This window comes from Carya illinoinensis, chromosome 11 (genome assembly GCF_018687715.1).
Source record: "Carya illinoinensis cultivar Pawnee chromosome 11, C.illinoinensisPawnee_v1, whole genome shotgun sequence".
Taxonomy (NCBI): Eukaryota; Viridiplantae; Streptophyta; class Magnoliopsida; order Fagales; family Juglandaceae; genus Carya; species Carya illinoinensis.
In genome coordinates this window covers 11,231,975-11,376,153 of record NC_056762.1, presented here as the reverse complement: position 1 = coordinate 11,376,153, position 144,179 = coordinate 11,231,975, and the positions used below count along the sequence as shown (strand labels likewise).

The 144,179-nt window shown below is 36.8% G+C and overlaps 5 protein-coding genes and 1 non-coding gene across 9 annotated transcripts; 5 read left to right on the top strand and 1 right to left on the bottom strand.

The window, feature by feature from the left end:
• Positions 1 to 32,974: 32,974 nt before the first annotated feature.
• On the top strand, positions 32,975 to 33,081 carry LOC122283470. The gene has a single exon (XR_006230873.1). It is a non-coding gene; the product is annotated as a small nucleolar RNA R71 (small nucleolar RNA).
• A 16,577-nt stretch (positions 33,082 to 49,658) lies between these two features.
• On the top strand, positions 49,659 to 70,543 carry LOC122280822 (ribosomal RNA large subunit methyltransferase I). 3 transcript variants are annotated; one of them, XM_043091865.1, is made up of 8 exons: positions 49,659 to 49,794; positions 56,475 to 56,700; positions 56,764 to 56,898; positions 57,949 to 58,171; positions 62,112 to 62,298; positions 63,858 to 64,042; positions 68,336 to 68,473; positions 69,937 to 70,543. In XM_043091865.1, the coding sequence occupies exons 1-8, from the start codon at positions 49,671 to 49,673 to the stop codon at positions 70,063 to 70,065; spliced, it is 1,347 nt and encodes a 448-aa protein (XP_042947799.1). In that variant the 5' UTR covers positions 49,659 to 49,670; the 3' UTR covers positions 70,066 to 70,543. The 3 variants fall into 3 exon arrangements, with proteins under 3 accessions (XP_042947799.1, XP_042947800.1, XP_042947801.1); XM_043091866.1 differs by lacking the exon at positions 49,659 to 49,794 and adding an exon at positions 49,800 to 49,933; XM_043091867.1 differs by lacking the exon at positions 49,659 to 49,794 and adding an exon at positions 49,808 to 49,956.
• Positions 70,544 to 72,130: 1,587 nt separating this feature from the next.
• Positions 72,131 to 79,644, bottom strand: LOC122280823 (ALA-interacting subunit 3). Its single transcript, XM_043091868.1, has 8 exons — positions 79,217 to 79,644; positions 76,732 to 76,790; positions 76,500 to 76,574; positions 76,302 to 76,415; positions 75,960 to 76,030; positions 74,399 to 74,696; positions 73,455 to 73,744; positions 72,131 to 72,370 (listed from the first exon to the last, which is right to left on the bottom strand). Exons 1-8 carry the CDS (start codon positions 79,302 to 79,304, stop codon positions 72,316 to 72,318), a joined length of 1,050 nt encoding a protein of 349 aa, XP_042947802.1. The 5' UTR covers positions 79,305 to 79,644; the 3' UTR covers positions 72,131 to 72,315.
• A 14,949-nt stretch (positions 79,645 to 94,593) lies between these two features.
• Positions 94,594 to 108,766, top strand: LOC122282205. Its single transcript, XM_043094156.1, has 8 exons — positions 94,594 to 95,230; positions 95,411 to 95,937; positions 105,283 to 106,974; positions 107,476 to 107,919; positions 108,006 to 108,199; positions 108,303 to 108,344; positions 108,505 to 108,567; positions 108,661 to 108,766. Exons 1-8 carry the CDS (start codon positions 94,594 to 94,596, stop codon positions 108,764 to 108,766), a joined length of 3,705 nt encoding a protein of 1,234 aa, XP_042950090.1.
• Positions 108,767 to 109,950: 1,184 nt separating this feature from the next.
• LOC122281450 (succinate-semialdehyde dehydrogenase, mitochondrial) lies at positions 109,951 to 125,472 on the top strand. Its single transcript, XM_043092933.1, has 20 exons — positions 109,951 to 110,218; positions 110,495 to 110,608; positions 111,487 to 111,586; positions 113,284 to 113,332; positions 113,480 to 113,567; positions 113,711 to 113,821; positions 114,845 to 114,907; positions 115,043 to 115,153; positions 115,657 to 115,722; positions 115,848 to 115,925; positions 116,020 to 116,097; positions 117,481 to 117,547; positions 120,252 to 120,337; positions 120,457 to 120,489; positions 120,595 to 120,627; positions 121,562 to 121,662; positions 123,394 to 123,479; positions 123,683 to 123,789; positions 123,874 to 123,951; positions 125,125 to 125,472. Exons 1-20 carry the CDS (start codon positions 109,973 to 109,975, stop codon positions 125,161 to 125,163), a joined length of 1,734 nt encoding a protein of 577 aa, XP_042948867.1. The 5' UTR covers positions 109,951 to 109,972; the 3' UTR covers positions 125,164 to 125,472.
• A 9,536-nt stretch (positions 125,473 to 135,008) lies between these two features.
• LOC122280421 (myb family transcription factor IPN2) lies at positions 135,009 to 137,255 on the top strand. 2 transcript variants are annotated; one of them, XM_043091314.1, is made up of 6 exons: positions 135,009 to 135,342; positions 135,484 to 135,560; positions 135,697 to 135,754; positions 135,888 to 135,954; positions 136,151 to 136,220; positions 136,362 to 137,255. In XM_043091314.1, the coding sequence occupies exons 1-6, from the start codon at positions 135,174 to 135,176 to the stop codon at positions 137,034 to 137,036; spliced, it is 1,116 nt and encodes a 371-aa protein (XP_042947248.1). In that variant the 5' UTR covers positions 135,009 to 135,173; the 3' UTR covers positions 137,037 to 137,255. The 2 variants fall into 2 exon arrangements, with proteins under 2 accessions (XP_042947248.1, XP_042947249.1); XM_043091315.1 differs by having other exon boundaries at positions 135,015 to 135,342; positions 136,178 to 136,220.
• The last annotated feature ends 6,924 nt before the right edge of the window (positions 137,256 to 144,179 follow it).

Below are 144,179 nucleotides of genomic sequence, written 5' to 3'. Positions count from 1 at the left end.
TCAGAATAAATCAGATAAACAAATAGAGAATTGCATTAAATTAGCATGGACAAACAAGCATAGTTCGGAATTAGGTTACATCGTTTTCCTAGAAAGAAGAAAATTTAGCTCATGCTAGAATTGGAATTCAACATAAACGAATTCACCATAATTGTTCTGAGAAGAATGGAAGAAGAAAATAAACACTGAAAAATCCTCCTTGCAGCCTCAACTGGTCGTCAAAAGCTCAAGGGAACGATTCAACGCCTTTCTCCCGTCCGTGCTCGTGTATGAATCCAACGTACGTGCAATAAATTGGAATTCCGTCTCCAAAACAAATGATTTGAATCCCTCTAGTTATGTTTTTCTCTCCCAAAGAGTGTTCTCCAGTCAAAAACCGCGGCTCTAGAGTGAAGAATGGCCTTTTATATGGTCCCACGGCGGAAAACCTAAAATCTGTCAAAATACGATGTTCGCTCGAGCGGGGTGTCGAGCGCGCGTCGAGCGTTCGACTCTGCCTGATTTCGCTCGAGCGTCCTATCGAGCGCACATCGAGCGTTCGACTCTGCCTGATTTCGCTCGAGCGATAAATGTCTCCGCTCGAGCGATCTTCGTTTTTCAGCAACCCGCTCGAGCTCCCTGTCGAGCGGCAGTCGAGCGTTTGAATCTGCCTGAATTCGCTCGAGCGGCCAAAAGCCTCCGCTCGAGCGAACTTGTAAAATCTGCAATATGAAATTTTGCAAGCCATCAATCTCCATCAGCTGAATTTTTCCCGTGGGACACCAAAGGGATAGATCACACCTAAGTGCTGCTCTATCATTCCTACGGCAAAGTGTGGGCCAGCAGTTGGCTGCCTAACAACTTACATTCCTTGTGAGCGTCAACAAATGGAGCAAGTTTAGTCCAGACTACCTTATAACTTATCTCCCTATGGAGCTCCAAATGGCAAGATGAGCCTTTAGGCCATCTTCTCCATCCCACAGGGGAGAGGTGGTCAGGCCCTTCGGCCACCCAACATCTTACCCTGACTTCTGCCATGACGAAGAGTGGGATCAACACCAGCATATCCCCCCACTTGCCTTTCTTATGATGCCAAAGGACAGGAGTGGGTACAATCCAAACTGCCTGAATAACCTACCTTCCCTTGAGGGTTAACAGGTGGGTCCTAACCCCTCGACGACCCAATCTTCCTCATAGAGGAGAGCAGGCCTAGCCTCTCGATTGCCGGAAAGAATTACTTTGTCCCTATCATGACAAAGTGTGGACCGACTGCTTAGGTATTCGACATTTACCTTCCTTGCTAGATACCGAAGGGATGGGTGTAATGCCTAAGGTTGCTTGATCCCTCCTGCGGTGAAGTGCAGGTTACTCGCTCAGCTGCTCGACAACTTACCTTCCTTGTGAGTGTCAATAGGCGTGAATGGGTCCAATCCTAAATTGCCTGGTGACTTACCTCCCCATGGGCCTCTAAAGGGTGAGATGAGCCTCAAGGCCATCTTCTCCCTCTAGGAGGGGAGAGTTGGTTTAGCCCTTTGTCCACCCAACAACTTACCCCAATCTCCGCCACGATGAAGAGTGGAATTAGTGTCAACTTGACCCTCACTTACCTTTCATACAATGCCAACGGATAGGAGCGAGTCTAGTCTCAAACTACCCGAACAACCTACCTCCTTGTGAAGGACGATAGGCAAGACAGCCCTTATGGAGGCCTGACCTCCCACAAAGGAGAGAGGGTGTAGCCTCTTGGCTGCATGAAAAACTTACCTTGTCCCCATTGTGGCGAAGTACAGACTAACTTCTCAGTTTTCCAACAGATTTCCTCCCTAGGGGACCAAAGGGGAGGGAATGGCCTGAGGCATCCCTACCCCTCCATCGACAGAGTGCAGGTTAAGTACTCGAACTGCCCGACACAACTCTAGAGTGTCATCTCTCACAACAACATGCCTTGAGCCTACTCTAGGCTCTTCAGACTGATCAGGTTAGTAAGTTTATGCAATTATTTACACTAACTCATGTGCCTGTTTTAGTTTAGACAAGCAACTCTTACTTACCTTCCCGTCGAGGACCAATAGGTCCGCCCGACCTCAAGGTGGCCTGACCTACCTAGTGGTAAGGTACAGGTTCAGTCTCTCGATTGCTCGACATAGCTCAAAACGAGTTTGGCCCTAATGCTCAATCCGGCCCCTGGCCAAATGTAGGGGACAACGGGGCGAGTCTAGTCTTATGAACACCTCAAACCCCCTTCACGCCTAAGATAGTCACCAAGGTAAGTTCAGTCTAAACGTACTACTCGACTTCCTCCTAATACACAGGGCAATGTCAGCTTCTGCGTGCTGCTTGACCCTCGTTAAAGGCCTAAAGCAAGTCACTTGCTCCTCGACTGCCCATCTTGCCATCGTCCTTGTAACAAATTAAAAGGCGGGAAAGGTCAAAGACTGCTTGACCTCCCAAACTCTCAATAGAGCCAGCAAATCACTTGACAACCTAGCCGCATTCATGCTCATTTTGCAAAGCAAAAACCACCTTCGACCTAACTTCAACTAAATGTTAAGGTAGCCAACTTTAAGACAACTCGCCTACCAATGAGGCCAAAAATGAGAGGTTGGCCCAAGACATTCCAACCTTTCTCCCCATAGAATGGAGGCCTAGTCACCTCTCTGGGTGACTTAACTCCCTAAGGTTGAGGTTATTTGACTACAAAAAGAAGAAGAAGAAGAAGAAGAAGAAGAAGAAGAAGAAGAAGAAGAAGAAGGGGGGGGGGGGGGGTGCAAGCCAATTGGCAAGTAACCAATGGTACCGACAACAATGTCTCTAACCCGACGCGCTCACCCGGATCATGCAAAATGTATATGCAAGGTACAAGCAGGTTAAAGAAAAGGAAATGAGCTTAAGGAAGGTTTGGTGAGCAGAGGCAAGTACTGTGTCCCCACGGAATTGCCTTAACCCCTATCTTTGCAGACTAGGTCGAGGAGGGGGTTAGGGTTTCGGTAGACCCATCAGGCCAGTCAACGAAAAAGTAAGGCAAAGGCTACCAACCAAGGTGCACAAAAAAAAAAAAAAAAAAAAACTATAAATTAGAATGTGCAACATGAAAGTGAAGGGAAATATTTGTTTATTTATGATTAAAGTATTTAAAAAAAGAAAGAGACAAAAAGGAAAATTACATTAGAATGTTACAAAGGAGGAAATACAAAATTAAGATGGAGGGGCATCAAGATCTTCATCAAACTCAGCAGGGTCGACCTCTGGAGCATAAGGGTTTCAGGGTTCACTTCAGGCATGAAGAGGTTGACCTCAAGAGTATCAAGATCCACCTTGGGCAAACGTCAAGAGCTTCATGGTCTACCCCTACCCTCAGGATCAACTGTGAGAGCTTTAGAGTCAGGAGTAAAGGCATCAAGAATCTTGTCTTGGCCTAAATTACAACCGTGCTCAAGGGCATTTGGGTCTCGAGGGAGCTCGTAGATGTTGAGGGCTCTCAAATGTACCTTGAGCACCCCCGATTCCCCCTGAGGGTTCTCATTGACATAATCTCGACTATCCATCTAAGTGGGAAGCAACCTCCTGGACCTAGGACAGATTTCTCTACAAATAAGCAATGACTGCATCCTGGTTGGCCACCCTTTTTTAGTTCTCTTTCAAATCCTTTGAAGCCTCCTTATCCCTCATCTTCTCCTGGTCGGCCATGGCTTGAGCGGCCGACAGTGAGTCCTCTTGCCTTTTTAGAGCATCTGAGAGGGATCAACGTTCTTCCTCCAGTAGCTTGGGCTGTTGTGCCACAGAGTCTAAGGGTTCCCTCAACTCCGCGTTCTCTGTTTGAAATTGGCCCAACGACTCTTCAAGGGTCATCACCGTAGCGATAAACTTGTCAACCGACGCTTGGGCTGAGGTGGTCACCGCCAAAGGGCCAAGGCATCATTTTGGGCCAACTTAGCCTTCTCCTTCACCATCACTAGCTCAACTTCTAGGCACCATTTCTCCTACCTCTCTCCGTATGCACAGCGAAGGGCTAACTGCGCCAAGGAATGATGGGCCCGTTTCTCCTTTTCGGCTACGTCATGACTGCTCATTATAATGGCGGTTAGTTGGTTTGCTGCTGTTCGCCCACAACAACAAATACCAGCTGAGCCTCCACTCGAGCTTAGGGACCTTGAAGAAGAAGCCCCTCAGGAACTTAGTCACCCACTCCAAGGCCTTTGCTCAATCTCCTCCAACTTCAAGACAGGTGGACAGAGGGAAGAACAGGTGGGATTTGTCCTTCCTTTTCCTTTTTTTTTTTCACTTTTTTTCATGTCCCTCCAAAAACCAAAAGGAACCTGGGTCCCACGTGCCTAGAAGAATTGAAAGACTCCAAAACCTGGTGCCTCCAAAAAACTCTAAGACTAAAAACTCCCCTCCTTTCTTTTCAAAATGTTTTTGTTATCTAATTCGAAAATCCATATCTGCTATATCTAATTTGAAAATCCTCCTTTATCTAACTCAAAAACATGCCATCCATATCTGTAGCTAAAATTTCAATCAATTCAAAACCAATTCTCATTTCAGATTTTAAAACAGATTTCTCCTATATCTACTGTTTAAAATCTAGAATTCTTAGTTGACCGACTTCTAGCTGAATTTAGAGCATCAAAATGACATATTTTGGAGTTAGAACCTTCACAAAAGTTTTAGATCTAGTTCTTAGATCTCCAACGCACCTAGTTTTGCTTTATTCTAACTTCTAGAACTCTAGATACAGGCTGAAAACCAAAACAAGGTATGGGCTTTAGTAAACTTCCAGACAGATTCAGATTTCTCCATTTTCGCTAAGTTTTGAACTTCAAAAATGGTAGAACTGGGTTTTGGACTCTCATAACATTTCTAGGCCTACGTCTTAGCTTTCAAACAAGCAAAAAAATACCTAAAACTAAGGTATGCAGCTCCATTGAGAGCCCAAAAATCCAACAGTGTTCTAGTTTGACTATACTAGACCAACTAGGATTTGCTCTCTAGATGTAGCCCGATTTCTGCCTCTTCACATCATCCCCCATTTCAACCTAATTCAATAATTAAAAACCTACAAGATACTAAGAATTTTTAAAAATTAAATAAACATAAAAGACACCTAAAATTCTAGACAAACGAGCTATGAAACATACAAAACATTGAATCAAAACAATTAGGACTAAGAAAATTTGTGAAATAAATCTCTACATCAAATACCCCTAAACTTGAATGTTTACTTGTCCTCAAACAAAAGAAAAACCATAAAAACAAAGGACAATAACCATAGTTAGGCTCAACAACTCATCACACCCAAAAGACCTTTCATGCAAACATCAAATCTTCAACTTAGTACATAAACAATAGCAAATAAAGGAAAATTAAGTATACTCACTTTTCTAGTTCAAATATCTATACATAATTCCAAAATCAATCATATTTATTATGCAACCAACACAATTGAATCATGTAACAACTCAACCTGCAATCACTCATTCTCACTACTACAAACTAGGTAGCCAACTAGATATATATATATATATATATATTCATTTTTTTATACAATTTATTCTTTATCTTTAAGTGGTCACTTGCCTTTTGATTTGAATACAAGCATTTGTGATATATGCATCTGGTTATTCAACAAGTCACACACTTAAAGTACTTTTGTATACTCATAATTTAAGTTGCCATTTGGTGTAAAAGTAAATATTGGTAATGAATATCCCTAATTACTAAGCAACTCAAAACATTGGAGTAGATAGAACTTCGTACACATTTATTTATTCAACTGTCTAATTATTATTACTCTATTTATTTAGACCCTGTTTAGGACTAGATCAAAGGGGATAATTACAAAAAAAGCATCACACTCATATTTTATGTATAGTCACACAACTCACACAACTTTGCAAGGAAATGTGTACTTCAATAATCCTAAAGAAAACAAGTATGATTAATCTTACTTTATAACATATTGTCTATCCTAAATAAAAAATGCAATGCTTAACACAATAAAGAACCCAAAAGTGTAATGTTGATCCTAAATAAATCTCACACAAGTGCATGTGCAGGTTCATTTCTCCTAAATTTTCACATAAAAATCTAGTTTGGAAGACATGGATATGATCACAAATTAACTTGCATGAATGTGAACAAACCAAAATTTCGAAAAAATAAACATTATTTCTCAAACAACCATAGCTCAAACAAATATAGCCAGTACTAGCATTCAATATAATCAAATATCCACTCCTCCAAATTACATTGTCCGCACTGTGGAAGGAAAGAAAAACTGAATACTAATAATCCCCTATTTAGCAAGGCTAATCATAACGAATGTCCAATTGAATAGAACACCAACAAGCTTCTTAATTAATTTTTCTGAGCATACACAACACAACCAAAAGAAGGGGGTCACAGACATCATTATTATAAAAACGTAAAAATAAAAAATAAAAAAATAAAAAATCTTAGCTTGGGTTGCCTCCCAAGAAGCGATTGTTTATAGTTATTAGCTTGACTTCTACACCATGGGTAGGATTCTTCAAGGAGAAAGTAACTGCTTTAAGAACCACATCACTAGCAAGATAAGGCTTCAAACGTTGCCCATTAACCCTTTTTTTTTTTTTAAATAAAAGGGGAATTCCCTTATTTTACTCAAGAACCTCACATTTGGTGGAGGAATAACATTAATAATAAAGCACCGAAAGATCAACTTTACAATACTAGGACACAAACTGAAGCAAAGAAATAGAAACTAGCAACAAAAACTTAAAATAGGACACCACAAGTAGAAGAAAATAGCTTAAACCCATCAATAACAATGAATGGTAGGGAGACCCCAGTTATCTACTCTAATCAAACCATGCAGCTACCGGGGCATATCTTTTATATTTTGCCACTCTGAATTACCCTCCATCGCACCATATAGCTAACCAATCGACCACAACATTTCCTTCCCGAAATATATGTGAAATTGTGTAATCCATAGAAGGAAGGACCCCTTGTAGCTAATCCCAAAAATCTTCCAAGTACCATATTCCACAGCATCCTCTCTTCAGCCAAGAAATGACCACCTCCAAATCCAACACAATATCAACAGACTGCTGCTTGCACTGTTTGACTCCCTCCAATAATGAAACCAATTTTGCTCGATTATTTGAGCCATGTCCAAGATTAACCAAATGCGCATGAAGTACATTACCCTGCATATCTCGAATGACACCACCTACCCTCGATAAACTAGGATTCCCAAGGCTATTGCCATATGAATTGAGTTTAACCCAACCCTGTCTTGGTTTGGACCATGAAATCAATTGAGTTTGTTGTTGTTGTACTGGGATCATATGAATATCTAAACTGTTGAGAATGTAAGAATCGGCCTGAGTAAACTTCTTTATCTTTTTATATCTTAACTTATCACACCTATCCAGTGTTTGACTGAATGCCACACAACTTGTGCCGACTCTGTTTTGCCTTTCATGCACGCAGAACATCTTTTAACCCATAATCTCCATGTTACAATTGAAGGCAATAAATCCATGATGTCCCCTGTTTGAGAGGAATTAAAGGCTCTTCGAAACCAACATAGCACTATTTCTCTCCATGTTCTTCCAATTGGCAATCCCAAAAGATTACCACATTTCTTCCAAACCTCTACTACGATCTCCCCATAAAAAAGAACATGGTTTTGGTCTTCATACATACCCTGCCTGCAGCAATCACACTTTGAAACTAGAGGAATCCTAATACATCTTATTCGATCATCCATAACCAGCAAAAAAGCTCCATGCCTTCCACATTAGTATAGAAAATTTCTTTGGTAGCATAGTATTCCAAATCCACTTATACCCCTCCAAGATTGGATCTATAATCTTAACACACTCCCAAGTAGATTTAGTAGTGAAAATACCACTGTTTGTTTTAGTGCAAATGAACCACATATGCTCCCTCCTTGCACTTTGTGAGCACCTTTAAAAAATGATTAACATTGCCAGTACCCAACAATCTTTCTAGTAATGCTACCTCCCAACCACTATCAAGATAGCAATCTTTAACTTTTAATAGAGAAAGATCCACCACCTGTAATTTTTCAGCAAGTGTCCTCTGCTCTATCCACTATCATACCAAAAGGAAACACTTCCATCATTAATTTTTCATTTAAAATTACTCAAATCCAAAGAAAGACATTTGAAAATCATAAGCCAAAATCTTGACCCCTTTTGAGGATCTCACAACAACAGAGGCTTATTCCCAACATATTTGGCCCAGAAAATTTTTTTCCAAAGAGAATCTTCATGCTTCAACTTCCATGCAAATTTCAAATGAAGATCCTTTTGCATGTCATCAAGATTTCCAACACCGAAACCACCTTCAGTTGGTCGACAGATTTGACTCCATGCTATCCATTTTTTCTTTCCTCTTCCACCCCTTTTCCCCCAAAAGAAAGATCTCATCAACCAATTCAAAGATAAGATAATAGCATTAGGAACTTGCAAAACTGCAAGAGAATACAAAGCCATACTAGCAAGGACATGCCTCAATAAGATTAATCTCCCACCCATAAATAACAATCTCGTTTTCCATCCACTAATTTTCTTGTAAACTTTACTCACCAAGTCCTCCAAATCTGAAGTTTAAGCCTCCTCGAAACAATGGGGACCCCCAAATATTTGAATGGAAATTTTCCTTAAGAGAAACTAGTCATTCTTTTAAGAGCTTGATTTGGGCCATGGGGATCTTATTGGAGAAGAACATAGCCGTTTTCTCTTTACTAATCATTTGACTAGACCAATCCTCATATTTAGACAAAATATTCAATAGGCATCGAATAGATTTCCTTCCACCGTTAGTAAAAATAACTACATCATCGGCATACATGAGATGAGAAATCAAGCAAGTACCTATAGCTTGTGAAAAATGGCCAAATCTCTTAGTCTCCACACTTTGCTTTATAAGGCGTGAAAGAATTTCCTGCAAAATAATAAACAAATAAAGGGACAAAGGATCCCCTTGTCTCAACTCACTCCCCCTTGAAAAAAAAAATATTTAGTCGTACCATTCATCATAATAGACTACCAAGGTGTAGTAATGCACTCTCTAATCAATCCACAAACTTGATTAGAAAAACCAAAAGAGTGAAGAACCTCTAAAAGAAAATCCCAATCAACTCGATCATATGCCTTGAACATATCCTGTTTTAGCACAACATTTCCACCATGTGACTTTTTATGTATAGAGTGCACCATTTCCTATGTAAGGCTGATTTTCTCAAACATGCTTCTTCCCAAAATGAAAGCACCTTGCTTAGGAGAGATCATCTTTGGGATAAGACCTATCAAACGATTCATGACAATTTAGAGCAAATTTTATAGATCACAAAACAAATGCTTATAGGCCTGAATTTATCAAACCCCATTGGCACTTCCATCTTTAGGATTAACAAAACATAAGAAGAAGTGTAGAATCTAGGCAGCTTTCCTCCTTGAAAAAATTCTGTAATTGCTTCCAATACATCATGTTTCATGATATCCCAACAGCTTTTAAAGAAACTCAAACCAAAACCATCCGAACCTGGTGTACTATTAGAAGGAATAAAAAACAAGGCAGTATGCACCTATTCAAAAGAGGGGGTGGCACAATTTTTTTCACATTCATCCACTGAAATAACCGTCAAAATAATTAGAGATAGATCTGGTAAATTCCTTTGAGACTCCTTTTGCAAGAATTTGAAAAATAATTCACAGCAACAAGATGAATATCCTTAGGCAAACTCAAATAAATACCATCTTGTAGTCTCATATCTGAAATCTCTTTTTTCTTTTATAAGATAAATAAGCATGGAAAAACTTTGAGTTTTGGTCCCAATTAACGTGCCATTTCAGTTTCTCCATCTGAGCAAGTCTAGTCTCTTCTCTATGCCTCTAACTAGACAACTCCACATGCTTTTGCACAAGCTCTTGCTCAATCCCAAAGTCCCATCCATGCTGTAGATTTGTATCCAAAACTTCAACCTGAGCTTCTAACTCCCCTATGTGTGTTTCAGACCTCCCAAAGACTCTTTTATTCCATTCTCTCAAGGCCATCCTTAATTTCTTCAATTTAAAAGCTAGCTTCAGAAGACCCCCACCCCTCCCCCACATTCTCCTTCCAAACATTTTCCACAAAAGAGTAGAATTTCGGGTGCTCAATCCACATTTACTGAAAATGAAAATGATAGGGGCCATAGGAAAAAAGATCTTCTTTAAACTAAATGAGCATAGGCGAATGATCCGATGTAGTTCTCGGCAAATAACAATTAGAAGCATATGGAACATTGGACAAGAAACTAACATTCAAGAAGCATCTAAAGTGGATAAAAGGGAACCTAATCAATGCATTAGTGAGAGGTTGGATCAATGTTTGGCTAATCTAAACTGGAAGGCTTTAGAGGGAAGATGTTATTTCATTTTGAGGCAATGTGGGTGGAGGATAACAATTGTAAAACAATTATTGAGAATGCTTGGGTGGGTTGCTCTAGGGATAGAACAATGAAGGGGGTGATGAGACAAATCAAAAGTTGTGATTAATAGCTAGAAAGTTGGAATAAAATTTTTTTTGGCCATTTTCAGAAAATCTAAAAACGGCTAAGCTGCAACTTAAATTGCTAGAAGATTCAAATCCTAAAGGTCATAATTGAGAGGAATTAAAAAGGGCCAGATCTGAGGTTCATAAATGGTTGGAAGGGGGAGAAATCATGTGAAGACAAAGGTCAAGGGCCTTATGGCTGACTAAAGGGGATAGAAATACTAGTTTTTTCTATCATAAGGCTTCACATAGAAAGGCTAAGAACATGATTAAGGGTATAAACGATTATGCTAGAAGTTGGCAAGTGGATGAGGCAAGAGATGCAGTGATTCTCAACTACTTTCACACTCTTTTCACAGCTTCTACTAAGAGGGACAATATGCAATTCTTAGACAATATGGTTGGTAGAGTTACTAAGAAGATGAAGCAAAAGCTCGAGGTGGATTTTGTTGCAGTAGAAGTGAAAGTAGCTTTGAAGAAAATGAATCCTACAGAGTCTCTTGGACCAGCTGGTATGACCCCTTTATTCTACTAAAAATACTTGTCTATTATTGGAAGGGATGTTACTCATGCTGTTTTACATGCTCTTAACATTGGTAGCTTTCCTTCTAAGTTAAATCACACTTTTGTTACTTTGATTCCCAAAAAGAAAAAGGCTGAGTTGGTGTTTGACTTTAGGCCTATCAGCCTTGTAATGTCATGTATAAGTTGGTGTCAAAGGTGCTAGCAAACAAGCTAAAGGGTGTTCTACCAAACCTGATTTCCACTTCACAGTGTGCATTTGTACCGAGAAGGTTAATTTATAATAATATGCTTATTGCTTATGAACTAGTGCATTTTATTCGAAGGAAGAGGCAAGGAAACAAAGGTTTTATGTCCATTTAGCTCGACATGAGTAAGGCTTATGATCATATAGAGTGGGACTTTCTTGAAACAGTTATGAGAAAAATGGGATTTGGAGCTATGTAGATTGGGTTGCTAATGCACTGTGTGAAATCTATCTCATTCTCAATTCTGATGAATGGGGAGCCTAAGGGTCCAATCTATCCTACTAGAGGTTTAAGGCAAGGGGATCCTATCTCCCCTTACCTATTCCTTCTATATACTGAGGGACTAACTTCTCTTCTTTAGAAAGCTGACATGAAAGGTGTAGTGAAGGGGATTCATTTGTGTAGGGGTGCTCCAAAGGTTAATCACCTCATGTTTACGGATGATAGTGTCTTGTTTTGCAGGGACACTTTGCAGACCAATATGAATATTCTTCATCCTCTAGATGTATATGAAAAAGCCTCTAGACAAAAGGTGAATAGGATTAAGACTTCCATGGTGTTTAGCAAAAATGTGCTTACTAGTCAACAAGCAGACATCATGCAGTTTTGGGGAGTCCAGTAGTGCCAAAATTATGACAAGTATTTGGGGCTTCCTCCCATGGTGGCTAGAAGGAAATATCAAGCTTTTTCGATGCTAAAGAATAAGGTGTGGCAAAAACTACAAGGGTGGAAGGAGAAGCCTCTATCACAAGGGAGTAAAGAGGTGCATATCAAAGTTGTAGCCCTTTCTATTCCCACCTACACATTGAGTTGCTTCAAACTTCCAGTTTCTTTGTGCACTGAGTTGGAGAGTTTAATAGCAAAGTTTTGGTGGGGCCAAAAGAAAGAGGAAAACAAGATACGGTGGGTTAGTTGGAGGAAATTGTGTGATTCAAAGGCTCATGGGGGCATTGGATTTAAAGATTTGAAGACCTTTAATATGGCACTCCTAGCTAAGTAGGGATGGAGAATTCTTAAAGAGCAAGACTTGTTGCTACACAAGATTTTCAAAGCCAAGTATGTCCCTTCTTCTAGTTTTAAAGAGGCTAAGCTAGAAGTAGTACCTTCTTATGTGTGGAAGGGCATATGAGAGGCTAAGAGATTATTACTACAAGGGTGTAGATGGAGGGTAGGAGATGGAAAGGCTATTAATATTTGGTCAAACTACTGGTTGCCTAATCATAAACTAGTTCCAGTTTCAGATTCTATTACTCAAACTTAATTGAACTGGAAAGTATATGATCTAATAGATGGCCATACAAAATGGTGGGACATGGTGAAGGTGAGAAGACTCTTACCTCCAAGAGAAGCTTATGACGTACTTAACATGATGCTTGCTTCAGACTATAGACCAGACAATATTGTTTAGGAGCATGAGAAGAGTGGACAGTTTAGTGTTCAAAGTGCTTACAAATTCTTTGTCTTTTGGGGATGAGAGGCAGCTTGGTGAGGTGTCATATGGGGAGGAGCAGAGAAGAATGTGGAGGAAAATATGGAACATGCAAGTCCCCGATAGAGTGAAAATATTTGCTTGGAGGGTGTGCAAGAATGGTTTACCATCTTTGAAAAACTTACAAGCTAAGAAGTTGGTAACAGAGGCAAAATGCAGATGGTGTGAGGTGGAGGAGAAGGATATTAATCATGCCTTTCTCTATTGTCCAAGTTTCAAAGATGTTTTGCAGGCTCAACTTTGTTTCTTGCAGAAGAGTCAATTTCAAATAGATTTTGCTCAGGTTGTGGCTCAATTGGTGAGAAGAAACAAATTAGGAGAAATGGAGAAACTATTTCTATGTGCTTGGGGATTATGGTACAGAAGAAATCAATTAATTTATGAGAGTAAGCGAACAAGCATGGGATCATGCTCTCTCAATTTATCGTGAGTATAAATCAGCAGCAGAGGAGCAGAAAAAGGGATTGATGCTTCAATGTAGTTGGAAGCCTCCACCTGTAGGAGTATTGAAGTTAAACATTGATGGTGCTCTATTCCACGACCAGTGCAAATATAGTGTTGGTATGGTTATTCGAAATAATGGTGGTAAGGTGATCTTCACAGCTAGTAAACCAGAACATGAGGTAAGTGATCCTATGGAAATTGAACTCTTGGCAGTGTTAAGGGGCCTCCAAATTTGCTTTCCTTTGGGAATCTGTGAGTTTCAAGTGGAGAGTGATTCACTTTTCCTGGTCCAAGAGCTTAATAGAGATCAAGAGTCTATGTCTATTTGGGGAAACTTGATCCATGAGATTAGGAGAATCTTACAAGGATTTCCAAAGGCTTCAATCCAGCATAGAGGTCAAATGGCCAATGTTGTTGCCCATTTTTTGGCAAGACATTCATGGCATATTGATGACCTAGTAATTTGGCAGGACTCTTTTCCTGAAAGTGTTTCATAATTTATCTGGCATTATGCTTTGATGTAATCTCTATTTTTCTAATAAATAAAATAGTATGTATTGTTTATAATATATATATATATATATATATATATGAAGCATCTATCCAGTTTTGCCTAGCTCCTATATAATCCACTATGTCCATTACACCATGAGAACCTCCTTCCCATTAGTACGCATTGGTGAATCCAAGAATTAAAATCCTTCATAGCCACTTTCAATTGAGATCTTCCACCCCAATGTTTTGAGTCATCTCCTAAGATATTAAAATCATTTGCAATGATACAAGGTTCATTGCCTAAAGTCTGATTATTTAACTACTCCCATAAAACTATTCTTTCAATTATAGTACACTTAGCATATACAAAATAACAAAGGAACTTATTAAAGCCATCCCCTACTCATAGTAAAATAAATGGCTCACTACTTTTAATCAATTGTACCTAAATATCATCCAGCCAAAACACCCAAGTTTTTCCTACAACCTCTTCATTTGTAATAAACTGTTTCATTTTTAACAAATGCACTGAAACCATGCACCTTATCAAAGCAAGCAAAAGGTTCCATCAAAGCAACTATTTTTGGTTTCATCTTAACAATCAACTTTTTCAATCTACTCCTTGAAATTCCAGTACCCCTTATATTCCATGTAAGTATTGGTACAATCATAAAGAATATTTGTTTGGTCAGGCTAGCACCCGAGACGAACTTCGAACTTTTTCGAAGATTTTCTAAGCACCTCTTTTCTTAACTTCATCCCCCTCCATTTCAGTGGCATAATCTTTATGCTCGGAAAACGTCTCAACGTTTGATTCCAAATCGGATTTAGAAACAGAATCCTCCATAGTTACAACCTCTAAAATAGGTTCATCACTAGTTTTCAAACGATCAACACTAGTTTCCACAGTACCCATTACCTCCACTTCCTCATCTATTTCTGCACCCTCAAATGCAGCATCACATGCCTTCTGAGTATTCTCATCTTTATGCTCATCATCATCCTTCAATAGCTCCACTATGTCATTATCTATAATCTCCATACCACCATTAGGCATGTCCCCATTCAAATCTGGATGTTTCTCCTCAGTTTCTTCAAATTGGGACTTTAGGGTATTGCTCATATTTCCATTTACTAGGTTTGGACCAACCATCAAGTCTTTACCCTTCTCTACGTCCTCCTTTGCAAATTGTCATTAACTTCCTTCTTAATTTCAGTATCATTTAATTGCTTACGCACTCATCCTTTTTGCCATTACTATGCACCTTCACTCTACATGTGCGTACATTGTGCCTTTGTTGCTTGCACCGTGAACAATACATTGGTAGGGTTTCATATATCACTTCCTGTTCTCTACTAAAAACAGACCCTGACGTCCCAATCCAAAAATAATGAATCAGATCTTTCACAGCATCCATCTCCAGACATAGGCGAGCACCATCAGTGAGTGTTGCACATCTCGTTGGATTATCTCTACGAATATAACTACCAATTGGCATAGTAAGAATCCTTAGAAACAATTCATGATAAAAATGAGGAAGTCCTGGAAACACTATCCAAACAGGTACGAGCGATGATTCTTCATCTTCATTAAAATCTGGCTTCCTGTGAAAGATGTTGTATGGGACAATATCCACATTGCAGGCTTCACAACAGAGAGCTTTCAGAAAATCAGGTTCATTAGCCCTGCGAATAAACACATTAAGAGGATGCCTTATCGTTGATACAACTAGTATTCCTGATAAACGCCAACGATTATGAATGAAAGATCTTATGGCACCCAGCGTAGGCCACTACCTTAGAAACTTGAGAACAATGTTAAATTAGAAAGGTTCAATAGACCTAGCAATCTCCTCCTTAGAAAACTGAAAACAAAGTTCTCCATCGACATATTTCGGCCCATGAAAGGACACAGGCATCTCTGAGGGGTTGAGGCATCACCAAGATGAGATCAACATACGAAGGTTGACCTACATCTGGATCAACGGCCATCATGCAACCTCACGATATAGACCTAGCAACATTATTTTCAAAGGGAACCCTAGCAAAGCCAAACCCTAGCAGAGCTATATATATACCAGCTTTCAAGACCTATTAATTTAAATGCTGGCCATTAACCTTGAATGGACTAGTGACCTCACTATGCACCTCAACAGCACCATATAGATACACTTTTATTACTGTGAATGGGCCAGACCACCTAGACCAAAGCTTGCCCAAGAATAGCTTAAGTCTTGAGTTGAAGTAACACTTGGTGCCAAATTTTGAAGTTTTTAATCTGAAGATACTTGACTTGCCAATTCTTGGTCTTTTCCTTGTACATCCGAGCATTTTCGTAAGCATCCAACATAAACTCCTCCAACTCACTCAACTGTAACAATCTCTTTTCTCCTGTAGATATTAGGTCCACGTTCAACTTCTTAATTGCCCAATAGGCATTATGTTCCAACTCAACTGGTAAGTGACAAGACTTCCCAAAGACAAGTCTGTAAGAAGACATACCCAAAGGTGCTTGAAAGCTGTCTTATAGACCCAAAGTGCATCATCTAACTTATTCACTCAATCCTTCCTTGAATTGCTCATAGTTTTTTCTAAAATTTACTTCAATTCCCTATTTGCAAGTTTCACTTGCCCATTTGTTTGGGGAGGATAGGCAAGTGCCACCTCATGAGTAAATCCATATTTCTTCAACAAAGTCTCAAATGACAGGTTACAAAAATGGAAGCCTTCATTACTAATAATTACTCTAAGCACACCAAATCTTGAAAAAATATTTTTCTTGACAAATCTCATCACCTCTTGAGAGTCATTAGTTTGAGTTGCAGTAGTTTCAACCCATTTAGACACATAATCCACTGCCACCAAGATATACTAATTGTTGAAGGAAGAAGGAAATGGGCCCACGAAATCAATTCCCCACAAATGGTTCAAATCACACACATGTGATAGATGTCTGAAGGTTGCACAATGTTTATAGAGTAGCGGTTCTTCCCAAAAATAACACTTCACATCCCACAAAAATTTTTTCTTCTGATGATAGCTCAAATTAGGAAGAACAATACCACTCACCAAATAGTTCACCAAATCAGAATACCAGGAGATGACTGAAACTGCTAACAACTGCTCATCTAGAAAGCTTTCATTAATGGGCGCCTCATCTGCTCATGACTGCTCCTCTAATCTAGACAAGTGATCTGCCACCACATTCTCAAGATCAAATTCTTGAAGCAACAACACCGACCAAATCAAGCTCAGTTTGGCATCTTTCTCTTTCAGCAAATATTTGATTGCTTAATGGTCCATATATATGATCACCTTAGAACCTACAAGATAAGATCAAAACTTGTCAAAGGCAAATACAACAGCAAGCAATTCTTTTTCAGTAGTTGTATAATTCAACTGTGCATTATTAAAACTCTACTAGCATAATATATAACATGCAACTTCCTTTCTTTTCTCTAGCTAAGAACAACACCCAAAGCAAAATCACTAGCATCACACATTAACTCAAAAGGCAAACTCTAATCTAGGGTTGCCATAATTGGTGCTGACATTGCTTCAACCTATTAAAAGCATTCAAATAGTCCTTATCAAAATCAAACACAAAATCCTTATTCAACATATTACAAAGAAGTTTAGAAATTTTAGAAAAACCCTTAATAAAATTGCGGTAAAATCCTGTGTGACCAAGAAAACTTTTAACTCCCTTAACATTGGTAGGTGGTGGCAATTTTTTAATAATTTCTATTTTTTCTCGGTCCACCTCAATACCTCTTGTTGAAATTTTGTGGCCTAAAACAATACCTTCTTGCACCATAAAATGACATTTTTTTCAATTTAAGACTAAATTGGTTTCCTCACAACACTGTAAAACTCAAGACAAGTTATTAGTTCTGTTTGGCCACTGAGATTTTTTAGATGAGAATTTTAAGTTTTAAGATTAAATATTAAAATATTATATTTTAATATTATTATTGTATTGGGATTTGAAAAAGTTAAGAAAAAGTTAAATTGTTTATTATATTTTATATGAGGATTTGAGAAAGTTGTAATGATGATATGAGAATTTTATGTTTGAGATAAAAATTTCTTGTGGCCAAACACAACCAAAACAATTGTCAAAAGAAGATCCAAAAATAGAAAAATCATCCATGAAAACCTCCATGATCTTTTCAACAAAATTAGAGAAAATAGCTATTATGCAATGTTGGAAAGTAGCAGGTGCATTACACAAACCAAAATGCATCCTACAGAATGCAAAAGTACCATAAAGACAACTGAATGTGATCTTTTCTTGGTTTTTGGGGGATATAGGAATCTGGTTATATCCTAAATAACTATCTAGAAAACAATAATATGCATACCCAGCAAGTCTCTCAAGCACCTGATCAAGAAACAATAAAGGAAAATGATACTTATGGGTAACACTATTAAGTTTCCTATAATCTATGTAGATTCTCCACCCAGTAGAAATTAATTCATTATTTTCATTATGCACCACAGTCATCCTACCCTTTTTAGGTACTAGTTGCACTGAGCTTATCCATAAACTATAAGATATAGGATAAATAATCCCTGCATCTAACCATTTAAGAACTTCAACCCTAATTACTTCTTTTATGTTAAGATTTAACCATCTCTGATTTTTAACAATTGGTTTATATTTATCCTCCATTAAAATTCTATGCATACACAATGAAGGGTTAATCCCTCTAAGGTTTGGTATAGTCCATCCTATGGGTTTTTTTCTCAATCTCAAAATACGCATCAATTTGTCAAACTGATCCTTAGACAAAAAAGCACTTACAATCACAGGCACAATATTATTCTTTCCTAAAAAGGCATACCTGAGATGTGAAGGTAATGGCTTCAACTCCAGAACTGGTACTTGCACATTAAAAAGGGGAGGAAGTGGCTTACCTTTGCCTAGATCTTCCAAATGAATACCTCTCTGCTTTGGCTTATGACATGTGACCTCTAATGCACACACCACTTTTGCAACCTCCAAATTATCATCGTTACTTGTCCCTACACTCACTAAACAAGTCTTGAGAGGTTCTTTAGTATTTTTAGCCATAAAAACCTCTCTAGTCAACTCATCTATAACATCAACTTGAAAAACATGATTAGATAAAAGAAGGATATTTAGTAGCTTCAAATAAATTAAACTCTACTTCTTGTTCACCAATCTTCAAAGTCAGCCTGCCATTCATAACATCTATGACAGCTCTAGCTTTAGTTAGAAGAGGCCCGCCTAAAATGATAGGGATCTCGGTGTCTTCTTTCATCTCCAGCATAATAAAATCAATTGGAATGATACTTGATCAGCACATTCTCAAGAACACCCAAAGGATATTTTATCGATTTGTCAGCTAGTTCCAAATAGATGGTAATAGGCTTCAACTCCTTTAATACAAGTTTCCTAGACACAGATAAAGGCATCAGTGAAACACTAGCACTTAAATCACACAAAAATTTTAAAAAATTAACATCACCTATAGTACAAGGGATAGAAAAACTCCTTGAATCTCTTAGCTATGGTGGAAGCTTATTCTGGATAATGGTACTGCATTCCTCCGTCAAGGCAATGGTCTTGAAATCCTCTAGTTTTTTCTTCTTAAACATGATCTCCTTTAGGAACTTTGTATAGGTAGGAATCTATGCTAAGGCATCTACAAGAGGAATATTAATGTGAAGCTGTCTAAACACTATCAAAACTTTCTCAAATTGTTGATCAATTTTATTCTACTTAAGCCTTTGAGGAAAAGGAATGGGAGGGACATAAGGTTTAACTGGTGGTAGTGAGGATGGTGTCTTGGCTGGTCCTCAACTTCTTTACCGACCTTCTTGCTCACTTCTTCATGGTCTATTTCAACACCAACTATAGTCTCACCACTTACTTGACCAAGTTGCGTACCACTTTTCAAGGTGCATTGCAATGCTCCTTTGCATTGACCACTGTCTTACTAGGAAAATTACCCTATCTGCGAGAATTGATGGAATTGGCTAACTACCCCAATTGTACCTCCACAATTGTGTTGGAACTCGCCAACTAGTCAAACTTTGCTTCCAGTCTTAAATCTTTCTGAACTGGCATTGGCTAACTTCTCAATAGCTATCTCCCAAGGCTACTTACTTTCTGGTTGGGATGGTCTTGGTTGGAAACCAAGAGGATAGAAAGGTTTAGAATTGCTACCTTGGTTACCTTGATCTTTCCATGAAAATGTGGGATGCACTACAACAAAAATTAGATTTAGTGACAGATGAAAATGTCACAAGAAATGAAAAAAAGGTCACAAAATATATTAGGTGAGGGTTATAAACCGTCACCACGACCGTCACGTAATGTGCGTCACAAAATACATTTGGTAACAATTTACTGTACAAACGTCACTAAAAATATTTTTAGTGACGGTTGGTGATGTGCCGTTTGAAATAACATTCGAATGTTTACTTTTCTGTGACGATTAGAATCTATCATAGAAACTTATGTTCGAATGTAAACTAGACAAATTGACATCTGAATGAGAGAAGATAACTTTTGTTGATTATAGTTTGAATGTATCATATTTATGTTCGAATGTTTATACGTCCGAATTTAGATTCCAACGTAAACGCACCAATGTCTGAATGTACGTATCCTAACGTTCATACGTTCTTTCGAATGTTAAGAAACTAGAGTTCGAATGCAAGAAGTACGTTTGGAGGTTTGGAACATTAAATGTTTAAACATTCAAATGTTATGTTCATTTGATGGTGTAAATGTTCAAACGTTTTGTTATAGTTTTGTGTGGTTACGTTCGAACGTGTGTTTGAATGTGAAATGTTGTCCAAACGTATTTTATTTACATTCAAACGTACATATCAGAAATACTAAACTCATCCAATTAATAAACATACCAATTATACCAATTGTATCATATTATATAACATATTTCACAACCAACAATGTTTGCAACTGTTTTCAAATTAGATATTAAAATTTAATACACTAATAAAATTTATTTCTTTTTCTTTTCTCTTCCACCACAATTCTATTACAATGACATAACACGCTCCATTTGCAGTATCATCTCTCGCTGCATTTGCTCTTGGATGTCACTACGTATTCTTTCCTCATGGTCTCTTTGTTGGTCCTACAAATGCGTCTCTAAATGAGACTATCACTCTAAGAGGGACTCCAACTCTTGCTGTCTGGACCTCATATACTCATTCTCGCATCGTGCAGCTTCTAAATCTTTGGTAAGATTATTAATTTGTGAAGTCAATAAAGTTGAGGATGATGAACCGGAATGCTTGAAAGATTGTCCCAAACCTCTTGCCACACTAGAGTTGGGCCCGAGCACTTGTGTGAAAATGTCTATGTCACTAGGAGAGGATTCCCCAGAAGTTGACTGCATCTCCATCATTTTTTCCTACAGTTTGAAAGATCAAAACACACAATAAGTAATGTATTAAAAGAAATACAAATAAAAAATAATTTAACCACATGTTGCATAATTTATTTAACAAAAGGAACACCGCTTATCTAATTAATTGCAGCGGCAGGATCCATCCACTCACTATGCTCATTAGTGTGAGCATCAACATAAATATGAATGAGAGAAAAGTTTTCAGGATCATCACGTTTCTAATAAAACGACATTAGCAATTTTAAAAAGATAGTGTTAGTACTTATATAAAAGAATAACAGGAAAATAAATGAATTATATAGTTTATTAATTACCATTTTTTCAACAAGACGATGGAATGATCTTGAACTAGCACGATGGTGAATAGTCAGAGCGATCTATTATGTGCATTTGTAGAATTTAAGTGCTACAAAATTAATTAAGAATGTTAATTGTAATATATATATACATATAATATAAACAGCAAATATAAAGGTAAATAATTAAAGGAAATAAATCTAGAATACCTGATATCCTGGAGATGTAAAAAGATCACAATACTTTATCTTGTCGTCTAATTTCTTCTACTGAAAGGGGATTGTGCAGCCTCTTCAAAAATCTCAAACTTCTTGAAGTGGTCGTGACATCGTTCCTTGTGATGTCAGAATAGTATAGTCATTAACTCATTCACAGTTGTCAAATCCTCACTACAACCAAAGTCGATGTCAAATTCATCCTAATTATAAATTAATTTCGTCAAAAATATGATATACTAATCTAGGTGAAAAAAATGAACTGTTAAAGTAAACTCACCAGCACACAACTCCAAATGCGTTCCTTAATCTCATTCGGCACATCTTGCCAGGAGCGCACATAAAATGGAGCATAAGCTCGAACTACTGTGCCAATATAGGAGGAAAGCACTGTTGCACTATCATCCACTCCTCCAGTAGAATTATCAGGAATTGTGACTTTCAGTTTGCCGTGCCTTCGATTTTTCTCAAGTGAGATGCTGCTTATATAGCCACGACCGCGATGAGCGGATGAATCAACTAATAGAATATAGTATAATTTTTATAATTATATAATTATTGAGACAAAAGTATTAATTATATAATTAATTATCAACGACATTTCCTTACTAGTAGGTGTCGACTGTGCATCATTCTCTATAGTGTTAACTTCATCTTCAGGAATGGACTCCTCGGGTGGGGAGTCCTCAATGGGTTCAGGACTTGAACTTGGTGGAGAAGGCACATTTCTTCTTTGTCTTTTTGGCAGCATACTTGAAAATAATTATATATAACAAAAAAATTTAATTAGAAGAAATTAATTTTTGTATAAAATTCTATACTCACCTATATAAATAATGTTTTTAGTACTTTTAGTCTTCATCTTCGGATGTATATTTCATGCTTGTTTCAGAATCTCTCTCTATAACATTTTTGTCGTCATCATCAACCTCTTCTTCGTCCTCCTTATCCACTCCCCCCCTCACCGGATTCTTCTTCGTCTTCTTCTTCTGACTCTTTTTCTTCTTTCTCACTTTCTTGAATTGAATGATCATTTAATACGGACAGTTCAAGATGGACAAGTGGGACGTCATCTCTACATAAGGGGAGCAACTCGAGTGCACCGAGGTCAACAAATAAGTTAATACCCCCTCCATCTTCTTGGTAGGCCTCTACAATCTGAGTGTCAGCTTCATCTCCACTATTATCATAATCTGCACTCGTTCCTACATCATATATATTTCGATGGACAAATTTTTATACGACTTGCCAAGTTATCTCTCCACTATCTTCATCAGCACTTTTCATTGGATCAATCAAGTAATAGATTTAAGTAGCTTGACAAGCCAATACGAATGGATTATCTTCGTACCACATAGATGTAGTATTGACACTTGTAAAATGAGTATCCCTATATATCGAAACCCGACCACCGCCTAGATCCCACCAATCACATTTAAAGGCATGTGTTATAGACCCACCCAGATATTTCAATCCGATAATAGCACGAATGACACCATAATAATCAATATCATTTGTTCCATGACTCCCCTTGACCAACACACCACAGTTTTGAGTCTTTCTATTATGCTCACGGTCCAGAGTATCGAAGTACTCTATTTGAGGGACCATGGGCCAATGCATACAATTCAAAAGAGATTGATCTGGAATCACGAGCACATTCTTTCAAAATCTAACAATTGAAATAATGTTATTTATTAAATATTACCTAGAGTTAAAACTTTCATAATCTAACATATTATATAGAGTTTAGTTCATACACGTTGTTCAAACCATCTAGAAAATTCTTCCTCGCATCTTGCCACTATATTCTCTATGCCTTCTGTCTTAAGTTTGTCCATGTGCTCACTGTATATAAGTGCAAAATCATATTATTTTATGTAACAAAGTTAACCTCATTGAAACTAGAATTATTTAAACCTTTTACATCGACATACCTAAGATAGTGATCAATCTCCCGACAATTATTTAGCACGTACCACTGAACTTTACCCAACTTCGTATCAAGTAAATCATAACTCGTTTGTGCACCCAAGGGTCGTACATTCTGAGAAAACACTGATAGCTCACGAGGAGGTGGAGCAGCAAGATCAACATTTCGCTCTTGACGATTAAATCGTGTCTCAACATTACGAGACATAAAGAGCAAAATGTTAACCATTCATCGTGTATATAGGCTTCTGCTATTGAACCCTCAACTCTGGCTTTATTCCCAACAGTACGCTTCAGTCGACCCAAATATCTTTCAACTGGATACATCCAACGGAACTGCACCGGTCCACCCAACATTATCTTTCGGGGTAAATGTATTATTAAATGGACCATAACATCAAAAAATGATGGTGGAAAGATCTGTTCGAATTTACATAGTATAGTAGCAATGTCTTCTTCCAGTTTCTGCAACATATCTCGATTTATTACCCGAGCACACAAATCCTTAAAAAACATACACAGTTCAATTATAGCAACACGTACAGTAGATGTTAGCTTCCCATGAATTTCAATCGGTAATAACTTCTGCAAAAATACGTGACAATCATAATTTTTCAATCCACTAATTTTCTAGTCATCAAGGTTTACACATCTACTGATATTTGAAGTATAACCATCTGGCAACTTCATATCTAGCAACCATTTGTAGAAGTCCATCCTCTCCTCTCTTATCATCGTAAAACATGCATGCAGCATGACTACCTTATCACCTTCCATCCGTATATGCAGATTATGTTTAATTCCCATTCTATCAAGATCTTTTCTCATCTTAATCTTATCTTTCATCTTTTTATTAATGCTCATCAATGTACCCAGTATATTATCACAAATATTCTTCTCTATGTGCATTACATCCAAACTATGTCGCAATATGCAAGACGACCAATACGACAAGTAAAAAAAAATACTACGCTTTGTCGAATTCAATTCTACTAAGCCTCGTTTTCTCTTGTTCTTTCCCCGACCTTTGCCAAAATTGTTTACTGCCACATGTACAAATTGTTCCAGTATCTCTTCCCCAAACAACTCATTTGGCACAATTCTATCCTCTACTCACTCATCAAACTTAGCGGAATTTTGTTCTCCATGCATGATTTGTTGGTAGATAAACACAACTTTTGAGTATATTTTAACCACTCACTAGTAGTTTCTTTATTACACGTTGGACATGCTAACTTCCCTTTAGTACTCTAGCCGGAAAGATTTCCATATGCTGGAAAGTCATTTATAGTCCACATTACCATAGCATGCATCTGAAAAGTTGTCGACGTGGATGCATTATAAGTTCTGACGCCTGTTTCCCATAATTCTTTCAGCTCTTCAATCAACGGCTGCATATATACATCAATGTCATTCCCAGGTGATCTCGGGCCGAGGATAAGTAAAGTTAACAAAAAGTTGGGCTCCTTCATGCACCTTCATGGTGGAAGATTGTACAGAATCAACACCACAGGCCAAATGCTATAACTTGTACTCATATTCCCAAAAGGGTTGAATCCATCGATTGTGAGTCCTAGGTGCACGTTCTGAGCTTCTATCCCAAACTCTGGATATTGATTTTCGAAAGATTGCCACGCAAGTGAGTCAGCTGGGTGCCTCGTAAATCCGTCATTATTAACTCTTTTCTCCTTGTGCCACTTCATATCGTGAGTTGTTTTCTTACACATATATAATATTTGCAACATCGGTCTCAATGGGAAATATCACAAGATCTTTCCATATTATTATTTGTAAATAATAGTATAACTTATAATAATTGTTATTATTCAAACATAATAAATATATTGCATATAGTCCTCCCATTATATAATATATACTATGCACAACAAATAATCACACTATATATATATATTATAATATATATGTATATTCTTTAATCACAACATATTACACAAATAAACACTAAATTCACAAATAATATGCTTCAAAAAAATACACACTTCTAAAACATATTAATTTTAAGAATAAACATACACATAACAATAATTTTTCATTTTAATTCATGGTATAACACAATTCATATCACAAATAAATAAATAAATATATATATAGTTCAACAATATCCAATTCAAAACATATTCACAATATATAAATAAAAATTTCACTTTTATCCACAATAAAATCACAACAAAATGTAACAATAGAGTTTAGTATATATACATTGTGCTCACAATATCCCCCTCTTGTAAATCACAAGTTTTCAACAAGCTACAACAAACAATCCTTCAAAAAATGCACAACACTAGCTAGTTAAATACATATAACAAAAAACATTGACAAATATCATGTAAATTGTAAATACATTTGTAGAAAAATATTTGAACTTACTTTCCTTTGGGAGAAAAAAAATATACACAAAATCTCTCTCCCTAACTCAATCTAAACCTCTCTCACTCTAACCCTCCTCTTCTTCATCTCTCTCTCTAAAACTCTATCTCCCTCTCTCTCTTTCACGCACGAGATCAAAGCAGAATGAATCTGCTTTCTCGTGCGTGAAAGTTTTATATTCGGCTTGTCATACATTAAACATTCAGACGTTCATTAATTTACGTTCGAACGTTTAATTCTCCTGCTAACGTAAATAATTTAAAGTTCGAACGCTAAGTTATCCTGCCCAAATTTTCAATAATATGTTTGAACGTATAATTATCCTGTCCACGGAGTTTAATATAACATTCAAACGTTTTATGGTTCCAAAGATTAAGCGGGAAAAATCCCGCCACTTTTTCTAATACGTTCGAACGTATAACATGTACGTTCGAACATATTGGGGAAAAAATATATTATTTTTATATATGATATTATATAATTTCATGTAAACTCAATTTTGATATATTATATGAAAAAATAATCAATATTAATAGTATATTATATATCATGTATATATATAGTTGAAATATATAATTATATATATTATATATAATATATTATAGTTGAAATATACAATATATAATATATTATATACTATATATAAGTTATTATATATTATAATATATATACTATAGTAGATATACTATATAATCTAGTATATATATTAGAACTATTATATATACTAGATTATATATTATATACTATACTCTGTATTATATATATTATATAATATAGTTATTATTTTCACAGTTGAGGAAGTCAAGAGAGCATTAGATGAAATGCATCCTACAAAAGCACTTGGACCCGATGGAATGACCTCTATCTTTTATCAGAAATTCTGATCTATTGTTGGTACTGATGTCACTAATGCAGTGCTTAAAGCTCTTAACAGTGGTTCATTCTCTTTGGAGATTAATCATACTTTTATCACACTGATCCCTAAAAAGAAACTACCAGAGTTTGTTTCTGACTATAGGCCTATCAGTTTGTGTAATGTTATTTATAAGTTAATCTCAAAGGTTTTAGCAAACAGACTTAAGTTAGTTTTTCCTACTATTATTTCTTCATCACATACAGCTTTTGTACCAGGTAGATTAATCACGGATAATGTTCTTGTGGCATATGAAATGGTGCACTTTTTAAGAAGGAAGAGAAGTGGAAAAGATGGTTTCATGTGTCTAAAGCTGGATATGAGCAAGGCTTATGATCAAATTGAATGGAAGTATCTTGAAGAGGTGATGAGACAGATGGGGTTCAGCTCAAGATGGATTCAATTGTTGATGTTTTGTGTCACAACAGTTTCATTTTCAATTCTTGTGAATGGAGAACCTAAAGGGCCAATTCAGCCAACTCGTGGACTAAGACAAGGGGATCCCATCTCTCCATATCTATTCCTACTATGTACTGAGGGTCTCATAACATTGCTGAACAAGGAAAATGTGCAACAACAGATTAAAGGCATTCAAGTATATAGAGGGGCTCCTAAGCTAAATCATCCACTGTTTGCATATGATAGTATTTTATTCTGCAGAGCTAATATGCAATCTTGCTTAGTTTTGCAACATAGACTTGATATCTATGAAAAAACCTCTGGACATAAGATCAATAGAGCAAAGACTTCAATGGTTTTCAGTCATAATGTACCTTCAGCCCAGAGAATGGAGATCATGCAGTTTTGGGGTGTTACTCAATTCCAACAATATGAAAAATATCTTGGATTGCCACTTATGGTTGGAAGAGGTAAGTACCAAACTTTTTCAATGTTGAAGCATCGGGTATGGTCTAAATTACAAGGTTGGAAGGAAAAACTTTTATCACAAGGAGGGAAAAAAGTGTTGCTGAAAGCTGTAGCTCTATTTATACGTACTTACACTATGAGCTGTTTTAAATTGCCTAAGTCCCTATGTACTGAACTTGAAAGCTTAATGGGGAGTTTTTGGTGGGGTCAGAAGCAAGAAGAGAGAAAATTAAGTTGGATTAATTGAAGAAGGATGTGTGAGTCAAAAATGGAAGGAGGTATGGGTTTTAAAAGTATTCAAATTTTTAATAAAGCCTTTCTAGCTAAGCAAGGATGAAGGATAATGCATGAAGAATCTTCCCTTTTTCATAAGATTTTTAAAGCAAGATACTTCCCAACAACTAGCTTTATTGACTCTAGATTGGGTGTGAATCATTCTTATGTGTGGAGAGGCATATGGGAAACTAAGAACAGTTTGTTGAAAGGGTGCAGGTGGAGGGTTGGCAATGGTCTATCCATAAATATTTGGATTGATTATTGGTTACCAAAACAAAAGTTGCTATCCACGGTGGTTGATATTCCTCCTGAAGCAGGATTACAGAAAGTGTCCTCCCTGATGATGCCATAACAGAATAGTTAGGATGTTGAGAAGGTGAGGAGTGTTTTTCTAGCAAGAGCTACTGAAGTTTTAAGTATACGATTGCCTATGGATAGCATACCTGACATACTCATATGGGAGCATGAGATAAGTAGCATTTTCAGTGTTAAAAGTGCATATGATTTTTTCAAGACTATTGAGCAGAATGGAGATGAGGCTGAAAGTTTTAGAGCAGAAGATGAAAAATGATTATGGAAGCACCTATGGAAGATGCATGTTCCTCAAAGAGTCAAGGTTTTTGCATGGAGAGTGTGTAAAAACATTCTTCCAACTTTTCAAAACCCGAAGAATAGAAGAGTGATAGAAGAAGCTACCCGTCACTGTTGCCAAGCAAAAGATGAAAATCTACCTCATGCACTGATTTATTGCCCTGGTGTTGTTGATTGTTGGTTGCAGGTGTTCCCTTCCATAATACAAGCAACAGTAAGGATGCAAATCATACAATTAGCTACTGCTATAATTAAGAGAAGAAGAACAGGAGAGTTAGAGAAGTTTTTCCTACTTGCCTGCCTGGGGACTTTGGTATAGAAGGAATCAGAGTATATATGAGGGAAACATCCTATCAACTCAGCAAGTGATGGAGCATGCTTTTACCTTATACCAGGAACATAAAGCTACAATAGAGGCCACGAAGATCAAACAGAAGTACAAGTGCCAATGGCAGCCTCCTCCAGAAGGTGCTTTGAAGCTGAACATTGATGGTGCTCTTTTCAGTGATTAATGTAAAGCTAGTGTTGGTGCTGTGCTTCGTGACAAGGAAGGGAAGATTATATTTGTAGCAAGCAAATCTGAACCTGCTATAGCTGACCCTTTGGAGATTGAACTCCTTGCAATTTTAAGGGGTTTGCAATTATGTGTGTCCCTTGGAATTACAGCTCTTAAAGTAGGGTATGATTCTTTGTTAGCAGTTCAAGAGCTGGAGAAGGAAGGGAATTCCACTACATTATGGGGTGGATTGATTAAAGAGATTATGACTATGCTTCAAAGGTATCCAAATTGGTCCATTCATCATAAGGGAAGGGAAGCAAATGGAGTTGCTCATGCTTTGGCTCGTTTTGCATGGACTTTAGATGATATATGTATTTGGTGGAACTCAATTCCAGATTGTATCTCCCAAGCTATTTGGGTTGATTCAAATTTGTAATGCTTGAGTTTGATGAATAAAATTTATACCTTCTTATCAAAATATATATATAGTTAATATCTATATAATATATAATATATATTATAGTTATTATAATACATAATATATTATCTATTATAATACATATAAGTTAATATATTATATAATGTATAATACGTTCGCATGTCATTTGTTTAACGTTCGGACGTATTGCTTTAACGTCCAAATGTATACAATAATACATTCGAATGTTGACATAACGTTCAAACGTATATCTGTAAACATTCGAACGTTAACTGTATATAAAGTCATGCCCGACGGCTTTCCTCTTCATTTCTCCCTCATTTACTCCAAACGTCATTCTCTCCGCCACGCATGCCGTCTCAGCCGCTTCATACGCCACCACAACCTTCATTAAAAGGTAATGTGCTCTCCCCGTAGAATAGTTCTCTTCAATTTAATCAGTGGGTTTCAAAAAATCGAAAACCACATTTTGAAGCTTTCGGAAATGGTTGAGTTGACTCAGCCACTTTGTCTTGTAATGTTCGAACATTACAATGGAACGTCCGAACGTGTGACGTTATAAATTCTTTACGTCTGAACGTTACATTTTAACATGCGAACGTAAATTTTAACATTCAAACGTTTTTATCCAATGTTTGAAGAGTACGTTGGATAAAATGTTTGAACGTAAACCGTTTGTCTTCCTCGGTTAGAAAAAGTGTCTGAACGTGTGACATTTGAAATTCATTACGTCCGAACATTACATTTTAACGTTCAAACATAATCAACCAAATTCATTCTATATTTTATCGAACGTTTAAAGATGAAGTTGGATAAAAAGTTCAAACGTAAAATAAACGTTCGAACGTAAATATTAGGACGTTCGGATCTGATTTATGTTCGAATGTTAATCTAATTACATTCGAACGTATGTTTGTATAGAATTTATGTTCGAATTTAAATTCAATTTACATTCGGATGTAAATTCATTCTACCAATTTAATTATCATCGTTCGAATGTTAATGGTTTACATTCGAATACCTTAATTTACGTTTGAACGTTAATGGTTTACATTCAAATTCCTTAATTTACGTTCGAACGTACAATCAATGTACATTCGGACATAAACTGTTTCTAATTATGTTAATTTTATCATTCAATTGACGTTCGAATGTATTTCCATTAAATTTATTTTATATTATTTCATCTTATTATTATTATTTTGGGTATTGAAAAAGTGGAATTGTTTATTATATTTACTGTCAAAATTATGTAAATTTATAATAATGACATGAAAATTTTGTGTATAATCCATATATGTTGTAATATGTATATAAATGTAATTCTAATGATTTTTTTTAAATATCTTTTTCTTGTATTTTTTTTTTTCAGGATATGACTTACTATATGACAACCAGGAAATGAGGGAGGGATGGAGGCAATCTGGACATTGCTCGACTGGGTGCACGAACAGTTATGGGTGAACGAGAAATACTTATTAATGAGTTCGTTGAGCTCAGCTGGGAGCGGAAGATGCTAAGAGTCTTCATCACGAGAGGCTGGGGCCCAATATGTACATTGAGGAGAAAGATTTACCCCTCAATGGTTCGGGAGTTTTACATTGAGATTGCCATTATGCCTAACGATGCATCCTCTCATACCCTCACTGTACGTGGTGTACAGTTTGAGTTCTCGACAGATGTTATCGCTGAGTTATTCCAGATTCCGCATATACTACCTGAGGTGACAGCTGCTCAAGCTGGTGACACAGCAGTTGCATTTGCTCTGGGTACATTCGAGCCAGATCCAGCGAGATCAAGATTTCTACATCCTCACTATCAAAGACTGCACGAAGCTCGATAAGCCGAACTCCTTCAGCCAGAATCAGCTTCTGCTTTTCTTTCGCATGTTGTAAATTTTTGTTGCAACAAATGTAGACCCTATGGCACATAAGACCACATTCAGTAGGGCTCGCACACAATTCCTGATTTTCTTGACACGTGGAGAGCCCATTGACTTGCCACTCATTATATTTGAGCAGATCCGTTACGAGGCCAGCATCGTTACAACGGATAATCTCCCAGATGGAGTCATCATCAGCCGCTTATTACTAGCCTGGGGAGTGCCACTCCAGGTGGAGAAGATGATGCTAAACCAGATGAGCCCCATTTACATGACCACACACCGTCGGAGCATTAGACAGGGGAGAGGCTCAGCTGGCATCAATCTAGTCCTATATCAGATTTTGTTCCTCCGACCGAGTTTGGGGCCGGTGTTGTTCGCCCGTCTGCAAGTAGTAGTCAGCAGCTGATGGTTACATCTGCGAGGTATGTACAATCTGCTTGGGTTGATGCAGTGATGACAGATATGAAAGTGCATATAGACCGACAGATCGATAAACAGATTGCTCATATATATCAAGCAGTCGCACATCTTGCACATCATGTAGATGTGCTAAACAATAAAGTTGAGACATTGACTGAGGAGTTTTGATTATTTGTAAACCAACAGTTTTGAATGTCATTTGTAAAAATTAATCATATTTTATTTTTTATTTTCAACATATGTAATGGATAATATTATTTAATGTATGTATTGTAGCTTAATTTTTACTCTCAATTTTCTTTAATATTAGCTTATGCAACCTTAATATTAAACAAATATATATTATGGTTAATTTATGCAAATTAACATATAACGTTCGAACTTTACAACTTTAATGTTCGAACTTTAGCACTAATAATTTTTACGTTCGCACGTAAGTAGACATAATGTTCGAACGTTGGTGCTAAAATTTTTTACGTTCACACGTAAATAGACATAACATTCAAATGTTAAGGTGACGTGAGAACAAAATAACTGAAACATTCGAACGTTAAAAAATTCTTGCCCAACGTTTAGTGACAGTTCCCACAAACCGTCACAAAAAATGAATTTTAGTGACGGTTTGGAGACTGTCACTATTTCTAATCTGTCACTAAAAAGCATATTTGTTGTAGTGATGGTTCCTCCTGCCTTAGTTGTATGTGTTGGAATAAGGGTTGTTCTATTGCTGCTGCATGTTAAAATTAGACACAAATTGGGCTTGCTCTACCTACAAACAATTAGAATTCATGTGAGCTCCTCCATAGCAATCACAACTCAATACAAGACTAGAAACAGAATTCATATCACCTAGCTTACCGAACATTTTTACCAGAGAATCAACCTTGGCATTCAACATGTTTATGCCATCTACATCATACATACTTGGAACTTTCTTAGGCATACCTCTTTCATTAGACCATTGATAATTATTAGAAGTCATTTCTTCTAACAACTCATATGTCTCTTCTGTTGACTTACTCATTAAATTACCTCCTGCAGCTATATCTATGGTAATCCTAACTGAATGTGTTAGTCCATTATAGAAAATCTGTACAATAAGCCAATCAGGAAGACCATGATGTGGACACTTCCTCTGCAATTCTTTAAACTTCTCACAGGCTTCATACAAAGATTCACCATCAAACTGAAAAAAACTGGTAATTTCATTTCTCAGTTTGGCAGTCTTACATGAGGAAAAATACTTAGAAAAACTTGTGACAAGGCATTCTAGGTGGTGAAAGAGTTAGGCACTTTAGAATTCAACCAGACCTTGGCTTTATCCTTTAGAGAAAATTTTAAAATTTGAGGCCTAATTGCATCATCACTAACTCCATTCATCTTAATTGTATCACAAATCTCCAAAAAATTGGCAAGGTATGCATGTGGATCCTCAACAAGTCCTCAACCAAATTGCACCTGCGATACCATCTGGATGAGACCAAGATTAATCTCAGAGTTATTAGTATTGACTGTAGGTCTCACAATGCTAGGTTGAGCACTATTAACATTCAGCACGGCTTAGTCACGCAACACCATCTGATTTTGGTTATCTGCCATGACTACTGTTTGTTCTTGCTCTAGCTCCAATCTTTGTTTTCTCCTTAGTGCAAGTAGGGTTTTCTCAATTTCTAGATCAAAAAGCTCAATTAGCTCACAATTATGTGGCATACACTAAATATAGAAAACATAAATTGACAAATAGAAACACAGAATAGCCTAAAAATTCTAGAAAATAATGGAACTTGACCTCGAGAGGGTGGGACCAGTCTAAATGAATAACAAAACAAAACAATACAATCTAAATTAATACAGGCAATTATTTGTATTAATATTGAAAATAATCATCCCCGGCAACTGTGCCAAAAACTTGGTAATCCCTAAACTCTACCACAAGTGCATAGGTCATGACAAATAGAATAGGGCAAAAAAAAAAAGGGCTTTGCTACACGCAGTCGGGAAACGTAGTCGGCGTGCAGTCGGCTGTACGGAATGAATAAAAAAAAATTATAAAAAAATTATTTTATATTCAGGGAGACCTGCATGAATTATAAAAAGCTATAAAAATAATTTTGTTTTTTCATGTAAGTCCTGTATTAATTTTTTTTTACAGCCGACTGCACGCCGACTGCATTTCCCGACTGCACAAATCATTTCTCAAAAAAAAAAGAGCATCGTTTCCACAATGAGGAGATTCAAGTACCAATTTATAAAATTTCTTATATTATTTAGATGATCTGAAATTGTTGTGACTAACTGCAAATTTTTTACTTGAAAAATCAAATATGAAAGATTCATAGGGCTTGGATTTCATCAATTGAATTCCTTCATTGAGTTTAAACCTAGTTGCTCTCATTAATATTTTGCTAATTATAATGACTGAATTCCCTTTTTTATATAATATCCTCTTTCAAGGTATAACACTTATACCTATATTAATCCTATGTCTATTGTCGTGCTCACAGAAATTAATATAAACTCATTATGCTCTATGAAATTCTTGAATGTAGGTCACAAAGGTATGTATTTATTTCTAAACTACGCTACTAAGGTTTGATAAATTTATGAACTAATATTGAATTTCAACTTTCAGTACTTCATTCAACATCTTAAGCATGCAATTCATGCCTAGTAAAGTGCAAAAATGAAAACAAAAATTATCCAATTGCAATTAACAAAGGATATTCAATACAACCATACCATACTCAAATCATATCAAGAAATCATGAGCTTCGTTTTTCATTTTCCTTTTTTTATCTCTTTTTTTTCACGTCCTTCCAAAAAACAAAAAGAACCTGGGTCCAACGTGCCTAGAAGAATTGAAAAACTCCAAAAGCTGCGTGTCTCCAAAAAAACTCCCCTCTTATCTTTTAAAAATGTTTTTGTTATCTAATTTGAAAAACTATATCTGCTATATCTAATTCGAAAATCCTCCTATATCTAATTCAAAAACCTACCATCTAAATCACAACTAAAAATCCAATTAATTCAAAACCAATTCACCTTGCAAATTTTAAAACAGATTTCCCCCATGTCTACTGTTGAAAATCTAGAATTCTTGATTGACCGACTTCTAGCTAGATTTAGTGCATGTTTGGGATTGCGGTAGAAAATATTACTTTTAACTTAAAACTTATAACTTAGAGCTTAACGCAATAAGTTCTACTATTAAAAAGTTATTTATTGTTTGGGATCCGTATATCTATAGTACTTTTAAACATACTAATTTGTATGGAAAAAAATTTAAAAAGCACTTTTTGACATAAAAATGACATAAAAGGGCATATACTTGATAAAAATAAATTTTCATAATAAAATAATGACAAAATTATTCTAATAGATTTTTTAATAATTGTAATGAAAAAGAAAATTTCTTTAACAATACATAAGTGATAGAAGAAAAATGAAAAATATTGATGGTTAAAGTCTTGAGTAGATTATACGGAAATAATAAAAAATATAGATTGACAAAGTTGTCATTGTGCTAAAATGATGAGGGTCATTTCGTAATGTACATAGCACAGTAAAATAAGGATTATTTTTTTTGAAGTGCTTCTGACAAAAAGCATCACTTTGATACTTTTATTGAAACGTAGCTTTTTGCTTTTTCTTAGTTTAGAAGTACTTTAATGTAAAACTACCAAACGGATAAATTTTATCATATAAGCACTTGATACCATTCTATCGTACTTTTTAGACCTCCCACCGCAATCCCAAACAGGCCCTTAAAGTATCAAAATGACACAATTTGGAGTTGGGCCATATACGAAAGTTTTAGATCTCGTTCTCATCTTTCCAAAGCACCTAAGCTTTCTTTATTCTAACTTCTAGAACTCTAGATACAGGCTAAAAACCAAAATAGGGTCTAGGCTACAATAAACTTTCAAACAGATTCGGACTTCTCCATTTCTTCTAACTTTTGAATTTCAAAACGGTAGAACTAGGTTTCAGGCCCTTCATAAAAGTTTTAGGCCTCCGTCTTAGATTTTCAAAAATCCAAATAATACTTAAAACTGAGGCATGTAGCTCTAGTTAGAACTCAAAATCTGAATAGTATTCTGGTTTGACTAAACCAGACCAACTAGGAGTTGCTCTCTACACCTAGTCTGATTTCTGCCTCTTCACATCATCCTAATTCAATAATTAAACGCATGTAAAATATCAAAAACTCTCAAGAATTAAATAAATGTAAAAGACACGTAAAATTCTAGGCCAAGGAGTTTAAAAAACATACAAAACACTGAATCAAAACAATTAGGACTACAAAATTTCGTGAAATAAATCCTCACATCAATGGCCGCACGGCCCCCCACGCACTCTCAGCTTTGCCCGCGGCCTCCTCAGCTGAGCCAGCAATTGAAGAGTGGGAAGGGCCCCCAGTGGCAAATGGTTGCTCCTCTCTGAAAGTCAAGTGCTCATTTCCCTCACCAGAAGCGCGCGGACCTCCCTCCTTGGTCCTCATGTCTGTAGCCACCCCCTCCTCAATAGCTGGCGGCAACTCGGCTCCCCCCTTAGAAGCCCTCTCAACCAGCTCCTCAACAAATGCCGCCGTAAACTTGATGGCGATAGTAGCAAGCGTGACACCCTCTTAGGGAGTTTGGGCATGAAGAGGTGCTCTTTCCTCTTGTGGGATGGGCCCTTCCGCAAATTTCCTAGAAGCGTCCCTGAATACTTGGCCCTCAACCGTAGATTGAGCAATAGAAGGAGAAAAAGGGGATAATCTCTAGGTCCACCTCGGGAGGGGGCTTCACCAAGGCCAACTACTAGGGGGCCAGCTCTAAGAGAGCCTTGTAGAAAGGCGCGACGAACTCCTTTGGAGTAGCAACTGACATGGGCTCCGCAACTAAAGTGATGGTAGGAGAAGGAGCAGCTAGCACACCTAGATCAGCCTACGTAGAGGATTCATAGGATGGACTTGGGGAGTTGGGCGTGGAGTAGGTGTCATGGGCGATGGCTGTCACACTTCAACCGCCTTCAACGATTGACCCAGAGGGGGCTCAAGGCTGCTGTCAGCCCTGACCTTCTCCCTGGGGGTTTCTTCCCCTTGCCTTTGATAGGAGGGTTGGGGGAATGCTTCCTCGTCGGGACGGCTACCAACTGCATAGGAATGCCACAATCGCCAAATATAGTGTGGCCAAGGGGAGGCATATGTGCTGTTATGTTTTCCTCCCCGCGAAGGGCTTCCAAGAGAACAACGTTTTGATGGTTCTTCACCCACTTCTTAATGATAACAATATAGCACAACTCATCAGGGAAGTCGTCGGTCACACTGCCTTGTCATTAGGAATAATACCCCACAGTGCCTTGATTGGGAACTCTGCATGATTTATCTGGCCAATGGAAGACTCTCATCCCAGACCTGACACAAAGAAGAACTTGTTGGTCCAGTTCTTGATTTTGTAGTAGTGCAGCTCCAGTGTGACAAGGGCATGCATCACCCTAAAACTACAAAGATCCCCATCGCACCTTATAAGATTGTGAGTCAAAAGGAATTCATGGCCGGTCAAGTTGGCATTCTTTGGGTCAGACTTCAGCAGTGCTCGCCATCACAGAATGCAGCAACACATCATAATCCTCCAAGCGTTTAGGTGAAGCTAGGAGAGAGCCAACCCAAAAGAGTCCAAAACGTAGCGAACAGAGCAAGGGAAAGGCAACCTTAGCCCCCAGGTAAACATATTACGAAAGAGAGCAACAAGCGAGGAAAAACCCTTGGCATCAATGGCTTCTTCCTACAGCCCAACGATCTCGAAAACCACCACATCTGGGACATGGCAGGTGGAAATTAGCGATAGGAAGGACTCATGGGTAGCCTCCGAGCGCCAATGGTAACCAGCATAGCCTTGCTTCAAGGTGCGAACCTCAAGCCCGTCCAGCTCCCCAAGAATCTTGGGATGAACAGTCTGCTTGGAAGCCATTAGAGGTCTGGGCAAGGAAGGTGACAGAAAGAAGGAGAAGTCGAGCAAGGAAGGATGAGGAAACTAGGATGCAAGGAGAAGGTAAATCAGGTAAAAAGGGAACGGGAAGGACATGACAAAGTTTATATTGGGGAGCAACGGTTGACCTTCCAACCCCCACGAACTAGACGTGGGATATGGAACAATTTGAATCTTGCAGGACACGTGGCATGACGTGAAGTGGAGAGAGCCACCTGATAACCATCAATGCAGAAGAGATAGAATGATCACAATCAAGTACTAGAACCCAACCGTCATAAAACGTGCCAATAAAGTCGAGGAGGGAATCGTCGCACGTCGCATCAAATGACAAAATGATCCAATAAGGGTGCCTAGTGGCTCGACAAGTGGAAGAGCTGGGAGGGGAAAGGGTCATCCCTCCCTAAAAAGGAGAACACCAAGCAACAACGGCCACATAAAGATGTGAAAGAGAAGGAAAGAAGATATTTCCATCAGACCAGCTTAATAGAAATTGGTAGAGTAACTGTAAGGGGATTTTTCCCTCAGGTCAGAGGCCTAGAGCGCAGTCTCAAATACGAGGGGGGCCCAGGCAGCCGAGTAACCCATCAAGCCATTAGAGGACCCCAGCCTTAGAGTAGAGGTTAGCCTGCAATTTCAAATGTGCGGGAAACCATCCTTTGACAAATAGGAAAGGAAGAGTTTGACAGCATATACCCGTAGAATGAACGGGATAGAGAGTCACACTGCATTAATTGCACCATCACAGAAGCCACGCCGCATTAAAGGAATCTGACTAAACGAACTGCTGAGGAGACACATCCCCCTGACACAAGGCATGGGCAATTGACCTTAGAGAATGGGTATAAAAGGCAATCTCCAAATACTAGAAACTCTCTTTGAACTCCTTATTCACTCATACAAAATACTGAAGTGATACTAACTTTGGCATCGAAGACTCCCTGGCCTCTACCATGACCCTCGTCTCACGGTATTTTCTTTGTGTTTGCAGACCCAAGACCGAAGACCAGAGTTATTGAGAGTCCAGTCCAAAGGTGTACGAAAAACAACGTTAACATTTGATATAACATGTAAATTTTAATCGTATAATATAAAATTAATACAACATAAAATCTTAATCTTAAACATAAATATTAATATTAAGTTATTAATATAAACTTACTTTTGATATAGATATAATATATTTATACTATAATATAAATATACTGATAGTTTAATATATATAAACATCATATTATTATTAACATAGATAATCAGTAAAATTGAAAAAATGGAAGTTCCAATTTCAATAGTGAATTGGTTTTTAGATTTTCAAAACTGGTGTATACTAGTTTGGTTATAAAAAAATGTACAAAATCAGACTGAACCGGACCGATTACACCCCTACTTACAACAAAAAGATTATTAACTTTTGTAATTAAAGTTAGATAAGTAAAGTTACTATCCACATCTAACCTCCCCCCATTAAAAAACTGCTTGGCTTACCTCCTCCCTCACTGTGTTCCAATAGGTTTGATAGAAACAAACCCTATAGCCATCAGGCCCTGGGGATTTGAATGGTGCCATTTGTTTCATTGCTGCCTCAACTTCTTCTACTAGGAATTCTTTGGATTCTCTTTCCAATTCTACATTTCATAAATAATGTGATTCTTGGTGCAATTGGGTCTAGGCAAGTAGCTATATTCTCCACAGTAGGATATCTCTTTATAAAACTGAGTGAATACATACATTCGAGTTTAATTTTAGCCTTAAATGTTAGGTGTTGAACCTAAGGTTTCAAGTTTTGTGTAATTATATATCTATACATAGATTTTGATGATAACAAATAAATTCAAAAAATAAAGGAGTCTCAAACTCAAGTTGTCTACACAATGGAGTCAAACACATCAAGGAAACAAGTATGAGTAAGAAGGGAACAAGTTCACATTAAAGTCATAGAGTCATGCTGTAAATCTCTTAAAAATTCGAAATTAAGATTAAGGCTCAAAATTAATATTTTATCATAAAGCATTAAAATACATTTTTCACATGTACATGAATATTTTGAAAATTAAATTTGAAAATTTTGAAAGATGATTGATTGTCATCTTTCACATGTGCATACCTTGATTAAAGGGTTGAACTTTGAAAATATTAAGGATGATTGATTGTCATCTTTCACATGTGCATATTTTATTTGAATATTTTCAAAAGTGATTGATACTTTTTTTGACTTATGCAAAAAGTAGATGTTTTTATTTGAAATATTTGAAAAGTAAAGTGTGTTCTTTTTGTCATATGCAAAAAATAAAATATTAGGTTTGAAATATTTGAAAAGTAAAGTGTGCTCCTTTTGTCATATACCAAAAGTAAAAGATTAGGTTTGAAGTTTTTGAAAAATGAATGATGTTGTCTTTGACAATTGAAAAAGAATAACCTTTTTTTTTTTTTTTTGAAAAAATGAATGATGTTGTCTTTGACATGTGAATCTTTTTAAATTTGAATATAAAATCTCATATTCCTATAAATAAATCATTTGAGAGTTTCACATTTATAACACCAAGAGCATACAATATTCATTCAAAGCTTTTATGCTCTCTTCTCTAAGCATTGAGTCTTAATTCTTGTTCATTTTAAGAGATATAATTTGCGTTGTATTGTTCTTATTCCACTTATTGAGGAGTGTTTTCTGATAACCTACCCACTATCAACTCTTGTATCAGTAAAAGGGTGTGTATAACCCTTATGCATGTAGAAAGTGTTCTACACAAGAAATAGTTGAATCACAATGTGTAAGGTGATTGTAAGTGTAGAGGGTGTTCTTTACAGATCCTTTGTAGCGGTATTGTTCAAAGGTGTAATAGGTTTCTATCTCCACCTGAAAGAGGTTGAATAGTGAATTTGGAAATCCTCAAGGGGTAGCTTGAGGCGAGGACGTAGATAGTAGGGTCGAACCTCGTTAACATACTGAGTTTGCTTCTTTCTTACCCTTACTCTTTATATTTATTGTTATTTCATATTTTGTTTATATTTTATATTGTATATTTAATTTATAATTATTATTTTTTTAATACAATTCAATTCATCCCCCCTCTTGTGTTAGTCATCTGGGCAATAATTGGTATCAGAGCTAAAAGCTCTATTATAAGATTAACTATCTTTTGAGTTAAGATCTTATGGCATTATAGCTTCATTTGGTGAAGGTCAATCTAGCAGTCGGCCTCCACTCTTTTGTGGAGATAATTACTCATTCTGGAAAGTTAGAATGAGAATATTCCTTCATGCTCAAGGTCGAGAAATCTGGAAATGCATTGTAAATGGACCTTATATTCCAACAAAAGTGGTTGACGGAGTAAAGGTCAAAAAGGAAGAAAAAGAGTTTGATCATGAAGACAATAGACTCTATACTTTGAATTTAACTGTTATAAATTTATTATTTAATGTTCTCAATGGAAATGAGTTTAATAGAATAATGACTTGTGCTACAGCAAAAAAAATTTGGGATAACTTGGAAGTTACTTATGAAGAAAGTTCGCAAGTCAAAGAATAAAAAATTTATATTCTTACTCATGAATATGAAATGTTTAAGATGAATGATGATGAATCTATTTCTAGTATGCACACTCGTTTTACTAACATCATAAACAGCTTGACAACTCTTAGCAAAGTTTATTCTAAGGTGGAAATAGTAAAAAAAATTCTCAACTCTCTACCAAAACGCTGGGAATCAAAAGTGACAGCAATTTTTGAAGTTAGAGACCTCAAGAAGTTCGAAGTGAATGAGCTCATCGGGTTACTTATCACCCATGAGTACACATTGAAAAGAGGAGAAGAAGAAGGAAAGCCAAAGAAGAGCTTGGCACTTAAAGCTGTTTCTTATGAAAGTGAAAGTGATGAAGATGAAGAAAATGAAGACAAAGATGAAGAAGTTGCAATGATAACAAAAAGAATTCAGAGGTTCTTAAAGAAAAATAAAACTTCTCCGCGGAAATCTTTCAAAAAGTTTTTCAAGAAAGATTCAGGTAAAAATGACACGTTAATTTGTTATAAATGCAATAAGCCTGGTCATATCAAGTCAAATTGTCCTCTGCTAAAGAAAGATCGAAACAAGGGCAAGAAAGCAATGAAAGCTACATGGGATGATGATTCAAGTAGCTCAGATAGTAAAGCAAGTAATGGAGAAGGAGCAAATCTTTGTCTTACTGCTAAAGATGACATTGAAGTAACAAATATTGATAATATTGAAGATCCTTCATATGAAAAATTGTAAAATATTTTAGAAGAGGTATATGAGGAATTTGAAAAATTGGGTATCAAGTATACTGCTTTGAAAAAGAAAAATTCTTCTTTAACAAACGAAATTGATATTTTAAGAAAAGAAAGTATCATTTTGAAAGATAAAAATCTTGAGTTGAATAAGAAGAAAATCGATTTAGAAAATATTGTTGAAAACTTTACGAATGGAAAAAGAAATTTTGAAAATTTTCTTGGTAGTCAAATATGTGTTTTTGACAAGCAGGTTTGGGATATATGCCAAAACAAAAATACAAACCTTATAAAAATTTCTTTGATAATCCTTCTACATCAAAGACCAATATTCAAAATTCTTTTCATAAAAATAATTTTGTCAAAAAAAGATATTATTATAATCATTCAAGTTTTTCATATATGTCATATGCTATTTGCAATTTCTGTAATAGAAATGGTCATAATTATCATACTTATCATATTAGAAAAAATCATACAATGACTATTAGGGTCATATGGGTACCTAAAAATCTTGTTTCTTCTAATACTAATAAATAAAAGACCCAAAGAACTTGGGTTCCAAGAAAAATCATTTTAATTGTTTTTATAGGTATGCATGAAGTCATCCACAAGTAAAAACAAGTGATTTTTAGATAGTAGATGTTTAAGACACATGAAGGGAGATAAGACTAAGTTCTTTGATCTTAAATTTAAAGAAGAAGGACACGTGACATTTGGAAACAACTTGAAAGAGAAGATTGTGGGAATAGGTAAAATTGGTAATGAATCTTCTCTCATAATTGAAGATGTTCTACTTGTTGAAGGTCTAAAATATAATCTTTTGAGCATAAGTCAATTATGTGATAAAGGATTTACAGTTACTTTCAAAATGGATAAGTGCATTATTTTGAATGATTATGATTATAATATTTGTTTTATTTTTTTTTAGAAGCAATAATGTTTATACAATCGATTTTAAAGATATTACCTCACAAGATGCTATTTACTTTTCATCTCAAAATGAAACTAGTTGGCTATGGCATAGAAGATTAGGTCATGCCAACATGGAACTTATTTCCAAACTTTCAAAAAATGATATTATGAGAGGTTTACCGAAAACAAATTTTCTTAAAGACAAAATTTGTGATGCATGCCAATTTGGTAAACAAATCAAAACTTCTTTTAAAACCAAGAAACATATTTCCACTACTAGACCATTACAACTGATACACATGGATCTTTTTAGACCAAATAGAGTTGCAAGTCTATGAGGAAAATATTATGCATTTGTTATTGTTGATAATTTCTCTAGATATACTTAGGTCATCTTTCTTACTCATAAAGATGAGGCACATAATGCCTTTACCAAGTTATGCAAGAGAATTCAAAATGAAAAGGGCTATACTATTTCAAGTATCCGAAGTTATAGGGGAAAAGAGTTTGTTAATAAAAATATTGAAACATTTTATGATGAAAATGGTTTTGTACATAATTTTTCTGCTCCTTGAACTCCTCAACAAAATGGGGTAGTAGAAAGGAAAAATAGATCTCTTCAAGAAATGGCAAGAACAATGCTCAATGAGAACAACTTGCCTAGTTATTTTTAGGTCGAAGCGGTAAGTGTTGCATGTTATGTTATAAATAGAGTTATTCTAAGGTCTAAATTAGATAAAACCCCCTATGAGCTTTGAAATGAGAAAAAGCCCAACATTGGTTGCTTTCATGTATTTGGATGCAAATGTTTTATTTTAAATGACAGGGATAATTTAGGCAAGTTTGATGTAAAATCTGATAAAGGTATTTTTCTCAGGTATTCTACTAATAGTAAAGCTCATAGAGTATTCAATAAAAAGATTTTGACCGTACAAGAATCTATGCATGTAGTATTTGATGAATCTAATTCTCTACTCTCCAAGAAATCTATTGATGAAGAAACATGAGATATAAATAACACGGAAAGTCTCAATCTCAATAAAGAGAATACAATAGAGGAAGTTCAATATGGAAACATCAGGAAAGATCATCAAAATTTAATACAAGATGCAACCAAACAGTAAAAATTTGTGAAAGATCATCCAATGGAACAAATTTTGGGAGAACCTTCACGAGGTATAAGTACTCGATCATCTTTTAGAAATATTTACAATCATACTACTTTTCTATCTCAGATTGAATCCAAAAATATTGATGAAGTACTTCTTGATGAATCTTGGATTCTAGTTATGCAAGAAGAGTTGAATCAATTTGAAAGAAATGATGTTTGAACACTTGTTCCTAGACCCAAAAATCATACTGTTATTGGAACAAAATGGGTTTTTAAAAACAAGAAAAATGAGTCCAGAATCATTATTAGAAATAAGGCTCGACTTGTAGTTCAAGGTTTCAATCAAGAAGAAGGAATCGATTATGATGAGATATATGCACCAGTCGCAAGATTAGAAGCTATTCGAATACTATTTGCATATACTTGTTATAAATATTTCAAACTTTTTCAAATGGATGTTAAAAGTGCTTTCTTAAATGGTTTTATAAATGAAGATGTATATGTTGAGCAACCTCCAGGTTTTGAAAATCATATTTCCCCAAAACATGTTTTCAAACTCACAAAAGCACTATATGGACTCAAACAAGCTCCTAGAACTTGGTACGAAAGACTCAGTAGTTTCTTGATTAAAAAAGGTTTTTCAAGAGGAAAAATCGACACAAATCTTTTCATTAAATATGAAAATGATGATATTCTTTTAATTCATATTTATGTTGATGATATAATATTCGGTGCTACTAATAAAAATATGTGCCAAGTTTTTTCTAAAACTATGCAGGAAGAATTTGAAATGAGCATGATGGGAGAACTTACATTCTTTCTCGGATTGCAAATTAAGCAAGTAAAAAGTGGGACATTCATCAATCAATCAAAATATATTAAGGAATTACTGAAGAAGTTTGGGATGGAAGGTGCTAAGGAAATTGGAACACCAATGAGCCCATCAACCAAACTTGATAAAGATGAAACCGATAAATTAGTTGACTCGAAGGTATATCGAGGTATGATTGGTAGCTTATTATATTTGGCAGCCAGTATACCAGATATTATGTTTAGTGTATGCTTGTGTGCACGCTTTCAATCATCTCTAAAAGAATTACATTTAATTGCAATTAAGCGCAGATATTTTAGTGGTACAATTAACCTAGAGTTATGGTACTGAAAGTACACATCTTTCGATCTAATCAGTTACACAGATACTGATTATGCTGGTTGTAAAATAGATCAAAAAAGCACTAGTGGAACATGCCATTTCTTAGGTCATGCACTAGTTTCCTGGTTTAGTAAAAAATAAAATTATGTTGCACTCTCTACTGCTGAGGCAGAATATGTTGCTACGGGTAGTTGTTGTACTCAAGTTCTCTACATGAAGCAACAACTTGAAGATTTTAAACTCATGTATAATTACATTCCAATCAAATGTGATAATACAAGTGTTATAAATATTTCAAAGAACCCAATACAATATTCTAGAACTAAGCATATTGAAATAAGATATTATTTTTTTCGAGATCATGTGCAGAAAGGCGATATAGTACTAGAATTTACAAACACAAACGATCAGTTAGCAGATATTTTCACAAAACCTTTACCAGAAGATAGATTATGTATGATCAGAAGAGAAATAGGTATGATGCATGCTATAAATATCTCTTAAAATATAGACCATAGTTAATAAAAATAGAGATAGATTTTTTAAATACTTTTACATAAACTTTCGATTCTTAGCCTCATGTTTGAGACGCTCATTTTCTTCATACAATATCATGTCATTCTTATCCATAGGAACCAGCAAGCGGAATAAAGAATCTAATAAAGATTTCAACTGTTTATTCTTCTGCCGAATGATTCATTCCCTTGTGTGAGACTCTTGAACAATTCGTTGAAGTATAACAATTTGTTCTTTGAGCTTTTCAACTTCATGATTTCTGACTTGTAGCCGTTGGGAAAAAGCAACAATAGAGGAAGAGTAGCGAGTCCCAAGACTCACCAAGTCATAGATAGCATCGGAATCTGACTTATTAGCCAAATTATTATTTTATTACTGCAACATGGCACCAATGACAGCTGAAAAAAGGACAGGAGGTTGAGGTGTAGAATATCTCATGGATGAATCTAGAGAAATGTTAGAAAAATGAGCCATTGAGAAAAGAATAGAAAGCTTAAAGCGATAATGTTGAAGGAATGTAGATGAGTTATAGAGATGAGAAGAAAACTTGATGCGGATTGGATGAACTTTAAGACTGATTTTATAGAGATAGCATAAAGAACAAGACGGGCTATCATCCAAATTAAAGAGCAATGTGAATTTTTTTTACCGATTGGTAAAAATGACATTTTTTTAGAAACTCGGAGCCTTTAATCTCGTTTGTCAACAACATTAGGCGATTTTTTCAAATATCCAGCAACACTTGTCGGGTCACGGACGAATCTATTTTTTTTCAACTATCTACAGTGCTGCTAACGCACCGTTTTTTTCAGTCCATTTACTTGTTGCAGATCCTTTTTAATGATGTCAAAAGGGAGAGAAATGTTAGACTAGAACATTAATATTATTTTAATTGCTAAACTTGTTATATATGCTTGGAATTATATTTATACTTTTGCTTGAAAAACTAACGTACATTCTCAGGGGGAGCTTAAGTATTAATACAGACTTCAGGTTCTATCAAGTATTTGTCATCATTAAAAAGGGAGAGATTGTTGAACCCAAGGTTTCAAGTTTTGTGTAATTATATATCTACATATAGATTTTGATGATAGCAAATGAATTCAAAAAATAAAGGAGTCTCAAGTTCAAATTGTCTACACAATAGAGTCAAACACATTAAGGAAACAAACATGAGTAAGAAAGGAACAAGTTCACATTAAAGTCATAGAGTAATGTTGTAAATCTCTTAAAAATTCAAAATTAGGATTAAGGCTCAAAATTAATATTTTATCATAAAGCATTAAAATATATTTTCCACATATGCATGAATATTTTGAAAATTAAATTTGAAAATTTTGAAAGATGATTGATTGTCATCTTTCACATGTGCATACCTTGATTAAAGGGTTGAATTTTGAAAATATTAAAGATGATTGATTGTCATCTTTCACATGTGCATATTTTATTTGAATATTTTCAAAAGTGATTGATATTTTTTTTTACTTATGCAAAAGGTAGATGTTTTTGTTTGAAATATTTGAGAAGTAAAGTGTGTTCTTTTTGTCATATGCAAAAAGTAAAAGATTAGGTTTGAAATATTTGAAAAGTAAAGTGTGCTCCTTTTGTCATATGCCAAAAGTAAAAGATTAAGTTTGAAATTTTTGAAAAATGAATGATATTGTCTTTGACAATTGAAAAAGAATAACCTTTTATTTGAATTTTTTGAAAAAATGAATGATGTCGTCTTTGACATGTGAATATTTTTAAATTTGAATATGAAATCTCATATGTCTATAAATAGATCATTTGAGAGCTTCACATTTATAACACCAAGAGCATATAACATTCATTCAAAGCTTTCATTTTCTCTTCTCTAAGTATTGAGTCTTAATTTTTGTTCATTTTAAGAGATATAGTTTGCGCTGTATTGTTCTTATTCCACTCATTGAGGAGTGTTCTCTGATAACCTACCCACTATCAGCTCTTGTATCAGTAAAAGGGTGTGTATAACCCTTGTGCGTGTAGAAAGTGTTCTACACAGAGAATAGTTGAATCACCACGTGTAAGGTGATTGTAAGTGTAGAGAGTGTTCTACACTGATTCTTTGTAGCGGTGTTGTTTAAAAGTGTAATAGGTTTCTATCTCCACCTGAAGGAAGTTGAATAGTGAATTTGGGAATCCTTAAGGGGTAGCTTGAGGCGAGGACGTAGGCAGTGGGGCCGAACCTCGTTAACATACTGAGTTTGTTTCTCTTTTACCTTTACTCTTTATATTTATTGTTATTTCATATTTTGTTTATATTTTATATTGTATATTTGATTTATAATTGTTATTTTTTTAATACAACTCATTTCACCCCCCCTCTTGTGTTAGTCATCTGGGCAATATTAGGTACAAGGACAAAAGTTTGGATACATACATTTGAGTTTAACTTTAGCCCTAAATGTTTGGTACAAGATTGTAAGTGAGGACATAGTTATAATATTAGAAAGTTGCTATTTCAAAAAATTTAAAACACAACACATTGAGTGACATTAGCATTTTCTAAGATAGATGGAGTGGCTTAGCGTAGATGCAATGGTATTTCAATTTGAGAAAAGAATGTAATGCCATACATTGTGGGGAGACATTGAGGCAAACTGAAGAGAAATGGGGATGATAGTGAATGTTGCGACAAGGAAGAGTGGAGATTCCCTAAATTTCTTCATCCAATCTTTCACACTCATATCCAAATTGTTTATAGTTCGAACAGGAAATTTCAAGAGATTAGGAAGTCCAAATTCAAGGAGAGTGATTTGTGGTTGGGTGGCAGCATGACACAATATTGAATTGCAAATAATTGAGAGTCAGCGTATGACAAAAGAATGATAGAGATAAGTAGATATGGGGAGTTTGGCTAGAAAGAATCGAAAGTTTGAGTTGTGTAAAAACTACACACTCCTTTTGAAAATGAGTGAGGTTCATCATTAAAAGATTAATTTTGTCATATGGATTTTATATCTACTCAATTTTTTTTAAAGGAATATACAGCGCTTACGCACTCACGACTGCAACTATTATTTCTCTTTTTTTAAAAAAAAAGTGTTCGGTGCTTATACAACCTATGACTGTATTTAGTATTACTCAACTGAAAAATTGAATATTATAAGTAAAATTGTCATTATATATAGTACTACTCTTTAAAAATGCTTTAAGGTTTTTTGAGATGGAGTTTTGTGAAAGTATATAAGAAATTTTAAATAAATTTAGTTTTTTAAAAAAATGTGTTCTATTGAAATTTGTAATAAAGAATAAGTAAAGTTGGAAATTTGTTTGAATATAAAATGTAGTTTTGTTTTTGTGATATTTGTCTTGGTTTTTGTGTTTTTTTTTTTTACTAATTGAGAAAATTTTCTATTGAACTTGAAAAATCTTGATATTTGCTTTTTTTTTTCACTAAAAGTCTTAAGGGCATGTTTGAACGCTACAAGAATTCTCAAAATTTCATTCCTTGGACTCTAATGTTACTTAAACATAAAATATATTTCAATTTCAAATTTTAATTTTTTTCATTTAATCATTACATAATCTTTATTCAAATACAAAATTTAGTAAAATTTTTATAAACTTTAAAACAAAAAATTATATTCAAACAATTTTTTAATTTTTTAATATTTTTATTTAATTTTTTTCTTTTCATTCAAAAAATTTAATAAAATATTTCACTTATTTTTCCGAGTAATGATACATCTATAATTTTTTTACAACTACTTTACAACTTATTTTATAATCAACCAATACAATCATGATAATTTATTAAAAAAATTCTTAAATTTATAAAATCACCCTCGATTTAAGATAGAGTTATAAAATAGATGTAGGAAAGTTATAAGAAAATCATTTTCCCATTCCGCTACTATTCGTACTTTTACGAGATGATGGTTACCGCAAAGGACCGGTGGATAATGTACACCGGGTTTTCGGGTAAGCGCCAATGGGCCACCCATCGGCACCCTAAACGGTATCAAAACACTGGATATACACATCAATGGAAAATGTGTAAGGCACCGCTCAATAACTCGTTCCTATATGCTAAAAAACATGCAGCAGATTCCTTCACGCTTCATGAAGTCTCTAGCTTTTTCTTCACCACCAGGCATCACCATTCGTGAAGAAATTGCTTATTCTTTACCCAAAGGTTTCTGCATGTTTGTGTGTGTGGTCGGTAGCTTTTCTATTACATTTGCTATATTGGCTCTCGGGGTTACTTTGAAAGCGTTTCTTACCCTGCTTGTTTTGTTTCTATATTGGATTTTGGCGTATCTGAACCTTTTGGCTTCTGGGCCTGTCCAAATTTGAGCTATAAACTGGATGTAAAGCCAAAAGATTTTAGCATTAAACATGTTTCTGTGATGTGGGGAATCGAAGGGGTAATTGTAAAATGGAATATTTTGGTTAAGTTGCAGTTTTTCCTTTTCCTCATAAAAATGGCTGCCAGATTCCCTTAGCATAATAGCAATGGCTCACTTTTTCTATGAGTCCAACAATATGACTGGGATCATTCTGAAGACAATTACAAAAAAACAGCAGAAAACGTGGAAGAAAATTTGGAAAAACAATATATATATATATATATATATATATATATATATTAGGGAGGCTGAACAAGACAATCCCTATCCGGTAAAAGGTGCCAATTTGGCCACGTACAATCAACATCTAACAACACATGGATACTCTTTATATCAATTCCCAACTATTTTATTTTAATTCCAATGCTACTGCATCTCTTCCATGATCCCATGTTTCCAATGGCGTGTTTAATGACGATGGGCTTGTAATGTTTGAGCTTCAGATGCTATCAGAAAGGCGATTTGAAAAATTCAATTCTCATAGTTCAGTTAAATTTGTGCTTTTCTCTCTCTGTTTTTTCAGTTTCCTTTTTTATTCTGATAATTGAGTAGATCTATGCTATGCTCTTTTAAAGATTCTTTATTAGTGAGCACTCTTAGGGGTTGTTGACACACGAGTATATTGGTGGCATACTTCTTAAGCTCATCTTTTGTAAAGGGTTTTGGTGGAGAGAAGGAATTAGCGGGGAAATGAAAGGAAGGATGAAAGGAATTAACTGTAGGTGGAAAAACGGTGCATGGCATTTAAATAGAACAGTGCGTTTTGATGAAGAAGGAAGGAAGGCTTGTGTTGAATAAAACAGGGCGTGTGTGTTAATGAAGTGGTGCATTTAGGTAGTGTATGGGGAGACAGAGGACTTTATAAAACGGTTACGTATTCAATGTGATGTTTGTAATAAATGATGCGTTTCACTGGTTAGTAGCTGTAGATATAAAGCTTGAATTAGTGAAGTGTATTTTTCATTCTGGATGTTGTGGATTCTTTTGGTGTTTGGAGATTACTCAAAAACCTCTTCCAAGAAATGAGAAGTGCTTTATTGGTTCTGTTCTTGAGTTCTTGAATTGTTTTCTTGAGTTTTCTTGCATTTCTTTGTTCTGAATTCTGGTGACTGTGTTGGAGATAAGTACACACATAACAATTGGTATCAGAGAAGCCGATCCTCTCATTGCAGAAAACACGTGATCAGCAGCCTTGAAGGCGCAGCACGAAGGTTCATTGAGGCAGCAAGAAGGTATTCTGAAGCAGTTGGAGGAGCATAATCATGCAATTAGTGGAATGATAGGCAAGTTAGACCAACTTACTGATATGATTAGATCCTTGGTAGAAAGTCAGCAAGTTAGTTTTGTCCCCAATGGTTCTTGTGGGGGTTAGAGATATGAAGCATGAGGAAATGGGATCATTGCCAAGACCGGTTAGATGGGATTTTCCCCACCTTGATGGAACCAACCCTGCTGAATGGATTTTTAAAGCCACCCAGTACTTTGAATTCCATCAAACATCCAGTGAACCAGAGGCTTTTAATGGACTCTTATCACATGGAAGACAAGGCTCTTGTGTGGTATCAAGATGTTGTGGATTGTGGAATTTTTAAAAGTTGGGATTCCTTCAAGTGAGGTTTGGCCCTACCGCCTATGATGATCCTAGGGGGGCTTTAACTCGTTTAAAGTAAATGTCATTTGTGGTTGTTTACAAGGCATAGTTTGAAGCCTTGTCAAACAGATTGAAAGGATTGTCTGAAAAACATAAACTAAGCTGTTTCATGAGTGGGTTGAAGGATGAGATTTGATTGCTTGTTTGAATGCTCAATCCTATTAATTTGAATGTAGCCTTTGGTCTTGCAAAGATTCAAGAGTAATATTTGTGGGCTTCGAGGAAGTCATGGAGAAGCAGTACAGAAAATGTGGATAAGGGTCATTCTGAAGTAGGGGGAGATAGTGCTAGAGTATAGAAGGGCAGTGTTTCTGTTAAGAAGATTTTTTCATCTCAGATGGATGAGAAAAGAAGAAAATGCCTCTGTTATCTTTGTGATGAGAAGCAAAGTCCAGCTTATTTGTGTAAGAATCCTAAGGTGTACTTGTTGCAAGTAGAGCAGCTTGTGTTGGAGCAGTCATTGTTGGATGAGAATGAAGAAATATCCATTGTTGAGGAGGTGTAGGGAGGTGAGGAAGAAGTTTTAGACATTTCTATCCATGCAATCTCAGGTTGTTCCAATAACAATGCCATCAGATTACATGGAAGAATTGGGACATGTTCTGTTGAGATCCTTGTAGATTCAGGAAGCACTCATAACTTCCTAGATCCATTAGTGGTTCAAGAAGCTAAGTTGAAGACTGAGAAGGATTCCAATTTACAAGTCAGGGTTGCTAATGGGGCCAAGATATTGAGTCCAGGTAGAGTGAGGAGGTGATCATAACCCAAGGGTCCAAGTTTTCAGTCCCTTTTCATGCGTTGGCTTTAGGTGGTTGTGATATTGTTCTTGGGGTACAATGGCTCAAGACCTTAGGTTCCATCCATTGGGATTTTACAAAACTGTCTATGAGTTTCAGATTGGGAACAGAAACTGTGATGTTGCATGGAATTAAATTTGGCAATGTGGATGTGTTGGTTGGTAGCAAGGGATTGAAGTCTAATTTTGTTAGAAAACAAGGGTGGTTTTTATGGTTGATGGCTGTGGATCAAAAGTTAGAGATTGACAGTCCTAAGGTTATATTTACTGATTTACTTAGTAAGTGCAAAGAAGTGTTTGCAGAACCTGTTGGACTACCACCAGGAAGAGCCTTTGATCATCCAATCAATCTCAAGGAGGGAACTGCTCCTATATCAGTACAACCATACATGTATCCTCATTATCATAAGTCAGAAATAGAAAAATAGTCCAGGATTTGTTGGCATCTAGGGTGGTGAGACCCAGTCAAAGTCGATTTTCTTCACCTTTTTTGTTGGTGAAGAAAGCTAATGGCAGCTGGAGAATGTGCATGGATTAATGTCAACTAAACCAAGAAACCATTAAGGACAAGTTTCCCATACCTGTCATTGATGAGTTGCTTGATGAACTCTTTGGAGCTAGAGTGTTTTCTAAGCTGGACTTGAGGGCAGGCTACCATCAAATTCAAGTTAGAGATGAAAATATTCAAAAGACAGCCTTTAGAACTCATAAGGGCCATTTTGAGTTCTTAGTCATGACTTTTGGCCTTACAAATGCCCCTGCAACTTTCCAAGGGTTAATGAATGACAGTTTCATAGGAAGCTGTTTTTTTTTTAATGATATATTGGTTTGTAGTCAGAATGTTGTTGACCATGTGTTGCATGTGAGAACTGTTTTGGAGGTGCTGAAGCAGCATACTTTGTATGGCAAAATGTCGAAATGCAAGTTTGTGTTGAAGAAATTAGTATTTGGGTTACATTATCTCAGGCAGTGGGGTGCAGGCAGACCCTTTCGAAACAGCAGCTATGGTGGAATGGCCTATACCTAGAACTTTGAAGTCATTGAGGGGATTCTTGGGTCTTACTGGTTACTACAGAAAATTCATAAGGAATTATGGTTCTATAGCAGCCCCGTTAACTGTTCTATTGAAAAAGAACTCATTTAATTGGAGTGAAGAAGCTGCCATAGCCTATGAGCAGTTGAAGCAGGCTGTAAGTCATCCTCCTGTTTTGAGATTGCCAGATTGTTCTAAGGCATTTACTATCAAGTGTGATGCTTCTAGGGTTGGGGGTTGTCCTTATGCAAGAAGGCCAGACTATTGCTTTTTATAGTAATGCTTAGAAGGGAAAAGACTTACTCTTATCAACTTATAAGCAAGAGCTGTTGGCTCTAGTTTTTGCAGTAAGTAGATGGAGGCCTTACTTATTGGGGCATACTTTTAAGGTCAAAACTGATCAACAGGCCGTAAAGTACCTGCTTGAACAGAAAGTTGGAACTGAAGCTCAGCACAAGTGGATATCCAAACTGATTGGATATGATTCCACCATTGATTACAAGAAGGGTAAGGAGAATTTGGTGGCTGATGCCCTCTCAAGAAGAACTGAGGAAGTATCAACAACTCTTGCTTTGATTTCCTTTCCAACTCCCTTGTGGATAGAGGAACTTAAGGCTAGCTATTCATCATGCCCTAAGGTGTCTAAGATAATCTCAAAGTTGCAGCAAGGGCAGGAGGGTCCCAAGTATTTTTCTGTGCAACAGAGTTTGTTGTTGAGGAAACGAAGATAGGTGGTGGTTCCTTCTTCATTGATCCAGGCCAAGATTTTGGAGTATATACACCACAATCCACAGGCAGGCCATGTGGGATACTATAAAACTCTGTAGAAGGCAAAGATAGATTTTTATTGGGAAGGTATGCGCAAAGACATCAAGAGATTGGTTAGAGATTGTGAAGTGTGCCAGGCCGATAAGTATGAAACCATTCACTCACCTAGGTTGTTGCAGCCATTGCCAGTCCCTGATTCTCCATGGTTAGATATTTCCATGGACTTTATTGAAGGCTGCCTCTCTCAAATGGGTACTCTGTGGTGGACAAATTAACCAAGTTTGCACATATTTTCTCCTCTCTCATCCTTGCACAGCTAGCAAGGTAGCACAAGTTTTCTTTTTTGGAGTTTTTAAACTCCATGGGTTGCCTAAGTCTATTGGTCTCGGATAGGGACCCAGTTTTCACTAGCTTATTTTGGAAGCAACTATTTTACTTTTTAGGGCCTTCCTTGGATTTCAGTTCAGCATACCACCCTCAACCTGACAGCCAAACAGAAGCATTGAATAAATGTTTAGAAAGTAATTTGAGGTGTTACAGCAGCCAGAAACCGAAGGAGTGGAGTCTGTGGTTGCCCATGGCTGACAGCACACTCTTCTATAAGGCTCACCCCTTTTGAGGCTCTCTATGGGTATGGCCCTCCTAAGCTGCTGTCCTACATTCCAGGCACCTCTGCCAATGATGCAGTGGATCAACAATTGAGGTCAAGGGAACAACTATTGTCTTTGTTATAAGAAAATATGCATAAGGCTCAGCAGAGAATGAAGTTTTATGCTGATGGGAACTGAACAGAAAGGAGCTTCTAGGTGGGTGATTGGGTTTTTTTTAAGACTCCAACCTACAGACAGAAGACTATATTGATGAGGCACAAGGTTTTAAGGGCCCTTTCAGGTGTTGCAGAAAATTGGGTCAGTAGCCTATAAAATGAGTTTGCCAACTTCCTCAAGAATACACCCAGTTTTTCATGTGTCTTGTTTGAAGAAGAAACTTGGGCAGAATGTCACACCATTGCCAACATTACCTCCAACTGATTGAATCAAGGGCAGATCCAACCTGAACCAGAACAGATTTTAGAAGAAGAATGAGGAAGAGTGGTAATCATGCATTGACTGAGGTGCTAATCAAATGGGTAGGAGCACCAGTAGAAGACAGCTCTTGAGAGTCCTTGTGGAAGTTGAGGAGTCCTTACCCACACCTTGTGGGCAAGGTTCTTTAATAGGGGGGAGATTGTCAAGGCCTTGTGGACAAGTCCCTTAAAGGGGAGGAGAACATAAAGGGTTCTGGTGGAGAGAAGGAATTAGCTGGGAAATGAATGGAAGGATAACAGAATTAACTGTAGGTGGCAAAACAGTGAATTTTGATGAAGAAGGAAGGAAGGCTTGTGTTGAATAAAATGGGGCGTGCGTGTGTTAAGGAAGCGGTGCTTTTAGGTAGTATATGGGGCAGCAGAGGACTTAATAAAATGGTTGCATATTTGATGTAATGCTTGTAATAAACAGTGTGTTTCACTGGTTAGTAGCCATAGATATAAAATTTGAATTAGTGAAGTGTATTTTTCATTCTGGATGTTGTGGATTCTTTTGGAGTTTGGAGATTACTTGAAAATCTCTTCCAGGAAATGAGAAGTGCTTTCTTGGTTCTGTTCTTGAGTTCTTGAATTGTTTTCTTGCATTTCTTTGCTCTGAATTCTGGTGACTGTGTTGGAGATAAGCAGACCCGTAACATCTTTCCCATCTTATTCTAAAATCTGACATTCATCGTCTGCCATTTACTCTTATGCAATAGATATTTCAAGCCCGCATACCACTTTAACTTTATAAAAAATTTGCATTGTGGCCCGGACATGTATTTATAGTTTCCTTATCCTTTGATGCAGGTGATATCTGAGCATCGCATCTTATCATCTTTCCCTAATATATTTATACTCCTGATACTATAATTTTGCGAGTCTAAACCTTCTGTTACGTGGCCATTGTGTTCTTTTTGCTTTGTCCAATTTGAGCAAAGTGTCATGTGGGAAACCGTACATAGATTTGTTTGACATTAGAAACCTTGTTGTTATTGGTTTGTGTTTGGTAGGCATTGCAATGGTTGTACTGAAGAAGGGGAAGACACAACTCTTTAAAAAGGGTAGTCCAATGGTGTACAGTGGAGCAGTTGATAGAATACTTGGTAGACCACCACCAAGAACTGGAGATATTGTGCTGGTAGCTGACGGGACAGAGAGACCAATCGGATGGGGATTGTATAATTCAGTATCCATGTTCTGTGTTCGGCTTATGCAGCTAGAAGAGGAAGCAACAAGGTACTTACTTAGTTCGCTTATATCTCCTTCACAACGATGCTAAACTGTATGTATATGATGCAGAGATCCTTCATGTGCATTCAACATGAAGAAACTGCTTGAAGCAAGAATAGATGCAGCAAGAGAACTACGTGAAAGTTTGGGGCTTCCGTCAGCCAATACAAATGCATATCGTCTTGTAAATAGTGAAGGAGATAGGTATTGACCATTAATTGAACTTGTTATGGGTACTCTTCACCCCTTGCTCCTCCCCTCTTAATAACTTCTTCCATATTCATAAAATTTTACAGCTTGATTTGATTCTAAGATAAAGGATTTTAGAACAATTTCCCCCTCGCTATTCATTAATGCATTCATGCATATGCACACATTCTATCCCCATCCACAATAGTTTTGGACAAGGTTTGTGTGGGCTTAACTAGGTTATGCTGTATAGAGTGATAGATCTTTGGCACATTGGAGAGGCTGTTTTGTTTGCTCTGAAAGTTATACTTTTATGGAAGATGATTCCCATCTTGTGTTATGTGGTGCATTTGGAGGGAAAATAATGATCTGACTTTCAAGAATTGTGAGGAGACAAACTTAGAAGCGTTTCTGTAGAACTATTCTCTCCTGGATGGTTGCTTAATGTCTTCTATTTCTAGTTATCAGATTTGATATATTTTTTCCTTGTTTTGCTTAGGTGTCTATAACTCCATCATGTATACTCCATGTGTACCTGGATTACATACTTTTTATTATCAATAAAGTTTAACTTACCAAAAAAATTTTCTAGCAGCAATGTGAGTCTTTAGGTTTGACTATGCTTAAGGTGGGTGGAACATATTATATATTTATATATTTATATATTTATAATGATGTTCTGTGTAGTTAAGTTGCGCTGTCTGCTCTCATCAATAATGATTTATTACTTATCGAGAAGCTATTTCTAATGAGGGGTTTACACATTTTTTAAGAAGAATGATAAATGACCACATTTGGAGTGAAATTAAGTTTATATTGGGGATATACCAATTTTTTTTTTTTTTTTTTGGCTGGGGGGAGGGGTGGAGGAGGAGGTTTGCAGCCTTGGTGTTATGATACAGGTGTATTCGGAATTACTATGTACTGTAGTAGGGTTTGTTAATATAATTTTTTGGTGTGGTTGGTCCTTTGGAATGGAATTGATTTTCATTCCCCTTTCTATTTGATATTGAATTGTTTCTGGACATGCTAGTACACTAATTGAATGTCAGTGCTTTTTCTCAGATTGTCTGGATTAATTGTTGATGTTTTTGGAGACATAGCTGTTATAGCATCATCAGCTGCTTGGGTTGAGAAGTACAAACAAGAAATTGAAGCTGGCATCAGTAGGATTGATGAAATTAATCATATATTCTGGAGACCTTCTGTTGAAATTTTGAAAGAAGAAGGAATCAATTCATCAGAGTTGAAGGAAATGCATCCATCTACTTGTCCTGAAAGAACTAAGGTAAAAAATTCCCTCGAAGCATTATATATGGATCATTTGAAATTGTTCTCTTCTGCAAGCTCTTCAATTCATGAGTATCAAGAAGAAATTTATAAAAGCTGAAATTGAAGCTACAATAGTATGCACTACACTATGTATTCTCCCCAAATCATACACATGGTTCTGAATCGAAAAATAAGCTTGTTTCTTATGTGTTTTCAGCATGGTGATATCATCACATGGTGTGCACTATAATATGCATACAACACAAAGGAACCTCCTGTTTCCCAGAAATCCCATGTCAAGTCTATCAACTTAAGTATTGTTGAATATTTCTTGCACAACTCAATAACTATTGTTTGTTTTGATAAGCAACTACTATTTATTTATTTACAATAATTTTGTTCTTCCTGTTGTAACTCTCCAAGAGTGGCTCAATGTAACACCCCCTTTCTTTAGGCTAGGGATGTCACTTACTTTCGTAAATGAATCCAGGCAAGAGATTGCACAATTAATAAAACAATTATAAAAAACTTTATTAAATAAACCATGTATCAAATAAAAACATAATCAAAGTTTTTAAACAAACTAAATTGAGAAAATTGTTGTCATAATATTCAATTAAAATGCATGGATCTAAATTTCATCACACTGCCCATCTGAGCCTGACCCGCTTGCTCGTCCTCGTTATCTTCTTCACTTGGGTGGTTAAAAACATAAAACAAAACTAAAACTTATGCTTATGACATGCATGACTTAAAAATATCATATTCTTTATCTTATCTTTACTTATCTTGACCGGCCAACTAACCTTAACCCCGTGTGCAAGGATGTGCACCGATTCCACATCCTATGGCCATCTTATTAATGTTAACATACTGTGGTGGACCACGCTTAGGTCTGAGGCTTGCACATCTACCCATAACCGCATTACCATGCATCTCTATGATTAATCTTAATCTTTATCTCATACTTTATCATATGAAGGCTTACATGTCTTATGCGATGAGAGAGGTGGTTGGTGGCTAGGGACGGTGCTGCCATCAGCGGCAAGTGTGTGTGTGTGTGTGTGTGTGTGTGTGTGTGTGTGTGTGTGTGATGCATCGTGGAGGTGTTCAGGGGTCATGGGAGGGAAGGGGGAGACGAAATGGTGGGCTGGGTGGACTTCTAAAGGCTTGGGGCCTTAGAGGTGGGCTGTGCTTGGGCCCTCTTTGTGGCTGAGCTTCACAGTTTTTGGCTGTTTGAGTGGTTTTCCGACTCTCCCTGTGGCAGATGTTGGTGGGCACAAGCAAATCACACAAAAGGAGTCGGTCACTTGCTATAGAGAGAGAGAGAAAGCAACAGAGGAGAAAGGGAAACACGGTGAGAAAAGCTTACCGTGGCAGTGCGATGGTGGCTGATCTGGTGATTTTTGGAATAAGGTTATTGAATGCAGTGGGTGTCTCGGTTTGTTTGGATTGCTTGGGTGGTGCTAGGGTGGTTCGTGCTGGTCTGGTTTTGAGGGAAGTGAAGGTGGCTGTTGGGATGGTGAACGACGATGCTGTGGCTGACAAGAATGTGAGGAAGTATCTGGTAGTTTGGCTACGGTGGCTTGCTGTGTGGATAGAATGCTATGGTTTTTGGGGAAATTGTAGGAGAGGAGATATAATGATGGGGAAAGGGTGTTCAATGTTTCAACTTGGAGGTGGTTATTGGCTGCCATAACGCTAACCTACTAAAGGGTCACTCGAGAGGAGAGAGAGAACGATGGAAGTTTAAAAGTATTGGACAACGGTTTAATAAACATGGGACTTCAAGTGACCGTGATTGCTAGCGGGCAGTTTACAAACTAATCATGTGGTTTATCCTTTTACAAAGGACTAGGTCAATCACGAGGATTTGGTCAATGATGATTTTAAAACAAAAATCTTGACTGATGATTTAACTACATTTATTCTTTTAATAAATAAAATTAATAATAATAATCCAAATAAAAAATGAACGGCTTATTAATGAAAGAAAAATTCTATATACAGTCAGTGGGTGCAGTCGAAATGAAAATATCTGACAGTTTGTACAGATGGCCCCACTTTCTTCCTCCCTTTTTCTCTCCATTAATTCCTCCCATGTGCAGTCACTTTCTTCCTCCCATTTTCTTCCTTCCTCTTTCTCTCCCCTTCTTTCTATCCAATTTCTTCCTCCCACTTTCTACTTGCTGCCTCCAAATCCTCTCTCTCATTTCCTCTCTGCAAGTCCAAAATGGCGCTAGTAGGGAACGAGGAGTTCCTACACATTTTGCGAGTGCTGAACACCAACGTCGACGGAAAGCAGAAGATTATCTTCGCCCTCACATCCATCAAAGGTATCAGTCGCCACTTAGCCAACATCATTTGCAAGAAGGCCAACGTCAACATGAACAAGAGAGCGGGTGAATTAACTGCTTCTGAGCTGAACAATCTCATGGTTATTGTTGCCAACCCTCGACAGTTCAAAATCCCATGTTGGTTTTTGAGGCTTTCATGGAACAGCCGCACCCATCTTGCTCCCATGGCATAATACTTCGAGAGAAAAAACAGAGAGAGAGAGTTGCTTGAGATAAAATCTGTACATGGAAAACGGGCTAGTGTATGAAGAAGGAAAAAAAATAAATAACTTATCCAATAGATGGATCTATTCAAAAATTTTATACAAAAGATACAGAACCAACCATAAAATAATTGATCCCAAAAAAAACAAGGAAAAAAAGAGAGAGAGACGAGAAAGAAGAAGCCAGAGAAAGAAAAGTTTTTAGGAAAGAAAAAGAGAGAGGTCTGGTTTGTTTTGTACTTTTTACTCTTTTTTTATTCCTCATGTTTACCTGCCGCTTGTATATGCCAATTGTACCTCGCAAAATTGTTAATGAAATAGAAATTCATAAAAACTCATAATAGTAACAATGATAGAATGTTTACAATAATATTTAAAATAAATAAATCAATAAACCAAAAATTATTTTATGGCCTAATTTAGGATCCATATGTTACACTCAAGTTACATATGGGCCCATACTCCAAATGGACTCATCAATGGTACTATTGGAGCCCCTTGGCATCATTATAAAAAGAAAGAACTTCTCCCTTCCAAGCAATGTGAGATCCCATTCATCACCTATATTTATTAAACATGGGGTATCACAATCTTCCCACTTACATTCTCGATGTCCTTGTCGGGCCATTCCATCATTGGTAGCACGACTCAAGTCTTACATTTCTAGTTGGAATTGACTCTGATATCATTTGTGATGCCCCAAGTGAAGTCTAAGCCATATATGTGCCCATACTCTAATATGGAGCCCCTTGAATCAATGGTACAATTGGAGCCCCTTGAATCATTACAAAGACCAAGAACTTCTCCCTCCTAAGCAATGTAGGATCCCATTCACCACCTATATTCACTCAATATGGGATATCACATCATGCAACATTGATTTCTCTTAAATAACTAACTTCTAAAATCTAGCATAACTCATTGTTGAATTTTTTTTTCTACCATTAGAAATCCTAGTTATCATTTGTGGGTGGTCATGATTTCAATTGGCATGTGTACTGGGCCATTCACCTTCTAAGGATCTTCTGATTGAACAATTATACTTAACACCATGTATTGAATATAGGAAGGTCGTAATGGATTGCTCAGGAGGGAGAAGTTACTGTTAATTATAATGATTACAGGGGCTCCAATTGTGGCGTTGACTAGTCTTCTTGGAGAGTAAGCCTAGATGTGGCTTAGGTTTCCTTGGGTTACATACTTTCATGGAATCAAAGATTTTGAAGTAAAATTGGAGAAATAATTATGCTTCTATACTGAATGAGCAGTCATTCTAAGTCAATCTATAGCAGGTTTTATCTTTGTGCAACTCGTATATTATTTACAGAGGCTTCCCCTTGAAATTTAGGTGCCTTGTCTTGTACCTGCTAACTTGTGATTTTTCCCCTAATGCTAGGTAATGGAAAATGGAATTTTTTATGCAATTTCATTGGACGGGCAGAAGACCGGATTTTATGCTGATCAGCGCGAAAACCGTCAGTTCATATCAACAATTTCAGGTGGTAAAAAAGTTCTTGATATTTTCTGCTACAGTGGTGGTTTTGCTCTGAATGCAGCACGTGGGGGTGCAGTTAATGTCACTGGTATAAGTTTGTCTGACTCATTTATTTTTTCTTTATCACTTCGATCTAAATGTGACCTTAATCTATGATCATGACTATGGGGCTCCACTTGACCATCTCATGTAAATTTTGCTAAACACAGATTTGAACTTCTTGAAGCCGTTATTGACGTTTGTTTTGAATTTGATTTACTATTTTTTTGTGGCAAAGATCTTTTTCTTAATTGAAATTCATAAAATTTGGCCATGATGGATGTCAAAACCTGACTATTGAGCAATTTTGTTTCAAATGTATTTTTAGTTGAATCTGAACAGAACTGTTGCAATTTGAAGGAGTGCGAATTTGGCCAAAGGATTTATTTCACAAATTTCATAATTCAAAGTAATTGAAACCAACGAACACATTGATTGTGGTGAATTCTAATTCTTTTTTCCAATCTGGCCTGTTGTTCATTCTTTGGGATGTCATTTGTCATTATTGGACACAGTAACCTAGCAGTTACAGCAATAGAGGTTGTTTTATGAGGTTTAGTAGGGAGGGCTGCAGATTTTCATTTTATTTTTATTGGCACCAGGTGTCTGAGAACAGCGTCCTTACTAATCCCAGGGATGCACAGGCCCTCAGGAAGGAGTTTTCCGCAAGTGCACCTCAGATAATTCAAGGGGAAAATCCCTCAGTCCAATGGCCCCTAGAAATTGTTTGCACCCAATGGGATTTGAACCTTGAATCTTGGAGGGAGAAGCTCAGCTGGAAGCAATTCTTTGGCTGCTTCTCAAAAGCCGCCTTTGGTGTACTAGATGTCTTTTTCAACAAGGAGTTGCTGTGCCCCTTTTATTGGGGCGCTTTGCTTGACCTGATCTTTGTGCCACGGGCTGGTGGTGCGTTGAGCGGGCCGGGCCCCTGACAGTATACAGCAGGCTAGAGACTTATGCTGTGTGCTGTCAACAACTCCAACATCCATATTACAAATAGCTTTCACTTTTTAAGAGTTGAAGCATCCCCCCCCCCCCCCCCCCCCAAAAAAAAAAAAAAGAGGGCTAAGTTTATCAAAAGATTATAGATTGTTTTCACTTTTTTCAATAAAATTTTATTTTATCTTCAAAAAAAAAATTATAGATTGTTTCATAGATAATAAACCGTTATCATGAGCTTGTTGGAAATTAATAATAAGGCAGTTGGCATATGTATTTTTGGAGAAGCTAAAAGGGCCATTGGAGGTTATGAAATGCTTTCTTACAAACAACTCCAACTCCTAGAAAATTTCCATGCTTAATGATGTCAAATCTTTGGTATGGATACACATGTAGTGCATTGATTACCTTGACCATCATATTGTATTGGCTTTTTGTATAATTTGTTAATACGTATAGCATTGCTTTTAGGTGTTCAAGGAGAACTCATCGTGCGAGGCTTTCATTATTATTTAATCTTCTTTATATTTATTCTCAAGAGCACTTCTTGACCAGGACAGTCTATGTTATTCTAGATTCTATTTGAGGAAGTCATTTTAAGATTGTGTGTATCGCTAAAGCTAAAGAAGTTTCCCAACTATAAATTATAATATATCTGTATACTCGCAGGGGTTGATACATCATTGCCAGCTCTGGAGCTTGCAAAAGAAAATATTGTTCTTAACGACATGGACCCAAGAAGAATAACCTTTCTCAGAGAAGATGCAATGGAATTTATGAAGGGTGCTCTTTCTAGGAATGAATCATGGGACGTAGTCGTTGTTGATCCTCCTAAACTAGCACCACGAAGAAAGGTATTGTGACATGCATTGTTAATGTTTATCAATGTGTAATGAGGTAAGGATTGAGTAATTTCATACGGAGATATAATATCCCAACCTGATTAGGGATAACATATTTAGTTATTTGTGGGCTTGACAATTGGGAACAACTCTTTAGATCAATCCAAGAACCAAAACTACCTAAGTGATAGTTTGAACTGGCTTTATTTTTGGTTACAGTCTTCAACGTCTTGGGGTATCTCAACTTTTGTTTTGCTGTCAACTTATTCCATGGATTTATTTTTGGTTGCAATCTTCAGTGTCTTAGGGTATCTGAACTTCTGTTTTGCTGTCAACTTCTTCTAGAACTTCATATGTGAACTTATGAGCTATTTGTTTGCATGTATTATCCAAATTTCCAATAGATAAGTCGCTGTGATGGCTCCAAAATCTTTATCATCTTATTGCAAGTCAGCAATTTTTTGAAAAAACCATCAATGGGAATAATTATCCCTAAGGTTGGTGAGGAGTAAATTACTTGCATTACCAATCATATATGAATTCAGCTACAAGTAATTTTCCTCTTAAACCCCACTTTATAATTGACCTTTTGGAGATGTTGTTTGGCATGTATGAAATATGATATATGAAGCTCATATTAACATCGTCATAATTTTGGATTTTCCTTTTAGTAGACAAGGCAACCTTGAAGAATTTCTTTGGATTTATTTTTTCTATGAATAATTTGGTTGTCTGGGAAGGGGGGACAAGGTTGGATTAGCTTGATTCATGTGGATTGATGCCCATAAGCTGAACAATTAAAGAAACATTTAAATGTGGTGTTAATAAGTGCTGGCAGATGAGAATGGGCATAGACTTGGCTCCAAAGGTAGAAGCATGCATGTTACCCTTCTTTGATAATACTAGGGTGGAAGAATTTAGTGCTTCGATCACCTTCCTTCACATAACGCCCTCGACTTTCGCCGCCACGAAGTCTCTTCTAATAGAATGATCCACTTGAGATCTACGACCAGCACTAGTTTTTGGGCTGATTCCTCTTGCGTTAAGGTCCTAGACTCTTGTAGCCTTTCTAACTCATGGATCTCCCTAAACTTACTTTCCTTGTGTACCCCAATATCACCAAAAGACTGTCTATTCCAAATCTTTAAGTCTTGTTTTAACGCTTTCAATTTACCCACAAACATGAGGTACCCTATATTTGATAAGAAGACCACCGTTGTTGGACCCTATCCACAAAGCCTTCCGACTTCAACCACATGTTTTCAAACTTAAAATATCGGCATCTTCTTTGTATCCCACCACAATCCAACAAGATAGGCCAATGATCCGAACACAGTCGAGGCAGTCTCTTTTGCCAAACCTTCAGATAATGAATCTCCCACTCCGGGGAGATTAAGAATCTATCTAATCGAGACCACGTCTGATTATTAGCCCATGTACAAGGACCCCCCGCCATTGGTAAGTCCACTAGATTCAACTCAAAGATGCATTCCGAAAAATATGACATTGCCTGATGCATTCTTCTATTGCCATGGCACTCACTGGGGAATCTTGTTTCATTAAAATCTCCACCAATGCACCATGGAAGATCTCACCAACTGTATACTCTAGCTAGTTCATCCCACAAAAGATTTCGGTCATTATCTAAATTTGGACCATAAACACCTGCAAAGACCCACAAAAAATCATTTGGCATGCTCCTAAAGCAGTGTGCCACCGTGAATAACCCTATGAACTCCTCCCTTTTCTCCACTACTCGTTGGTCCCACATTACCAACACACCTCCTAAGGCCCCGTTAGCTACCAGATAAACCCAAGCAACGTGTACGCAACTCCATATACTTCATATAATTCTTGTAGTTATTACTTCCAACTTTTTCTCCTGTAAACAAATTATGTCCGCCTTCTACCCTTGCAGCAAGTTTCTTACTTAAAGATGCTTATTAGCATCATTAAGTCAGCGAACATTCCATGAGACAATTTTTGGTTTCATTTGGGATAGGCCAATCCCTTCCCTTTAGTCCTATCCCTGCTAGAACTACCTTCAGAGTTCATGGACCAGGTTAGCCTCTTAAGTTCACGTTGTTTCTTTGACCCAACCTTCCTTTATTGTTGATGACTAGCTTCAATAGCAATGAGTAAAGCCATGAACTGCTCCTCATAACCATCACACTTCAAACCCACAATTTCCTGTATATCCTTCACTGTGTTAAAAACCCAGTTCGAGACACTGGATTGGTCTGGAAACAAACAATTCAAAGGAATTGGGTTCTGCATTCTTAAGTCCAGTTGTTCCTCCATGTTTACTTCCCCAAGCATGAAACCCACCTCCCCTACAGGGTCACTTGTCACCTAAAAAAGCCTCTTAAGAGTTCTCCTCGTCTGAAAGAAAAATATCTTCATTGGCCGAAAACTTTGAACCCCCTTTTTCGCTATCTTCCAACTGACCGGCATCACTGTACAGCATAGGGGTATTCTCCGAGCCATCGTCCCCTCCCCCACACCCCATCGGCACTGTCTGTCCATTTTTAGGAGGGAAAAAGGCACTCGGGGGTGGTGGAAGATCCACCACCATCTCTGTCGGCGTTTTCTCCTGCTGACCCAACGCTGCCTCTGTTAGCTCCACCCCATCGGCACTGTCTGTTAGCTCCACCACCGTCGGTGTCTTCTGCTAACCCAATTCTCCTCGTCGAGACAAAGACTCTGGCACATCCCCCACCTTCTGTGTACCTCGCAACAACGACACTGGTTGGGAAGTAGTAATGGGCTTCTCGGGTCCTGCCCACTCCTTCTACTCTTTCCGGCCCAGCTTTTTCGAATTGGGCTTAGTCCCTTGCCTATCCCAACCCGTAGCATTAGAGAGAACACAGGCCTACTCAGGTCTTTGGCCCATCCCGTTGCTTAAGGCCCTAGAATGCCTCATTAAAAAGTCTCCCCCAAAACGCACCATTCAGCCTTCCCTTTATTAGCCCAGACACACCTCAACACCTTGGCCACCTCCCCCTACAAATAACCTAACTGAGCCTGTATTTCCCTAACCATGCAGTGTACCTCGCGCACATCTCTGCCAACTTCTCTCTCTCTCAAGGGGCTTGATGCACAACCCTGTCAACGTACCCCGTTCTTAGGCCGCCATGTGACCCTACCGTAGTAAGGGACTCTTTGTACAACTTCGGTCTCGCCTCTGTTTCTTTCCACGGCCTCCTCTACGCATCAGCACCAGTAAGAGCCTCCCTCATCACCTCCCTCATACTTCTCCATCCCCTCCCCCCCTTGTCTTCAGGGATAAGGATAAAACTTCGGTGACCCCCCTCCCCGTAAACTACCACTTCCAGAAATCTACCCCGATCATTTGAACGTCGCAGTGCGATGAAGCTTCGAAAGCCTTCCCTTGTTGATGTATAAAAATCTCTACTTTCACCTTTCACACAATCCTCCATCGCTCTCTCAAGCCATTGTGCAGTGCCTAACCCCAGCAGTAGCTCCTGCTTGCGTCTCCTACCTCGCTCAGTGATACAGATCAGACCACCTTCTCGCACGACCGAGAAAAGCTTAGTTTCAATCACAAGCTCCCTTACAAAACCCATCTAAACCACCGTCAACGTACAACTCAGCAGCTAACTACAACATCCTCTACGTCGACGGGTGAACCAAAAACGTGAACTTTTTCGCACATGTGCAGAGAGAAAAATGGAGGAGAGAGAAACTTAAGTTTTATAACTATTCGGACTTTAAGAACATTCATTCTGTGTTGAGGTTGTTATTATGGAAGTGTGAGAATATTTCATGAGTGCCTACCTGTACTTCAAGATTTGTTCCAAGTTAGTTCTCTATAGATCTATAGCTATGTATGACCGTGAATAAATCAACCTTCGGCTTCTTTGGAAGAAGATTTTCTTCTTGTTTAAAGTTTATTCTTGCAATGATGGTGAGTTTTTCTTTTTATCTTTTGCTTGATAGTGGATACCATTGAATGATGCCTGATGAGCATTTTGGTGACTATTACTTTTCTCTCTTGGTCTCAAAAAGTCCGGTATCAATACTGTACTTGTTTTGTTAGATGCTTTGTTTTTGAGTGACAGTTTGCTTCTTTACACATCTTTCAGCCTTTATCTATTGATTCTGTTTATTAAATAAGGTAGAGTATAGAGTCAAGGTTCAAATTAGGACTTCTGCTCTAATACTATATGAAATCACTACTTGTTCCAAAAGCTTAAATTGATGGTAAAAGGTAGATTTAATCATTTATATTTGTCATAGCACTTTTGAAGTTTGCTTCTGCTCATGGGGTCACTATTCAATTAGGTTTTACAAAGTGCATTAGGCATGTACAGAACTTTAAACTCTTTAGCAATGCGGTTAACAAGGAGAGGTGGACTTCTCATGACCTGTTCATGTTCAGGAGCTGTGACCCAAAGTGGCATGTTTTTGTCCACTCTCCAGGCAAGTAATTTTTTCTGTACTGTGCTACCCGACTGAAAATCAATGCTGTTTTTGTAATCTCGGTGATCCTTCCCTCATTCTTTTTCTTTCTTTGGCAATACCTAACTTTTTGATATGAAAGAAAAAAGAGTGAAAATTTATAAGGAATAATCTAAAACCAGGATGTGGTGTGAAAAGGCCTTTTATGCCCTCCAACCAAAAGCTCAGTCGCATCAACTTTTTCATCATACCTAAAATACACTCATCCACATAGAATAAAAATTTATTATTTTCTTTTTTTTTTTTTTTTAAACTAATGGTGGCTGCTGGCCACTGCATTCCACCCAACTCCGGTGACCTCTCATGGTGCCGGCCACCACAAGTAACAGCCGGAGTAGTAATTAAAGATGTCTTGAAAATAATTAGCATTAGGGTTTTTAAGAGTTTAGTGTTCATATTTTTAGGGTTTTAGAAATTTTCTTTTAAAAAATTTAATTCGGTGAAGTTTAGTTTGTTGTAGAATTGGTAGAATTATGATGTCATGGTGTGTGATTGGTGGTGTAAAAGTTACTTTTACACAACGTCCTAACCAAAGATGCATCTTTACATAACCCCATAATTTAAGAAACTAATACCAAGGCTATATAATATATACACTGGATGGGGCTATATCTACCTTAGAAAGCCAGCGTGCTGAGTCTAGAACTTGTTCGGGAATAATGATACAGCCACAAGCTCTTTTACAACTTTTTTAACAACTCTGCTTTAAAATGGAGGGCATTTTTTATAAAATCATTTGACTATTTTACTGACTTTTGTTTTTTAATAAAAGTTCTCTCAATTTAAAGTATAGTTGTACAAGATATGTAAAAAAGGTTGTATCTTTATCATTTTCTGTTAAACTGGTAGTTGGGAGTAGATTGATAATTGTAAATGCAATAGTAAGGAAAAAGAGTTATGGATTCTCCTTCAACTTTCTTACTGATAAACCCACCCAATAAACTGCAACTTGCCCTTCAAAAAAAATAGATTTAAAGAAAAGAGGTAAAAAAAACATAAGAAAATTTTCAGGAAAAGTAAAACGTATTTAAAACTGTTCTTGAGAAAGTGCTTGATTCTCTGCTTTCTTACCAATAAATCCACTCAAGAACTGCCATTCTCCCCTACTCTCACCACAAATAAAGCTTAAAAGGATGATGATGATGATGATAATAAAGATATTGGAAGGCCTCCTTGATACAGTACTTTTATATGTGTTCCCTATTCCCTTCATTTTAATGGAATAAATCAACTGGTGAATAGATGAAGCCCCTTCCACTGAAATGGACTCAGTAATATTACATGTTAAAATCAAGATTTCTTCCCAGAAGTTTTGGCCACAAGTGTGCAATTTGAGGGGCAAACATATAATCATTTCTCTTTAATTGGAAGAAAGTAACAGGTTTCTCTAATAAACTTTGACAACATCATTTCTTTGTGATCAGGGTGCTGCATCAATGGCAGGGAGGAAAATTACTATTCTACGACAGGCAGGAGCAGCCTGCGATCATCCTATTGACCCATCCTACCCAGAAGGTGCATATCTTTCCAATGTTTTCCTAAGAGTACTGTGAATGGAAAGCCATCATCTGATGAAAAGAATGGGAAAGCCACCGTGAAGTGCTGAATCTAACCCATATAGAGAGGACCAGAATCTTGCAAAACATAGCCTATCCTGCAGATAGCAAATCCTATCCACTGCTTAATTTCTTAACTATAGCTGCATTTTTCGATCAAATCATAAATGATCATATAGGTTCTCGCCATCTCAATTAATGTACTTTCTCACAATCCTTTTCCTTGTACCTCCTATATAGTGTTGCTCCCCATGATAGATGTAGACTTATATGGGTCCTTAATGCTCATAAAAAACCACCTTCGATGGACTTTTGTGCGACTTATCCAGGTTTTTTTCCTTTCTCGTGGGAGTTTCATTGGGTTTATGTGTTACCAATGGAAATTTTTTTCCCCAAAACCCCGCTTCCTAAGACACAAGCTGGATTTGATTTCTAATTATTTATACGACCATGAGAGATTTATCAGTTGAGCTAATTGATACCGAATTTTGTGTTGGTTTTTTTTTTTTTTTAGCATAAGTTAGTGTTGTGTTTGATGGTATTTGAGTTGGAGATTTATTCCCAGTGGAGAACAATATCCAATTCCAAAGGGCAATAGCGTGATGCATGATTTATTATTGTTATTATTATTAGAAGCATTGACACATTCTTAGAACAGGAGTCTAGAGTCTAGTTCATGAATACCAATAAATTGCTTTTATCCTTTGCTTTTGGGTAAATTGGTCGTTGTCTTACAGATTCAAACTCAAAATTTTCACGAGTCAACTTCCTGAAGAGGTCAAAAGACTCCAAAGAACAACAGTAATTTTGAAGTTACAACATACATGTGGATAATATCAAAGGGAACAAATAAGAACATAGGAGTAGTTACACAGGGTCTTAAAAGTATAATTCAAAGAAGATTCTCTAGTGATAAACACTTCTTTCACGCATCCAACACTTTGTGAGACTACCAACACAACTTAGCAACAGGCATCAGATCTCTACTTGGATCCAATATCTACAAAGCTGGGGAATTCCAAAAAATCCATGGAATGATAACTAGTCGTTTAGCTGTGTGATCGGCGCAAGTACTTTTGATTACTTACTTCAATAAAGTATGTATAAAGAAATAATATTTGCAGTTATATGGTACGCAAAAGTCATATATTTATTTTTTAAAAAAATTGAATAAATATAAGACTTACAAGTATAAATTAATTTTTTAATAGTAAATTTTATTATTTTTTAAAAAGAATGCATGACGTTTATACAACCCATTATCTAGTACACACACATATATATATTTATGAATGTATGTGAAGTATATCTTGCATGAAAAATGTTTTGGCCTCAAATGAATTTTACGAAAGTAAACTTACAAACTGATGTGATTTCATATAATATATTAAATTGTAATATTACTTTTGTTACAAATAGATCTAACATATCATATCAATTTGTGAGTTTATTCATGTAAAATCTCTGTTATTTTAGCACTTCTCATCTTACATTTGGTTAAATGCTGTTGGGTTTCGCATTTCGCCGCAATGAAAAACGTACCGAGCCCTAGGAAGGAGCTTTTCATACTGTTCTGTCACTGCCTCCAGCAATAGATGGGAAAAGTTAATTTAATTATTTAATTTATATTTCAATATTTTTCCCATGTGGATGCATTACATGGTAGAGTCAAGATTTTAATTCAAGGTCCAAAAATATTTAAGTTGACGAGATCTTGTGAGCTTTACCAATTAATTAGTATTTCAATATAGTTTCCCAACTTTAGGCCCCTTTGCTATTACTCTTTGTTATCATGTTTATGCATTTTCATGGTCCTTTTCCTTCCAATTTTTTCATGTACTTTTGATAAACCTGGCCAAAGAACAAAGATGACTTTATTACACCTATTCCAGCGCTCCATGATCATTCATGTCGCTGGCTCGCTGCAATCTGCAACCATAAGAAGCTATGAGCAGAATACGGGCATCACTTTTTTTCAAAGTTCTCATAAGAACATGATACAGAGATCCCACCATAAAGAATCATATAGAGATACATACATATAAAACCTAAAGAGCAATAATGGTTTAAATTCGAAAACATTGACAGTATCTTAAAATAAAGAGCTTGTTGCATATATATCCAGAAAATTTATCAACAATCTCAGTGCTGTTCACGCAAGTGTAAAGTGCACATAATATTACATCATAAAACATTGTCCACCGCGAAATGCGCGAGACAAGGCATCAACAGCGGTCCAGAAACTTTCTACCGCCCTCCCGGATTTCTGTTCCATGACAGGTATGAAGGATCACCAAGTCTCCTGAAAATAGAGAGAACAGAAAGATAAGTTGCAAGATAACCATTTTGCCCAGGAATTCCCTAAGATCCACAAACTGCATGGCACAATGATTTTAAGCATCCAGACAAAATCTTATCCAACCTACCCTTCCCATTGACTGAAATTGGCATTGACATAGACTTATTTCTTCTGTCATGTATTCCCATTGCTTCAATATCTTGGATTAATTAACCACAAGAACAATAAGATGATGGGGCATTTTTTAATTATTGGGTTGGGGCCAATGAAATGAACCTACCCTAGAGAATTACACAGGATATTTGCTAATTTTAAAAAGAAAAATATATACATTTTTTCGTAAGACCACTTATAAAAAATAAATATACTTCTAACAAAAACTAGCAGTAAGATATACCGGAGAAGAAATGTATCTTCATATAACAGAAACAGAGATGCTACAAAGGATGAGGAGTTATATAAGGAAATATGGATACACTAGCCAAAGTGGAAGCTTTTTATTAATCTTTCTTCATTCCTTTTTATTTATTTGTTTATTTTATTAGATTGGTTAGTGGCCCCAGGGTGGATGGAGATATTCAAAGCTTCTATGTGCCTACATTTGATGCATTCTACATAACAACTGCACATGCTTGCCTAGCAGCTAGTTGAGAGCCTCATAAGTTCCATGATCAAAAGGCCATGCCCAAATCCTTTTGCGATTGTGGATAGAATGAGGTGAAAAGTTAACTTTTCATTTCACCAAATCCGACAAGTTTAAACCTATGCAGTACCTGGATGCTAAGGCAATTAGGCATGGAACACTAGTTGACCCTAGCATGTTTTTTATTTTTTTTTATTCTTGTTAAGAAAGAAAGAGATTTTATTAATCTACGTAATTAGGAAAAGCCCATGTACACAGGAAGTATACAAGAAAAGCCTAATTACAAGCTAAGTTCTGTTAGCATATTTTCCCAGTGACCAGTCAAACACGCGTACAATAAATTAGGCTGCAAAATAGGAAAGCTCACATGGGGCCACCTACCGACAGCCTCACTCTTATAGAGAGGCTTACATAACAGGCTGAGTACGTGTTTAAGAAATTTACCTTGGCTTAACAAGATACACTACAGTGAAAGTCAGAGCCAAGACAAAGCACAGCCCGCCAACAGTGAGATAAGCAATGCCAAGAAAGTCATTCTTTCCACCAAGCCAGCTAGTTGTAGAAAGCACAAGCTTCTTCTTGCCATTAAAGCTGTATGTATTGTAATTATTCTCCAATACCACTTGTATGATATCATTTGCCTGGAGATCCACCTCTATCTTCCCATACAACTTTCTGAAGGTTGGCAGAGCTGCGGTTCGCATCCAGACAATGAGGTCCTCCTGCTCACTCAACTGTTACACAAAACAGATCTGACCAGGTAAGCCACATTGAATGAGGCAAATTTAGGCAAGACTCAAAAACTACACCTAGCAGCCATTCAAATAAAACAAGGTGAAGGGCAATTAGAGGTAAATTGTGCATTTGAATTCGTCTCGTAAAATTATTCTGACAAAAATGGCCATGAATCCTCAAAGGCGGTGCTGGGGTAAAGTAATCTTGAGAACAGTTCCTAAGTAGGTTATGTGGCATCAGGAATTAAAAAAGAAAAAAAAATTGACACGTGGAAATTCCTTTGCATAGAGCCTTTTTCTTTTTTTCTTTTTTTCTTTCTGTGGGATATGCAATTGGAACGCATAAACTCAATATGAATTTTTAGATCATTATTTAATTTGCATTATGTTCATACCAGCTTTATTTCTTTATTATTTTCCCTTTTAGAACTTTTAGCTATCTTAACCTATAAGAGTCTAGTTCTTTTGGTTGGTCAGGAAATCCTCTTGCACAGATCCTGTATACTGGAGTGACATCCCCTCGTAATGGAACACATTTTCCCTTCAATAATGAATATAAATGATCCATTTGGTCCAGAAAGTCTAACTATTGTGCACAAATATGATAACGGTCATACATCAACTCTACCAGATTAGAAGTAGTGGAAGGCTTACTGGTATACTGGAATTAAGGATGGCACCACCTTGAAGAGTTCCTTTCTGAAAGTTGGTAGGATAGACATCTTTGCCAAACTTGTTCTCCCTATCACTCTTCCAAGAGATACCCTTCTTGTTCACAGTCAATCCCTGGTTGTTGCGTGAAAAGTTATATGTGTCATTAAACAAACTCCAAGCAATAAGACCACAAGGAACAATTGGTTGCCCATTCGCCATATCTTCAGGCTTACAAGAGCTCACATCGCCAGCACTTGAATTTGATTTCAACTGTGCATCACTTCGGCTTTTTACATACCTACATTATATAAATCCATTCGTAATGACCAAAAGTGAACTCTTTTAAGAACCAAGTATAAAGATACTGGAAAAAGATTTTAAGAGGAAAAAATAAAAGTTCACAATATATAGATGTAATTGCAAAAGGTGAGATCTTGGGGTGTCTCTCTTATAAGCAAAATAAAATTTTATTGAAACAAGGCATCGCCCAAGTACACAGAAAGTATACAACTGAGAACACCAAGTTCCAAACTAGGAGAAGCTAGATCTTGGGGTATTTGTTGGGGGTTCCTACCCCTGCCTGATGTGTTTCTCTTTAAATTTATATTCCCCCAAAAAATTGTGAGATATGAGATTGATGTAGCACATAGCTGCCCTCATTCCCTAAGCTGACATATAGGGTACCACAATGCCAGACACTTTCTTTCATTCTCAAGTCAACAAGGCATGTAACTTTTTTCCTTCGATGTGTCATACTACAGGAGTTATCAAATATTATCATTTGATCTAATTTTTCCGAAGACTTTATTTGTGGTGGAGTGCCTCACGTAGGATCCAATGATTCTGATCCCAACCAAGTACGCAAACATGGGATAAAATTTCAATCAAAAAAAAATGGTGGTGCTATAAATGAAAACTACGTGGTCGCATATCTGTCAATGAGAGAGAACTACTACTAAATCAATATGGAAAGCACACTTGGCAAGGGGGAGCTATCTGTGTGAATGCCCAGCTTTGTCCCCTAGGATTTTTTTTTTTTTTTTTTTTAATAAATCAACTTTATAAAAAGCACAAAATGGTGCAACCCAAGTACACAGGACATATATAAGAAAAAAGCACCCCAGTAGGGAGAATAGGGAGAACAAAGAGACATGATATCAAAAGATCGTAGACACGCTTAGTTGCTCTTCAAAGCCCAAACTCATGTACACAGCCCCACACACCTACCCACAACACAACTAGACACTTTGTTTTGGGTAGGTAACACACCCACACATGCTTACTTGATATACACAATTCTCAAGCACCAACAAACAAGTCTTTGTGATGTTTTTCATACTATTTGAAAACATAAAATATTGTGGCTCCTTTTTGGTACCTAACAATGGCTACAGTTTAAGATTACAATGTCACAAAAACAAATAAGAAGAAGGTGCACTCCTGCACCACGTCATCTTTATTCACAAGAACAACTACAAGATTTTTTAGATGCTATAACTCTATATAGCATCAATCATATTAAGCACATTTGGAAGATATGACAAAGGCACGGGATGAGTACCTGCGATGATTCTGATAGAAATTGTCAAGTTGATAGTACACATATATAGGATGCTTCATTCGCTTCGGTACCTTCCATTTAAATGATAAAAGAAAATAATTTTTTCAATTTTGTAAACTCAGGATTCAAGACTATCAATATAAATAAAACAGTATGCCTGCTTATCAAAATAAAAAATAAAACAGCATGCATAAGAACATTACATGCCAGAGATGATATGGTAGCTTCTAAGATCCCCTACTACTACCACCATAGCTGCTGAAGAATTACAGCAGTGGGAATAGCCCTCTAACTAAAGAAAAACAATAGCATAAATGACCACTTGTTCCAGAGGAAGCTTACTGTTAGAGTTCGGTTGCAAATATTATTTCCAGAGCTTTGTATGTATTTGACCTTATCGGTTCTATTGGCCACTGGTATGCAGTCAGTTTCATACCGATCAACAATTTCAACAACCTGATAAAAGGAAACAGATTTCCAAATAAACTATATGTGGAACAACAAATAAACCACAAAAGATTGGGTCATGCTTAGACATACATCCCGGGAAGCAAACAAGGAAGCAACTCCAATCGGAATGAAGACAACACTAACAAGAAGGAATGCTGAAATCACCTGCACAGAGAGAGAGAGAGAGAGAGAGAGAGAGAGAGAGAGAGTGAGAGAGAAGGGGGAGGGGGGTGGAGACAGAGAGATTTATGTTAATGATGATTGTCATGCATACTGATAATGTCCCCTGCCAGATACTAAAACAAGCAATTACAACGCTCACCCATTTTGGTGTAAGAATTGGCTTGCATGCTGGAAGTTCCTGCTGAGTAAACCTAGAATCTGAAATTTTGTAAATGGAGCTCTCGTTAGTCCGTTAAAATTCCAGCCAAGTTTCAGAGGTCGTAAAAAAGTACTTTAGCAATATCAGCAAAGATTCTAAAGTAGTTTAAGCATATACTGCTGATCAATGTTCTACAAAAAGAAAATCTTTTGAGGTTAAATCATTTTACAAAGCCCTCCTTCCTAAAGTTTAACTTCTTTTTCCGTTAGAAGAGCATTTGGAGATCCAGGGCTCCTTTAACGGTGTCAGTTTCTGGTGGAATGCATCTTTTAGGAAAAGCTCACTTTGGATAACCTTCATAAGCATCATATTGTAGCAATGGATAGGTATTACATATATGAATGAAATTAGCAAACTGCTGAGCACCTTCCCCATTGCAACATTTTTTTTTTCTCAATTGCAATATTACAAGAGATTTGTAATGCTTGGTCCTTAAGACGTTTGGAGTAAACTAGGTTATGCCTAAATATGTGGTGGAGCTTTTGGCATCTTGGAAAGGAAGCTTTAGTCAGAACAACCTTAATGTTATTTGGAATGTGATCCCTTCTTGTATATTGTAGAGCATTTGGAGAAAACAAAATGCCTGAAGTTCCAAAGATTGTGAGAAGAGGAGTTCAGCTTTACAACATAAGGTCACTTTCTGAGTGGTGTTCTGTTAATGCCCTCATTGATTTTTCTAACTTTGTACATTTTTGCACTCTTTTTCGTTGGCTTTAATGCTGATTGGGTTTTTCCTCTTGTATATTTCTTGTGTACTTGGATTGCAACCTTTGAGCTTATAGCCCAAGTGCTTTAATGGATAAAACCAGTAAATTAAAAAAAATCCATGCAATTGTCACCCCTACTCAAAGTTTCATTTATTCGACAAAGCCTTCAAAAACTAGCCAACCTTTACTACCTTAGCTTGAAGACATCTAGATCAGCCTATAAGCAGCTTAAAACACCAGCATTAAATAAACACAATTAATCATAAGCAGACCTACAATTAATATGATTAGTATTTTGGAACGTTCCAGCTGTGAAAAAACTAATTTATTCATTGAAAAGACATAAATATAAGAAAATCTCAAAATTCCAAGCAAGAAGAATGGTAAAAGACTTGATAGGTATAAACCAGTTCTAGGATTAGATTAAAATAACTTGGGTTATCTCAATATATTTTACTGAGTTCATAGGCATCCATCTTGTACACTAGAAATGTTACTAATTCAAGTCTAAATTTGATTATGCTTGGGGTGGGTGATATTCTGGTGAGGTACCTAGGTCACATGGTGTGGAGTTATGGAAAAAATATCAAAGAGGATGGCATTTTTTCCAGTCATACTAAACTTATGGTGGCCGATAGCTCTAGGACTTGGTTTTAACATGACTTATGGTGTGGTAAAAGGGCCCTCAAGAAGTGTACAGTATTGAGCATGTGCTAGGTGTTTTAATGGTCAATCTATTGAAGTTCTCCAGTGGTTCCCCCTGGTGGAATTTTTTTCGAAGAAACTCATTACTGAGAGGTTGGTGCTTACATTAAGTTCTTTAGTCTCTTGAACTCTACTAGATTATGTCTTGAAGGTGAAGATAAGATTTTTAGGTCACCTTCTAACAAAGGGATGCTCGCTGTTCGACATTTTCTTGTATCGATACTGTTCGACATAAGTCCTTACACCTCAAGATAGAAGCCACTTCCCTTGAAGGCACTTCTAAAAGCAGTTTCATTCTCGATGCTCTATCCCTTCAGGTAGCTGCTTTAGATTTTAATTGGCTAATTTTTCATGATTTTCTTGTCTCCTTCTCTAGATCTGCTTTGGTGTTCATTTTGTATACTTCAGGGCAGTTATTTTTTTAAGAAAGATGAACAGGTCAACCAGTTACAAGAATAAAAGCCAAACTATTAACTATAAAACCAAGATAAACATGAATAGAAAGTTAAATCGCACTTTAGGTACAAAATTAAGTAAAAGCACAAGCCTAAAGAGATTCCTATATACGTATATAATTTATACGTGCGTTTGTACTAGTAAACAAGGCACAGATAATTCCGATCCATAACAGAAAATTGTTAATTTAACAAACCAAAGCAGACAGAACCCTCACAGGCTCACAGATAGGCGAAAACCGAGCTCATTAACGCAATCAGACACATCGCATGGAAGATAAAGACACTGATATCGCACAAAATCCTAAAAAATACAAAATAAACCAAGAAAGGTTTTTGATAAATAATTCATCTGGGTTCCTCCCAATTACAGTCAAAAGACATATTCGTGAATTTTGGAACTAAAACTCACTCAATAAAAAGTATCTAATTACAAATCGAAAAAGCAAAACAGATGAAACTTATCTACCAAACTGCAAGTGGATATTTAGGAAACAGACCAAACCTCTGCAAACAAAGAACCATGAAAAAAAAACAAAACTTTTGAGAGGAAATTACACTTGGGTCGCTTGGAATTCCTCCTGGGAGCTGAAGCATCCGCCGATCCAGCGGCCGCCGAGCTCGACGATGCAGTATTCGTACTCATCACAGCCAAGACTGTTTCCTGCTCTGTTTTTTTGTTGATAATCTAAGATTTAAAAGGAAGAACCCGACAACCCAGAAAAGAGAGTGAATTAGAATAAAAAAAGCCTCGAGATTTCAGACACGCAGAGACAGAGAGAGGGTATTCGGTTGTTTTCGTCGCTGTTGTAGTTATCGTGAGAGGGGGGTGAGCGGTTGGTTTGGCTTTTGGTACTGTTTTGACTTTTGAAATGATGAACAGATAGATGAATTTCTCTTCCCGTCCTTCTATAGGAGAGACTCTGGAATCGTTGGTCAAACCAACCCAATACAGCAGACGCGGTTGGACTCGGGAATCGGCGGCTGCAGTATTGTAATTTCTTGTTGATTTTTATATGACAGGTCAGGAAGGGAAAAACAAAAACACAGAAAAATATGCATGATTGTGAAATAAAAGTCTTGAAAAATCAGAGTTTTATTTTTTAAAATATGTTTGGATTTCAATTTCCTTTTTTTTTTTTAATGTTACAAACAATCACTTATATATATTTTTTATACACTTTATTGATATAATTAGCTACATATGAAAAAAATTACTTTTACGTATTTCTTGAATACTCTATTAATATAATTGGCTGTATTAATTTTTTTAATACGTAGTCAATCGCATCAATGAAATGTATAAAAACATACATAAAAGTGATTGTACATAAAATTTTTATTATTTTTTAAATAATTTTATGTGTTTATTAAATAGTTAATTAATTAAAATGTATTATAATTCAGATTAAAAAATTTAAATATATGATAACATTTTTATAAAATACTTAAAATATGTTTATATAGATTGTGGGTTTTATTTTTTTATTTTTTTAATTGATTCTTGTTGTTTTAAAAATTCCAAAAGAGATCTCTAAGGCTAGGTATAATAGTTTTTGCATAATAAGTATATCATACTCCAATTTTTTTTGTTATTAAATTAAAGAGATTAGGATAAATTAATTATTTTGATACATAGATATAATTACATAAATTTCTAAACTGAATTCAATATAAGAATTAATTTTTTAAAAAATAAATGCTACAGATAGTTACAATTTTACTTATAAGACTCATTTTATTAATTAAATTATAAAATTTCATAATTTTCAGTTTATCAATAACTAATATGTAAAGAAGTAAATTTTCTATAAATTTTTCTTAAATTTATTTAATATTTTGCTTTAAAAAATACATAAATATTGGCTTTAATTCTCATAGATAAAATCATGAATCTAATCATCGCCATGACTTGCTTAATATGTTACGATAAGATTATAAGTATAGTTCAAAAAAATTAAATAAATAAAAAATCTTGGGATGAAATGTGATTCTCATCCATTTTCCAACTCGTCTAAGAAATTATTTAGATAGTAAAATAGACTGAAATGGTTTTAAATAAAAATAGAATAAAATATTATTAAAATATTATTTTTTAATATTTTTATTATTTTAATATTTAAAAAAATTAAATTGAAATTTAAAAATGTCAAATTATTTAATATATTTTATACAAAAATTTAAAAAAATTATAATAATAAAATAAAATAAGATGAAATACGTTAAGAATAGCCTCTAAATGATTTGGAATATTCTATTACGAGTTTTATTACATATAAACAAAATCACGTATTAATCTACATATCAATACTAATTCTTTCATATTCAAAATTTAAATTAATATTATTTTTAATAAAACTTATTTTTTAATCAATTATATTAAATTAATATACATTTTAATACGTAATTATATTTACAATTAAATTTTTCCTTCTATTATTGTGTGGCCTAAAACTTGAAACTTTCAATTTTTGAAATAAATAGTGGTAATAAATAAATGGGAAACTTCGTGTTAAGTGTAATCATAGGGGCAGGTTCTAGATCTCGGAACGTGTCAACTTTGTACGCCTATGGCTATGGGAACGTCGTTGCCCTCATTTCTTCTCTTTGGCACATTCCAAGTGGACACGCAACCACAGATTAGACCCTCCCACCTATATCTCAATCATAGTTACTCCTATATATCATATTTCATAATATATATTTTAAAATGAATTATAAAATAATATTATTTTTATAAATTATTTTATAAAAATTCCTTTCATTTTAAACAAAGTTGCGTATAATATTATAAAAAGTGATATGTATTTATCATTTTTCATCTCAATATAAAAACCAACAAGAAGAATGGCACTTTCTACCGAGAGGAATCTATGCAACAGAAAAATAATTGAAAACTCTTTCTGCCCAATTTGTAAATTGTTTGGGGAGATCACCTATCATATATATTATGGAGTTGTAGTGCAGCATGCTATAGAAATGGGGATGTATAGAAGAAGATTTTTTCAATGTATGGGAAAAAATGGTGACAAGATTACAGAAGAACGAATTGGTGGAAGTTACATGTGTTTTAAAGAAATAGATATGTGTTTGATGAAAAGTCTGAAAGCCACATAGCTATTTTTAATGGTGCAAAGGCCGACTTGGAGGAGTATCAGTAGGAACAAGCTTCATCAAGGGCGCAAACATGTACATCAAGCGCAATAAACAGAACTACCGGAAAGAACAAACCAAGTAATGAATGGCTACTTTAAAGCAAATTGAGATGTAGCTCTAGATGAGGAAAGTTCAAAGAAGGAGCTGGAGTGGTTATCAGAAATTGCAACCTTATGCATATCTCAGTTCTTTGTTTCTCATCCAATTATAGCATAAATTAATGCCCTCTGGAGGGCCATGGAGTTTTGCTTGGAAATTGGTCTATGTCATGTATATTTGAAGGGTATGCTCTATCTATGATTGAGGATATTCAAAGGCTCGAGAAGAACTGGTCGTGGTATGGCCAGAACATTCAGGACATCAAAACAGACTTTTAGAGGAAGTGCAAGCTGGAGGATTCAGCATAAACCAAGAGATGGGAATAATGCTGCTCATAAACCAGATTTAATTAAGAGTTTTATTCATTTTGAAAAGCATTGTAATGACTAATCTTTGCTTAATGAATGAAGTATTGATTTAAATATATATATATATATATATAAAAGAGCATACTTTCTTTCTTTTTTTATTAATTGCAAAATCAGTTTCTAAATCTTATTAAATTTCTAATTTTAGTAATCAGCTCTTACAAATGCATTTACAATTTTTATAATTTACTTGTTTCATTCATCTGTTAAATTCGCTGACGTTAGGATATGGTTATCGATCTAAATATGACGCATGGCATATAGTAAATGCATTTTTGGGATAATGGTGAGAAATATAACTTATATTTTTAGGGCTTATAACTTATAGATAGCTGAAGTAGTAAGTTTTAATAATAAAATGTTATTTACTTTTTGGTAACTATATGTTTAAAGTAATTTTTTAATTAGAAACAAATTTAAAAAATACATATTTTCTACAGTAGAAATGACTATCATTTGATTTTTTTTAAAGATTAATTACTATATTCTTAAAATTTTAAAAGTTATAATTATCTAAAATTTATATGGGTATTTTTGCCCATTAACAATCTTTTTAAAATTTGAACTACATTCTAGATTATTCAAAAATACTCGTTTAAGGAAAAGCATAATTTTTCTCAATCATACTTTTTAGCTCACTTGAAACTAAAGAGTATTTTAATATTTAACGTTCCAACAATCTAATTTTTCTATTAAAGTGATTTTAATGTTATTTAAATACTTTTTAAGTGCAATCATAAACAAATTCGAATTTTGAAAATTTGAAAAAATTATATAAATTGAAAAGAAAAACAAAATATACTTTAAGAAAATATAAATAATATAAAATTGAGAAAAATACTTCAAAAAATGTTGTTAAATAATTAAACAAAATAAAAATAAAATAAATAATTAGAAAAAGATAAAAGCAAGAATGGCCGATCCAGAGGTGGCAGGCAAACCACCACTAAGAAGATTTTGTTGTTTTAATGTTTTTTGTTTTGATAATCTTTTTAGCTTTTAACTTTTGGCTTTTTATATAGTTAATTTTTTAATTTTTTCAAATCTTAAAATAATTTTTAGGTTTTTAAAGTGGCCAAAGGGAGATACTATTACAAAAAATATATAAATTTAATTAGTTAATTGCTAAAATTAAAAACACTAGGAGCTTTTTACAAAACTATAATAACCCTGGATCAAATTTGTAATTAATCCCTTCCCCCTAGTCTAAGTAGCATTATTCTTGTATTTTCATTACATTTTTCATTTTTATATCAAAACTACTAGGAGGGTATAGTGTAATGCATCAATAAAATCTCTCATTTGGGCAAGCACCATAGAGGAGCGAGCAAAAGTGGACAACCAAAGAGCACTTGCCTCGCAATGAGTAAAGAGAGATTGCAGAGAGTGGCAAAGTGCTCCTACTTGGGCAAGCACCAGAGAGGAGCGAGCAAAATTGGTTGTCTTTGAGGTGAGTAAAAGCACTTGAGTCTTGGGCAAGCAAAGAGTGTTTGCACATAGTGACAAAGTGTTTGTCCCTGGACGAGCACCATGGAGACCAAAGGTGTTCATCCTCGAGACGAGTATCGTGGGCAGCAAAAGCACTCACCCCTTGGGTGGCAATCACCACGGGAGGCAAAGTGATCGCCACCTACATGAGTATCATAGGAATAAAAGTGCTTACTATTTCGGCAAATACTATGGGAGGTAAAATGCTACAAAAAAAATGTCTACACCCCCAGAGTGAAAGGGCCAGCAACAGCATCCACCACCCAAACTAGCATAGAGTGACAAAGTGCTCGCCCTAACAAAATGGTCCATTCTTGGGTTAATTTGGGTGCACATCAGTATCGTGATCCATCACTTGGTCGATCTGAACCCAAGTTGAAGTCGTGCTCCATTGGATATGTAGTAGTTGAACTAACGAAGGTTTTGGGTCTATTTGTGGGTCAATATCAACGCATGGCATTGCGTTGCTGTAGGTCTCTGTACAAGAGACCTATGGCACTACCATTGGTTTGGTTTTGATTGTACTAAACACGGTGTTGCTGTGGGTCACTAGTTTTCATATGTATGATATTACTGTGGATTTATGTTTGTTCCATGACTGATAGAAATCTGAGATGGAAATTTTTGGTTGTCAATAATTCTGGAGATTTCTAATTGTCGGTTAGCTTGTTTGATTTATGGGTGTTTCTATCTAATTTGATATATTACAGGAGTATTTTAGACCATTCAGATATATAATAGAAACATTTTAGCCTAACCTGAGAGCTATAGTAAGGGCACTCTACTCATATTAGTATCTTTAGCAGGGGTATTTCAGTTCAACATAAAATTTTGTAAAGGGACATTTTAGTCCAAGTTATCACATGAATTACTATTCCATAACCCCTAAATTCGCTCTTTCATTATAAATTTATTAGATTTTTTTTCAATTTCTAAAATATGAAATTAATCTAACACTGTTATTCGTATATGATTGATTTTAAAACTTTAAATAAATTTGTCTCTAATAAAGATTTCCAAATTCGAACTCCTGAAGTATATAAGTAGCTGTTAAGATGAATCCTAAAATTTAGGTGATTTTTTTATGCAGAAATTATAAAGACATTAGGGTTTCTTTCCTACTCTATATAAACATATCATTAACACAAAATAGAGGAGTGGGAGAGAGGTACGAGAGACAGATTTGAAGAGAAGAGAAAATTTCTTCCATGGCCACCGTTTACTTTAGTTTTCTCTGGAGATTTTTGTTATCCATTAAATTTATGGGTAACTAAATTCTCAAGTAGGGTTAGGGATGAACTTGCATATTAGATGATATTTTTAATTTATGTATTTGATTTTCAATTACTAAAACCCTTTTATTTTATCATTTTCAATTCATCGTTGATATTTTCTTCTCCGAATAATCATAGAATTTATTCTATTTATAGATTCAGTCATACTTTTTCTATTAAATTGATTAGTTCTTTAATTATATTTGAATCAATTATTTATCTATATTGATTTATTTCTTTACTGCAATATTGCTCCCTGAATATATTGTCGTCGCTGAATTTTCTCAATAGGCATAGTAATTTACATATTTTAAAAGTGATGAATGATTTTTTAAAGGATTACATTTGATTTAATTTTGGTTTATAAATCTATATCTTCCAATTGGAAATTTTGGGAATTGAGTTCCCAATTGAGTTATCCAATGAATTAAGAATAATTAAAATATCGAATTTGTGCAAGGGATTCCCGACGTCAAATTTGAGTATTTTTTTCGTTAATCACTTTGCTTCACTTAAATTTGTTTTTAAAATTAATTTTTGTTCTCCATTACTTATTTAATATTTTTCTTTGGTTTCTTTGTTCCTTTTGCTATTATTTTAATTTGTCTCCTTCTGGAATCGACACCCCAAAACTGTGCTACAACTGCATTATTTTTTGGGCGTAATTACCAGCTATCCTTGTGATTATTTATTTTGTTTCTTCCTTAGTATTTATGCTAAAAAATACAAAAGTTTTTTTTACTTATTTAGCTTCTTAACATAAAGCATGCTCATAAGTCTCCAATAACTTTAACTTTACCCTATTCCAGTGAGTTAACCTTGCAAAATAGTAGGCTATCATATATAAAAAAAATAGATAGTTTACATGAATCTAACCCCTAGCCAAGGAAACACCAGTTAACTAACGTACAAATTCAGCTTGATTGAGAAGATTACTAAGGGCTTCAAAGAAAAATATGAAAAGATAGGGTGAGAGGGGTCAGCATGTCTAATGCCTCTTGAAAGTTTGAATTTCTTGTGGGAGGTCCAATTTATGATCAAAAAATTAAGAGATTGTGGAAACACATCTCCTAATGAGCTCAATCTACCTACTAGCAAACCCCATATTTTCCATAACAAATTCTAAAAAATGTCATTCTATTCTATTATAAGTCTTGCTCATATCTAACTTCAAAGACATAAATTCAGCTTTCTTTTGCATTTGACTTTTCATGGTATGCATAGACTTATAGGCCACAATGACATTGTTTGTGATGAATCTTCTAGGTACAAAAACACTTTAAGTAGGGGATATAAGAACTAGAAGAATGGATCTCAATCTATTCACTAACACTTTGACGATAATCTTATACAACACATTGCAAGAGAAATGCTAGATACAATCATAGGGTGTGCAAGTTTCACATACTTCTTTTTGGAAAAAGTGAGGTTCTCTATTAAAAAAGTGATTTTTTAATGTGGATCCTAGATATGCCCATTTTTTTCAAAGAGAGTGTAAGTGTGTGCTGGACTTGCACACTTTAGGACTATAAATATAATTTATCACATTGCAAAGACTGATGGACCTAAATTCAGAAACTTTGGTTGGTTTTGTGACCTTGGAGATTAAAGCTATTGTGAGTATCGTTGAGATCATTGCCACAAGAATCTGTTTTGAAAGCTTCTATGACTGTTGCACACACATCTTGTCTTACTGTTACCAGTTATTTTGATAAAAGGCTACTGGAAAGCCATCAGGTCCTGGTGAGCTTAATGGATTCATCTGAAATACTGCAACCTCAACTTCTGTGGCAGTACAATTTTGAAGAAGTTTGTCATTCATCTCCTTAGTAACAATGGGAGCTAAGGATTGTAAGCATTCTTCTATCCTTGAAGGTTGCAAGAATGCAAATAAATATTGGAAGTAGCATTGGAGCACGAAGTAGATCTCCTCATGTGTGTGTGTTCTATGCCCTTCCCCATCTGATATGCTGCTTATATTATTGGTCTTTCTCCTCTTATTTGCACACATACGAAAGAATTTAGTATTTATATCCCCCTCCTTAAGCAATGTTTGTTTTTTACTTTGTTTCCATTTTAAATCTTCCTCTTCAAGTAGGCTATCTACCTCCATCAAAACATTGATTCTCACTGTGTTTTTACCCTTATTTGTCTCTTGTAATTGATTAATATGATAGAGCTTAGCATTAATGAGATCTTGTTGTTTCTTGAACGCCACTTTGCTCCATTTCCTTAGAGTTTCTTTGCATCTTTTTAGGCCATCATTGGTTTCTTTCAAAATGTTTTAAAAAGTTCGGGTATGAGTCCAGACTTCCCTAATAAGATCATTACAGTCTTCCTTTCTAGCCCATTTAGCTTCATACCTGAATGACATCCTCATCTTTCTTCATCTATCAAATTCACCATATTAATCAATATAGGGTAGTGATTTGAGCTTTGTGCATCAAGTATGCTAACACTAGTTTTGGCATATAGATTGTACCATGCAGAGTTGCACAATGCTCGATCCAATCATTCTTTAGTGAAGTCCCTCCCTTATATATTGTTGCTCCAAGTAAATCGTGATTTTTTGTAGCCCAAATCACTTAAGCCACAATTTTCAATGGCTTCTTTGAAATCTTCCATCTGTTTATAAGGTCTTAGAGCAGCTCTAACTTTTTCATGTTAGTAGAGGAATTCATTGAAGTCTCCTATTCAAAGCCAAACCATGTTCTCAGAAGACTTTAATTCTCTTAGTACCCTTTAACTATCATTCCTTTTTTTGTCAAAAGGTTCCCATAAAAACCTGTTAAGAGCCATTTGTTGCTTATGACTGGTTGTGTTATCTTGAGTGAAATGTGCCTTTGAGTGTAAGATTCAAGTTCAACTTCCATTTGATCCTTCCAATAGAAGGCTAGGCCTCCACTCCACCCTATATTGTCCACTAAAAAACTCCTATAAAAAACCAATTGGTTCCTTACTTTCTCAGCCTTCCACCTGTTCTACTTTGTTTCTATAAGGAAAACAAAGTTTGGGCTCTTTATGATAACCAAATAGTGAAGTTCTCGAATTGTTCGAAGGTTCCTAAGTCCTTGATAGTTCCAATTGAGGCAATTCATTGTTGGTGGCTCTACATAACAGCCTCCATCCTTACCTCCTGAGTTAAACTCCTTACAAGAATGAGGCTTTTATTTTATTTTATTTTTAAAAAATTTTGCCTTTTAATAGATGGTGCAGCTAGTAGCTCCTCGATCACTACTACAAGATTTATTTTCTTATTGTTCCCATTATTAATCATAGTAGCAATATGTTTAAACAAAGAAACATCTCTAGCTTGTCTCTTCCAGCTAGTTTTCTTTTTTGACACATCAACACAATTATTAAGGGATAAAGAAACTTCTTTGGCGTTGACTATGCAGTGAACATGTGGGGAATTTTTTGAAAGGATAGCAGTATTATGGCCTATATTATAAGACTCGAAATCCACACTAACAAGAAAATCTTTACCTACTGAAGGGTCCACAAGCATTGGCTCGATGGTAGTAGATTGAGAATGACTTTCCTTCTTAAAGCTATTACCATTTGTGCTGCCGATTGTTTGGTTAGGCCACTTCTGACCTACCTCTACAATTTTTTGGTTCCATATGCATCGGATTTAGCTGGCTGTGCTCGGAGCCAAGGCCCATACTACATATGCGATCCTTTTGCCAACTACTTGCCTTGTTTTTGCTAAGAGCAGCCTCTTCCCTTGTGCTTCAAGATTCCATGCTAGAAGCAAAAGCTCTGCAATTTTTTCTACTTGAAAGTAATCCATATCTGTTTTCCACCAACATCTAGCAACTTCCGTGATCAAGTTGTTTGGTTATGTCAAGATCAACTATATTCCTAAGAAATCTGTCCCATCCTAGTCCTTATTTGTCCATATCTACCATCAAAACATTACCAATGACAGACCTTATTTGCTCACCAACTTCCTTTGACATACTTGCTAATGGTAAATTAGGGAGTTGAACTTAGAAAGGTTATTGCGAGAACATAAAAGCACTCGAAGTACTGCCTTCAAATTCCTAGAAAGCAACTAGGGCCCTATCAAATGACTAGGGCCTTCCAAACATGATTTTCTCTTTATCAAATTCCATTTGAAATTCTATAAGCCATTTGAAATTCTATAAGATACCGATTCTTCCTTACTTCTTTGAATGTTTTCCATCCTTCTGGTTTCCATACCTGTGACATTTGTTTTCCCTCTTTGTTCACCCATTTGTCTGTTATGATCAGTGCCAAAAGGCATTGTTTCCCTTTGACTTTTGATTCAATAACAATTTCTTCCGATAATTGAAACACTTTGCTCTTCCTCCTCAGTAAGTTTTAGGCATTCCTAGAGTTTAAAAAGGTTATCATTAGCCATACTAACACTCTACAGAATTGGAATATGAAAGACTCATAAAACTTGCCATATCAAAGAAAGTCACACCTTACTCTTGAGAGGAGGAGGCCTTGTTGATCCCTTATATACGTTTTTAACTTCGTTATATTCCATGCCTATGTTTTGAGAGCTTGACTGGTGATAGTTTACGATGAAGAGCTAAACAATTTAGATAAATGCTTTGGCCACAAAAATGTTTTTTATAAAATTAAATTTATAAATTGACGTGATTTGATATAGTATTCATATTATAAAATTACTTTTATTATAAAATAGATTTGATATATCACGTGAAGGTCTGCTAGTTTGTGAGGTTTATATATATATATATATATATATATATATAATCTCTTTATATCATTGAAACACCCTAAAAGTCCTCAATACCATTTATTTTTTCAATCTCTTCATTTGGTTACATAGTTCAAATGAAATGAAATGTGATATTTTGTTGAAAGTTGAATAAAATATTATTATAATATAATTTTTTTAATATTACTTTTATTTTATAATTTGAAAATTTTGAATTATTTATTATATTTTGTATGAAAATTTGAAAAAATTATTATAATTATATGAGATAAAATGAAATGAGATAGTTTAGTTTTGTATAACTAAACTAGACTAATTAATTTAAAAAGTGTGATGCTAGGCTGCCGCTGCCCATCAATAACCTGTCGAGACCCCAACAAAAATCGCCCTAGGACAAGGTCCTAGACATGCATGGACATTCGAGATTGGGCCACATATGGGGTCGAGCCTAGTTTTGGAGGACTTCTCTAGGGGTCTAGTGCAAACCCTAGAGAGATTGCGGGAATGACATAGGTCTATTGGAAGATGGCTCACATCTTTCTATTTGACTAAGTCATGGCTTAGCCCTGATAGCCCATTGACACCCATGTTGGCATGTCCTGATAACCCTATGGGCCTTGCCTTGACACTGTCACTGACATGCCTTGATAGCCCCATAGGCCACTAGCATGGCCAGCACCAACCACCCATCAGCACGCCCACAGGCATGCCACGGCCCCAACCATGGCATGCCCTTGACAGCACCACCATCATGTCATGGTCCGTACCATGGTACGTGCATGAAAGACCCATAGACAGGCCATGGCCGCCGCCATGGCATGCACTAGATAGCATCGCTAGAATGCCATGGCCCATTGCCATAGCACACTTATGTCAGTCGCACATCATACCATGGCATGCCCAAGACAGTCACATGGCTAGCTTGCTTGCTTGCATGCCTTGGCTCATGCCTTGACACGCAGCAGGTGTCCATGGAGACTATTGGCCGTGCACAGACCATGCATGTAAGCCTGCACATTCCCTTGAGTGTGTATCTGCGCGCATGCATGCACACCCCAGCACCACTTAGCAAGGATATACAGGCACGCCATCCAGCGCACGGCTCTAGCTCGTGCCTTGCAGGCAAGGCTAGTGGCATGCCCACCAAGCATGCCATCTAGCGCACGGCTCCAACCCGTGCCTTACAGCCCTAGCGCTCAAATCGTCAGCTTGGGCCATGTATGCACATTGCCTAGGCCACCAGCTTGGGCTATGCAAGACCATCGCCCAAGCCACCTGACTAGGCCTCACAACAACAGCACGACACCATCTTGTGCCCACCATTAGGCTTAGGCTTGGCACCATGCCATGCCCACCATCAGCAGGCCACGCACAACGCCATGCCGTGTCCACTACCAGACCAACACATGGCCCATGCCATGCCATATAGTCGTGCCATCCAGCAACCCATGCGTGGCACCATGCCATGCCCAGCAACAAGCCATGCATGACCCCAAGCTGTGCCAACCATCAAGCCATACACGGCACCATGCCTTGCACATCATGAGCCATCATGGCCAATCCATGGGCCATGCCATGACAAGGGCCACCATGGCCTGTCCATCACTACATTATTGCTTTAAGTTTATTTATTTATTTAATTTATTATGTTGGGGACTTTTGCGGGTTTCCAACTTGTAAAGCTTTATAAATAGGACCCTCAGGCATTTCATTTTGCATATTTGATCATTTGTTATATTTTCCTTTGTGGAACGGTTTGGTGCGTTCTTGTGAACACTTTTGATACTTTTGCACTTGGACTCTTTTGGGTGCAATTTGTGAATCTCAATGAGAGAATTAACACATTCCAATTCGTGAATAGGTGTTGTCCATTTATCTATCTTTGATTTATCATCTTGCAATTCGTGAATAGACGTTGAATCTCTTTATCTATCTATTGTTGTTCTTGTTTATTTTCCATTCAATCTTCATATCATCCATTTATCCATCTTTTGCATGTTTTTATTCTCTATTCAAAAATTTAAACATACTTTTATGTTCTTATATTTTCTAATTGTTCATATTGTTCATACGTGTTCTTCCATCGTGTTCATCATTTCTCTAGTTTTAATCCATTTTCCAAATACCACACGCCTACCACCTTGTTTCCCATAGTTCATATTCGGCCAACACTTCCCAAAACGCCCTCCTTCCATTCTCACAAACCCTAGCCGAACCACCAAGATTCCCACAAGATAATTCCTACATTTCAGGAATCCTCATCTCATTTTCCAAATCCCATCCTATCCTTTCATCTCCATCTTCAGCCAACCACTTTTCCAAATTCAAACTCAAATCCCAATCCCAACATTTTAGGAAATTCAATCCCTAAACTCCCTTAATCATCTCCCTCCTTTCAAATCCTACTAAAAACCCTCATCCGCTTGCCATATCAAATCCCTTAATTTTAGGAACTACTCGAGAATCATTCAAATTTTAAATCCCTCTCTCCACTCTTGCCTTAGCCGAACTACCCTAATCCTTAAATCATTCCCTACCTTTTAAGAACTCATCTTCCATCTTCCAATCCATCCAAATTCGAAATACATCATTTGCCTTAGTCAAACTTCAAGTTCTAAACTACTCCCATCGGCCTTAGCATTTAGGATCACACCCTAACCACCTTATCCATCATACAAACCCTATCTTCCATCTCCAAATCCCTAAACTCTAGGAATAACTCGAGACTCATTCAAATACCATCTAACTTCATCCTCTTACCATATTCAATTCTTACCTTCTTCATCTTACCTTAGCCAATCCCTAAAGTCAAGGAGCAACCCTAAACTCTTTCAAACACCTTCCAAACCCTAGCAACCCATCTTAGACTCCAACCCTAATACATCACTTCTCAATTTCGTAATCCCCTTTAGCCACCATTCAAAACCCTAGCTACATTTCATCATACCAACCTTAAACATCATCCAAGTGGCGCCAACGTCAAGGGCAACCATCAAGTCGTTCCACATTGTATCAAACATACAAACTCACCACTTAGATCACCCGAACTCATTATCATCAACAAATCCATCATTAAACACCATACCTTCATCAACCTAGGAACCCTTCATTGCCATATCCTAGTCGAGACCAAGCAAGACAACGAGAAACATTCGGTCATCATAAGGTGACACCAGACTCGTGGACTCCTAATATTTGGAGACTAGACCAAGGTCTCCAACATAACTGCTGGGCACGCGCCTAGCACAAATTTGCTTTTTTATTTTTTTTTCTTTTTCTTTTTGTATTCTTTTTACATATTTAAATATTTTTAAGAAATAAAAAATATACCAATATACTAAAAATTACTTATTTAATTATTAAGACAAAAAAATTTTAAAAAATGAATACATGGAACGGTCATTTAAAATGAGGGAGTAATATAGCAACATTTTCATTTAAAATGATTGATTCTTTTGTATTTTTTGCAAAAATTGGGGAGGTCGAAAAATGGGATGCGTCTGGGTGGGAGAAATGGAGAGGCGGGAGAGGAGAAATTTCGTCGTTGAAATCATCGAATGAAAACGGTGGCTGAGGAGTGCAGATGAAAGTATTTCTCACCCCCAGGGATATTGGGATACAGTGATCTCATGACTCTATAGATGTTTTTGTAACAACCATGTAGGGGACTTGAAGGCAGTGTGTGTGAGGGCTATACGGGAGCATGAATGCAGTCAATGAAGAAGGAAAGTGCAGTGGCGGCAGATGCTGGGTTATCGAGTGAAAACCTAAGTCAAAAGCTAAGTGTCGGCAAAAGTGAAAGAGAAGCTTCGGTCAAAGCTGGATGTTCCGTTAGGCTAAGGGAATTTAGTACAGCTGGGCTTTTTCAAGGGTTTTTAGAGTCTAGCAAGGATTATGGAATTAAGGAGTCTATGTTGGGCCCAAATCTATGTTATTTTAAGTCTATGTCTTTTGTTTTGATGTCTTTTGTTTTGAGTCCAATAGTTGGCCTATGGCCTGTGTGTTTTCCAGAAAGTGTAAGGATGAGGACTTATATGAGGCGCCGCCAGACCTGTAAGAATCATCTGAAAAGTAATGCAAACCTAAATTTCTTCTTTCCTCTCTATCTATCATTTCTACTGGAGGTGCTCTCCTCGAAAGAGCCTATTTTTCCAGCAAACCACAAGGGGTTTGTTACAAGTGGTATCAAGAGACTCGTCTTGTGAAGAAAATGGCTGAAGGGACTAGACTAAAAGAACTTCAAGAGGGGCTCAATGCCCTAAAAAAAGCTGCAGATTTTCAATATCAAGAAATAAAAATGTCTACAGATGCACAATATCAAGACATTAAAAAGGCTACTGATGCTCGGTTTTCTCATGTAGACAACGACATGGCTACCCTAAAAAAACAAAATGAGGCCATTGTCCAACAGCTAGCCATCCTCACTGTTGAAATGCAGAAAAGGAACCCTACTAGCAGCTCTATTTTTGAACCATTTGAGGGACCCCCACCATTAGATGAAGCTGGTAACCCTGCAGCTGCAACATCACCTACACCAACAACAACAACAGGCCCATGTGCAGTAGAACTTTCAGCAGCAACAACAGCAACAACAACAGAACTTTCAGCAACAGGCTTTTTAGCACCAACAGCAGGCTTTTCAGCAACATCAACAGGCTTTTCAACAGCAACAATAGAACCTACACATCATGCAAATGGGTGAGACGCAGATGCAACCAAAAGTGTTGAGACTTGACTTTCCTCTTTTTAATGGAGATGGCCCTACAGGTTGGATTTACAAAGCAAATCATTTCTTGATGTTTTTTCAATGTCATTCCACAAAATAGAGTCAGGATGGCCTCTTTTTACATGGATTGTAAGGCACTAATCTGGTTTCAAGAGATGGAAGACAGCGGACACCTCCCAAACTGGGATGCCTTTACGAAAGCTCTGCTTATTAGGTTTGGTCCAAACATTTATGACGACCCTATAGAGGAGTTAACTAAGCTAAGACAATCGGGTTTTGTGGTGGATTACCAGTCTAAGTTCGAAACTCTAACGAACAGGTTACGTGGGTTATCAGAGGCCTACAAACTTAGTTGCTTTGTGAGTGGTTTAAGGGATGATATTCGGTTGACAGTTAAAATGTTTAACCCCACAAACCTTATCTCAGCCTTCGGCTTGGCAAGAATCCAAGAAGAAAAAGCAAACCTCTCCAAGAAATACCCAAGACCCAGCCTAACCTACTCACCCACCCCTGGAATTTTAAAAAACCCACAACCCCATCCAGCCGAGAACTCCAAACTCAAACAAAATCTGACCATCCACAAAATAAACCAGAACCAGATGAAAGACAGGAGAGAAAAGGGTTTGTGCTATCACTGTGACTCTAAATGGGCACTGAGTCATAAATGTCAAAATCCAAGATTGTACATGTTGGATGATATAGAATTGGACAGTGAGGGGAGTGAGAAAGTGGAGGAAGAACCTTGTGAAACCAAAGAAGAACCCATTCCAACCTTAGACATATGCACCCCCAAAACCAAACCAGAAATTTCGCTGCATGCCATAATTGGAACCCACAACCCAAGAACCATGAGAGTAAAAGGAAGAATTAACAAGTAATGGATCACCATACTGATTGATACGGGCTCTACCCACAACTTCTTAGATCCTGCTATACTTAAAAGAACAAACATACCATGGAAAAATCAAGAACCGGTGAAAGTAAGAGTTGCTAATGGGGAAGTCATTGTTAGTGAAGGAAGTTGCAAGGGAGTGAAGGTTGTAATTCAAGGGACTACTTTTCTCTTGGAATTACAAGTGTTGGTATTGGCTGGTTGTGACATGGTGCTGGGTATTAAATGGCTTCAAGAGCTTGGGAAGGTGCTATGGGATTTCGAAATGCTGACCATGCAGTTTTCCTATGGGGGTCAGGAGGTTAAGTTGCAGGGCTTAACAGCAGCTAAAATGATTGATGAGGGTCCTTTGACTAAACTGAACAAGCTGGAAAATAAGGGGATAATTTTACAGTTGTTAGAAGAAGAAAGCCCTCTGGAGCAGCGGGCCAAAAATGAAGTTCCAGCCACTATAAAAAGTCTGTTACAGCAGTTTGATGAAGTATTTTCTGAACCCAAAGGCCTTCCACCCCCTCGTACCCATGACCACGCTATCAACCTAATACCCGAGACCAAGCCTGTGACGCCCCCAAATCCCCACGCACGGACACGGGAAAATCGAGACGTCTGGATGATGACAACCCGGGTCACCACCCTATCGACGAGTGCCAAGTGTGTGCAAAAGCAACATATGTGCACGAAGAAACACGCAGCGGATAACGAAAGTCATATAACTAAGTACCAGAATTTTTTTTAACGTAATACAAGCTGTTTAAAACATACATAAATAAAATATTACAAAACACGAATATAGTTTTAAACCAAACAATAAAGCATAACATCAGCAACCCAGCGGAGCCGCATCCTCGGGCTCAGTCTCCTTCTCCTCATCCTCGAATCCTGCACCAAAATTTACGGAACCAAAAATGGTACCGCAGGTAAGCAAAACCCAAACACCACTAGATAAAAACACATAGAACTCAAACAATATGCATGAAGTGATGCCAATGCGCAAAACCCATAAAACATAATTTTCCACACACGCCAAAAAACTCATTTGGCCCAAAAACAAACCTTTCCAAAAATCACGCCAAAAGTCACATTTGGCCTCTATTCATCTCAAACCATAATCCATTTTAACTCGTATGCACCATGACCTCCCCTAGGGGTCATCCGCACACCCTGGCTCTAGTGCCACACCGCAGAGTACCACCACGCATGTGACACCTAACGAGCGATGCCCAGTTCCACGCCCCCCGTGTTCGTAGCCAAGCATCCTCTAGCCCTCGCCAGCGAAGGGCCACGGAGTCGGTGCACAGAGCGATGCCCGGTTCTGCGCCCGGCGCGTTCTTAGCCAAGCACCCCTAGCCCCCGCTCCCGTCGTCGCCCAGCGACAACCCAGGGGACATCACTCAATTTATTCCGCTCCTGAGTGACCAGAGGAGCTCCACCGAGATAATACTTCATCCCGGCTTGGGGTCGTGATACACACGCACCCGTAAGTCCACTTACGCCAATAAACAGGCTTTTCACAATTAAACAAAAACACACGTGCATGCACCATGTAAATGCTATATCAATGCACAAAAATAATCAACCAACATAATTCAATAAAACAAGCAACTCCGTCCTCCATCCATCCGACCCCCGAACTCCTCGGACTCAGTCCGGAATCAACCAACTAGCAGATAAAATTATTGAATGAGCAATATATTTTTAAATCTGAAAATAGGGTTTGGAAAATACTTACAGCGCTATATGGTATTTTTAGAAAGCTTGCGGCATTGCAAACGGCGGAGAAAAAGCAACGTAACAGTGAAAATTCACTGTGGCCGTGGGTTGTAAAATACCCACTTTTGAACGGGGACAAACCAGGGCTTGGGATTGATAGAGAATGGTCTAAAGATGATTATGAAGCTATTGGAAGTGGTGGTTGGCCGTGGGTGGCGGCGGAAATGGAGGTTGATGGCCGAATTTTTCAAAATGGAAAGCTAGCTCGTGGGAGCTGTTCCAGTGACTATTGGAGGCCGAAAATGGGTGGGTTAGGACGGAAAGGGACCAGTGATGAAGTGGTAAAAAAATGGTGGCCGGAGGTGGAGCGACGGCAGCGGATCGAGGCAAAAACCGTGGGGCCTTTGATGGCGTTTTCCGGCCAAACGGCTGGCCGGATGGGGTTGAGGTTTGGTGGGGAGGTGCGCCGGAGGGAGGGGGTTCGACCGGTGGGGGCGGTGTGCCGCACGGCGGCTGGATGGCGGTGGGTCGAGGGGTTGGGCTGCAACGGCGTGAGAGAGAGAGAGAGAGAGAGAGAGAGAGAGAGAGAGAGAGAGAGAGAGAGAGAGAGAGAGAGAGAGGGTCAATGCGGGGAGGAAGGAAGAAGAAGGAAAAGAAAAGAAAGAAAAAAAAAAGAAAAAGAAAAAGAAAGAAGAAAAGAAAAGAGAAAAAGGAAAAAAAAGAAAAAGGAAAAAAAAAGATGTAAGAAAGAAATGAGGTCCAATTCTCACTCCGGGAAAACAAAACAAAACCGCCGAAACGAGATTAAAAACCGCAAAACGACCAAAAGAAATAAAACACAACATCAAATAAAATAAAAACCAATTTTAAAACGCAATACATTAAAATAAATAAACTAATATTAATTAAAATAAAAACAACCCTTTAGTGAAAATACACGCAAAAGCGGGTCATCACATCCTCCCTCCCTTAAAAATAAATTTCGTCCTCGAAATTTACAAGATCAACCACCAACTTAAAGAAGCCACATAAAAACACATAAACCACCTGTGACCAAGATTAAGATACGTACCTTCATTAGTCAAACAAGTATGGGTACTGCTCCCTCATGTCCGCTACTCGCTCCCAAGAGAAGTCTTGTGCTAACGGATCTCCCCACGCCACCTTAACCAAAGGTATCGTCTTGGACCTCAACTGTTGCTCCTTCCAATCTATGATCTGCGACGGAATAACCTCATAAGTGAGATCCGGTTGCAACTAAATACCCTCTGGGTCGACGAAGTGTGGCTCTTACTGTCCAAAGCTCTTCTTCAGGGATGATACGTGGAAGACATCGTGAATATCCCCAAAATATCCTGGCAAAGCAACTCTATAGGCGACGGACCCTACCTTCTCCAGAATCTGAAAAGGGCCGACATACCTCGGATCCAACTTCCTCTTCTTACCAAAACGCTTAACACCTCTCATGGGAGAGACTTTGAGATAAACTCAATCACCAACTTCAAAAGACAACTCTCTCCTCCTGGTATCAGCGTAGCTTTTCTGGCGACTCTGAGCTGCCGCCATTTTATCTCTGATGATCCGGACTTGGCTTTGCATCTCCTGAATTATTTCGGGTCCAATTATCCTACTCTCCCCGACTTCATCCCAACACAAGGGCGACCTGCACTTTCTCCCATAAAGAGCTTCATAGGGAGCCATCTGAATGGTCGCATGGAAGCTATTATTATATGCAAACTCGATGAGCGGTAAATGGTTTTCCCAACTCCCTTGAAATTCCATGACACATGCTCGCAACATGTCTTCAAGGGTCTGAATGGTGCGCTCTGATTGGCCGTCTGTCTGCGGGTGATATGCAGTACTGAACTTCAACTTAGTACCCAAAGCTGCCTGCAAACTCTTCCAGAACTGCGACGTGAACCTCGGGTCTCGATCCGACACTATACTCTTTGGTATGCCGTGCAGTCGCACTATTTCTTTCACGTACAAGCGTGTCAACTTACCCAAGGAGTCGGTGTTATTAACAGGCAGGAAATGAGCACTTTTCGTTAACCGGTCAACAATCACCCAAACATAATTTTTCCCACTAGGCGTTCTCGGCAAACCCACTACAAAGTCCATCATGATGTCATCCCATTTCCACTCAGGAATAGGGAGGGGTTGGAGCATACTTGCAGGTCTTTGATGCTCGGCCTTCACTTGACGGCATGTGTGGCATTTCTCAACATACAGGGCAATATCCTTCTTCATTCCATCCCACCAGTAATTTTTCTTCAAGTCCCAGTACATCTTTGTACTGCCGGGATGAACTGAATAAGGGGCCGCATGTGCTTCTGCCATGATCCGCTCCTTGAATTTTGAATCTTTGGGGACCACTCTGCGATCTCGGAACCGAAGTATCCCATCTTTATCCATGCTATAACGCAACGGCCCTCGAGATTTTCTGACTCTTTTTCTGATATTTAGCAGCTTTGGATCCTTCCTTTGAAGAGTCTTCAATTCTTCAAAATCAGTTACCCGAATATCAAGAACTGAAGATAAAATCTCTTCTTGCTGCGAACTCTCAATAAGGAGCCTTCTCATCCCACAAAGCAACGAATCCAATTCTGATGGCTCGACTTCATCTTCCAAGTGCGACTTTCGGCTCAAAGCATCAGTAACTATATTAGCTTTCCCCGGATGGTACTTGATCTCACACTGATAGTCACTGATTAGCTCTAGCCATCGCCTTTGCCTCATGTTCAGATTTTTCTGGGAAAACAAATGCTTCAAGCTCTTGTGATCAGTAAATACCTCGTAAGCCTCCCCATACAAGAAGTGCCGCCAGATCTTGAGAGCAAAAACAATCGCAGCCAATTCTAAATTGTGCGTCGGATAATTCTTCTCATGGTCCTTTAGCTGACGAGATGCATAGGCAATAACCCGTCCTTCCTGCATAAGGACACAACCTAAACCAAACTTAGACGCATCACTGAAGACTACGAATGGCTTATGCGGTTCTGGGAGCGCTAACACTGGTGCCGTCGTCAACCTGTTCTTTAATTCTTGGAAGCTTCTCTCACACTTATCTGACCAAACAAATTCTGTATTCTTCCGAGTCAAAGCTGTGAGAGGTCCGGATAGGCGAGCAAAACCCTCCACAAATCTTCGGTAATATTCGGTGAGTCTCAAGAAACTCCAGATCTCGTGCACTGTAGTCGGGCGCTGCCATGACAAAATGGCTTCTACCTTACTAGGATCAACAGCCACTCCATCTCGGGAAATTACATGCCCAAGAAATTTAACTTCTTTCAACCAGAATTCACACTTGCTGAGCTTGGCGTACAATTGGTGTTCTCTCAATTTCCCAAGTACCAGACGACGATGATACACGTGCTCTTCAACATCTCGGGAATAAATCAGAATATCATCGATGAATACTACCACAAAGGAATCCAGATAAGGTCGAAATAATCGATTCATTAAATCCATGAAAGCAGCAGGGGCATTAGCTAACCCAAACGGCATCACCTTAAATTCATAATGCCCATACCTCGACCTGAAGGCAGTTTTAGGCACATCCTTGTCTCTGATCCTCAGCTGGTAGTATCCCGACCTCAGATCAATTTTAGAGAACACGGCTGCTCCTTGAAGCTGATCAAATAAATCATCTATCCGCGGGAGAGGATATTTATTTTTGATGGTCACCTTATTCAATTCTCGATAATCTATGCACATACGGAGGGTTCCATCTTTCTTTTTAACAAATAAAACTGGTGCACCCCAGGTGAAGTACTAGGCTGAATAAATCCCTTCTCTACCAGCTCTTGCAACTGAGTCTTCAACTCTTTTAATTCAGCCGGTGCCATGCGATAAGGAGCTTTATGTACAGGAGCTGCTCTAGGTTCCAAGTCTATAACAAATTCCATTTCCCGCACAGGGGGTAGTCCCGGCAAGTCATCCACAAACACATCGGAAAATTCTTCCACAACTGGAATGTCTGCCAAAGACTTCTCCTCGGACGGCGTGGACATCATCTGAACCAAGAATGCATCCGCTCCCCATGCAATCTCTCTTTTTGCTTGAATTGCCGATATAATTACCGGCTTTTCTTTCAATTTACTCCTCGCAAATTCCAGACAATCACCATCTGGAAGCTGAAAGCTAATTATCCGACTTCTGCAATTAATACTCGCAGAATATCGGTATAGCCAATCCATCCCGAGGATGATATCAAAACCCAACAGCTTAAACACTACCAAATCAGCATCCAAGAACCTTCCATCAAAATTTAACGGGCATCCCAAAGCAACCTTGGAACACCACACCATTTCACCATCGGGTAGAGCCACTACCATAGACTTTGGCAACGGTTCCGTGACCAAATTACACACCCGAGCAAAAGTGGAAGATACAAACGACTATGACGCACCGGAATCAAACAAAGTGCAAGCATAAAACTCATACAAACGAACTCTTCCTGAACCAAACACATTAACTCATGAAATCCAAAAAGCAAAGGAGAAACCAAAAAAATACCAAAAATTAAATCCAACTTAAAATTAAATAAATCCATACCAGTAATTACTCCAGCATCATGGGTCGCTGGTGCCTCATCATCCACCTCTCCGGGTGTGACAGCATAAACCCGGGCTTGCACTGCTTGTCTGGGGTTGGTTCTTCAACCGTGTCTACCTCCACGGCTTCCTTGAACTCTGACGGGGCACTCCCGAGCAATATGTCCCACTTGGCCGCACCGGTAACACTGGGGTCCACTACTCAGCCGACATTCGCCCTCATGAGTTCTATTACATGCTCCACAAATTGGCACCCGTCCTCCCATACGAACACCTGAGGACGTTTGAGGTCGAGTTCCGGTCCGCTGAACAAATTCTGAGGCGAACCCGAGCTGCTTCCTTCACCAGAAAAACTCCACCTCTTATGTCCTGGAGGGGAGCCCATACTCAGATTATTTTCTCGCTCGACAAGGGTGGCCACATCCACTAATTTCTGAAAAGTGCATATCCGATGGCTGACCACCATACGGCATATATCAGGACGTAGTCCCTCCTGAAAACGATCAACTCGCATCTCCTCTGTGACGATAAGGTGGGGAGCAAATCGCCCAAGTTCTATGAATCTTCGGGCGTACTGTTCCACTGTCGCGCCCCCTTGGACCAGATTTGAGAACTCTCTTGCCTTTTGCTTCCTTACCACTGCGGGAAAGAATCGGTCATTAAATTCTTTCTTGAAGCGCTGCCAGGTCACAGCAGCGAAAGATCCCAATTCTGATTCCAGCATCACCCTCTTGGTATCCCACCAATCAGACGCTGTACCTTGCAACAGATAGCTGGCGTAGAGTACCTGTTGCGCCTCGGTGCAACCACACACCTCAAATGTTCTTTCCAGGTCTTTGATCCATTTTCCAGCTTGGAGTGGATTCTCTTCTCCAGTAAAGTGTGGAGTTCTATGTGCCAGGAAGCGCTCATAGGTGCATCCGGCTTGCACCATGCTACTGGACCCTCCTAGGTACATCCAAGGCCCTCCCTGATGTGGCCAAGGACCTCCTGGTTGTGGCCAAAACCCTCCTTGCTGTGGACAAGGCCCTCCTTGTTGTGGCCAGGGACCCCCTTGTGGTGGCCAAGGTCCTCCTTGTTGTGGCCTAATATTCTGCTGCATGAACTCCGTCATCTGCCGTATTGCTTCGGCTATGGAGTCATCTCTTGAGGTATTGCCCCGTGGCTCCTGAGTAGATTTCCTTGGTCTCCCCATTTTTTTTCTTGTCACCACAACCTTTGACCCCCTTTCAGAAAATAAAAACAAATAAAACCAACAACAAACAAAAACAGAACCACAGACCAACACCACATCACAGAAAACAAAAGAAACCAACTTGCAAAAACATAACTAAATAAATAAAAACAAACAAACAAGCTCAAACAAATAAAGCAAACAAAACAAATTAAATAGCTGTACTTAACATAATTTTTTTAAAACACAACTTTAAAAGCATTCTGGTACTGCCTACGGGACATGTGGTTTTACCTAGAGCTGAACCGCTCTGATACCACCTGTGACGCGCCCAAATCCCCACGCACGGACACGGGAAAATCGAGACGTCCGGATGATGACAACCCGGGTCACCACCCTATCGACGAGTGCCAAGTGTGTGCAAAAGCAACATATGTGCACGAAGAAACACGCAGCGGATAACGAAAGTCATATAACTAAGTACTAGAATTTTTCTTAACGTAATACAAGCTGTTTAAAATATACATAAATAAAATATTACAAAACACGAATATAGTTATAAACCAAAAAACCAAACTATAAAGCATAACATCAGCAACCCGGCGGAGCCGCATCCTCGGGCTCAGCCTCCTCCTCCTCATCCTCGAATCCTGCACCAAAATTTACGGAACCAAAAATGGTACCGCAGGTAAGCAAAACCCAAACGCCACCAGATAAAAACACATAGAACTCAAACAATATGCATGAAGTGATGCCAATGCGCAAAACCCATAAAATATAATTTTCCACACACGCCAAAAAACTCATTTGGCCCAAAAACAAACATTTCCAAAAATCACGCCAAAAGTCACATTTGGCCTCTATTCATCTCAAACCATAATCCATTTTAACCTGTATGCACCATGACTTCCCCTAGGGGTCATCCGCACACCCTGGCTCTAGTGCCACACCGCAGAGTACCACCACGCATGTGACACCTAACGAGCGATGTCCAGTTCCACGCCCCGCGTGTTCGTAGCCAAGCATCCTCTAGCCCTCGCCAGCGAAGGGCCACGTAGTCGGTGCGTAGAGCGATGCCCGGTTCCGCTCTCTGCGCGTTCGTAGCCAAGCACCCCCTAGCCCCCGCTCCCGTCGTTGCCCAGCGACAACCCAGGGGACATCACTCAGTTTATTCCACTCCCGAGTGACCAGAGGAGCTCCACCGAGATAATACCCTATCCCGGCTTGGGGTCGTGATACACACGCACCCCCGTAAGTCCACTTACGTCAATAAACAGGCTTTTCACAATTAAACAAAAACACACGTGCATGTACCATGTAAATGCTATATCAATGCACAAAAATAATCAACCAACATAATTCAATAAAATAAGCAACTCCGTCCTCCATCCATCCGACCCCCGAACTCCTCGGACTCAGTCCGGAATCAACCAACCAGCAGATAAAATTATTGAATGAGCAATATATTTTTAAATCTGAAAATAGGGTTTGGAAAATACTTACAGCGCTATATGGTATTTTTAGAAAGCTTGCGGCATTGCAAACGGCGGAGAAAAAGCAACGTAACGGTGAAAATTCACTGTGGCCGTGGGTTGTAAAATACCCACTTTTGAAAGGGGACAAACCAGGGCTTGGCATTGATAGGAAATGGTCTAAGGATGATTATGAAGCTATTGGAAGTGGTGGTTGGCCGTGGATGGCGGCGGAAATGGAGGTTGATGGCCGGATTTCCCAAAATGGAAAGCTAGCTCGTGGGAGCTGTTCCGGTGACTATTGGAGGCCAAAAATGGGTGGGTTAGGACGGCAAGGGACCGATGATGAAGTGGTGAAGAAATGGTGGCCGGAGGTGGAGCGACGGCGGCGGATCGAGACAAAAACCGTGGGGGCTTTGATGGCATTTTCCGGCCAAACAGCTGGCCGGATGGGGCTGAGGTTTGGTGGGGAGGTGCGCCGGAGGGAGGAGGTTCGACCGGTGGGGGCGGTGTGCCGCACGGCGGTCGGACGGCGGTGGGTCGAGGGGTTGGGTTGCAACGGCGTGGGAGAGGAGAGAGAGAGGGTCGACGCGAGGAGGAAGGAAGAAGAAGGAAAAGAAAAGAAAGAAAAAAAAGAAAAAGAAAAAGAAAGAAGAAAAGAAAAGAGAAAAAGGAAAAAAAAAAAGAAAAAGGAAAAAAAAAAGATGTAAGAAAGAAATGAGGTCCAATCCTCACTCCGGGAAAACAAAACAAAACCGTCTAAACGAGATTAAAAACCGTAAAATGACCAAAAGAAATAAAACATAACATCAAATAAAATAAAAACCAATTTTAAAACGCAATAAATTAAAATAAATAAACTAATATTAATTAAAATAAAAACAATCCTTTAGTAAAAATACACGCAAAAACGGGTCATCACAAAGCCCATTTCTATAAGACCATACCGTTACCCTTATTACCAAAAAGATGAGATTGAAAAAATTGTTCAGGAGTTATTAATGACAGGGGTAATCAGGCCAAGCCAAAACCCCTACTCATCTCTGGTGTTATTGGTGAGGAAGGCAGATGGAACGTGGCGGCTGTGTGTTGATTACAGGGGCTTAAACAACATTACTATCAAGGATAAGTTTCCTATTCCTGTGGTGGAAGAATTAATGGATGAGTTGCATGGGTCAGTACTTTTCTCAAAGCTGGATTTGAGATCCGGCTACCACCAAATTCGGGTTAAACACGAGGATGTGTCAAAAACTGCTTTTCGGACTCATGAGGGACACTATGAGTTCTTAGTAATGCTGTTTGGGCTTACCAATGCTCCCTCCACATTTCTAAGTCTCATGAATGAGGTATTTCGGCCCTTTCTAAGAAAATTTATACTTGTTTTCTTTGACGATATTCTTGTTTACAACAAGTCTGAAAGGGAGCATGTCAACCACCTAAGGGTTACTTTAGAGACTCTAAAACAACACCAATTATTTGCAAAGAAATCAAAGTGCTGTTTTGGCTGCAAGGAAGTGGCCTACCTAGGCCATGTGATTTCAGCAACGGGAGTCAAGGCGGATCCCGACAAGCTAAAGGCGATGGTGGAGTGGCCCCTACCGAAATCCCTAAAGGCATTGAGGGGGTTCTTGGGTTTAACAGGCTACTACCGCAGGTTTATAAAAGGCTATGGGGGGATTGCAGCCCCACTAACTAGTATGTTAAAAAAAGATGGGTTCTTATGGTCTGCAGAATCTAAAGAGGCCTTTTGCAAGCTTAAGGAGGTGGTTACACAACCGCCGGTGTTAGCATTGCCCGACTTCACACTACCATTCACAATTGAGTGTGATGCGTCTGGAACAGCGATAGGGGCAGTTTTGATGCAAAAGGGGCAGCCCATTGCATTTTTTAGTCAAGCATTGAAGGGAAGATCTCTCTCTATGTCAACCTATGAGAAGGAACTGTTCGCCCTTGTTTCAGCAGTCATGAAGTGGAGGCCGTACTTGTTGGGAAGAACTTTTGTGGTGAAGACAGATCAACAAAGTCTCAAACATTTGCTGGACCAAAAAGTGGGCACCCCTATGCAACAAAGGTGGATCACCAAGCTCCTAGGTTATGATTTTATTGTGGAGTATAAGCGAGGGGCTGAAAACAGGGCAGCGGATGCCTTATCAAGGAAGGATAAGTGGGAAGAAGAGACACTGATGCTAATCACCTTCCCTAGTGTAGAATGGGTGGATGAATTGAAAGGGGCGTATGAGACTGATGCGCACGTAAAAAACTTGTTGCAGAATTGTTTAGATGGCAAAATGGGGCCTAAATACTCAGTTCGAGAGGGTCTTTTATTATACAAGAACAGGTTGTATATCCCTGATCAAATGGAATTTAAAAACAAGTTGCTGGAGCTAACCCATAGCAGCCCGTGGGGGGGACATTCGGGCTACGATAAATCTGCCCATAGGATGAGAAGAGACTTTTATTGGCCCGGGATGAAGAGGGATCTCAAACAATTTACTAGAGCATGTGACTTGTGCCAAAGGGTCAAAGCTGATAATTTTTTGCCAAATGGTTTGCTGCAACCATTGCCTATACCCTCTCAACCGTGGACCCAGATATCCATGGATTTTATTGAGGGCTTACCCAACTCCCATGGTTACAACAGTTTGTGGGTGGTGGTTGATCGCTTGACTAAGTATGGTCATTTTGTACCCTTAAAACACCCATATACAACCAAAACAGTCGCAGATTCATTTATGAAGAATATTTTTAAGTTACATGGAATGCCCCAGTCCATAGTGTCCGACAGGGATACTACATTCACAAGTCAATTTTGGCAAGAATTATTCAAGTTATAGGGTGTCGAGATGGCTATGAGCACATCATACCATCCTCAGACTGATGGACAATCGGAGGCTGTCAACAAAATAGTGGAAAATTACTTGCGATGTTTCACGGAGATCGACCGAAGGACTGGTCAGTGTGGATACCCCTAGCTGAGTGGTGGTATAATTCCACTCAGCATCTGTCAACTAAGGTCACGCCCTATGAGGCTCTTTATGGGTACCCCCCACCCCGTGTAATAGACTACATCCCTGGCACCTCACGCATGGAAACAGTAGACCAAGTTTTATGCAACAGAGATCGAATACTCAGTGTCCTCAAACATAACTTACAACATGCTCAGAATAGAATGAAAAAATATGCAGATCTTAGAAGAAGAGAACAACAATTCGAAGAAGGAGATCTTGTATACCTCAAGTTGCAGCCGTACTGTCAGTCATCAGTGTCCTCGAAGGGATCTGAAGTTGGCTCCGAGGTACTTCGGGCCATATAGAGTGCTGAAAAAAATTGGGACCATGGCTTATACATTGGATCTGCCTCCATCTTCACGTATACATCCCACTTTTCATGTATCACAACTGAAACGCAAGGTGGGTTCCAAGGCAGTGGCCATTCTGTCGCTACCCCCAGTGGATGCTCACGGTGTGCTTTGTCCCGAACCAGAGGAAGTGATTAGTAGACGCATGGTGAAAGTTGGGAACCGAGCAAGGGCAGAGCTACTCATTAAATGGCATGGCCAGGACGCTGCAGATGCTACTTGGGAGATTTATTCAAAACTCAAAGAGGATTTCCCTCACCTTGAGGGCAAGGTTTTTTAATGGGAGATGGAATGTAACAACCATGCAGGGGACTTGAAGGCAGCGTGTGTGAGGGCTATACGGGAGCATGAATGCAGTCAATGAAAAAGGAAAGTGTAGCGGCGGCAGATGCTGGGTTATCGAGTGAAAACCTAAGTCAAAAGCTAAGTGTCGGCAAAAGTGAAAGAGAAGCTTCGGTCAAAGCTGGATGTTCCGTTTGGCTAAGGGAATTTAGTCCAGCTGGGCTTTTTCATGGGTTTTTAGAGTCTAGCAAGGATTATGGAATTAAGGGGTCTATGTTGGGCCCAAATCTATGTTATTTTAAGTCTATGTCTTTTGTTTTGATGTCTTTTGTTTTAAGTCTAATAGTTGGCCATGGCATGTGTGTTTTCCAGAAAGTGTGAGGATGAGGACTTATATGAGGCACCGCCAGACCTGTAAGAATCATCTGAAAAGTAATGCAAACCTAAATTTCTTCTTTCCTCTCTATCTATCATTTCTACTGGAGGTGCTCTCCTCGAAAAAGCCTATTTTTCCAGCAAACCACAAGGGGTTTGTTACAGTTTGCTTCTCTGTTTCTTTCCATATCATGGTTAGGAAAAGAAGGGTCTTCTGTCAAAATCCCTTGTTGAGAGTTGCTGCACCATCTGGTCCATCCATGTAAATATTACGGAGGATGTCCCTGCACATGGAGAAGATTGCTATTTGATGCTTCATGTGGCCCTGAACTCAGCTTTCTATGCTCCTGTACAGCCAACGTGTAACTTCAGTTTTTCTTATGTATGCTGTATGGGTTAAAAGAGCTTGTCTGAAGCTATTTCAGATATACAATCTACCGAATCTGGATGCTGAAAGGTAGCAAAATGATGCTCTATTTTTCAAGAGTAGAAACAGAGAAAGAACACAAGGGAATTCTCTAATAACATGATGAATATTGAAATGATTATTGAAAATGAAATCGTTTCTTACAATATGTTCTGTTCATTGGTGCAAAAATAAAAAAATGAAAAAAAATAAAAACAAGAGAAACTAATCACAATAATCTAGGAGAAAATCATGCTATCATGAGCTGTAGTTGAGGTGTTGTAGCTGTTAATGCTTAATATGGTATGTGGAGTGATCTCAGGCTTGAGTGGTAGATTGTGTATCTGTAATAGAAGCCGAATCACGACAAGAAAATTCTAAATAAGAAGCTGAGATATAAGTGCGTAATGGCTGCCGCTTGTACCCAGCTTCTTGACGATGCATTTCCTTGCATCATGTTAAAGACGCAAAGCTTCAAGATGATTTGATTTTATTTTGGAAAAATATAGTTATAAGCACAATTGTGTACTAATCTGTGCATCAATGTAATGTGATTGGTCAAAAAGTAGATTTTATTAAAAACAGTATTAATTTAAATTTTAAGTATGAATAAATTAGTATTGGTACACAGATTAGTGCGTAACCGTATATATATATATAGCAAAACTCTTTTATTTCAGAGCCTGTTGTGAAAAACTGCTAGGATCAGGTTCCTTTGAAAGTTATAGATGTAAATATTGCTTTTTCTATAGGATATATACTTCTTTTCCGTTATTCTTTAGGATTACGTGCCATAAATGTGTATATATTTTCTGGAAAAATATAGTTACAAGCATAATTGTGTATTAATTTGTGTATCAATATGACGTGATTGATCAAAAAAGATTTTATTAAAAATAGTGTTAACTTAAATTTTAAATATGAATAAATCAGTATTAATACATAAATTAATACACGACTGTGATTATATATAATAAAACTCATATTTTCTTTTATTATAGGTAATTGGGAGTCTTGCAGGTATTTGAAAATCAGATATGAGAATGGAGAAATCGAACGGAATTCTGCTGTCTTCTTCGTCCCGTATTTCTTCTTCTATTTTATATTATTATTATTTTATTATTTTATTTTTTTTAAAGCGCCGCACGTCAGCGGCCTGCCCAATTTCGTGCACAACATCGCTTACGTAGCAGGATTGGATGGTAAATATTCCGTTCCATGCCTATCTGTTACTCGGGATGGACACATAGGATTTAGCTACATGGAGATCTCCTTCCTGACATTGACAGCAGCGAGGCCGCGAGTAGCTCAACTCACTTTGAGAGAGACAGAGAGAGAGGGAATCGTCGGAGAGGGAGAAAAACTCAGAAAGAAGGCGAATCGAGAGATGAGGATGTTGAAAGCTGCACCTATAAGCATAATGGCAGGCCGATTGACCAACCTTATATCGCGTCCCAAGTCTTTCGTTTCCGCGCGCGCATCATCCGCTCCTCACATTACTCGCCAGGCAAGCCACCATACCCTTCTGTATCTATCGGTATTCCTGTATGCTGTATATGTCCATATATGTGTGTGAATGGAAGTATGCATGTCGTGGCATGAAATTTTAGTAATGCTTTCCCCAATTTGGCTGCAAACAGACGACGAAATGATGTCAGCTCTAATCACTTTTGCTCCGATTCATCTTGTTTTTGTCTGGAATTTTGTACGTTTTACATATTTTGTCATCAAGTCATCGGTATAATTTTCAGATACGTTAATAATGACAAAGTTTTTATATCAGATGAGCACGGAGGCGCAGAGTGTTGCTTCTCGGCTCAGTAGTTCCGGATTATTGCGGAGCCAGGGGCTGATTGGAGGGAAATGGGTTGATGCATATGACAAGAAGACCATCAAGGTCTGCCAGAAACTGAACATGTTTGGTTCTTATTGAATGCATTAATCATTGTAGTGAGTTTAGGAGCATGTGCAGATTGTGTGCCGCCACCTCTAGCACACAAGGGGGAAATTCGGGCGGTGTTTTGGTTTCAATTAACATAGCAACAGCTCGATGCTTACTTCGATTTCTCTTTCTTTCTTGCAACGAGCAAGAACACCGGATTTTTTTTTTTCTTTTGTGATTTTTCTTTTTGTACAAGCTGTTTGTTTGTATGTTAGTATCTCCAACCTCCAAAATATTCGGTGGGTTTATAAATATTCATTTTCTGGAGACTCATGGCAAGTGTTATTCCTGGATATTTAAGGTATTGGATTTTGATTCCGGGTACAATGCTTCTACGATTATACCTTAAAGCTCAAATGGATAAATTTTATCATCATAGACATATGTATTTATATAAAGGTTTTGTGCAAAAAAGTAATAAATCAATATACGGAAAATTCTTAAGCAATTTCTCTTTCTATTTTCCTCTGCAACCGGCTGTCTTGTTTTTGGTACAGTATGAGAGCAATCTTAAATACTTCGTCCTTGTTTTCTTCTTCTCCGTCTTCAGTTTCCCTTGAAGATCCTTCAAATCCTTATTACGCTGGCAGTCTTCTTGTTGTTAAATCTCCCTTGTATTATGGGGTTAGTAACCAAAATAATTCAAGATGGCTTTATAAAGGGGTCAGATCAGAAGTGAGCACTCTCAAGCAGTACAGATCAAGATAGTGATTTATCATAGCTACTCTTTGCTTGTTCTTTTCCGTTTTGTCCAGATAATTGTTATTTTCTCTGGTTTGCTTCAAAGGTGCCAATTTATTAATGAACATCCCACACATTCCATGTCTTGGTAGGTTTACAATCCAGCAACTGGTGAAGTTATAACAGATATTCCATGCATGGGTGGGAGGGAGACGAATGATGCGATATCTTCAGCCTTTGATGCATTTAATCGTATGGAACTTTAAACTGATATGCATTGATTATATTCTATACCTGAGTTTGGCATACTTGTGCATCATGTTCAAGGTATCTAGTGGAAATAGGTGTTAAAAGAAAACTTCAGAGTCATGAGATGGCATCAGTCAGGATGCTTTTGCAGCTGCTTCATGCTCATCATGTCTTTGCATGGGTGGTTTTTAGAAGATAGGGGGATGATATATCTTCAGTGTGAAATGTTCTAACCCCAATCCAAAAGCAGAAGCAGCACTTCACCCATCCTCAATTAATTATTTATCAGTGACTTAGAAAGAAGAATTTTAACCCATATGTTGACCTAAATGTTGGTTTGGAATGACTATGAGATTCTGACTAAACTACATATAAATGAAAAACAAGAAGACCATAAATTGGTTGTTGGTCACTTGGTCTTCAAAATTATATTAGTAATTTGTTTGTAACCAATGAATAGGTTGGAGTTGAATATGAGACAATATGTATTCTTTTTATAAGTAATTAAGATTTTATTCAAAATAAAAAGGGCAAACCAAGTATACAAGAAACTACAAGAGATGCATCTAAACATATTAGGTACATTGGCAAAAATATAAGAAGCCACCCAAAGATAAAGTTTTGAGGAATTTGGACAAAGTTATCTTATTTGATGTGATCTGGCCACATATGCTTCCAACTAGCTGATTGACTCTCAGTCTTCTCAATAATAGCATCCCAAATAAATTTTTGCCTTGAAGGGAGCTCCTAAAGAAGCACTAGATATTTCAATGGTAATGACAAGGCCCTACAACCAAGAATACTTGTCAACTCCTTAGCATTGAATTGCAGAACATCAATTTGTTGTCCGCAAACAAAGTGCAAGAAATAATAATCTCATCATCATTGCTTGTGAAAAACCGATAAAAAAAAATCATCATAGCTTGTGAAAAACCCTAATTGTGGATTCCAAATACACCTAACAGGGTAAATAGGTGTTTGAATAAATCACAGTGAAAGAATTTCCAAAAAAAATTGGTGATGAAGTGGAAAATCTTTGAAGAACCCCATAAAGGCAAAACCACTTTGAGGTAGCTAACCGAAAGAAACCAATCTGCTAGAAGAATTCAGTTGTAAAAATAGTTCCACTTACAATTTGCTGTAACGAACTCTCACTGTACCAGACAAGCAACCCACTTACACCTAATTGACCAATTGTAACAGGTGTTTCAAATTTTCCTGTCTCCCGATATATCTTACTGAGAGCAATCTCCCAATAGATAGCCTGATTGACCATACCCCAAAAAAAAGTGGGGTGTCACGAACATATCTAATACTTAGAATGTAAAGATCGGAGCTTCTTTTGATTGACTTTGATCCCTGTCCTTGTTTCCTGAAGCACAATTGTTTCGAAACATTTTCCTGCATCTTTTTGTTTGTATATTATGAGAATCGGTGGTGATAATAATGTGATTTTAACATTCTCCTAGGTTAGAGTTGATATCAACTGGATGGGTTCATATTAGATGATGGAATAATGACTTGTGTGGGTTTTTGTTGTGTGCAGACAGATTTTTAAATGCTGTGTTTCAGTGTTATGTGTAATTTGTTATATGTAAAATCTAACAGACTGAGCTTATTCTGGATATTATTGACCATGTTGGGAAAATAAGTTGTTATTTATTAAAAAATGTAACATATTTACATCTATATCTGTGTAGCTTGGAGAAAACTTACTGCCACTGAAAGGAGCAGATTTCTAAGGAAATGGTACGTTTGCTATACGGTCAATCTTATACATCTGGTTCTGTAGCGATTATTCAAGTTCTTGTACTTCAATCCTGTCCAACAAGGCTGGCCAGAAGAATTTTTTCTCTTATAAATTTTCATATTAGTTTGTTCCAAATTAATTTGAAGGTATGATCTGCTAATTGCTCACAAAGAAGAGCTTGGACAACTTATAACCTTAGAGCAAGGGAAACCTTTAAAGGAAGCCCTGGGCGAGGTATCTCAGTCAAGCTTTTGCTTTCATATCTTTGAGCACTGACCTTTCGAATTGTATCTTCATGTTTTCCTCACATACTATTTTTTTGGCCGCATAAGTTATCAATTATTTGCAACATGTTATATGATAGACTCAGTTTATAGGTTAGCTATGGGGCCGGTTTTATCGAGTTCTCTGCAGAGGAGGCCAAACGTGTATATGGTGATATAATTCCATCAACTCTTGCTGATCGTCGGTTGTTTGTTTTAAAGCAGGTGATCTTATCCTTCCTTTGATGTTTTGTTTATTTTTATCCTTTATAAGATAAATACTTTTTGTACTACTCAAAGTTTGGTTATACATATAACGACTGTTCCTTGCTTGAGTTTAACTTATTTAAAAATGGTGTAAAAAAAGGAGATGTCCAAATATTACTTACAAAAAAAAAGGAGTTGTTCAAATGGTAACATTGAAAGAAAAGGGAAATTATATTTTGCACCTTCAAACTAACACTCATTTTGCAATATGGCCACTAAACTGCTTTTTTTCATATTGCACTATTACACTTCCATTTCGTTTCAAACTTCACCCTCTGTTAGTTGTTTGGCGATAAAATGGATGGAAGTGTAATTTTCTGAACATCAAAATGGACGAAATGCCCCACTTAAAATGGAAGTATTACGCTACTCCACTTATTATTGCACAATGTAATGTAAGTGCATTTTCTTCATTTTACATCCAAAAATGGCACTTCCATCCTTTTTAATGCTATTGACTGGCAGAGGATGCAATTTGAGATAAAATGTAAGTTTGATGGGGCAATGTGACTCAGTGGTAGTTCATTGATCACATTACAAAATGAGTATTTGTTCGAGGGTACAAAGTGTAATTTCTATCTGAAAAAGGGAAAAGTAAGGATATGACATGACTGTTAGGGATTTGGATCTAGCTCAGATGTAAGGCTGAAGCTTCTATGCAGAATTACCTGAGAGTCCATGTCTAGTATCCCTGTTTTCCATTCAGTTGACAGTGCCTTTTCTGTTTTAGTAGTGTAACCCTTCCACTCTCTTAAGAACTCTTAGGATAGTGAGGACTTATTGTATGAAATAATTACCCTCCATCAGCCATGAAAGCATAAACATGATATGAAAAAAACAAATGCTTGTAGCTTTTGATAGATGGTTTTGGCATATATTTTTTGTAGAGATTTCTTGATGTTGCTTTCACGAATATACAAATTGTTATATTCTCATTTGAGACTATATTCTATATGCACTCTTGTAAATTTTATTTTGCAGCCTGTAGGTGTGGTAGGTGCGATTACACCCTGGAACTTCCCCTTGGCTATGATTACTCGGAAGGTCTGCTTAATTTAGGATCAGTAAAGTCTAATATCCTCTGGCGTATCTTTTGTTTGGTATTTTTAGGAGCAGATGACTTTTTTAATAAGTTAATTTATTTTTGAAATCATCTGTTCTACGTGTCACTTACATCAGGTTGGTCCTGCACTTGCATGTGGCTGCACTGTTGTCATAAAACCCTCTGAACTTACACCCCTCACAGCTTTAGCAGCAGCTGAGCTTGCTCTTCAGGCTGGAATTCCACCGGTAATTTTGATAATTTATCTGCATGTGTGTGTGTGTGTGTGTACACGTATATGCATGGAAACACAGATTGGTTTGGTTCAGGTTGCTATGATTCAAAGTGTTTTCAAATGTTTCTTTAATACAAAAAGTTTCACTCTACTTACTCCAAGATGGTTTCTGAAGATTAACTTATCCTGAAGGACATTATTCCAATGCCTTAAAATTAACATCAAGGACTAACTAATTTAAAATATTAAGGAGTAACTAATTAGAATTGTAGGTCAGACTCAGGTTGCAGAGGCATTGGCCTATGACTTACCAGCCTTTATCCAAACCCCACAATTGAAATTCCAGAAATTGACTTTCCTAATGATGATTCACATTGGGTTCAGCTAACTTAGCCAATAGGCTGCCATTGTTTCTAGAACATTGCTTAGCCTATTGTTTCTTCTTTAGTTGACTATGCCGGCGATTTCTTTGTTGCTTCATTTGTTTCTAATGTTTGCTCGTTTGTAATTGTTTAGGGTGTCGTCAATGTGGTTATGGGAAATGCTCCTGAAATTGGGGATTCTTTACTTGCAAGTACACAGGTTTTTTCTACCTTTAATATATACCGTAATCTTCTCTCCATGTGATATAATGATATCCACATAGAGATAATTGGTTATCCAAGCGACATAACATTATGTGCTCTTGTTTAATTAAATTTATTCAGGTAAGAAAGATCACATTCACAGGTTCAACAGCAGTTGGAAAGAAGCTGATGGCTGGTGCTGCTGGCACCGTTAAAAGGGTATGAATAGGAAATGAAATGAGCATGTGGTGACAAAATTGAATACTCAAGGAGTCGTCATGTGGCTAATTTCCCTTGTTCTTGAATTTTGTAGGTTTCTCTTGAACTCGGTGGCAATGCGCCCTGCATAATCTTTGATGATGCAGACCTGGATGTGGCAGTAAAAGGAACTGTAAGTTAGTGTGTTTTTCCTTATGTGCTGGTTGTAATGGTGTTGCTTCCCTCTTAGCTATTACATGAGTCCACATGGATTTGGAGTGAGCACAAAACTTTTTTTTAATGAAAATTTGACATCAATTTATATCTGCATTTAACTTTGATGATTAAAAGAGGTATTTTTATGGTGAATTGGCATTTTTTATGTAGGCTAGTGGTGAATGGATGGATCATTTACTCTTTTTTTATTCCGTATTGCAAGGCTGTTATGCCCTTTATATTTACGTTGTTTGGGGTTCATTGGGTTATTCCCGGGAACATTATTGAAGTATATTGATTAAAAACACAAAGATTATTGAGGTATATCCCCTTTTTGTCTGTCGTAGCCCCTTCTTTTGTCCTGCTGATTGTCTCTCTCTATTGTTTTCTCTTCAGTTGACCCTGACAAGATTTCTATCCACTTTTCCCACTAGCCTCTCAGACCCACATCCCATTATCTGAAACCTCCTATTTGGGTCATCTTTTATATGGTTCCGATCAGCAGATTCTGTTCAACTCGCTATAGAGTTAGTTCCCTCTAGGTTCGGATAACCTAGAACAAGGGAAAAATGCTATTTCCTTTAATTCCAGAGTTTTTCTCAGCTATTTTGACAAGTGTTGAATTGAATTGATGCAAGTGACTAAAACCGTTTGGAGTTATAGGGCTGTTATTACTGGGTTTGGACATGGTTGTTCTTTTGACTAGACCAATATGTTGGTCCCAGAGGTTTGATGTGAGTTTGAGGTGAGGATAGTTTACACATATTGCCTGATGATCGGAGATCTGGATTTTAGAAGATGGATATGAATAAGGAAAGAGGACTGGACCTGATTATGTCCAAATGTTCTTAGTGAGCACCATTCTATGTTTTGGGTAGTTGTTGGTAGTTTCTTGAGTTGGGGCGGCTATTAAGGACATGTGCTTGGCATCAAATGGACTTGTGATTGGCATCAAGTGTTAAGGGCCTTCTATCAATGTTAACCTATACTTTTTGTAGAAGAAAAAACTTTACCTGAAGATGGGCAATTAAGTAAGAACTTTATTAGATCAGAACGAGAGGGTGATGGTGTTATTTTCTTTGTTCTTTATACTTTTGTCTCTCTTAGATTGAGAGGGGGCAAGCATAAAATCTATTGCTTCCCATCCAAAAGGTAGAAGCTCAAGGTTAGATCTTTTTTACCATGCACTCAGCCCCCTGGTCTTTTTGGTGACTCAACAATTCTTGTTCTATTCCTTTAAACATGGATAGGTAGTTGATATCATTGTTCTGTTCGATGGTGTTTATCCTTTACTTTTTACATTCTTTGTAGGATTGATTATTTTGAGGATTGATTAAATGAGCAATGCATGTTGTTGCAGCTTGCAGCAAAGTTTCGTAATAGTGGACAAACATGTGTCTGTGCAAATAGAGTTATTGTGCAAGAAGGTAAGGATGGAAAGATATTATTCACATTTTTAATGATTTGCCTGGTTGATAGCATTCTATATTTGTCCGCTTGTAGATAGTTGTTAGATTTGTGAGTAAACTATCAGTTTCTTGAGACACAGATACTATGGATGGTTGTGGGTGTATGCGCACCAATATTGTAAGCATTGTTGCTATGTATGCACTGAACTACAGCCGCATTTTGAAAAAAATCATAAGATTATATAGTGAAGTTGCTACAACTTTCTACTGTATAGGGAAGTCCTTGGACAAGAAGTCACCAATTTGCATAGCAATTGTGGTTTTGGGGAGAGGTGAACCACTAATGAGTGTAGGGTTCCATATACTACATCAACCCACAACTAAGCTCAACTAACGGTGTAGGACGGTGGCTATATGTGGCCCACATATATGAGCGTATGGTTGTTGGAAAGTTGAAAGGGGACATGACCCTAGATAGGGTCGAGTGGCTGAAAAAGATTCATAGAGTGGACCTCAATTAGGATTAAGGTTTAGCTGCTTTATATATGTGGGCCCTCAAATATTATCTGTTTGAGCCAAGACGTGTACCTATGAGGTTCATCTAACGAGAAGCTTTGGGTTTAGTTACGGTTTGGTCTTAGCTCTGGTTTTACAAGCGGTTTTTCTGTCTATTAGCCAATTTGTATGATGAGTTTATGCCGCTGTTTTTGTTACAGTGGGTATTAGGTTGTCAAGTCAATTGTCATTCTAATTACAAAAATCTAGTTGCGCACCTATGCTATGCACGGAAAAATTGTTAACTTCAAGTTTTGTTTCTAATATGATTGTGGAGTTTTCTGAATGTAACATTATTCAGTTATAAATGTAATAAATAATATATATAGGAAAGAAGATAAAGTGTTATAAAGGAAAGAAGATAAAGTGTTATAGAGGAAAGAACGCAAAGTGTTCCAGACTTTTAGCATTTTAGATTGTCCAATATTTTCTGACATGACCTTTTAAATTATAATAAACTTAAATGGCCAAATTCTTGGTTGTTTAATAAAAGATTGGATGGCGTGATTCAATAGGAGCAAAGTTCCTACTTTTATGTTTCTGTGTTATAGATGCTGGTTTGGAGGAGAAGTGGGAACTTCGTTCAAAGTAAATGCTGTTTGTGGCTTTTTGTATTGGATAGGGAGGTGGCTGTATACCATAAGCTGCTCTTATTCTAGAATGAAAGCAGCACTAAAAAGTGACTGAAGTTGTAGGATAAGCCTATTTGATTTTGCTAGTACTGTGCATCTAACTGGTAGAAGAGGTCACGAATTTTTTTTTTGATAAGTAGAAGAGGTCACGAATTATGCCTCAGTCAACCCTTGATATGATTGATGTTATTAAATTCATTAATTCAAGCTGCCAAATATCTACTGATATGCATGAGCCTTTTGCATTCTCTACGGGGTGAGGAGCAAGGATAGACGTAGTGTATAGACTCTTTCAGGGTCCATTAAAAATAAGAATTCCTGTTGTGCCCCTCTAGTGTTCTGGACATATCTAGCTTGTATCATCTTGTTGAATATATTCATATGTTTGGTGTGCCCTCTTAATTGGGTATTACAATTATGCTTGGGATAGTTTCTTCTTTTTAATTTTCTGTAATTGTTTGTTAATGGAACATATCGCATTTGGCAGAAAACATAATTCTAACTTAAGATTGTATATGATGACAAGTTATTAGAGTCTTAGTGGACTGTTAGTTTATACTGGGAACATAAATTAGTTAATCTAGGGGAAGCAATTGGTACAGCATGATTTTATAGATGGGAAAGAGTTGGATTATAAGGGTAAGGAAATGGTAGTAGCTAAAGCACTTGGTTTTGCTCCCGCAGAAATGAAACACTGTTATGCCAAAGAGAAGCTTCTAGACTTGAGTTGTTGACAATTAACAAAATGTACACAAACAGACAGGCCAATCTAATTTGTCTGCTAATTGGACTACAGATGTAGGAAGACTGTAAGTTTGGAGCGGTTGTAGCATAAAGTAGTTTTTTTCTTTGATAAGTAGCATAAAGTAGTTTATTTCATGTCCATTTTATCCTCAACAGCCAAAATGTCAAAGATTTACAGGTTCCTAGGAATTAGGATAAAATTACCTTTTTTGAAGGGTTGTTTTATCCCTTTCAATTTAGTGTATGGTTGCTATTGGATTTCAGAAGTGAACTCCCATATGATGGATGAATTGTAGTTTGAGATGTATTCATATATTTTTGGTTATCAGCAAATTGCACTCATATTAATTACTTGATGCTTACTAGCCCCTATGGGTTGGTTTAAGTGGTAAGAGCCTTGGCCTGGTGGTATGCTCCCTCTAGGTCTAAGGTTTGAACCGGTGGGTGCAAACAGTTTGTAGGGGACTAGTGGAATATCTCTTTGAATTACCGGAGGTGGACTTACGGGAAATTCCTTGCTAAGGGCCTGTGCACCCCCGGGTTAGTTAGGACTTTATTCCTAGACACCCGGTGCCATTACAAAAAAATTGCTTGATGCTGACTTTATTCTTTTTCACACTGCACACAATTGTGATAAAATGTACATCAGAAAAATATTTGATCAGAAATTCAGATACTTTTCCGTACATGGTTTTAACTGGTTCATCTGTCTGGATTTATTAAACAAGTATGGTTTTCCTTCCAAATATACTGTTTCTTTCCATCTGCAGATCACTAGCTTCGCTTTGCAGGTATCTACGAGAAATTTGCAAATGCTTTTTCCAATGCTGTCGAGAATCTTCTAGTTGGGGATGGCTTTACTGAGGGTGTGGTTCAGGTAGTCTTTTGTGCATTCTGTGTTAAATCTTTGCTATTGAACTCTTTTATTTTCTATATCACATGCCTTGGTCTGGAGATGATATTCCATTTAGTCATTAACTTTTTGTTTCCTCACAGGGTCCTCTAATCAATGAAGCTGCAGTTCAAAAGGTATGTTTGCTTGCAATATTTCCAGTTTCCAACAAATATTGTGATCTTGCAGTCACATGAATTTCAATATTATCTGGGCCCCTTTTGGTTTTTTTTTTCTTGCAGGTTGAATCGTTTGTTGAAGATGCAATTTCAAAGGTTTGTCCTCTCTGCTATTCTGTTGAATTTAGTAATTGCTGACTTGGAGTTTGCCATATCTTATTAAAATTATGTGATTATCTTACCATCCTTGGGTGCCTACTACAGAATTTAGGCGTCCATGTGTCATGTGTGAAAGATCCACTCTTACTTGGGTACTAGTGTGACCTCGGGCAAGTGGAATGAACTTTAAATGTTGGTGTTGAAGCTGTTCAATAAGGCTATATTTTAGTACTCCTCCTTTTAAAGGTGTAATTTTTGGGGTTAACCTGTTACGGATGTGTATATTTCTGGGGTAGGGGGTTCTTCATCCTTTGGCCAAAAAGGCTACGTTTTAGTGTTTAATGGATTGAATAGTGTTCTTACTTATGTGTATCATATAGGGTGCATTGAGTAATCTTATTTTAGTTCGCATAAACTAAAATTGGAAGTTGATGATTGGCCAGAAAAATGAAAAAGAAAACCAAAACTTTACACAGAAGATATTAGACTAAATCGAAACATTTTCTTACTTTTGGCACTCTACCAAATTTGATCAAGAAGGTTACTTGGTGATTGTCAGGAATCAGAATCATTTGGAACAGTGCATGACGTTCAAAATGCAGTCGTTTTTTTTACAACAGCTTTTCTCTTTTCCATAACTCTGCAATAATACCACGAGTGAAGACAAAAGATAAAACTCTGCTGCTTCATTCATTGTGGTCTTAACTTAGTGGAAGAAAATAATATATACCGTCGATTTTCCCTTTCACTTCAAATTAATGGCTGGAATTCTGGAAAGGACATTCAGTTGGGTTTATATTTTTCTAAAATTAGATATATTATACACGTAAAATTAATGGCTGGAATTCCGGAAAGGACATTCAGTTGGGTTTATATTTTTCTAAAATTAGATATATTATACATGTATCTTAAATTATGATTTTGTTTGAAGGGAGCAAAAGTCCTACTGGGGGGTAAAAGACATGGTCTTGGCATGACCTTTTATGAGCCTACAGTGATTGCCGATGTCAAGAGTGGGATGCTTCTATCAAGGTAAAAAGTTATTTTAAAAACTAGTACATTTTAGTCATTGCTACCTTTCACATTCTTTATTATGGGGCTAGATGGCAGTTATTGTTGTGCATGCATATTCAAAAGAACCAATGTTTGATATGATATGGTGAACTCTACCACAGCTGGGTCATAATAGTGAGCATATGGGTGTCATTTCTTTTGAATGTCCAGGACAAGTTTCAAGAGGTAATGTGCCAACTTGAACATGATCTGTTTAGAGTGTCAAATTTCCAAACCATTTCAAATTTCTTACAGGGAGACATGGCCTGTATTACCCATTTCATATACGGACTAGAATTTTGGTTCACACAGTTCACCTATTAATCTGACATAAAACTCACCCAGTAATGTCTATAATCTGTTGTGTTGAATATTCTATTTACACTAATGGACGCTTTCCCTCCTGGTATATGTAAATCCAACATCTCTTACTTAACCGCCCTAAAAATGTGCCTCGTGAGTATTGCTACTAAAAATTTGGTTGAAAGCATTCTGTATAAAGTCAACCTAGCTGTCTGCTAAATTTATTAAAAAGGATATGGTCATTGTAAGTGTTGGCATGGGCAATTAATTGTGTCAAATATGGGCTATTCAATATGCATAAGATGAGCCAACCCAACTTAGGTGCACACAAGATTAGGATTTTAGGTCAAAATCAATCCTACTAACTTGAGCTTTGACTCTAATCGTGCCAAGAATTGCCATCTCTAATCTAGATGGTAAGTTTAACCCCCATGGGTTGGCCCAAGTGTAAGGTCCTTGTTCTTGGGGGTATTACCCCCCAAGATCTAAGGTTCGAACCCTTGGGTGCAAATGATTTCTAGGGACTATGCTCATAGGTGAAAAATTGAGGGTTTACTTGATCTATGTGATGTGTGTGCATTACAAGGTTAAGGATTTAACCGGCTAAAATATATATTTTGTTTGCATGGTCCTTGAGGTTCCTCGTCATAAAGAAAAACTCGTGGAAACTACTCACTAGAACTTGGATGTTTTGTGGTCATAAATAGAATTTATCTCATTTGGGCATGTTATCCTCGATTATTTATTATTGATTAATGAGTGAAGTTGGCTTAGCTAGCTGTACGTAATCACCCAGGTCTTACAAATATTGATTTTCCCGAGCTGCTTTGACAATTTTCTTTATTGAGTCAATTCAATTTGATTGTTAACCAATCCTATTAGCACAATCAGAGAATAAAGTTGTTGAAATTTAATTGAGAGTTGGTGCTTATGGAATGTGAAACATTTGTACATGCTCACTGGATCATGACGACCTGCAATCCAGTATTTTTATAAAAATACTTATAGAAAAGTATTTTTATTAAGAAATATATCAAAAACGATTATGAGTTGGGTATGTATATCCATATATTTCAGTACACTCATTACTTGGTTTCATAGCAGCTGGAGATCTTTTTTCTTCAACGATGATTTCAGTCCTAAGAGTAGCTCAAGTTCTTTGTATTGAATTATTGTGGATGTGTTACTGTATTCAGCTACTGTTTTATTCCTTGCTGCTTCTAGAGCACAGATTGTTTTCTCCCGTGATAATGGGTTTCATGAGTAGATTGTTCATGTCGTAGCAGATATTTGTGGGTATGCAAAGTTCTGATCTGATTATGTACTTAAATTTTTCATACTAAATCTTTTTATTAGAAGGATTTATTTGTTAGTTTTTATGCACTTTTGCATTTTGTATTACTCTAGGGAGGAAGTATTTGGACCTGTGGCACCCCTATTACGGTTCAAAACTGAGGAGGAAGCTATCCACATTGCCAATGACACCAATGCAGGTTCTTTTCCGGACGTGATATATGTCTTAATACTTTAAATTCAGAACACAGGAAAAACCTCTCTCTCCTGCCCCCCTCCTTCCCTGGTTCATTAAAAAACCATTTTCACTGCATGTCCGGTAAAGTTTGTCCATATTGACTCAAAACCTTCTAATTTCCTCCCCCAATTTCTTGGTTGGCTGTTTTTCTGTGTGCTTTTGTAGGTTTAGCCGCTTACATATTCACAAACAACATGCAACGCTCATGGCGTGTGTCTGAAGCTCTTGAATATGGACTTGTTGGGATCAATGAAGGCATAGTTTCAACAGAGGTTGATCTCATCTCGTACTTACCTACAGATTAAGAAATATTTGTAGATAGCTTGTCACTGGTATGTTTCAATGCTTCAATGCAGGTTGCTCCATTTGGAGGCGTTAAGCAGTCTGGTCTTGGACGGGAAGGTTCCAAATATGGGATGGATGAATATCTGGAAGTAAGCTCACTGCAAATGGGGCCTTTTAATGCAACTCTTCCTTTTTTTTTTTTTTTATATATATATATTTTTTATTTTGGGGGGGAACCGCTTCGCATGTTGTGTTTTTCTGTGTGTCCACTTTTCCCCAATACCCATTAATTCTCAATAATTTGCTACTTATCAAATAATTATCTAACTCATGATGGTAACTGTTTTTTTTTCCTCTTTATAGAAGAAAACATATACATTTATTTATGTGCATATTTTCTTTAAATGATTGCAAGTGGCTGCTTTTGATATACACCTTAAGGGAGAACTTCAAATCTTTAGGGATTTGCAAATTGCTTCTTTGGACCAGCTTTAGATGCTTGTCAATTCAGCGACATTATTTCCCTGGAGTAGAACACAAGACAGAAAATCAATTCATTCTCTGTGGACTCCTTCATTGAGAACCGTATCCATTCATTGCTATAATCTGTGTATGCAAATATCAATAATGGCTGTCCCACATGCATTGTGGCTCTCAATCTGTCTCTGTCACAGTTGTCGTTAACCATTACCAGCAAGGCTACCCTATCCGTAACCTCTCTGTTATTCGAATGTATCCAGCTTCATTCTCTCTTGCTGCATGAAGCATTTCTTCAAACTCAAAAGTTGGAATTCAAGGCATCAAACAATAATCTAAGACTGCCTATAACATATGAATCTCTCCTTTGATAGTTGCCAGAAAAGCTTCATTTATTTCAGGAAGCATTTATTTCTTACATTATAATTGCGTTAATTTATGCTTTACCATTCTATCACCCTTATATAGAAGTTCCAACCAGATATGTCCTTCACTGTTGAAATCAGGGGTTAAATATAGCACGTACTCGAAAAAATGACTGAATTACATTTTAACACGAGTGATGATATGGCGTTTTTCTTGATGATGGTGAAATGCAATTTGCACTTATAATTTGTTGTCATCAAGGCATCTTCTTGTATTATCTAATTCTAGCACATTGGAAACAACACTAAATGGAGCAGTAGGAGGTTATTTTCCCTTGGCTTTTTTATCCCTGCTCGAGTTGTAGTCCTGAAATGATATATTAGCTGAAAAGTTTGGTGCTTCCTATAAATGCCATCATACTAATATGCTTATACGTGTGTGCTATCATTTTGAGCCATCTTTTCGTACGATTATTGCAGATGAAATATGTGTGCTTGGGGAATATGAACAGTAATTAATGTGGAAGGTCTGCGCTTGGAATGTTGCCTAGCTTACAGCACAATGTTGGAGCACCCTTACCTCTTTCTATCGATCTGAATGATAAAATGTCTTGTCACATTTCAAATGTGGGTTGATGGTGACACTGCTGCTCTTAATCTATGGAAGAAATGAGAGTGAGATCTTGAACTTTTGGCATGCTGTAAGATGAGTAACATATAAATCTTTACACCATGTATCCAGTGAATTTTACCTTAATAAAACGGTTTCGGTGCTGCAAAGCTGAGTTTTGGAAAAATAAAGAAGCGGTCCTTGGTTGTTTGTGTGAATCTGTTTGTTTATTAAGTAACGAGTGCATCTTGTAATTGTTTGCACTTGTTATGCCATTGCATTGTGTTGTGTTGCATATAATCACTTTTGTGTACTTTTTGCGCATTCCACTTATGTGATTGGCTAAATCAGTTATTTTATATTAAAAAAAAGTGATGCAATCAATCATATTAGTAGAGTGCATAATGTGTATAAAAAAGTGACTGTACATAAAACTTTTGTTTGTGAATTGCCTTTGTGATTACAGTCTCAAAGATGCAGCAGGGCATGTTGTTTTACTAAGCACATTCATGTAGATGAGCCAATGAAATCATCAGTTATATTCATCTGAACCCCTCCAAAGCCGAGTGTTCCATGTGAGATTTTGAGTTCCATGTTTGAGGGTTCCTAAAACTAATCATATTGCTGTTCTGTAGGTATTCATTCCGGTTGTTTACTGATGACAAGTTCTAATATCTTTTTGTTTGTTTTGTATCATTGATTATTGATTTAATAATCTTTTTTTTTTTTCAGCATATCCTGTACTCTATGGCACGTTCTCTTTATGAGTAGAGAAGTGCTAAGTTCACGAACAAACGCACAAAAGAAAACTCATAATTTGATATGGCTTAATGTGGTATATTAGATTGTAAATTTTTTGTTTTTACCATAAAGTAAATTTAATGTATCACTGTAAGTCCTATCGGTTTAGAAATTTTAGTTTTATAAAATCTCTTTATGAACCATACATTTTTTTTTTTTTCAGTAATGCCATTTTAATACCACGGGCATAACACTGGTGCAACCGTGCAACACCATTGAAGTGACAAATATATATTAGCCATTGAATAAGTTTGAAACTCAAAATTTGAACCCTAATAACTCTTGAAAAGAAATCCGGCTAAACCATTGGAATACGGAATGAAACTGAAAAATTAGGGCAAGTGGTGGTGATTATGATGTTGAGGTTGGTTCAAGCATTGCAACTACTGTTGTAACTATTGGCATTTTGATGGTTTGGAGTCTGTTAATTCAGTACTACTTACAAAGTTGTGGTTATGTTAAGTGGCGAAACCGGGAATTTTTTTGAGTGGGGTCAAATTTTTTAGTGTGTGACATATTGAAATTTAACAATCATAAAAACATAAATATATATAAAATTAGATTTCGATAATTTGCAATATACAAATAAAAATAAAATTATAAAAATAAAACATCTTAATATATGTTTAAGGTTTTTGACAATAATGTTTCATGAAATAAAATTCATCTATTATTATTTTTGTAATTAAATATTTAGAATTTATTTACTTCATATAAATTATCAAGTGATTTTTTAGAATGTCATCTTTCATTCTAATATATATATATAAACTAGTTTATTAAGTTTTATGTAAATTCTATATATTTTCACGTCACATTAAGCATATAATATTATAATAGAAACCTTAAATAAGAATTTTCTTGCTTAATGAAGTCTAGAGGATAAAACCTCTTGATTATTTTCCATATAGATCACCAATCTTAAATGATTTTTCTTATATTTTTATTTTGGATTCCAAATTAGGAAGCCTAATATTGTATAACAAAAAATTTCGGGATCCACATTAGTAAGTTTATCATTTCTCCTAAACTTAGTTTTGATTTAATTTTGATGAGACCAAACTCATGAAAATAAATAATATATAAGAATTATACGAAATTTTGAGACTATAGGAAAAAAAAAAAATTGAAAAGACATTTCTAAGTATATTAAAAATTTTATAGAATAAATAGAGATTATAAATTTTTTTGGGAGGCCATTTCTATAATTATAAAATTATGAATAAAAATTAAGGTATATTTTTATTTTTCAAAAAATCATGGCCCCCTTAGATGCATGTGGTTCTACCACTTGGTACTGTTAATCCACTTAGTGTTCTAACCTTGCAGATTGTAACGCCCAGGTCTTGAAGGTTTGAAGAGTTAGCTCTTATTACTAAATATCAACTCCAATATCACAATTATAAAATTTGGAAAACTCCATAAAATATTTAATTCATTTGCTCAATTCAAATATCCATATTCTTTCACAAAAATACTACCCAAAACCCTTAATAAAATAAAGTAACAACTTCACAAAGACTCGAACTACCCATAACTTGACGTATCAAAATAAATGCTAAAGGTAAACTTACAAAACATGATCCTCAAAAAATTAGCATCTATTCATATATGATCATTGGACTTTTCCAAAACTTTGTACTTGTGTTCTCCAGCTGAATCATAAAAAATATATGAAAAATATTGGAGATAAATGGGTAAGTTATCAACAACTTAATAAGTAGAGAACATGTACCAGTGTGTAAATATGAGCATTTATAGAGTTTATAATGTAGAACAAAATATTTATATGGTCAAAAAAGGCAAAATCAAAACATGTTATAAAAAATGTCAGAGCAAAAGTTCAAAAATATTCTTATTCAAAATTCTTTTGGTATAACATAACTCACCACCATCACATCAAAATATCATATCATATCAGAGACCATGTTTAACTCCCGTGGTAGGGTTATGCAAACCTCAGTAGCTAATCGAGCAAAAACAAAATATGAATCTTCTCTTTATTTATCTTGGAGCCTCGAATGTACACACAGAAAAGACTATAAAAAAACCATTTTGTTTCCAAAGTAAGTGCACTAGAAATAGAACAGTTAGTACCAACTTAAACAAAAGCCACTATTAGCACCCGTGGTAGGTCCAACATATCACCATCTACAAACCATATCTAGATTCAAAATGTCATTCTAAACGTTTTCATAACTCACATCATATCATATCATATCAGAGTATAGAACATCTTCAGAATATTACAGAATAAGATCACAAAAACATAATTTATACACAAAATTTCGTATTTGCTCTTTTTTGTATAGTTCAAAAACTGAATGCTAGAAAAATAAGCTCATGTCTACACTAGTCATGACAAAAATGCTCTCTCTTTCATCAGAGTTCATGAATGATGTCGAACAAATAATTGAGGTTGTTTTCATTATTCTTTTCATAACATATAATACACATTTTCATAAATCAATCCCAGTTCATTTTATTTTTATGCAAAGTCTAGCATAAGAATCCCGTTTATCTAGACTTTTAACTTTTTAGAAATTTCCTCATAAAAATGGCAAAAAAAAAAATAAAAATAAAAATAAAAATAAAAAATCAATTATCACCTATAGAAAATTCATGTGACTTGAGATAATCTCCAATTGAACATTTATTCGTATATATACCTGAAATACTTAAATTGTCTCAAAAATAAAAAATTCTCTGAACTTAAAAATATCATTATTTTCCAAATATTTTGATTTCCATAAAGTTCAATGCAATTACAGGATAAAAATCCTGTTGCTTCAAAAATTAGTCCTATAATATTACCCATGAAAACATGTGAACTTGTCACCAAAATTATTAAACCCAAATCACATATTATAACTAAAATATTACCAGCCCAAAATGATTTACGACCCAATCCAAAAACACATCAGTTGAACTTAGAATACCCATCATTGTAAGATCAACACTGACTCACTAGGAAAAAAATATGCCCAATTTAAGATCAAATCCACCATGAATAAAAAGCCCACCTCAAACCGATAACATCATACTGATTCATATCTACCATGAGTTGCCTGACTGGATGGCCGTAAATTATTAATACTAGAATGTAAAATCTAAAAGTGAGTGACTCAAGGCAGCACAAAGTGTAAAACTCGAAGTATTCGAGCGGCAGCTTACCAACAAAAATAAAGGCCACCGTGTTAGAGAAATAAATCATGCGACTGCTTGTCGCTGATCTTCCTGGATGTAAGGACGTGGGGAGGTAACGTGAAGGCTGAGAGGGCATGGGAATTTGGAGAGGATCTTGAAATTGCTGGGGGTGGTGCGGCAACTCTAGGCACTTGAGGATGAAGATGATTTACGTGCATGGGTTTAAAGATTTTTATGATCATGAAGGGGACTCTAAAGTTGTAACTCTAGTTCGCTTGAAATTGGACACGCTCATAGGCTTGGACTTCATAGATAAACTGACCAAAATCCTCATGTCACAAAATAAATCCAACGCCCAATAATATCTTCAGGCCTTTAAAAGAAATTTCTTGAGCCAAGTTCAAATTATTTAGGCCCACTTGATCTATGAATAATAAAATGACTTTTGTCCAATTATTGAACCAATAAAACCCACACATTCTGCCACCATAAATTTTTGGGCTCGCAGCCCATTTCAAAATTACTTATTAAAATTAACGTGGGCATTTTATACATTTTTTAAAAACAGCTTGGCATTGGATCTAGTGTTACACAGACAGTATCGACATTAATTATAACGAAAATATGGAAAGAGAAAAATTAGAATGGTACTTTTCTCAGGAAAATCTTCGGCCTTTGGACTTCAAAAAGATGAGAAAAACTGGTGTTGTTTGCCTAAATTATGGGCCCCGTCTTCTTCTAGGGGGGGGAAAAAAAACAAAAACAAGTAGCTGTTGAACAACCAATAAATTAGGATGCATTAACCAGAAAGTACAAACTTCTAATAATGTGGAATTGTTATTTATTTTTTTCATTTTGAATTGGATGGTGCTCCAGAGGTGGTGTATTTTCATTTCTCAAAATATTGAAACAAAAATAAAGCCTTCCACCTCTAGGAAAGGGAAATTGGTAGAAGATAAGTGTTGCATTTACATACTGACGTGGGTTAATGTACTGTATTAGATTTGCTTTACTACGATAGATCACATTAAACCATGCATATGACTATGTATATATAATTTTTTTATAAGATTTTTTAATTAGATCAAACATTTCTTTTAACAGAAATTACCCTACTGCCCGTTTGAAACACTCCTTAGTCCTTTTTTGGTTCTTACAGATTTGTTTGGGCTTTCGTACTATAACCCAACTAAACGAGGAGTAATGTTACATATAGTTATAATGTACATAAGTATTGCGCAATTGTTTTAAAAAAAGTGAGGTCCACTATTAAAAAATTAGATTTTTTTTTTTTTTTATGTAGGTTCCATATTTATTCATTTTTTAAAGAATGATTGCGCAGTGCTTGTACATTTCACGATTACAAATATCATTTCTCTTAAACGAGTAACTCCCCCCAATTGGTGCAATTTCTCTTATTTTGAGCAGCTATAAAGCCTCCCTACCAAACTCAACCCTTGACAACACCTGGATTTCAAGTTATGTACAATACTATATTCTTATTTTATTTTGAGAAACAATATTTGTAGTCGGAGTCTGCACTCCTTTGAAAAAATGAGTAAATATAGAATTTACATAAAAAAAATAATTTTTATAATGATAACTTCATTTTTTTTCAAAAGGAGTGTGCGAAGCTTGCATTCTCTAAGATTATATATAGCGTTACTCATATATATATATATTTTTTTATCTCAGTACTATATTTATAACCTGACAATATTATTTATTAATCCTTACAAAATTTCCTTAAAGAGAAAAAGAGTTAATACCAAAGTTATGGACAATACCACGTCAACAAGTAGGAAATAAGTGAGATGATAAGATAATATATAACATCATATTTCTAATTTCAACTTGATATTAGCAGGTAACAAGTGCCTCTTGTGGTAGAAAATTTTGACTAATATATATTATTAATGAGCAAAAAGAAAATGAAAAATAATCAAAAAGGAAAAAGAAGAGGAAGAATTTAACAATGTAAATTAAAAACAGAAGGATGTTTAGATATATATAGTTATTTGCCCGAGTTCAGTCCTGCCTCAGTATGTGCATTCCAATCTAAAAGGTCTATATATGAGAAAGGGATTTCATATATTCCCCGGCCACTACAATGAAACTTTGAGGATCCTCAGCCATCGCATGCATATCCATCTATCATTGTCATCATCATCATCCTCATGATCTCACATCCTTGATGTAATCTCTGACTCTATCATCATCTTATGATCATGATTCAATGTAATGCAACAACATGAGTTGCTGCAACAAACACATTAATGCATGGACGGTGCACCACCCTATCACATCTTTGTAGAGGAACTATATGGAAAAAGAGAGAAGCTTTGCAAAGTAATTCAAATTGGACATGAAAATGGGTCCCGCAAACTCACCTTAAAGGAATATATTCATCTTAAAGAATAATTCCCCCAGAGAACATAAAGATGCTTGAAACTCAAGCAAACATGCCCTTAATACCAAGCTAACCCACTTTTCCACTTGGCTTCTAGCTTTGACACTTAATCAACTAAAAGCTTAACTCTAACTTTGCTTGAATATATTATAGAGGGAGGCTAGCTAGGAAACCAATGTGACAATAGCTGTATTAGTAGTCTAAAGAGGAATCTCCAAATCTAAGTGAATTCTTTTTTTTTTGGTCTCTTCGCCTTTCCTCATATTTGGAAAGAGAGGTGTTAATAAATCATTTTCATATTCTAAGCTGCAAGTGGCGGTGGGAGAAGGAATTTCTGCAGTCAAAATTATTATTTTTTCAAACTAGCTTAATTGGTTTGTCGACCTGGCAAGCAAGCATTGGCTTGATTATTTGTGGACTGTTTTTGTGGGTCTCAGTTAAACTTTTCTCTCCTAGATGGCACAGAGTCATGCATACTCGTATTTTGATTCTTGAGGGCTTGAAATTTCGATTATTATTGATACTAGCTAGTATGTATTGTTATACGATCAAGTATAACTCATGGATTTCTAGATTTTTGGGAGAGGAATCTTCCTTTAATTGTAAAAGAAGAAAGCATCTATTCCCATTTGGATTTGGATGAATAGCTAGCATGCATTATATGATCTCCTCTGGATTTGATCACATCCTCCATCCTTTCATATAATACATATATGCATATATTGGGTTTCCATGAGAGAGAGAGAGAGAGAGAGAGAGAGAGAGAGAGAGAGAGAGAGAGAGAGAGAGAGAGAGAGAGAGAGAGAGAGAGAGAGAGAGAGAGAGAGAGAGAGAGAGAGAGAGATGGCCGGGGGTATTGTTTCCATGCATGCATCAGTAGTAGTAGTAGTACTCATGCATGATATCCTGATCATATATATTTTAATTACTTTTTTGAGTACTATATACTGTTTGGGTGGGGCTTGTGGCAATTTATTGTGTTTGACCCAATTTTGAACTTTTGTTTGTTATGGTTTGGAAGGGAGTAGGAATGCATGCATGGAATTAAGGACAATCTTCAATTCCACAAAAGTGATAAGGCATTGAGCCCCAACAAGCTTTAGAAGTAGAAGGTCCCCCCACTCCTGTCATCAAAAGCTACCTTCACATACCAAATCTTTTTTGCTATCATCTCTTCTATTTCTAAAGTATTACGAACCACAGACCCTAAAGTAATTACTTCCATATCTTTTTGTTTTCCAGTGCTACCTAGCTACCTTTTCCTCATCCATATCTCTCTCTCTATCTATCTATCTATATATATATATATACACACACACACACACATGATATACATGTTGCATGAGTTTAGAGAGTAGGGTCTTTGATTTAATTTCATTCTTGTAGCTTAATTAGCACACTATAATAGGGATCATATAATATATGGTTGCAGGATTTGGAGAAATTACTAATTAATTTGTCTATCCGGTTAATTGTGATCGACATGCAGAGTACTGCTGATCTCGTGGTGGATGTTTACAGTTTTCTTGACATATATATATATATATAGCTATATATACTATTGTACTACGTACGTGGTCGTGCACTTTGTAATTCTTCTTGGAAGGAAATGGTTAACAAAACCTGCTGTACTTTGTGACTTTCTGCAACATACAGTCCTGCTAGCGCTAGTACTACTACTGCTATTTATATATATACACAAATATATATATATATACACACGTCTGATCTAGTGTCTAGATTGGGAAAATATAGAGATTTAGAATGTAATTAATGAAAAAGCTAAAAATTTTAATTAATTAATAATATCATGAGATGAATTAAGCCTTTATATAAACATGACCTGCTAATTAATGATATATGAGAAGATTAAGCGCTAGTTTGAGAAGTTTGCCACCTTTTTATAATAAAACGAAATCATGCAGCTTGGAGTATTGCCATTTATCAAAAGTTGTCTAAAAAGTACTACCGCTTAATGGATAAAAGACAATTAAGCATTCAATATTGTTCTCCATGCAAGATGTAAGCATGAATTACTAAATTTCTGGTTTTTAAAGGTGATTTTGTACAAAAATGTGAGTAAAACCATAAGAATCCCGGCCCCCTCACGAAAGAAAAATCTAAAAAAAAAGAAAAGAAAAGAAAAATCATAAGAAGAAGGAGAAAAAATAAGTATATATATGTATATTTATAGATGATAGAGAATCTTCACGATGTCTCAAAACCTAAGTTTTCTTTTGTAGCATCATGAAAACCTTTTTATTGGTAATGACATAAAGCATGTCGATCTTTGCGTTATAGCCATCATGATAACTGATAGATTTGTGGGTACGTTCATAATAATTAAGTTAAAAAGGGTTCGTACTACGAAAAACGGAAGGATCGAAAATGATCTCTCTCATGAGTGGCCTAATGAAAATTTAGGGTTTAAAATAAATGCATGCATGGCGCCATGCAAAAGATCAAGCATAGTTCCACCAAAAGATCAAAGGCTAATTAAAGTATAGTAGTGTTACATCATCATGATTGCATGCGGGGTCTCACTACTACTCCCGTATCTTTCATTCCAAAAAAGCTCACATGCACATATGCAGCTGCATGGTACACTAGGCCGAACACAATTCAAAAGATATACATGACAACCTCTTTAATTCGCTGATCATATATCTCAAAAAAAGACTTACCATCCATCTACTCTCAGAATATAAAACAAATCAAATAATACTCATCTCATCCCGCAAATAGAAAGAAATACGTACGTACAAAAGATTCGCTCTCATCTCCAATGTAACCAGTGGGATTAAGACGTACTATTTCTTTCTTTTGAACATTATATTTTCTCTCAATCCACCCCCCCCCTTTCCAAGTTAGTATATGATATTCATTTTGATAAGAAATAGTTATTTTTGTATAAAATAACAGATAATAAATAAACAATTTTCATGTATTGTTCATTATATGCTATTATCTTTCTTAATTTTTTTTTCCCTTCTCACTTTTCACTTTTATTGTACTGTTGTGGCATTGTGTTGATCAATACTTCCCCAACCTCTAATTTTAAAAAACTGCCTATTTATAAAAACAAGACCCAGAGAGATTACATTTTTGTAATCCTAATATGTAAATGGCACGAGCGGTATATCTTCCACACACACACACACACAAATACACACACACACATATATATATATACATACATATTCCCTTTCTCAATACTAGACAGTATATATAACATGAGTAGTAGACATGATGAGTATAGAGTGAGAAAGAATCTTTCCGCAAAGGAAGGCCCCGTATATTAGAAATATATAAAATCGAATTAAGCACTTTAGTTTTTTCTTTTAATAATATTCTTTTACGGACTGTTAGCTGCAGCTTGTCCCTCACTACGCTTTCTATTAGAGAAGCCAAAGCCAAAGCCTCAAAGCCATCCGCCATCTTCTTCAAAAGCGCACCCTATTCTTCTCTATTTGCATCGCATTTGTTCTTGAATCTCTTTGGTATTCCCAGAAGCCCTCAGAGAGAGAGAGAGAGAGAGAAGAGAGAGAGAGAGAGAGAATCATGTTCCAGCACAAGAAGCCCTCAACTATGAATTCCCATGACAGATCCATGTGTGTTCAAGGTGACTCTGGTCTTGTCCTCACCACAGACCCTAAGCCCCGCCTCCGGTGGACTGTCGAGCTCCATGAACGATTCGTTGATGCCGTTAATCAGCTTGGAGGGCCAGACAGTATTTCTCTTTCCCATGGCTTTTTCTTTTTATATACTATACGGCCGTACTTTAATTTCCTCCTATATCTTCAAGCTTTCTTCATCATTTTATTAATTCTATTGTTTTGTTTTTCATCTTCTGATCTTTTTGAATTTGCAGAGGCAACACCCAAAACCATCATGAGAGTTATGGGTGTGAAAGGTCTGACCCTTTACCACCTCAAGAGCCACCTTCAGGTCTGAATACAACAATATCTCATTCTTCTCTTACTTTCTAGCAACACCTTTTATCGTGCTCCTGATATTGGGTTGGCTCGATGACAATTTCTTTTCCTTTTCTGATTTTTTTTCGTTCTTTTCTTAACTTGATCAGAAATTCAGGCTTGGGAAGCAACCCCATAAGGAATTCAATGATCACTCGATTAAGGATGGTATGAGATCAGTTGATTCTTCGCTGTAGCTAGGGTTCGTTTATATATATTTAGTTCTAGAATATTACGTATATTAATTGTTACATAATTCTATACCACATACCTAACCTTTATCGTTTATTTTCCATGGCAGCTTCATCTTTAGAACTTCAACGAAATACTGCATCTTCATCCAACATAATGGCCCGCAGTATGAATGAGTACGCATGCATCAATTTATTTATTTATTCTTCTGGTACCATGATTAACGATCGAATTTATCGAAAAGAGGTGTTTTGTTTTTTCTTTCTTCTTGATTTAATGATAAATGTATCGCCTAAGTTTTTCTTTTGATTCCTCTTGGGATCGATGGGGGGTGTTTGGGTTTACTTGTATGTGTGAAACTGTATATAACAGTAACTCACACATGGTTGATGCGATTAGGATGCAAATGGAGGTGCAAAGAAGACTGCATGAACAATTAGAGGTAAACAACAATTTTCCAAACAGCTTAAGTATCTCATGATCTATTCTTGACTTTCACTTCATACATTAATTAATGTTTCTCCAAGTCTAGCTGCCATAACCACATCCTATAATATGGATTTTTTGTACATAAATACGGCAGGTGCAAAGACATCTTCAGCTGAGGATTGAGGCCCAAGGAAAATATATGCAAAGTATATTGGAAAAGGCTTGTCAAACCCTTGCTGGTGAAAGCATGGCATCTGGAAGCTACAAGGCTAATATTGGAAGTCAAGGTCTCCCTGACATGGGTGTAATGAAAGACTTTGGTTCTCCTCTCAACTTTCCATCATTTCAAGACCTTAATATATTTGGAGGTGACCAACTTGACCTTCAGCATAACATGGAAAGGCCACAACTTGATGGATTCATGCAAAACAACGATAATATTTGTCTTGGAAAAAAAAGGACTAGCCCTTATAGTGGCAGTGGAAAGAGCCCCTTAATCTGGTCCGACGATCTCCGGCTGCAAGACTTGGGAACGGCTCCATCTTGTCTTGGGCCTCAAGATCATGATCCTTTCAAAAGTGCAGACCAAATTCAGTTGTCACGGCCATCCATGGATAGATCAGGCGCGGACATCGATTCCATATCAGATATTTATGAAACAAAGCCTGCACTCCAGGGTGGTGGTGATTCTATGGGGGAAAAGAAATTCGAAGCATCTGTAAAGCTAGAAAAGCCATCTCCACGAAGAGCACCACTTCCCACGGAAAGGATGAACCCTATGATCAATGCCGGTGCCATGCCTCAAGGAAGAAATTCACCATTTGGGTGATTGTAAATCGTTAATTATAATTAGATGTAATTGACTTTTAAGCTATGAGATCTAGGGTTTTGGTGCTTGAAGAATAGCAGTTAAATTAGGGTTTCAACTAAAGAAACTATGGTATAATCATGCCTTGCATGGCAGATGGTCTTATTTAAGACGTTATTGTTATCCTGACTGGTAATTAATTGGTGTTTTAATGTGAATCAGGTAAGTTCTTGATGCTTCTTTCTCGATTGCTCTAATTTTACATATACTTTATATATATATATGTAGTTCATATATTGAACTAGTTATATACATTAGTTGATGCTATACATGATGTATGTTTGATGTTTCAGTAGTGAGCAGTCAGCTAGCGGAAGCAGGTATTTTTTTTTTATTCCTTTTATTTTGTTAATTATAATGGCATTGGTTATTTTTTCTTCTTCGGCTAGCAAACTCTCAGGTAGACGGCCGGCATGGAACATTCCATGTCTGAATTATTAAGCATAAAAGAAAACTTCTTCCAAATTTCTTGTGGAAATAGATACAAGTACAAGTATTTTAAACTTTAAAATACAATCATAACTAGGCGCATGCAGTAAAGTTTGGTGCACGTTGGTCACGATATATCTGATTATTGGGGCTTCAGCTTTTCCTTTGTGTTTGAATGAAGATCGCTCAAGGACCAAAAAACAAAGAACAAAGACACTATATGCAATAGTTTACTCATCATTAGATCGATCTTATAAGTTATATGTTGTGTTTTTTTTTTTTTTTTGTCTTGTTTTTTAATTAATACGGCCTTGTCTGTTATATCTTGTTTCCTCAAGTGGCCTTTTTTGTTTTTTGGTTAATCTTACGAATGCAGTAACCTTTTCTAACTGTTTGCTTTTAAGTTAGTTGCTCTATGGTAGTTACTCCTATGATTGCAGACAAAACTACTGGGAAATATATATAAAATATGAAACCATGCATGACATACCATAGCAAGTAAAAAAAAAAAAAGAAAAAAAAAAAGGAGAAAAAGAAGTTTATACAATCATCTGCTATATATTTAGTAAAGAAAAAACTGAAAGAAGCTAGCTACTTTCCTTGAGTGCAAAACATTCTCCTACAAGAAAACCCGACAAAGAGGATCTATCTTTCATTCTCTTTTATCTACTTTGGTACTCCATATTCTTCAGCTATCAAACAAAGAGGGAAACCCGAGTAGCTGTCATCATTACGTTTGCTTACGAAGTCCCTCGATCTTATGAAATTTCTGCAGGTTTCACTTATTAATCTGTTTAATTTAAACATTAGTATGGCGTAATAATATATATAAGCCCCCAAATAATTAAAAAACCTTGCAAGTGATACACCTCGGTAGTTTAATTTCTAGTGGTTTTTTCCGATAAATTATTGGAAACAACCTCTCGCATTTCCTAGTCTCCGACACAATCATTTTCGTAGTTTTGCAAAAAAGTGTCATGTTTTGGATAAAATTAGTAGATCGAGCCGTAATATTTCATAAATAAAGTTCATTGCCACCCATCAGTTGGCTTCCAAGAGCTTCAAATGGTGACCCTAGCTTTTCTTTTTCTTTTTATTTTGTTACAAGAACTCTCTCTCTACGATCTAAAATTGGGTCCATGCAGAGGCAACTCTTTGTTGAGGGGAAAAGCTGGGGGGTTCCACTTACTTTATTGGTTGCAGAGAAAATGTAGCCACTGCAAGTTGGCAAGAAAGCACCCTCACTCCAAAAACACTCAGAGAGAGAGAGAGAGAGAGAGAGGAAAAGCTAATAAAGCCTAAAGGGAATGAAGAATACAACGCACTCCCATGCGTGCACATATCGAGGAAGCTTCTACCTTTATGTGCACAAAGCAAAAGAGTCCTACTCTGGCATTAAAAGCTGATGGTGCATGGTTGTGGTTTCCTTATATTACGATTTACATGCAGCATTTGAGTTATAGTTTACTTAGAAAAATCAGATCAGATGATAGGGTTATGAGTATCATGCCAATATAAGCCAAATGGTTCAGTAGTACTGCACATTCTTCCATGCAAACGTAAATCATTTTCAGCTCCAGTCAAGCACTTTGGATTCTGCAGTCTCCTCACTCATTCGACAACTTTGGGTCTAGTAAACTAGCTATTTCCCTACCTAACAATACATAGTACAGAAGCTTCTTTTGCTGCCCCAGCCCATCTCTCTCTCACTCTCTCACTCAGTTGGAGCCTACTAAAAGGTTAGTCAAATTACCACAAAAACAAGCTGATAAACAATTTTTTTTTTCTTTTCTTTTAGGAATAAAAGAAGCTGATGAGAAAGAAAAAGGCAAGCCTCTACGTTGTCAATCTTTGATATCTTTTGCGTCCACATATATTTTCCATAGGCTATATATTTGAGACTCGCAGTTATTTAAATTAAAAGGCAATAAAGGGTTTAAACATAGAGTTTCATGTTAGCAACAGATCAGAAAAAGAACAAAGATAGAGAAAACTTTAATTTTAGAAGTATATATGGAGACTCAGCCATGATTAAACTGGTTATGACACTTGTTAGTGTAAAATAGTATCAAACTCATTGTCAAAACTTGCATCATGTACAGATAATTAAGTTGTAATAATTAATATTGTTACATCAGTAAGTTTGGGTTAATTAAGTGTAGACGTTGAAATTGGTTAGAAAAATTGGAAAACAAAAGAAGAAAGTTTGCTAGATACTCGTGTGATATATATGTAATTGGCTAACTAGGGTAATAGTTCACTATATATGTGCGCGCACGCGCTACAAGAAAACCGGATATTTATAACCAATTTTTATTTTTTATTTTTTGCAATGATAAGGATTATTTGCCACTTATAACAAGACTCATTTTAATTGAAAATGATAATTTTGTTGGAAATAATTGGTAGTAAATAAGCAGTTTTCTTATAGTGCGCTATATATATATATTTATATATGTCGACTGAAAAAACTCAAAAAGTTGGATAGACACACATAAGACAGTAGGTCGAGTGAAATTTGCAATTTTTGATTTGTGAGACATTGGCTCAAGAGACACATTTGGAATTAACCAATTCAAAAGGTATTATGGGCTATACGTACATGAATAATGGTTGAAATCAATGTTTTGAATACCGTATCGGATGACGTACCGGTTAAGGCATTGGAACGAAATATTTCGATACCGGTATCGTTTTGTGTACCGTTTCGGAATAGTCGATATATAAATAAATTATATGTATAAATATATATAAATTATATTCTAAAATAATAATTTATATATGAATAATTTATACATAAATACATATATATAAAAATTATAAATAGTCTGGTATGAATTGTGGGTCAAAAAATAAGCTTGTAGTTTGAAAAAATGAAAGAAAAAAAAAGTGAAGGTCGAAATACTGGCTAGTACGGCCGGTATTCAGACAGGTACGAAACATGTATAATACTTGTACCAGATCAGTGGCCGGTACGGTACGGTATTTAAAACCATGGTTGGAGCTGTGAACATAAAAATTTCCAAAATTTTTAATAGGACCCTAAGTCTTTATATATTTTACCTGATTTGTGAAGAAGATGGTGAATTAAGACAATAGAAAAGTAACAAGAAGCTTTTTCAGAGACATGCGAATTAGCCCTTATTGAAACATTTTCTTATAAACCTATACTCTGTTTGCAAAAGATAGGAGATATTATATAAAATAAAAAAAAAATTCTATTTATAAGCCTGTGTGGAGTATGTACACATGTATGCTTATTGCTGACACAACAAGATTTAATTTTGTAAAGAAAATTTACATATTTGAATCTAGAAAATAAAATTGTGCAACATTAATGATGTGGATGGTGTATTCTCCATACCAGCTTGAAAATAAAATATCTCATAAAATATATATAGTGGTACAAAATTGAAAGGAGAGATTCCATTTCATAGCTTGCTTAGCTTGATTGACCAATGGAGAAAATATTGCAAAGGCTGCTAGAATATTAATGTAGTACATATATATATATGACTTCCAAAACTGCTAGCACTGATGGGATTTCCTTGAGGGTAGCAACAACTATGAGGGTTTTTCTTTGACTTAATACGTGTTACCATCTTCTCTCGTCATATGCAAAGCTCTTGGTGGAAAATGTGCTTTAGCATACCCCTCCCCTCAAGGTGGAGTTAAGTGGAAACAAGACTCCAAACTTGATTCAAGTACATTATCGAAACCAATCTTTTGATAGGGTTTGGTAAAGATATCGGCTAATTAAAGGGTGGATGAAATACTTCGAAAAATTACGGCACCATGAACAACTTTTTCCCGAACAAGGTGGAGTTCAACACGTTTGGTATGGGCGTGGAACATTGGATTGTCAGTCATGTGAAGAGAACTATTACTGTGGTAGAAAAATGTGTCATGGAGGCCAATGTCGACCTTGAAAGGATAGCTTAGCTCTGAGGTAGTAGTGGCCGCTATAGCCTGAAATTTAGCTTCATCACTAGATTGAGAGATTGTGTGCTCCTTGTTTGAGACCCAAGAGATACTGTGGTGCTCCTAACTCTCACGTACTGAAAGGTAGAAATTGTGACACCGGAATAATAATAACACGGGTCACACATCCCAAATGACAAGTGCTAAGTGTGTGTATATGTAAAAAGTGTACAACAAATATTGCAGCAGATAAATAAAAGATGTCAACTAAGTACAGGAATTTTTAAATACAGAATTACCGAAAAATAAAGCCTTTCAAAAGGTTATACAGTTATCCATGAAAATAAAGTAAAAGCCAAATTACATAGTTAAAAGGGGAAACAAATCTCATGATAAAAAAGTGACCACATGTCACTCCTCCGACGAAGCTGATCCCTCAGGCTCAACGTCATCCTCTGTATCAAAATCTACGATTTTATAAAACTGAATTGTAGGGTGTGAATATCACATGAGATATGAATCTCAGTAAGTAACTAATCAAACAATTCATGAGATAAAAACACATTAATACAACCAACGTGTACACGTGCACATGATGAAACATGCATAAGATCAAAACCATTATTTTTTCCAAAAATTACACATTTTCCAATACTTGCTAAAAATCCCATTTGACCCAAAAAACGCCATTAAAAATACCAACCGCTATTTTTCCAGAAATGAACCAATTATAAAATCCACAATTTTTTCATAAAATAGTTCATATATATATATATATATATATATATCCATTTATCAAAACCTGTTATTTTTCCAGAAAATGGCCCACATATAAATCTATTTAATTACGAATACACCATGGTCTCCCTTCGTCACACTACGGACAATAACAGTGCGTGTAACTTTGTAACGAGTGATGCCCAGCTCAGCGCCTAGTGCGTTCGTGACCAAGCATCCTCTAATCCCATCCAGTAAGAGGATCCATGGAGTCGACACGAGAGCATTACCATTTCGTCTGATCCCCTTATTGCCCAACAACAACTCATGGGACGTCACTCAGTTTTGTCCGCTCCTGAGTGACCAGAGGAGCTCCACCGAGATAATGCCCCATTTCAACTTTGGGGTCGTGATATGCACGCACCCAAAAATCATTTCTCAACATAAAAACCTAGTTTCATTCATAGCCCATGAAAATACATGTAACAATGTAATAAGTGTCATGACACAATACTCAATAGATAAAAAATACCCAATCACAATCCAACTCTATAAATCAGCCGTGAGAGAGTGAGGGAGAGTGGGGAAAGGTAGAGGCACGGCTGAGTATAGGGAGGCTAGGGGGATGTTTCCGGTGAAGGGAAGAGCTGGTGGTGGTTGTTTGGTGGCCAATTCGGGGCTGGCAGCGGTGGAAGGATGAAAACTAGTGGGTTTCTTTACGATGGAGAGAGAGAGAGCTGTTGCAGACTGGACGGTGGTTGGATTTAGTGGGGGTGGTCGCCAGCTTAAGGGGAAGCTGGTGATGGTGGTCAGCGTGGCTGGGTGGCTCACGGAGGCGAGGCTGGGTTGGAGAAGCACACGGCTAAGAAAAAGGGAGGGCAGGTGTTTTCGTGCGAGCTGAAGGGGAGGGAGGAGAGAGAGGGAAAGTGTGGAAAAAAGGGAAGAAAAGAAAAGAAAAAGGAAAAAAAAGAAAAAAAGAAAGAGAAATTAAATCCAAGCCTTTCCTTTCGGGGTCTTAAAATTGATCCAACGAAGAAGATTTAAAACATTACTTTTAACTGACTTAAAAATAATAGATAAATAAGATGACAATTAAAAATACAACTTAGTAAAATAAAATAATTAAATCTAACAACAAAATAATTTGAAATAAAAGATCAATAAATAATAGATAATAATTAATAACAATAAAAAGCATAATAAAATAAATTACACAATTTAAACAGTAATAACGATAAAATATTATAAAAATAATCAATTTAAAATAAAAGAACTAATAAAATAATTAATAAAATAAATAGTTAAAAATACAAAGAAATGAGGGATGTCATATATACAATTACCTCCTAAATAAATTTGACAGCTGGTAGCTAGCAGAGCGCCGCGTGCTCTGACATCCAAACCGTTTTGAATCAGAGAAACCATAGAGATAAAAGGAATGATTTAGAGATCAGTTGAAGGGCATACTCCTATCACCTATGTTCATTGAAGATAGCAGAATTATAATATGCCTTATAGTCTTATCCTCAGCCGCCCTAATCTTACCCATGCGGTGAACTTTACCTGTTAATTCATGCATCGATCAGCCGAGTCAGACACATCTTCAAGCGATCAAAAGTATTTCCGTGCTCAATTAATTGACGCTAAAACATATATCCTTTGTGGCGAAATTAAAGTCTCCGCTAAATTTCGTAGCAAATGGTTCCATTCGGAAAATCTAATTGTATTATTTTTATTGTGTCAAAATTTTAAGTTTTTACGTATTTTTTGGTCGCCGCAAAAATATATATAAGATGTAATAACGACAAGGAATGAATCATCACGAGCTCGTAGCTTAGGCTTTTGGACCAAAGGAGTGCCCGTAGGTTTGCAACTTACATTGGAAGCATCTTAAAGAATGTTGGTATAGCATATTTGTGTTGTGTTGAGAGAGAAATGACTGCCAAAAATGGAATGACTTCCATGCCCAATAAAAAGAAGAATTAGCTTTACTACAAGTGAAGCATGGAAAGAAAAAAGTACTAAATCTATGAAAAT

Coding starts and splice junctions, on each gene's coding strand:
- LOC122280822 (XM_043091865.1), top strand. CDS start 49,671: ATGATGGTTACCGCAAAGGACCGGTGGATAATGTACACCGGGTTTTCG. Junction 58,172..62,111: donor CTTGTCCTGAAAGAACTAAG/GTAAAAAATTCC, acceptor CCCTAATGCTAG/GTAATGGAAAATGGAATTTT. Junction 68,474..69,936: donor TGTTTTTGTCCACTCTCCAG/GCAAGTAATTTT, acceptor CTTTGTGATCAG/GGTGCTGCATCAATGGCAGG.
- LOC122281450 (XM_043092933.1), top strand. CDS start 109,973: ATGGAGATCTCCTTCCTGACATTGACAGCAGCGAGGCCGCGAGTAGCT. Junction 114,908..115,042: donor TGGCTATGATTACTCGGAAG/GTCTGCTTAATT, acceptor CACTTACATCAG/GTTGGTCCTGCACTTGCATG. Junction 120,338..120,456: donor TTACTGAGGGTGTGGTTCAG/GTAGTCTTTTGT, acceptor GTTTCCTCACAG/GGTCCTCTAATCAATGAAGC.
- LOC122280421 (XM_043091314.1), top strand. CDS start 135,174: ATGTTCCAGCACAAGAAGCCCTCAACTATGAATTCCCATGACAGATCC. Junction 135,755..135,887: donor TGATCACTCGATTAAGGATG/GTATGAGATCAG, acceptor TTTCCATGGCAG/CTTCATCTTTAGAACTTCAA. Junction 135,955..136,150: donor ATGGCCCGCAGTATGAATGA/GTACGCATGCAT, acceptor TGTATATAACAG/TAACTCACACATGGTTGATG.
- LOC122282205 (XM_043094156.1), top strand. CDS start 94,594: ATGGCCTCTTTTTACATGGATTGTAAGGCACTAATCTGGTTTCAAGAG. Junction 95,938..105,282: donor TAATACCCGAGACCAAGCCT/GTGACGCCCCCA, acceptor AAAATTGTTCAG/GAGTTATTAATGACAGGGGT. Junction 107,920..108,005: donor TCCCTCACCTTGAGGGCAAG/GTTTTTTAATGG, acceptor GCATGAATGCAG/TCAATGAAAAAGGAAAGTGT.
- LOC122280823 (XM_043091868.1), bottom strand. CDS start 79,304: ATGAGTACGAATACTGCATCGTCGAGCTCGGCGGCCGCTGGATCGGCG. Junction 76,416..76,499: donor CCTTGTTTGCTTCCCGGGAT/GTATGTCTAAGC, acceptor TCCTTTTATCAG/GTTGTTGAAATTGTTGATCG. Junction 73,745..74,398: donor TCCTTAATTCCAGTATACCA/GTAAGCCTTCCA, acceptor TTTGTGTAACAG/TTGAGTGAGCAGGAGGACCT.